At 52.3% G+C, this 141,973-nt stretch overlaps 1 protein-coding gene and 1 pseudogene across 5 annotated transcripts; both read right to left on the reverse strand.

The window, feature by feature from the left end:
* Nucleotides 1-1,720: 1,720 nt before the first annotated feature.
* TMEM266 (transmembrane protein 266) lies at nt 1,721-96,944 on the reverse strand. 5 transcript variants are annotated; one of them, XM_072739217.1, is made up of 12 exons: nt 96,348-96,944; nt 54,657-54,746; nt 46,467-46,597; nt 44,671-44,859; nt 32,270-32,424; nt 29,298-29,371; nt 23,745-23,801; nt 23,126-23,264; nt 20,183-20,298; nt 11,712-11,895; nt 3,964-4,026; nt 1,721-2,939 (listed from the first exon to the last, which is right to left on the reverse strand). In XM_072739217.1, the coding sequence occupies exons 3-12, from the start codon at nt 46,502-46,504 to the stop codon at nt 2,323-2,325; spliced, it is 1,632 nt and encodes a 543-aa protein (XP_072595318.1). In that variant the 5' UTR covers nt 46,505-46,597; nt 54,657-54,746; nt 96,348-96,944; the 3' UTR covers nt 1,721-2,322. The 5 variants fall into 5 exon arrangements, with proteins under 5 accessions (XP_072595318.1, XP_072595319.1, XP_072595317.1 ...); XM_072739218.1 differs by lacking the exon at nt 96,348-96,944 and adding an exon at nt 60,316-61,384; XM_072739216.1 differs by lacking the exon at nt 54,657-54,746.
* A 32,685-nt stretch (nt 96,945-129,629) lies between these two features.
* LOC112916364 (uncharacterized) lies at nt 129,630-130,785 on the reverse strand (annotated as a pseudogene).
* Nucleotides 130,786-141,973: the final 11,188 nt, after the last annotated feature.

Here is a 141,973-nt window from a genome sequence, read left to right on the forward strand (position 1 = left end):
GCAGGTGCCAGGCCCTGGAGAGTCCCCGCACCCCTCGCAGCGTCTGGGGGCCTGGGGGCCTCAGGCTTGGGCCTGATGAATCCGGAGCCTGCTCCGCCCGCGGCAGCCCGGGCTCTGCGTCAGGTCGCGCCACGGGCCCTTGGCGGTGCAGTGACCAGGGCAAGGGCCCCGTGTGGATGACTGAACGTGCCCCCTCGCACCGCGCCACCCCGCGCCCGAGTTAGTGGCAGGGGCTCGGGGCCTTCCCTGTCGCGGCCCCGCCCTCGGCGCCCCCACCGCCCTCCCCACGCGGCGCTGCCCCCGCGGCCACACAACAGGAAGCGGGTAAATGAGGGTCAGCGTTATGACCCCTGGTGGCCCGCGGGGAAGTGGCTGGCCCCGAGCCCTCCTCCCCTGCGGCACGAGCCAGGGGGAGCCAGTTCCCAGAGCTGCAGACTCCTCCGGCGCCCAGAGGCCGCCAGCCAGGACCCTGGGGGCAGTGACGGCCAGAACTGTCACTCTCTGCCTCCTGCACTTCAGGCCCTGAGGCTCCGGCCACGCCCGGCCCCAGGTGGCCAGGCGGCCCCCATCTGGGCAGCTCCTGACCCTGACTGTGGCTCTGCCCCTGAGGGCTGGCGACCTCCCCGCACGGTTGTCCCCGGCGTGAGTGGCCCACGGCACTGGGTGCTCGGCCGTTCCCTCCACAGCGGGGACGACAGTCCCTAAGAAACCAGCCTTCAGAAGCGGAGCTCTGCTGGGGGCAGCATCTCCAGCTGGGAAACTGAGGCAGAGAGCAGGTGCAGCCACGCGGCATCTTCCCCCAGGGCTCTCCTCCCCAACCCGGGTCTCCCCCGGGGGAGTCCAGGGCGGTGCTGAGCGTCGGCAGCTGGGTCTCCACGACCTGTGGGGAGCCAGGGTGCGGGGCTCAGCAAGGGGGCACCACTGGGTCAGCAGGCCGCCGGGCCTTCACCCACCCACCCAGCCGTGTCCCGTGTGCCCTACACGCCCGCTGGCCCCAGCCCTGGCGCCCCCCTGCTGCATCTGACCCCCGGCAAGTCCCCCGAACCCCACGTAGCCCCTGACCTTCCATCTGCGGGGAGGGGGCTGGAACCCCCGCCCCCGGGATGGCTGTGGCCCAGAGCGGCTGGCCTCCTGGGGGTCGGGCCCTCTGCCCCCAGCTGCACGCTCAGCGCTGTCACCCTGAGCCCGGGACATCCTGCCCCATTGTGACCACACTGGGAGAGGCCGGGTGCTGACGGCTCCAGCTGCGGCGACGGGAGCCACCGAGGTGGAAACTGGACATGGGGTCATGCACGGGACATGGGGCTCTGGCTCATCAGCCGGCGAGGACGGGCCGGGGGGCAGCAGCTGCCCCGGGCCCCCGCAAGGTCGAGGCGGGCGGAGAGAGGACGGCCAGGATGCCCCCCTGCTCCCGGCCGCTGACGCCGGCCGGAAAGAAGGGCCTGCACCCCACGCCCACGCAGCCCCAAGTCCCACGGGCGGGCCCTGGCTCGCCACCGAGGTGCAGCCGTGGGCAAGGAAGGCGCCTTCCGAGCCCGCTCAGTGGGAAGAGCCGGCGCTGTGGGGGCCTCCCCCTTGGGAGCCTCGGAGCCGCTGCAGCGGGGGACCGGGCCTACCTGGTGGCCTCTCACCGGGCCGGGCCGCCCCCCACGCAGAAGAGCGACTGTGGCCTCCTCACCCGGGCCCCCGATCACAAAGGAAAACCTCCGCCACCCAGAAGTTTCAGTGCAGTCGGTTTTATTATTAAAGCCAAGATTGCAAAATGGCTGTCTCCCCCCATGAGCCGCCCACCCCAGAGTCATCCCCTGTGTCCTGTGAACGTGAAAACCCCATTTGTCTGGGAAAGCCCCAGAAGTGCTCATGCCAAAGGAGAGAATGAGGGCGGGGGGAAGAGGCTCGGTGGTGTCTGTGCTCCGCGTGGCTCCACCCGGGGTCGGGAGACCGACCTGGGGGTGGGGCTGGCCCACCCCGCTCACAGTGCTGTTCCCAGGGGCCGGGGGCGGGGAACAAAGGCAACGGAAGAGGCTGCGCTGGCCCCCGCTCCACCCTGCTGAGGCTGGGCCACAGGCTGGTTTTTGTAAAAATGGTTTAAAAAGACCCCAGCCGTGAGCACCACCCCCTGAGCAGGGCCAGGGGAGACGCCTGCTCTGGGCCTTGAGGTCTGAGGCATGTGGCCTCCCCCGGTGACACCGCCCTGGGGGCAGCAGCACCCCGAGGGGGGCTGGGCGGGCTCCGGGGCCCTGTGTGGGGGCCCACGCCATCTGGGACCCAGGAGAGCACCCACGTGGCTGCGCCCTCCTCCCACCCAGCCCACCTGGAGCTCTAGGCTTCGGGGACCCTGTGCAACTTCTGCTCTTTGGATTCCAAAGACCTGAACTTGTCCTCCAGCGCGGGGGCAGTGGGCTGGAAGTGGACGACGGGCTTGATCTGAAAGACGGCAAAGCCCTCCTGGTTCTTCTGGTTGAAGAGACTTAGCCTGCGCTCCAGCTCGGGGCTGCTCGGGGCTGAGCCTGCTGGGCCGGGCCGGGACACGGGGGCTAGGTCCAAGGCCCTCTGGGGCGGGCAGGGGCCCTCCGTCGGGGAGGACAGCAGGTCCTGCGCCGTGGCCTCTGCCCTCCGCTGCAGGGGCAGCCGGGGCCGGGGGCCGGGCTCCGAGGCCGGCTCCTCCTCCTCCTCCTCCTCTTCCTCCTCCTCCTCCCCCGGGGCGGTGCTGCAGTCTGTGCAGGAGCCCAGCATCCGGCTGCTGTGGCTCTGGGCCTGGGGGATGGAGCTGTGCGTGGAGCGGGAGGCGCCGTTGGAGGTGGCGCTGGCACAGGTGCCATTGCTGCTGAGCTGCAGGGGCGCGTCGCCTGAGAAGAGGTCGGAGGAGATGTTGGGCTGGTGGACGTCGATGGCAGCGGTGGTGACTACGCACGCGGCGGGCTCTGGGACACCACTGTCTGCAAGAAAGGACAGGACGCCGGTCACTCCCCATCCTCTGCTACTCCTCTGGGGACCCTGACAAGGGCAGCCGTGGCGGGCTGCTCCGCCCGCTCGGCACTGCAGGACAGGGGGCTCCCCGAGGGCTGCATCCCGGGCGGGCCGGCCGTGGGCCTCGGCGGGCACGTGGGGTGACTTGCCACGGAGCATAGCGTAGCTCACCCTGGCCCAGGAAGCATGAGGTGCCAGGACAGGGGCTCCGAGCCTCAGGGCCCAGCGGTCATTCAAGGCCTTGACTGGGGCCAACAGGGGGTGACACGATCAGCGCTGTGCCCCCCAGAAGATGGTCCCTGTAGGGGGCATGCGGGGCGAGGCCCAGGACTGCTGGGGAGGTCCAAGGGCTGTTACAGGGGGTGCAGAGGGGGCAGGGGCTCCCCGAGAGCCCGAGGAGAGCGCAGGGGGGAGCTGCTCTCGGAAGTCCGCACATCGCATGAATCTTTGAGAGAGGAACACAGATGACCGCTCAGGGGCAAAGCCGGAGAGGAGCCCGCCGCCCACCACGTGGCACGTCCCCTGGGTGACTCCGGCCTCACGGCGTGGCGTGTCCTGAATGCAAGGACTCGGGAGAGCCGGCTGCAGACTGCGAGCCTCCATACACTGGCCGAGACCTGGGGATTCTGTTAAAATCTACTATTTCCCATAAATGAAAAGCACCGGGTTCCCCGAGGCTCCTTCCGAGAGCAAGAATGCAGCAAGTGGAGCAAGGGCACAGCCCACGCCTGGTATTCTCGAGCCCCAGCTGCTGCCTAGCCCCCCGCCGTGGTCTTGCCGAGAGGCGCTCGGGGTGCGGGGCCCGGCCACGCAGGGGCGTAGAGCGCAGCCCCTTCCCTATGCGGCCCTGGCTGCTGCCCACGGACACTACAGCGCAGGACGGTGCCGGCGGGGAGGCTGCGGTCATGCCGCCCAGGCCCTGGAGGAGCGGGGACGCCAGGCCCAGCTGCCCCTTACACCCCATAGGGACGCGTGGGCCGCCCCCGGACTCACCACTGCTGGGCCCGTTGTAGTACTGGTTCCCGTAGCTGTTCACGCTGTCCCCCGGCGCGGCACCTGCACAGTGGGATGGAGAAGGGGGTGTGGGCCACGGCCAGGTCGTGACCCCCCTTCGGTACCCCCTCCTGTCACCGCGGAGGAGGCCTCTGCGGCTTCCCAGTCCTCAGTGGGATCTGCCCTGGGGCTGGGCCACACCACGGTCCCCATGGAGCATCTGGCTGGACGTGGGACGTGGGCAGGAGCCTTTCCCTCTCTGTCCTCAGTTTCCCCATCTCTGAGAGGAGGCCTATGGGAGTGGCTCACCCCCAAGGCTGTGGGGAGAGGCACTCCCAATGGGCCAGCTTCCAGCAGGAATGTCCGGGTGAGGCTGATGCATCCCGAGGGGGTGGGGGCAACCCCGACGCACAGAGGGAGGCATCAGGGCCAACGGGTGGTGTGGGGGACCCTGGCAGGCTCCAGAGCATGCGATGGTGAGGACCCTTGCCTCCGTTTGGGGTTGCTGCCCGGCCCTTGGGTTCCAAAAGGGCCCCAGCCTCAGATCCGCCTTCGGACGCCAGCGCCACTGCATTAGAGCGAGGCGGCCGTCCGACGTCTGTCCCCTTCCTCATTAAGGGGGGCCAGCGAGCTAGCGGAGGTCAGGAGGTCTCCAGGGTCCTCCGCACACGCAGGCCTGGTCCCGCGTCTCCCGTGGGCTCCTGGGGGCAGCGTGTGGCCCAGCGCGGCCTGTGCTTCCCGGCGCCCCGACATCCGCAGCAGCCCGGGGCTGGGCGCACGCACGCCCAGCTGTACGAGCTGTCTTGGCCGCCTCAGATCTGTCCGTGCCTGCAGCGCCAGGTGTGTTTGCATTCCTGCCGGGTCGGGCAGGGGCCTCAGGCCTGCTCGGGGCCTGGTCCAGGACGCTGTGCGCGCCTTGTCATACACTGTGGCTGCTGTCCTGCCCTGTGGCCCGGCCCTGGGAGGCAGGTGGAGGCTGCAGTGGCCGCCCCGGCAAGCAGGGTGAGTGCCCCCTGCGGCCTGGCCCAGCCAGGAGGTTCTGGTCGCTTCCCTCGTGTGATCCTTGGGCCTTGGCTGCAGGGGCCTCACGGCGCAGGCAGAGCTATGGGCCCAGCTGACGTGTCCACAGACTTGTGACAATTCATCCTAAGGGAGCTGCTCACAGAAGGTGGCCTGGGGTGAATAAGAAAAACCCAGGCCCTAGAAAACTGCATGAAAGACCTGAGACCAGAAACGCCTAGGAGGGCGCATGGGCTGCAATCCCCGGGCTTGGCGGTGGTAACGTTTTTCTAGAAATGTCTCCTAAGGCAAGGGAAACAGACAAAGGCATAAACTACTGGGACTAGACCAAACTAAAACGCATCTGCGCAGCAGAGGAGAGCATCCACAAGGTGACAAGGCCACCTACCGAATGGGGGGAGATACTGGCAAATCATATTTGAGAAGGGGCCAATATCCAAAATGCTTTTAAAAACTCATACGACTCAACAGCAAAAAAAACCTCAAACTGATTAAAACGTGAGCAGTGGACCAGCAAAGGCATCTCTCCAAAGAGGACACCCAGATGGCCAAGACCCGCGAGAAGATGCTCAACATCCCTCAGCATCAGGGGAACAGACGGAAACCACAAGGAGACGTCAGCTCACAGCCGGCAGAATGGCTAAAACCAACAGCATGGGAAGCAGCAGGTGCTGGCGAGGACGGGGAAGGGGGGAGCCCCCACGAGCTGCTGGTGGGAACACCAACTGCCGTGGCCACTAGAAACCAGGCTCAAAAAATAAAAAAAAAAAAAACGAAAAAATAAAATAAAATAAAACGGGGGATCCCCGGATGGCTCAACGGTTTAGCGCCTGCCTTTGGCCCAGGGCGTGATCCTAGGGTCCCGGGTTGAGTCCCTCATCGGGCTCCCTGCATGGAGCCTGCTTCTCACTCTGCCTATGTCTCTGCCTCCCTCTCTCTCTGTGTCTATCATAAATAAATAAATAAATAAATAAATAAATAAATAAATAAATCTTTTAAAAAATGGAAAAAAAAAAAGAGCCACCATACAATTCCATCACTGGGTATTTACCCAGAAAAAAATGAGAACACGAATTTGAAGATAGATGCACCCCTGTGTTGGCTGCCGCACTATTTACAACAGGCACAAGGTAGAAGCAGCGTGAGGGCCACGGACGGGAGCGGGTAAAGATGTGCGCGCCCACACGCACACATTTAAGAAGCAAAAACAAAAAAGTGCAGGCCCCAGTTGCGCCCTGTGTCGGCTACTGGAGGCAGTGTGCCCGAGCCCGTGCGGGGCGGAGGCCAGGACTCCCCGCCTCCACGGAGGACCCCGCCCCCGCGCGCACTCAGGCCTCAAAGCCCAGAGGGAAGCCCTAATGCTTGGCTCAGGGCTCCGGTTCCCCAACCTGTTCCAATTTGCTGCTGCGCGACCTGGGGGCGCTCGCAGAATGGGGTGCTGCTGGGTGCCCGGCGTGAGAGCTGCACCCGACACTGAAGTCCCATTTTTCTCAGAGAAGACGTGTTTCGGCTATTAGTCTTATTTTGGAAAAACTGGGGCCCGGAGACAGGACCAGCAGCATAACTGTGGGGCCCCTTGTCCAAAAAGTATGAGGGTCCAGAAATAAAGCCACACATATGGCCAACGAATGACAAAGGAGCCAAGAACACAGAACTGGGTAAGGACAGTCCCTTCGATAGTGGTGAGACTCAATAACGTGAGACCCGAAACTGTGAAACTCCTAGAAGGAAACCCAGGTGGTCAGCCCCGTGACATCAGTCCTGGCAGGGACTTGCTGGATTTGACACCAAACGCAAAGGGAATAAAAGTCAACATAAACCATCGGGATTGTGTCAAACTCACAAACTTCTGCAGAGCAAAGGAGACCGTCCCGGAAACCCAAAGGCAACGCAGCGGATGGGAGGGCAGGTGCGGCTCCTCCCAGGGTAAGGGCCACCGCACACATGCATCAAGGACGCGAACCGCTCAACAGCACAAAAAACCGAACCGATTAAAAAATGGGCCGAGGATCTGAATAGACTGTTCCGAGGGCGACATCCACGCGGCCAAGGGACACCGAGGAGACGCTGCACGTCACCCCCACCCACCCCACCCCCGTCGGGGAAATGCTGACCAAAGCCACCTCCCGTGGTCAGAAGGATGAAGTGAAAACACAAGAAGCCACAAGCGCCGGTGACGACGTGGAGGAAACGGTCACTCGGCTGCCGCAGCCGCCACAGAAAACGGAGGCGAGCGTCCTCAGACGGTTAAGGATAGAATTTCCACCCAATTCCACTTTGGGGCATTTATCCCAAGTAAATGAAAACACTAACTTGGAAGGTGCCCCCCGCGTTCCTCCCAGCACTGCCCGGCGTCCCACGAGGCGTCCCGCGGGGTGTCCCATGGGGTGTCCCGCGGTGTGTCCCACAGTGACGGCCCGAGAGGGGCCGAATGTCCGCCCCACATGCACCTCGCACTGGCAGCCTGGGGGTGGGGGCATCACGCTAAGACCTGGGCGCCCACAGGCGCAAGAGCACCCCAGTAGCAGCTAGGTGGGGGGGTGTCGTAGAATAAACAGGCTATGGGGATGCGACGCGGCGCCAGGCGACCGCCCTTAGCAGTGACGTACAGCACATTTCAACAGTCGCCACCTGGGTAAATCTGAAGGGTTCTCCTCACCAGAAAAACCCTTAGGGAGTATGTCCGGCGACCGATGGTAACTGGGCGATCGCCCTGCGGGACGTGCAGTTATTGTATCATGCACCCAAGGGGGACAGGCAGCATGTCCATCACACATCACTTAGGAATTTGGGGACAGGGCCGCCCGGGGGGCTCAGCAGTGGAGCATCTGCCTTGGGCTCAGGGCATGACCCCGGGGTCCTGGGATCGAGTCCCGCGTCGGGCTTCCTGTGTGTGGAGCCTGCTTCTCCCTCCGCCTGTGTGTCTGCCTCTCTCTGTGTCTCTCATGGATAAATACAATCTTAAAAAAAGAATTCCGAGAGGGCGACAGTGGGGCCGAGAGCCGTGTGACCACAGGGTCACCCAGCCACGGAGGCGGTCCTGCTCGGCGGGGTAAGGCCAGCCCGTCAGGATCGCCCGGGTCCTGTGCCCCGACTGCCACAGGCTTCGGGGAGGATGTCCAGGCCTGGCAGTTCAGCCGGCAGCCACCCTGGCCCCTCCGAGCACCCCCAGCAGCGCCGCCCCGAGGCCCGACCCCGCCCGCCACCGTCCTGGCCCCTGCAGGCCGTGGTGGGGCCGTTTCGTGGGACGCTCTCCGGGGCCCGCGACTGTGCGTCGGGAGCAGGGCCCGTGGCCTGGACGCCGCCTCCCGGGAGCTGCAGGCCGAGCGGGGTGCCCGGTGCCCGGTGGCCGCGCTGCAGCCAAGCCGCACAGGCAACACGTTTGGGGGGTGTTCAGGGCGACACGGGGCACCGGGAACTGGCCGCCCAGACTTTAGGGGTGATGGCGGCCCAGCTGGGTACCCAGAAGCCGGCCTGCGGGCAGCCGTGGAGCCGCAGCGACCCCTGGGCAGCCTGTCCCCCCCAGCCCTGTCCTCCCCGCCTGGGCGCTGGGTCAGCAGCCGACACCCCTGCCCCCCTTGCTGGCCCAGGACACTGGCTTGGCCACACCTGGTGTCTAAGGGCAGGATGGGCACCGCGCAGTTGCCCCCCAGCTCCCGCCCTCTGCCCGGGCACTGGCTCCGCTGTCCCTGCTCCAGAGGCTGGCGTGGCGTCCAGAGAGGCAGGAGGCAGAGGATGTCACTGGGGGTATGGGGGACAGGACTGGACGGCCCGGGAGGCCCAAGCACCTCGGGCAGACACCCGTCGTCGCAGGAGGGCCAGCACCCCCCCGCCCTGCACGGCAGCCAGGCAGCTGGTCACATCCACCCTGCGTGGCCCTCCTTGCCCTCGGGGTTCCTCCTGCGGGGGCAGCGGGCGGAGGGAGCCAGGGAGGCAGGGACTCGGAGAACGTGAGGGGCTGTCTCACGAGCTGTGTCTGCAGACTCTCCAGTCCCATATCTCGACTCCCTGTGAGCTCAGCCGTGGCGCCAGGGAAGGAAGGCGCTGCGTCACGGCCCACGGGGCTGGAGGTCAGGACGCTTCCGAGGGGCGCAGGACCCCCCAGCATGCTGAGCCTTCGAGCCTCACTTTGCTCGTGAGCAGCTATGGGCCCGCGGGGAGCCTGCCGAGCGCCAGGTGCGGGACCTGCAGACTGGAGGGTCTCGGCGGGTCAGCGGGGACACAGCCAGGATGGGCCCCGTCCCCCAGGAGTCCCTGGAGGGTCTCGAGGGGCGAGGGCGCGGGTCCTAGGCGGAGGGCGTCGGGCCACCTGTGGGCAGCGAGTGGAGAAGCTCCAGGACGTCACCGCCACACAGCCCGCAGCTGGAAGTTTCACTGGCCTCAGCGAGGGCGCAGGGCTTGGGGGCCGGGGCAGCGAGGTCACAGGCCTATGCGGCACCTGCACGGGGCTCATCCCTCAAATGGATCCGTCGCCCTGACCCCAGGCCCTCAGGACGGAGTCCCGCTGGGAAAGAGGCTGTAGCCGAAGTCGCGGGGTAGGCGGAGGTCCCGGTGGAGCAGGGCGGCCGCGGGCTCAGCGTGAGAGGGGTCTTCGTGGAAACCAAAGGAAACGGGAACACGGACACGCACGGAGAATGCCCGCGAAGGGGAAGCCAGGCCAACGTCACCGGCCACCTCCACAGTGAGTACAGAGGCCCCGGCCCTGGGGAGGCCGACCCTGCTGGGACCTGGACCTCCGGCCTCCGGAGCCTGGAGCTGGAAGGTCAACTTAAGAAGCCCCCCCCCCCCCCCAGGTCGGGGCAGCCTCCAGCCCAGGTGCGAGGCCAGGCATGTGGAGGTGCAGCCGCTGCCGAGGGGTGGATGGTGCAGCCCTGGGGACATGTGGGGCTGGGCCGGCCGTGGGCTCGGGCTGGCCGGACGCACCTAAGGGCTTGGAACAGCAAGGACAGCAAGGCAGGGGTGGCCTCTGGCGCCCGCGACGGCCCTGCGGCTGCCCCCAAACTGCGTTTTGTCCCGGATGCCGCTGCAAGAGGAACCCAACGCTGGAATTCAGGGAGGAACAATGTAGCAGGAGCCTGGGCGCCGCAGGTTGGGGACGGGCAGGAACGCAGGGACATTCCCGGGAGGAGGGAACCCCTCGAGGCCGCCCCTGAGGCCCCGGCCCTAAGGTGACACTGCAGCCAAGGTGGAGGGAGGGGGGCCGGAGAATTTCCTTTTCAAGAGATTTCACTTATTTGAGGGACAGAGAGTGTGAGCGGGTGGGTGCATGGGTGTGGGGGGAGGGGACAGGGGCCCCTGGGGGGTCCTCCATCCCAGGGCTCCCCCAATACAGGTGGCAGGGCTGGGTGGCTCTCCATCCAGGCCGCGTGGGGCCAGCGCAGTCACGGTTGCCCCTCCCAGCCCCAAACTATCGTCTGGGATCTGAGGGTCTCTCAAAACAGGACAGTGGTGGCCCTGCTCCATGACACCCTCCGGGGCTCTCGCACACCCATGGGCTCCTCCTGCCTCCTGCCTCCTGCCGGGCACCTGCAGGGCACCTGGCTCCGCGGGTGAAGGGGGCCCTGGGTCCCACCGCGCTGGCTCTAGGCCCGGCTCCAGGCCCCGCGCCGCCGGCCTCAGCGTGTGACCCTGTGTGACCCTGTGAAGGTCCCCTGACCCGGTTGGAGCTCCGGCTCCATGAGGAGGAGGGGCCAGGGGCGACCAGCTCTCTCCGGGCGGGCGCACGGCCTCAGTCCCCCCTGCGGCGGAGCACCTGGACTCGCAGGGACGGGGCGCCGGGGCCGCCGGGACCTCCGGGTGTGAAGAAACCCGCCCCCCCTGGTGAGTAAAACCAGGCCTGACCCGGAGACAGCCCATCCAGGCACCTTCTTGGAATCTAACATTGTTTTTCCGAGATAAGAAACCGCCCCCCCCACATCCTGACTAGAAAGTCCCTGAACATGTTTGCGCTGACCTTCAAAGGGATCAATCATGTCATAAAACCCAAATGCTATGCGACTCCCGCGTTTTTCTTTACCTTTAAAAGATGCCTGTAATTGCTAATCAGGGCTCTCTTCCTCCTCGGAGGCGGAGAGCCCGTTTGCGCAAACGTGCAATAAACCCTCTTGCTAGTTGCATCTGCCTGTCTGGGGTCTGAGTCTCTGGGGCGTCCACCGGGACACGTTGGCACCCGTGAGCCAGGGTCCAACAGCGTGAGGGAGGTGACCCCTTGCCCCGCAACTCGGGACGGCGCGCTCGGGGCAGGAGGACACGAAGGCAACGCAACGGCGCAGGAGCGGTGCCGGGCGGGGTCCCTGGGCCCGGCGAGGGTGCGGGTCCGCCTCCCGCTGCCCCCTGCGGGCCTGACCCCTGGGAACCTGCCTCCCCAAGCCCGCACGGCCCCGCCTGGCCCCGGGTCAGCGGGAGGGCGCCTCCCCCATCGGAACCGCGGCCCGAGGGCGCCCGAGGCACCTGCGCCCAGCGCCCCCCGCCCCCCTCCGCTCCCTCCCCGCCTCGCCCCGCCCTTGCGGTCCCTCCCCGCCCCGCCCCTGCGGTCCCCGCCCCTGCGTTCCCTCCCCGCCCCGCCCCTGCGCCCCCTCCCCGCCCCGCCCCTGCGTACCCTCCCCGCCCCGTCCCTGCGCCCCCTCCTTGCCCCGCCCCGCCCCGCCCCGCCCCTGCGCTCCCTCCCCTGCTGGCCCCTAGCCGGAGCCCGAGCCCGGGGGCGGGAGCGCGGTCCGCGGGCGGCTCACCTGGCGACGGGGGCAGCTCCTCCTCGACGCCGCCGGCCTCCTCCGCCCACCTGCCGGCCTCCAGCACCTCGTAGCGGCCCCGCGGGCGGCTGAGCACGTGGGGGGCCCGCAGCGCCGCCTCCCGCTCGGCCGCCAGGTCCAGGTCCTGCTGCGCCAGGTGCGCGCGCAGCTGCCGGATCTCGAACTGCGTGGGGAGGAGGGGAGGGTGGTGGGTGCGGGCGACGCCCCGGGACCTGCAGCCGTGCCCGTGCCCGAGGCACCGCCGGTGCCCGCGCGCCCCGCCCTGGGGGAGGGGAGGGGAGAGGCGGGGGGGGGGGGCGGGGAGGCGGGAGGCCCGGGGGGAGGGGCACGACGGCCCTCCGCTCCCTTGGGCCAATCTGCCCCAAGTGCAGCCGCACGTCCAGCTACTGCCCTGACCCCCCCTGCACCCCTGCACCCCTGCCTCCCGCAGCTGCAGCCGCCGCAGCCTCGCACCCGAGGGCTTCTCACGCACCTGCGGGGCCGGGGCCGCCCGGGAAGGCCAGTCCACAGGTGCACGGCCACACAGCAGGTGCACAGCCTGGCCCCGCCTGGCTCACACCTGCGCCCCACGGACGCGCCCCCCGGACTCGGCCGCACCTGCCCGTTTGAATTCTCTGCACCGTCCTTACCACCTTGATGTCTTAAAATCCTTTTTTAATGTTTTATTACTTTTCTTTTGGCGTCGGTGAAACGCACAGTTAAAGGCTTCAGTGACATCAGGACCGACCCTGGGGCACCTCCCAGGGTCAGAGTCACAGATTTTTCTCTGGGACCACTCGGTTTCCCGAGAGCTCACAGCTGGGGGCAGGGCCGGGGTGGGCAGAGGGTCCCACCACTACTGGGGAGGATTTTCACGGAGTCCTTGGTTCCAGGCTGCACCTCTCCCCAGGCCCCGGCCCCCCAGGGCCCACCTGCCACACCCTTGGATCAGTTCCCAGAGGACAAACCTCTGATTCTTGTAGGGGGTATGTGTGTGGGGGGGTCTCTTGGGGCCTAGGCACCCACATACTGGGTGTGCAACCCCTCCCCTGGCTCAGCTCCTCATTCGCCCCTTTCCTCCCCGGCTCTTGGGGGCCTGGGGGGATAATCAGCCCACTTCCCTCGCCATCCTCTACAGGCACTTCAATTCTAGATTCTCCACTCGGGGGGATGGGTTACCCCTTTCTTGTCCACTGTCCAATTCCTCAAATCCACTGAAATCTCCATCCTCTTTGTCCTTATGGACAGGCCCTACCTAAAGAGACACTTTCTTAATTCTTATGTGTTTGTGGCTTTTTAATTATCATTTTAGTGGACTTTGGGAAAGGAGATCCGATAAATATGTGTGGTCACTTCATTTTCTTTAAGGTCTGCCTATTGGTTTTGCTTCTCTCACCACAGAGAGTTTTTGCTGGTTAAGAAAAAAAAAAAAGGCCCGATGTGTAGTTCACGCCAATGTCTGTGGTCTAAGTACTCCAGCGTGGCCAATCTCAAACTACCCACACAACGTCACGGAGAATTGGGAAGGAGCGTGCCCACCTGGCTGCCCCGCACACACTGCGGCCCTTCACCTCGTAATGGAATATCGTCTTCGTGGAGCAGGGAGCCGGTCTGTGTGGTTGCTGGGCACAGTAAATGTCGTTGATAAATGAATGAATGAAGCCAATCAGCTTTGCTCAATTCTGTGGTTTCAGACTGAGCCCCAGCCCTAGCCCGAGGCTGAGACAAAGTCTGAGCCTTGATGCTGAGCCCTGACCCTGCTCATGCACTACGCTCTGACCACGGTCACGAGCTGAGCCCCACCATAGTTACACGGTAAGCCCTACACCCGCTCGCACGCCGAGTCCCGAGCCCGATCACACACTGGGCCCTAACTCTGCTCTGGGTGTAGGCGCCGGCTCTGGACCTCAACAAGCCAGAGGCCGAGGAGTGAGGCTGGTGTTATGGGGTGGCCTTCGGTGCAGGGGGAGCGGGCTCAAGCCTCCCTTCTGGCAGCAAGTCCTCAGAGTCACGCAGGGCCCCTGAGGCAACCCTCCTGCAGCCCGTGGGGCTGGAGCGCCGCCTGTGCAGGCTGAGGGGCACCTCCCACGGGCATCCTAGCCCGCCTTCTGCAAGGCTGCTCCCCAGGCCCGTAGGGCAGCAAACGGCCTCCTGGGCCACTCTGGATGGTGCATTACTGATAACTTGTCATCGATACAGAACTGCCCATGAGCGTCCCGCTGGAATTCAGGCCAGGCAGCCGGAGGCCCGGGCTTGCCCAGCCCAAGGCCACATGTGCAGAGACCGGCACAAACATTAAAACAAGTCTTAGGCTCGAGACATGAACCCCCAGAGTATGGGAGTTGTCCCGGGCAAGCCTGCGTTCATTCACTCACTCGGGCGAAAACTCTGGTATGTGCTTTGGAATGAAAACGCCTCTCCCGGCTTGGACGTGAGTACTCGGTGGCCCCAAGTGGGCGGAGGGGAGGAGGTGTCTGGGGCACAGCCGAGAACCTCCCAGGACAGCCTCAAAGGCGGACACGGGGTGGCCCTCGTGGCAGGCCAGGCCTGATGTGTCCAAGAGACAGAGGGCCCGGGGGAGACGGGCTGGGTGTCCACGGGGCCACGGCAGGTGGAGCCCGTCAGCCACAGCTAGATGTTGCAAGGACATCAGCCTTCCATCCTCTGAGCAGCAGACAGGGCACAGGAGCGGATAGGATCATTGAGCCTGAGGACGGATCTTCAGAAAAATATCGAAACTTATGCCCCCTACCCCCCCCCCAAAAAAAACAGGAGAGCGAGTGAAGAGAAGCGGGTCTACGAGATGTGAGACACGACCCAGGGGCCTGGCATGTGCAAGCGGGACTCCAGGAGGATGGAAGGACGAAACAGAAGCAGTCAATGAAGAAATCGTGGTCAAGGACTTTCCGGGTCTGATGAAAACCAGCGATACACAGACTCAAGATGCCTGGCAGGTCACCAGAGCAGGGCCGATCCCGGGAGGCCCTCAGCCCCTTTATGGTGCGGGCTTTTAGCGCCGGCCGCGGTGTGGGGGGGGGGGGGGGCGGGGGGGGCTGACCCCTGGAGCACACTTGGGAGGCCTGGGCCTTGACCGGCGCGCGCTCTGGCCGCTCGCAACCGTCTCTAACGCACTGGCAGCAACTCCACCCGATCCGTGCTGCCCGCGGCTGGCCCTGGCCCACTGTCGGGGTGGTGGCCGGTGTTTACTGCCGTCGGTTTCACCGTTTTTCGTAACAATAAAAATCAGGAGACGGTCGCAAAGTAATGATTTAGGAGCCGGGGAAGCTGAATCCGACCTTGACCCCCTTCCATCCGTCGTGAGGATGATTGGTCGTCGGCCATAAATTTAAATTATGGCAAAAGGATCACATAAGTCATTCGTCTGATGGCTAATTGTGTCAGCTGAATCGGCCTGTCACTAGAGCTCTCGGCGGCTTTTCAGATCGTGTCCCCAGCTGAGGAACACGTGCACGAGCTTCCCTCCCGAATAATCCAGGTGACAAAGACCATTGTGCGGAGCTGCGGCCTCGGGGCCTCTGCAGGAAAAGCAGGGCCTCTCTGGGATGGGCAGCTTGTAGCAGCACCCCAGAACCAGGGTGGGCCCCATTCCCCGCGGCTTGCAGGCTCCTGACAGCCAGGGGAGGGGGCGGCCCAGCCTCAAAGGTGAGGATGCCCCAGGGGCCTGGGGCAGTGCCCACCCCCCACCCCCGACGGGGGCTACGGCCCCGCAGGCCTCCGGTGCGAGGCCCCCCACCCCGCACATGTCACGTCTGCCAGGTGTCTGTTGCTTGGTGCCAAGGCTGTAGTCCTGCATCTCCCGGGAAAGGGCCAGGGAGACTTGCCTCAGCCACTGGGACCACTCGGGGGCGGGGGAGCCCCTGGGTGAGAAAAGGGCAGAGAACGTGGGAGCCCGAGGGCTCATTCCAGCAGCCTGTGTCCTCCTCGGGCCCCTCTGGTGCCCTGAGCGTGACTGTGTATCTGGGTCCCACCTGCAATACGGGGCCAGCGGCGCGGTCCCGGCCCCCCACCTCTGCTCCCGCTGCTGATGGAGGGAGGCCGGAGGGGCCGTGGGCGCGGTGGGAGCGACAGACCCCGGGGGCCAGGCCGCTGCGGTTTCTGCATTTGTTTGATGCGGTGGCTTGTGTTACTCCCCACTACGGTGACCGCCCAGGCGCCCCATGTCTGGGCAGGCTAATGGCCAGTGGCCCCGCGTTCCAGCCCCGGAACCACAGGCTTTGTATCCTGGGAAACAGGCCCGTCTCAGCCCTTGTCTGTCCGGCTTTAAAGGGGTTAATGCCCAGCCCAGCGCTCGAGCTTCCAGGTCCTTCCAGGTCCTTCCAGATCCGTCTAGATCCCTCCAGGTCCCTCCAGGCCCTTCCAGGTCCTTCCAGGTCCTTCCAGGTCCCTCCAGATCCGTCTAGATCCCTCCAGGTCCCTCCAGTTCCCTCCAGTTCCCTCCAGGTCCTTCCAGGTCCCTCCAAGTCCTTCCAGGTCCCTCCAGTTCCCTCCAGGTCCTTCCAGGTTCCTCCAGGTCCCTCCAGTTTCCTCCAGGTCCATCCAGGCCCTTCCAGGTCCCTCCAGGTCCCTCCAGTTCCCTCCAGGTCCTTCCAGGTCCTTCCAGGTCTCTCCAGTTCCCTCCAGGTCCTTCCATGTTCCTCCAGGTCCCTCCAGGTCCTTCCAGGCTCCTCCAGGCCCTTCCAGGTCCCTCCAGGTCCTTCCAGGTCCCTCCAGATCCGTCTAGATCCCGCCAGGTCCCTCCAGTTCCCTCCAGGGTCCCTCCAGTTCCCTCCAGGCCCTTCCAGGTCCCTCCAGGTCCCTCCAGTTTCCTCCAGGTCCCTCCAGGTCCCTCCAGGCCCTTCCACGTCCATCCAGGTCCTTCCAGGTCCCTCCAGTTCCCTCCAGGTCCTTCCAGGTTCCTCCAGGTCCATCCAGGCCTTTCCAGGTCCCTCCAGGTCCCTCCAGGCCTTTCCAGGTCCCTCCAGGTCCTTCCATGTTCCTCCAGGTCCCTCCAGGTCCTTCCAGGCTCCTCCAGGTCCTTCCAGGTCCCTCCAGGTTCCTCCAGGTCCCTCCAGGTCCGGGAGCTGCAGGCAGCCTATTCGCTAGTGGGCCCTTGCGCAAATGACGTGCTCTAGCTTTTCTCTCCGTCTCCGTCTCCGCCTTCACTGAAAGACTCCGGAGGACCAGGCTTTCGGGTGTCGCTTGAGTTAGCGCGATCCCTACCGCAGCCTGCGACATAAGCCTTGTTGCCTCCATTTTCCCAAGGAGCCCGAGGCCCAGGGCTTACGGGGGAGACTGGGCAGCCGGTGGGCATCTGGCTGGCCGTGCGCCTGCAGGCCGCGCCCCAGGGGCCGCCTCGGTCAGGGTCCTGAGGGGCTCGGGAGCTGCCCAGGCCTCCATGCGGGCAGGGCTTCTCGTCATCTGAGCCCCCGCGTGTTGCTGACGGTCTCGGGGTGAAGGTACTGAGGGAACAGAAGGGAGCTTCCATCCGCGGTCCCACCCGTGCTCCCATAGCGGAGGAAAGAGGTCGGTTTTGGGGGCGAGCCGGGAGGGACCCTAGTAACTCGGCCAGAGGCCAAGCTCGCAGGGCAAGGGGCAGGTGCTGTGGGGACTGCGGGACGGGTCTCGGGCCGAGAGCAGGATCCTGACGCAGCCACACGTGAAGCCTGGGCAGCAGTTCCTTGGACCAGCGGAGGACGTCGTCGCACGGGCCTCCCCCGGCGTCGGACGAGGCTGGGGCTTGTGAGGCCGAAGCGCGGAGACAAGGGACACACGGCGGCGTGTCACCTCGGAGGCTGCCTGTGCAGCAGCGACGTCGATGCCCACCAAGCCCCGGGCCGGGATCCGGACCAAGAGCCACGTACGGGTGAGCATGGGGAGGGGGGCGGGGACCCGCGAGCAGAGGCTCTGCTCTGCCCCCGCCACGGGTGGGCTTCGTGGAAGCAGGTGCCGGAGGCCGGGCAGGGGAGGGACAGGGGAGACTGCCCAATGCAGCGCCCCCTCCTCCGCGGGCCCCAGGTTTCCAGCAGGAATCGGTTAAGGGTGGGTGAGCCCTGCAGCCAGAAGAGGTGACGGGGAGGAGGGAAGCACCGCATCCCGTGGGCCTGCCCCGAGCCGCCCAGGGCAAGCCCCGAGACACCAGCGCTCCCGTCCCAGTGTCCCCGCCGCCGCCGTGTGATGGGGGCGCATCCGCCCCTCCTCTGTGCCTCGCACCGCCTCCCCCTGCAAGTCTGGGTTGGGCCCGATGCCCTCGAAGGACCCTTCCCTTTACCACAGGGTGGTTTCGGGCCGCGGTAGGAACCGGGCCGCCTCCTGGCGCCGAAGGGGCGACCTACAGGGTGGTCCCCGAAGAAGCCAGCAAACCACGTCGCCAGGGAGGTTCTGCAGGGCCACGCAGACATGCAAGTCAGGCTCCCGGAGGAAGGGGGGATGGATAGAGCAGTAGCCTCTCCGGCAAGTGGCAGCCGGCGGCAGGGCCTCCGACCTCGGGCTAGGCCGTGCCAACAGCAGGCGGCGGGATGTGAGCTGACCGTCGTCCCCGAGCCCCAGCCCCAGGCTGGGCGTGAGGAGAGCCTCAGAGGAGCCCCGGCCACAGGCAGCTCGTGAATTCCCGGCCAGTAGCCCAGGCCCAGCATCAGCCAATGCAGCGGAGGCCTGAGGAACGTCTATGGGCAGGAGGAGCCGAGGGACACACGATGGCCACGTGCGTGGGCCCCAGACCCCGATGCGGCCTCGGGTGGGAGCCTGTGCACGACCTGGGGGGCAGGGAGCTGGGGCGCTCGGGACTCGTGGTGCTGGCGGGCAGCGCATGGTCGCTGAGCTCGGAGGAGGGATGTGGGCGGGAGGATGACATGGACGCGACCCTCGGGGACGGCTGGGAACGTGCCCGGCCCCCGCACCCTCAGCTGGGCAGCCACCGCTGCTCGCCTGCCTGACCTGCGGGGTGAGGGGCGGGTGCGGGCAGGGGGGACACAGGCCGGGTCGGGGGACCAAGGGCCACACGGGTCCTGGCGCTGCCCCAAGTCGGCCGAACTGTCCCCGGGCCTGGGCCCTCACGCCGAGCATCCCCGGCCCGTTGTGAGGCAGCACTGCTCCCCCGAGGCCCTGTGCCCTGGCCCCCCGACGGCTGAGAGGTGCCGTCCGCCCAGCTTGGGGGAGCAGCACTCCGGCTGCCCCGCGCCCACATCCCCCGTAGCCCCACGCTTCCAGGCCAGCCCAGATGACAGCCCTCGGGCGTTTTTTAGATTAGGGAGGCGCCTCTTGTCTCCTTTCCAGATGTCACACCTACAGATCAGCTCCTCCCTGTGCAGACCCCCAGGGCGTCTCCCCGGGGCTGGATCAGAGGCCCCCCCGCGGCCTGGCTGGAGGCTGGGGGGTCACCCTGAGCGCTCCCGGCCCCGTGGCCCAAGTCACCGTGGGCCAGCTCCTTCTCCATGGGCTGGAGGCTTGTGAGACGTGGCAGCGGCGGCCGTGCACCCTGTGGACGCAGCCGCCTGTCCAGGCTCCAGCAGGGCCGGTGCACGGCGCATCCCCCTGGCCTCTGTCTGCCCCCCGCCCAGGCCTCTGTCCCCGGTGGCCCCGCTCCAGCCCGTCCTTGCACCTGCACCTGCGCCCGCCCCCCTCCTCTGACGGCAGCCGGACTGGCCCCTCAGAAGCTCCAACCTGACTGTCCCAACAGCCTGGCCCGCGCCCCGGGTCAGCCGCCACCCAGGCCTGCCTCCGGGTCCTCCTACGGCCTGAGCTCGCCTGGCGCCAGGTGCCCTAGCGCCTCACCTGCCCCCTCCACCCTGCCGCCCCCTCCAGGTGGCCTGCTGCCCGTCACTCTGGCCCCCATGACCCTGCCAGGCGCACGTGCACCAGGCTGCACTGGGTTTTGGGGGCTCCCATCCTCAAGTCACTCGGGGCTCCATGGGGGTGGGGGCCTCCCCACGGTCGTGGCAGTGCTGGCGGCCGGATGCCTGGTGACGAGGGGGCCGAGGCCTGTGGTCGCCTCAGTCCACACCCGGGACCCATGGATGCTGTGCCGCTTGGGGCTGCTCCCCTGAGGTCTCCTGTCACACATCTTGTGCGGAGACCAAGGCCGTGGTGTCCCCAGAGTAGACACAGGCTCGGCTCCCTGACAGTCCGAGGAGATGACCTTAAAGGCCGTGTGTGAGTTCCTGTGGGACGTCCCTAGGGATCGCGTGTGCTGACATCGCACACGTGTCCCAGCTGCCCCAGAGCCAGGGCTGGGCTGCGGGTGAGGCCGCCAGGGAGCATCCTGCTCAGTGGGGGGAGCAGGCTGGGGGCACCGAGCGGGCCCGGGGCTGCAGGATGGGATGGCTTACGGCCTGTCGGGACGGCCGGCAACCCCATCCGACCCCATGGTCCCTGGCGGGGACCCACGCCTGGGCCTCAGCTTCCCTGTGTGTCCCCGGGGACCCTACAGCCCCGGCCCCCAGCCCGGGACAGAATGGGAAGAGGCTGAGCGTTACCCCTTGCTCCTGACAGATCTGCGTCAGCCTCTCCAGCTGCTCATCTTGGATGACCTTGGCCTTCTCGTACTGCTGGATGACCATCTCCATCTCCACCTTCACGGGCAGGACGTAAGCTGGAAGACACGGACGGTGCTGTCAGGAGCGGGCAGGCTGGGCCAGGAGCTGTTCCCGGGGGTGCAGGGGTGCAAGGGTGTGGGCAGGGCTGGGCCGGGAGCTGTTCCCGGGGGTGCAGGGGTGCAGGGGTGCAAGGGTGTGGGCAGGGCTGGGCCGGGAGCTGTTCCCGGGGGTGCGGGGTGCAGGGGTGTAGGCTGGGCACCCCGCACCCGAGGCTACGAGAGGGCTGGCCCCGAGCCGCGGTGGCAGGGCGGCCTGCTGTCCTCGCCCCTTGCAGGGGCAGCCTGGGTTCTGGCCCGGAGCCCGGGCGGTGCCTCCGAGGGGCCCGGGCCCTGTGGAAGGCAGCGGGCGCGCCCAGAGGTGGCGGAGCACAGGGCAGCCACAGGGCCGGACAGTCCCCGCCTGGGCTCCCAAGAGCATTTGGCAACACCCCCCACGCAGCAGCTCGCCCGTGGGTGTTCACGGCGGCCCAGAGTGGACGTGAACGAACGTCCAGCCTCCAACGGGCGGGTGAAGGGAACATGGCCCCTGCGCTAAGGGGGCCAGCGCTGCGAGAGAACGGAGTGAGGTCAGACACGAGCTGCCCGGGGAGCCCAGCGGACACGGCTGCTCAGGGAAAGGCCGCAGACCCCGCGGGACACGGGCGCGTGGTCCCCCGTGAGGGGCGCCCAGAGGCGGAGGCAGGAGGCGCCGGGCTGCGGGGGGTAGCGAGCAGCATGGCTGAGCTCCCGCGGCCCCCACCCTGCAGGGCTCTCCGGCCGCACGGATCCCGCAGGGAGGACAGCGCAGACTTGCTGTTTCCTCTGACCTTGAGGGCGGCCCATGCGGCCGCACACCTGCCTTGGGGCTCCCCGGTCTCTGCCGACGCCCTCACACCCGGGCCAGGGAAGCAAAGGGCCGCCTGCCTGCCTGCCCGCCTGCATGGCGGGCCCTGTCCCGAGGCTCCCAGTGGCCCTGCAGTGCCCGTTGGGGACGTGGGAGCCGCTGCTCAGCCTTCCCATGGCGCTGGCGGGTGTGATGTGAGGGGCCGGCGGAGGGAAGCGGGGCCTCGCCTCTGCAGGGGGCGGTTCTCGTGGACGGGCCTGGAGCAGGGCCTGGGCAGCTGGGCCGGGTGGACGGGTCAGGAGCCTGCTGGGTGCTTGCGGCTGCTCTGCTGCGTGACCCCATCCGTCCTGGCCTCAGTGACCCCACCTGTCAAATGTTGGGAGGGGACTGGACGGCTTCTCAGAGCCTTCCCAGCCTGGGCCTCCCGGGCTTGGGCCAGTCACACTGCAGCCTGATGAGGATTCCGGGTCAGCAGCTGCCCCCCGACAAGGCCCCACAGCCCACGGGGCCTTGGGTGGGCGCGGGGGAGGGACGGGGGCCGGCGCTCCGCCAGGGTTGAGCGGGCACGGGGCTGGTCTTCCGGCCTCGTACCCCCACAGCCACAGCTCCGACATTCGTGACCAAGGTCCAGGGCCGGAGTGACCGTCGAGTCTATACCAGGCAGTCTGCTCTTCGCGGCCCAACCCCGGCGCCTGCACCTGCTCCGGGAAGGTCCCCAGCCACGCCGCTGGGAGGGAGACGGGGAGGGCTGCTAGCTGCAGCGGGTTCTGCACCACAAGGGCTTCGCTGCGTGAAACCAGGTCAGCAGTCGTCATCCACACAACCTCAGTGGCACCTCGTCCCTTCACGCGGCCACCGGCCTTGGCGGGCAGCACAGGCCCACGTCCCAGAGGCTCCCGCAGCGGCTGTGCTGCTCTGGCTGAGGGCGGCGGCAGGTCCGAGGACGCCCCTGGAGCCCAGACTCGGCCCCTGGCTTCCCCGTCCCCAGGCCCTCCATCCCTGTCCCCAGGCTCCTCCCTTCCCCGTCCCCAGGACCCCCTTCCCTGTCCCCAGACCCCCCCATCTTCCCCGTCGCCAGGCCCCTCTTCCCCATCCCGAGGACCCCTGTCTTCCCCGTCCCACAGGGACCAGGTGCCAGTCTTCTCTCACCCAGGCCCCTCCTCCGGGGGACACACCCTGGTCTGCCAGCACTTCCTGGAAGTAGAGGCAGCACCCAGGTCGGGACAGGGCTCTCCAGGTGAGGCTCAGCGGGGAGGGCGGCCCTTGTGTCTGAGGGCGCGGACCCAGAGGTGGAGACCCTAAAGCTGACTGCAGCGCCTGCCAAGCCCCGATCCAAGCCAGCGCCTCCCACAGAAACAGGCTCGGATGGCGTCCCCGTCCCCGCCGCTGGACACAGGGGGAGGTGGGCCCGCAGGGGGTGGCGCCTCCACAAGCAAGCAACCGGGGCAGAGCAGGTGTCAGCCCATGCCGGGGGGGGGGGGGGGGGGGGGGGGGGGGCAGTGGCAGGCATGCGTCCCAACGGGGTTCCCAGCATGGGCGGCCCTGCTTCGTTCTAGCGTGACGTGTGGGCCATCCAGACACGAATGTTTGCACGTGACACGTGGGCCTGGTCCCTGAGCTCCCGCACAGAGTGAGCAGGACAGGCTTGTTCTGTCGTCCCGCAATTCCGGAGGCCGCCCCTGCCTCCCGTCCTGTATCACCCCGTCTGTCTCCTCTCTGGGCTGGCCGGTCCAGGGTCTGTAGCAGCCACCTGCTGCCTGCCACTTGCCACCTACCACCTGCCACTGGCTGCCTGCCGCCTGCCACCTGCTGCCTGTCACCTGCCACCTGTCACCTGCCACGAGCCACTTGCAGCCTGCTGCCTGCCACTTGCCACCTACCACCTGACGCCGGCTGCCTGCCGTCTGCCACCTGGCACCTGCCGCCTGCTGCCTGGCACCTGCCACCTGCCACTGGCCACCAGCTGCCTGCGGGGTCTGCTGAGCCCTGTGGACCACTCACCGTCGATGACCCTCTTCACCCGCCAGATCCGGAGCATGATAATGAGGCTGATGGCATCCCAGGGGCTCCTGGGCCCGTTGGCCACGGTGGACGCCACCATTGGGGCCAAGGACAGGATGATGACAGCCCCGTCGAACACCTGTGAGAGAAAGTGGACTTGAGTGGCTTGGGCCACCTCCCGGACGTCCCGGAAGCCTCAGGCGAAGCAGCCTCTCCAGGAGCTCTGTCCCCACGGCAGGCCTGGCCTCCCCGATCCCGGGCCACCTCTTCAGAGCCCCTCGCCCCCAGCCCGCGGGCACTAGACCCTTCACGGGAGGCTGAGCGGCACCTGGTGCCTTCCCGCCCGGCCCCTGACCACGAGGCCCTTTCGCATGGACTAAGTTGATTTAAAGCGTTTCTGAATGATTCAAGAATAACTTAGAATCGTGTAGAATTTCAAGCAGTATCTTGAGGTCCCTTTGCCAGGAACTTGGTCGGCCTGTGCCCCACGCCCTAGCCCCCCGCCTGCCTCCCTGGCACCTGCTGCCGGGCGCCTGCACGGGGCGGGGGGAGGCCTTTGTGATGCCCCCCACTGGGCATTTCCAGCTGCCCCGCCGGCCCCAGGCCCCCCGGCCTTTACCTCGATCTTATTTTCGATGTAGTCCCAGATGCCCAGCACCACGATCCGCAGCACGGTCTGAGGAAAGAGGAGAGATGCGCCGAGGTTACCACTCTCCAGCGCCTGCCGTCCCCCAGCAGGGAAGATTCCGGAGCTCAGGACGCCCGTCTTCCCCGGCCCGCTCCCGGCCCGCGTGGCCTCCCGTGTGGCCTCGGCGCCTGGGTTGCGTGACGTCTGTGCCCCCAGCCCCCCGTCCCCGGCCGCCCCACGGTCGTCCTCCCGCCACCCCAGCAGCGTGCGAGGGCCTTGCTGGGTGGCCTCTGCTCAGGTGTCACCCCCGGGAAGGTCCCCACGCCCCCCAGGCTCAGGGCCTCCTTCCTTGGCATTCCTGTGGGACCTGGACCATCCATCACTCCCCGCCGCCCTGCACCACGTCGTGGCGACCACCCCCCAACCCCCACCGGGGCCCACGGGACACCCACCGCTCTCTGTCACCCCTAATCCCGACACACAGCAGACCGGGAACGGTGGTGCGGTGCGAGTGGGCAAGCGGACGGGTGCGTCACGGATTCCCTAAAACCCTCCGGGATCGACTGTGTGGTGGCTGCCCCCTTGGTGGGTTTCCCCGCTGACCGTGCACCTTCCCCCAAAGCCGGCGCCTGGAGGCTGCTCAGGGGACCAGGCGCCTTTGTCCGCGGGCCCTTCCCCAAACCCAGGTGACGGTTCGCAGGGGCTCACACCGGATGGTGTCCCTTCTCCCGCACGCGACACCCCCGGCCGCCGAAGCCCCAGAGCTGCGGAGGCTGTGCAGGTTGCCGGGCCCCTGAACCCCACCTGGGCCCCCGGCCCCCTCGAGCCTGCGTCTGGTCAGCCGCGTGGGGGCCCCACACGGTCGCTGCCTTCTCGGCTGCTGCTCAATCCCGACGCGAGGTGTGGAGTCCGTGTCGGAGGCGGGGCCGCGTCCACCGTCCACTCCGAAGGCCCGGTGGCGGCTCCCGGGGCAGAAGCGCAGGCCAGGAAGGAGGGACGGGCGTGGGAAGGGACGGGCGCCTCCTGCTGCTTCTTCCTCTTCCTCTTTTAAGATTGTGGTAATGATCCACAGAAACGCGAATTTTACCACTTTAGCCATTTCTCGAAGCGTCCTGGGGCGCAGGGTCCAGCCCCTGCCCTGCAAGCACCGCACCGCCCGGCTCCACAGGGTCCCCGTCTCACTCGCCGAGCATCCCCCCCGCCCCCCGCCGCCCGCCTTCCACCTCCCAGAACCTCCCGGGAAAGGGATCCTCTCACTTCACAAGCAGGACAGCTTGGGGGCGAGGACGGGCCAGCGGGGCAGGAGACGCAGCCAGCAGCGCCCACGCGGGGAGGGGGCCTTGGCGCCGGGAAGGCTCGGCCACCCGGAGCCTGGTGCCGGAGCGCGGGCCGCCTGCCCTGTCCTTGCCGGCCACCCTCGGGGTGCAGCCCCTGGGGCCCGCTGGGGTCGCTGCCCCCCCCCCCCCACTCAGCCTGGGCCTCTGAACACGGCCCGTGGAAGCGGAGCAGCCTGGGAGCGCGTCCTGGTCCTGCCTCCCACCCGGCAGGGACATGGGAGGCCCCTCTGACCCCAGTGCTTGAGTCCGAGCTGCGGGGGGAAGCCGGCTCCAGGACACCCCACCTGGTGGCGTCCTTCACCAAGCCCCAGGGTCCGCGGGGACAGGGGTCCTGGCCACACCGCCCTGCCCCAGGCCCATGGAGCCGGGCGGCCGTGCTTCTCAACGTGCAGGCGAGGCCCCAGCTGGGACATCGAGGATCTGCCTGAAGCATGGACTCCTGGGCCCCGGGGGGGCTCCGATGTCAGAACCTCGGGGCCCAGCCGCCTGCACGACTTCCCTAGGGTGCCCACTGGAGGCACAGGGACGTGTCCTGTGAGGATGTCCCCAGGGACCGCAGCAGGGGGGGAGGCCCGGGTAGCGGCCCGGCTCTGAGCCTCCCCTGGCTCTGTCCCTGCCGGGCACGTGCCGTCGGTGGGACCCCTGGGCCAGCGCCCCACGCCGCCCGCCCCGCCATGGGGAAGACGGGAGCAGGGCCCGGGCTGCCGTAGCCCTGCTCCCCCCTCCGCCCCTCGGCCCGTCCTGGGAGCTGGGAGGGCTTGCAAGGGGCCAAGGGAACTGAACTGCTGGTCCCGGTGGCCTCTTCCCCCCGGGACTGCGGCTTTCAGCCCCTCAGGAGACGGGGTGCTCGGGCACCCAAGACGGCCGAGGCCTCGGCGGAACCTCATGGCAGCGGCACCTGGTGTTTACCGTAAGCCCGGCTCTTGTGTCGTCTTGCAGGTGCGGAAACAGGCCCAGGGACAGACGGGAGCACCCTCTGGTCCTCAGGCCGCGCATCCTTCCCGCCACAGGCACCCCCACCTTTTCCCCCAGGAAGCCCACCTCCTGGGGGGGGGAGTTGGGGGGGGGGCCCTTGCACCTGCTCCAGGTGTGAGTCACCAGGTGCCCCCCCTAACTGGCTGAGGCCGAGCCCCACCTTCTCTCTGGGACGGGGTTGGATGAGCTCCTAGGGCTTGGGAACCTCGGGGGTCCCAGCAGAAGCACCTGCTAAGCTACAAGATGCCTTGATGCAAATTCTAGAGGGTTCCCCTTTTCCAGGCAGCGGAAGCCCCCCTGCTCCCTGCAGAGCCGACCGCAGACCCTCCAGGGGAAGGAGGGAGCAGCTGCCGCCTGGGCCGGAGCATGTCTGCAGCGCTGCAGCTGGGTGGGGGGCTGGAGGCTGGCCAAGCCGCGGGCGCCTTCCTTCACCCCCCGCCCGGCCCCAGGCAGGGGGAGGAGACGTGGAGTCCAGGACCCGGAAACAGTGCAGAAATGTGAGGCACCTTTGTGGGGCCGGAAGCCACCGGGCTGGTGCCGGAGGGAGGCTCTGGGGCATGAGGCACACGTCGGGGACAGTGGAGCGCACGGCGGCGCCTCCCGGGTGGTGCACCCACCAAACAGGAGGGGGGGACTCCCTCTCCATCCCTAACCCTCAGAGTCTGGGCTGCGGCACTGCCCCCAGGGCCTCCGTGTGACCCTCGTGACCACATGTGGCAGCCGGAGACGCCCGGGGCCTCCCCACTGCCTTTGGAGCAAGGCCCCCACTCCTGAGCAGGACGTGAGGCGCCCTTGAGACCTGGTCATGCCTGGTCCCCAGCTCGTGTTCCCCCCCCGACAGCCGGCCCTGCGGGCAGCAGGTGCTCGTCCCTGCACCTGGTCCTCCCCGGCGCCCCCGACGCCCCATCCGCAGGCAGCCCCCCCCAACCAGGTCTTCCACGACGGCCTCACTTGAGTTCCAGCTCCCTTCCCGGGTCCCTGGCGCCGGGCCCACTGAGCCCACCAGGTTCTTCACGGCCCAGAACCGCGGCGGGCGAGGCTGGAGCCCAGGGACTCCCGCGGTCCTGGGACGGGATGGGGATGTGGGCCACGGGCTCGGGATGGAGCCTTCTGAACCCAGCGCGACCCCCAAGAAGCCCCGTGCTCTGGCTCTGGCCGCTCCGTCCTTTTGGATCTCGGGAAGGCATTTCGACGCGCGTCAGGCCTTCCCCTCGAGCGCTGGGGCAACCGCTGTTCACGTGATGGACACGAGGGCGGCCGTGGGAGGATGCGCAGGGGCTCCCGCCTGGGGGGGGGGCAAGGCCCGGCCCGACCCTTGGAGTGGGAGCCAGGCGGGACAGACGAGCCGCCCTGACACCCTGGCCGGTGGGGAAACAACACGCGGCCCCTCGCCCAAGGACTCATGTTCAGACGGATCGAGGAACGATGCAGGCACCCGAGCCGCAGCCTGCAGAAGCTTGAAAACGACACTGATGCCCACGATCGCGTGGCCCGAGACTGCACTCGGGTGAGACGTCCCGGCTGGGCCGCCGCCCCCGAACGGGTGAGCAGTCGGTGGGGCGGGTGGGGGGCGTCCCGGGCACGAGGAGTGTCAAGGACAGGGTGGGGCCTGCACAGCCGCCCGACCCCTGTGCCACCCGCCGACCCCGGGCGACCTGCCCGCGCCTCTCCAGGCCTAGGTGCCCGACTCCTACGGTGTCGCACTCCCGTCCCGCGTGGTCCTAATGCCTGGTTGGGGTACTGGGTAGGACATGGCTCAGGAATGACCCCCACCTCGGCCTCCCGAGGAAACAGGGTGACGTCACTTCCACACTGGCCAGGAGCCGTGTCCGTCACGCTGGGCCTGGGGTCACAGGCACTGTGGGGTGCACGTCCCCCACCCCCGGCTCTGGGCCCTGCCCCAGGTTCTCGGTGCCCCACCTGCTGGCACCGAGCGCAGAGGCCGCACTGCTGGGGGGCCCGAGGGAGGCGCAGAGGCCCAGACCTGGTTCTGCCTTTGGACGGCTGGGCTGCTGTCCCCGTGGCCTAGGAAGGCCGCTGCTGGCGTCGTCGGGGCCAACACGCACCCCGATGTGCTGCTTGGGGCCTCTGGCTTCCCTGGGCCCTCCCACCGCAGGCACCCGGGTCACCGTGAGAGCAGGCCCTCTGGGACGGGGCAGCAGCAGGTGGGTGCGGGGGTGGGGGTGGGCGCTCTGCTCCAGGGTTCCGGGCAGCAGGGGGCAGGGGTGGGGGGCAGGGGAGGCTCTGCTCCAGGGCTCGGGGGCAGCAGGGGGCGGGGGGGCGGGGGGGCTCTGCTCCGGGGCTCGGGGCTCCGAGGCACCTGGGCAGCGGGCTCCGTGAGCTGCTTGGGACGCCCCGCAGCAGGGGCTCTGGGCCCAGGCCTGCCTGCGAACCCCGGGGGCTGCGGGACTTGAGGCCTGTGCCCCGACGCAGCGCCCCACACCCAGACTCAGGACGATGGCGATCCCTGGTGTTTGAAGGGTCCTGAGAGCCACCGCCAGACACCGCGGCCCGGGAGCGACCCTGGGGCTCTGGACTCCGGGTGCCCTGATGGTGCCTCCAAATACTCTGCGCCCTCGCACTCCGCGCGCGTTCTCGCCCAGCGTCCTTCTCGCACCCCAGGCAGTGCTGTGCCCTGGACCCAGCGTGAGCCGTGTGCACGCTCGTGTGCAAGGCCCTCTGCCTCGCCCCCACGTCGTCCCCCGAAGGCGCCCAGGCTCTGCGCAGCTGACCCGGGCTGCGGCTGTCGGGAGGGCACGCGGCCGGAGGACAGTGGCCACAGCGTCCCGCTGGTCCTGCACTCTGCTGGGGAGATCGGGGCCTCGGCACAGGGACTCGCCTCGGCCCACGGCGTGAAGCACGGCCCTCCAGGAGGCCCAGGCCCGGGGGCAGGCCCGGGAACCGCTCGCCCGCGTAGGCAGGGCAGCATGCTGGGACCCGGCGTCCCCACGGTTCAGTCCCGTACTGGGCACCCGGCTCGCAGGGAACCCGGGGGGGGGGGGCGCCCAGGAGTCGCCAGGGGCTTGGTCCCCTTACCTCCCACACGGAGACTGTGACCTGGCGTCCCTGGCTGGCCCAGGAGCGGCACTGGGGTCCCGAGCCCCGGCCCCCCTCGGGCCCGGCCCCCTTCACTGCCTCTCCCTGTGTGCACCCTGGAGGGCCCGCGGGGACGCTGGCGATCGCCCAGGGCAGGCGTTGCCTCAAGGGGTCGCAGGGCCCAGGCTTTACCTACCTCTGAGAAGAACACAGAGAGAATGACCAGACTGATCCAGTGAATTATGCCGGCAAACTGGAATGCGCTGGAAACTGCAACAAACACAATAATGGGCCAACTTTAGGAGCGAGGAGTCAGGCGCCCTGGCGGAGGGCCTTCGCCGCGTGTGCAGCACACTGGGAGCCCGGGACCACCCGGCCAACACCTAGATCTGGGCACCATCAGGCCAGAGAACATGAGGGCAGCGCGTAACGAATGGTGTCCGCGGCGGAGGGCGGAGGCAGCAGGGGGATGGAAGGCCTTGCTGCTCCCTCCTCTGCGTGAGAGGCCACCCCTCGTTATTCCCGCTCAGTGCCCCCAGCCTTGGTGGGCTACACCTACAGCCTCGCCCCGGAGAGGAGCCCACCACCGGGGGTTCAGAAAGACAGGCGCGGCCTTTGGAGCCGGGTGGGCAGCTTAGTCAAGTCTGGACGGGCATTCAGGACCCCTGCCCCAAGTCACATCCAAGGCTCCAGGCAGTTAGCGGGACTCCAGGCAAGCTTTTCAGTGTGAAAACTCTGAGCGTCGAGAGGGCGCCGTGTGGGCCGGGGTGCTTGGTAGGGGTGGGGGCGGGAGGTGAGGCTGGAGCAAAGCCTGGAGGAGGGAACCAGGGCTGGTAGGGGGCATGTCCCCTCCTGAACGGGGCAGTGCAAGCGGCTGGGGTTGCTCCAGTCGTCCTCCAGATGCCAGCATGCAGTGGGGAGAGCCACCAGCCCCCGAGAGCCTGCACCCCACCTGCACCAGACCGTCCTCGGAGTGACGGCCCTACCTCTGAAAGACCCTTTTCAAATACGGGTGCCGCGACCAGCTTCCGAGCCCAAGCAGGGCTGGGTTTATCAGGCAGGGAGGCCGCGAGTGGGGTGCTGGGGCCCGGGATAAGGGTCGGGTGGGCTCTGATGGGTGGCGGGGATGCTTCCCAGAAGGCAGACCTGGAGACGCACAGCAGGGCAGCTGGGGGGAGGGGGAGTGAAGCAGGGTGCAGGAATGGTGCTGGAACGCACATATGCTGCTTCTCTCTGGGGCCTGGGCGAGGCCCGCTTAGCATGCAGCTCAGAATCCCCCTGGGGGCTAAAGGAAACCCCCTGAGGCATCAGTGGGGAGGGCTGGCCTGAAACAAAAGAGCTGAGATCAGCAGACCCTGGGGGTGGGCAGTGTCAGGCCCCGGAGCACGTCCGTGGGGAAAGGCTGCAGGGCCAGGTTCCAGGTGGGGGACCTCAGGGTCTGTCCGGCCAGTGTGACCCCTAGAGGACGAGGCCTGGGGGTCCTGGGTTTGTTTCCATCCTAGGCCACATGAGGCCGAGTGGGAAGTGAGCGTCTGAGGCCTGTGGTGACTCTGAAAAGACCTCCAGATGATGCTGAAAACATAAAATCTCTCCCCATTATTTCTCAAATGAATTCCTCTGCCTTTTTTACGGTTTGCTTTAGAAGAGCAATAAATCTCTGTGCTTTTTATGGAATTTAAGATGCCTTTTATGAGCCGCTATTGGGTCTCCCAGCAAAATCAATCTCCTGGATACTTAATTTTAAGCAAAATTCCAGTATCGGCCGGGTTCTCAGTTCTACTCAATGCCTCGTCACAACCTGAGCCGCCGAGGGCCCCAAGCATAATCTACGACAGGGAAAGAAAGACTCTGTGGTGGCCAAGACCTCATAAAAAGCAGACCTAAGGATGAGCGGGAGGGAAAGGATGCAGCATGGTTTAATTCAAGACAGGTTGAGTGTAAAGCCAGCGCTGGTCACTTTATGCCGGAAGATATTTTGATTGGAACCAATGGGCCACCAACTGCACAAAATCCAACGAGGCCTATCAGACGAAAGCGATTCTGTGCTCCCTGTCGTCCTCCCCTGGAGTCGGGAAGGCGGATGGGGCGTGGAAGGACCCTGGATGCAGAGGCTCCAGGACAGGGCTGGGGGCGCAAGTCTACGACAACTCCATGGGCTCGGGGCTGTTGGGTCTGTAGTCCTTGCTCTTGCCAGTAATTGAATCTTGGGCACCAGTACTTTCGTCTCTTTTTTATTTGCACTTGAATAATCCACCTTCTGAATCGGAGAAATATGGGGATCCAGGAGCTCTACCAGAAAGGACTCACTCATCCGAAGCCCGGAGCAAAGACTCCTGGCTCTCCCCACCTGGGGCACTAAGTCGGGGCCTGCACAAGTGAGGGCAGGAAGTGCCCCGCGCGGCCACAGGACATCCAGCAGGACAGGAGAGGAGCAGACGACCATCGGCTGCCGTGCACATCAGGCTGCCAGCAACACAAGCCTAGAACCAAAGCCAAGAGACCTGTGGTGGGAGGAAAACTGGCCGGGCCATCAAGTGGCCTGGTGGCTTGAAGTCCTTTCCCCAGCAGAAGTCTCGAAGTTTCTCCAAATCCTAACTCCCTTGCCTATAAGACGAGATAAAATCCGTCACGTCCACCTTACAGGGTTGCCGCTAGGGCCAGACGTATGGAAGACGCTTTCAAAATCATCACGTCCATAAGGGACCTGCCAGCTTCCAGCTGGGAATGAAATACAAGCAACCTTCTGGCCACTGTGGTCTGTGGTTGCTGTGATTATCAGGGACCACAAGGTGATCGCCTCCACACCCGACAACTCTCTTTAACCTACAGAAAAGGCCAACCTGGAAAATTCCAAATGGGAACAATTAAAAAAAAAAAGTGCACACAGGGGTCCCCAACGTTTTTGATTTCATCAGTTTGTGATCGTGGAGTGCTGGGGAGGAGGACCGCGGAGGCCACAGGGATGGACGGGGCAACGGACAGTGGGCGTGACGGAGAGAGGAGCAGCCAGGGCTCCTCCCTGGGTGGGCATCCCCAGGAGCCGTGGGCTGTGCACCACAGTGGCCCCGGGCTGGGGGCAGAGGGCACTGCTGGTTGGGGACCCCTGGTGGATGCACATGGAATATTGACATCATAGGTATTTGCACATGTATCTCTCTTGCTACTCACACTGGAGAAGCTTTATATCTATTAGAAGTTCCAGAGTCAGGAGAATCACCACCAATATTACACAGGCTACCAGGAAACTGTTGAGACTCGCACTGAGCAAAAATACCTGCCACACGGCTGCTCTCTTCCCACAGCACGGCTTCAGCCAGGTGGACCTGTGGGGACAAAAGCAGGAAGGGGGCAGGGAGGGGGTCAGATCCCCGCACAGCTCTGGCCTCAGCTCCACCCTCCCTACTCCTTCCAGGCTCTACCTCCCAGCAAAGTGCAACCCCCTCCACTGGGTAGGATCGCAGAGAGCAAACCCAGCTCACAGGAGATGGAGCCCCATACAGTCCCCAGACGGGGTCACAGAGGTCGGCAGGGGCCCGGCGAGCTGTCGTTGCTGCACGTCCGTGTGGTCTCGGAGCCTAGCACGACGGGCTCTGCATTTAGGAGGCTCTCAGCTCACCTCTGGTAAAAGCTCAGTAGTTGATGAGTGGGTTTCCAGTGCTTTCCGGCTACAGAGGAAGAATGAGCTAAATCCCTATTTCTCAAGTGGGTTGCATGGAATCCTACTTCCACCGAATATCAAGGGTTGCCACCCGATACCCTCGATGGTTGGATAGGCTTTGGAAAATTGGGGTCGAAGTCAAACAGAGATTTTTCTGGGCAGACACGTTGGTGCCTCTACTAGGTTATTAGGCACCATCCAGCCCCAAGGGGTCCCAGGAGCAGTGCCTTCCACTCTCGCTCGACCCGGCAACCTCCTGTCACTGAGCCTCTGGTGGGACTCGTGCTTCATGGACAATCTTTTGGGAAATCCCGACAGGAGAGATGAAGCCACCAAGGATGGGGTCTTCCCTGAGCAGGATGGGGAGTGTGGAGGGCGTGCGGAGCCTCAGGGCCGGGGGGGGGGGAGGGCTGTCCCCGAGGGGATTTGGCGTATTCCCTTCAGGAACACAGGATCCCGGGGAAGAAGGGCGCCTCGCGGGGGTGCTGAGGCCAAAGCTCACTGCCTCGCCGAGGAAGGAGCGGGATCCCGAAGGGGCAGACAGCGCCAGGCAGCGAGCCCCCGCTCTGGCTCCGCCTTCGGACACCCGGGACTGCGGGATGGCATCTCGGTATTCTGGGCCTCGGTCTCCCGTTTGTCAAACCCCTTAACTCCCAGGGTCACGGACGCTAAATGAGGGAATGTCTCTGACTAGAAGCCCCGTGTGGCTGCAAAGGGTGAGGAAGGTGTTGATGTTGGTGGGTTACCCGGTGGCCCAGCCCTGGGCTGTTGCCCTCCTCTCCATCAGGGGAGTGTGCTGAGGGCGCCGGGGCCCACGCCTCCTGAGGTCCCGAGGGTGACCCCCTGCAGGTGTCGTTGGAAGAGGGAATCCTGAGGTGCTCCCCTCCCCGCAGAGGAACACTGAGTGCTCCAGGGGGCTTCTTCCTCAGAATCCATCTAGGGAAGCTGGAAGGGTCCCCAGCTGACGGGACGTGGTACGAGCTCGTAGCTCTCCAAGAAACCTGGCGGCAAACAGATTAGTCAAGTCTTTCTGGATAGTTTCCAAAACCTGCGGGAAAGGGAGGTGCCACCCTTGGCCCCCCGGGAAGGCAAAGGCTGGGAGCTCCGTGTCCGGCCTCGGGGAGCTGGGCCACAAGGATGCTGGGGGGGACTTCAGCAGGTGACGGAGGAGAAGCAAAAACCAAACCAGTATTCATTGTTCATCTGAAATTCAACTTAAACTGGGAATCCTGTATTCAGAGCAGGGGGTGCGGAGGGGCCCGGTGAGGGGCTGGGGCCTGGTCGGAGGGGTGCGTGAGATCCGGAGTTACAGGTGAGAAGCCAGAGCTGGTGAAGCCGAGGCGGGAAAGGCCCCACAGGCAGGGCTGGTGTGTCTGTCGGGGCGGCAGAGGGGGACCTGGGGGCTGACGTCCCCCCTCCCCGGCTCAGGGCCCAGCAGATGGGGGGACCCAGGGGCTGATGTCTCAGGGCTGTGTGGCTTCTGCATACGAAGACCCTCTGGTTTATAAGATCTCTTGGGCCTCCCTTCCTCAGCCGACCGCTCCTGCCTGCGCAGCGCACCTGCGGCCCTTCTTCCCACGCATGACCCTCCTGCGCCCACCCGCCCCGTCTCCGTCCTCCACTCCGGCTGCCTCTGCCCCCCGTGTCACCCTCTCCCGCCATCTCTCTCGCTCTCAAATCAATAAATAATTTTTTTTTTTTAAAGAAAACCCAGTCCTTTATCTGTGGCCCTAAAAGTGATGTCGCTTCCCTAACGCCTGCCACCTGGGGCCGGGCCGAGCACTGGGATTCGGGGTGCCTGAGTCCGTGCCCGCCACCCCGGGAGCGCGGGAAGCCGGGGGACCAAGCCGTCTGCTCCTCTCCAAGCAGGAGGCTCCACGGCGGGTGGATCTGCCTCCGTGGGAGGGAAGGGCCCGGGAGCTGCCGCCTTGGCCACCCACAGCCCCCCTTATCTCCTCGGCTTAGGGAAGCTGCCCGGGGCCAGGGGCTGCCGCCTGGGGAGCGGGAGGTGCGGGGGGGCCCAAGGCCAGGCCCAGGGTCTGTCCAGGGCACAGGCGCGGGATCCGGAAGCCAGGCCGCCGGACGCCGACGGCCCCCGGGGAAGGGCCCACGACAGACGGGAGCGCGGCGGGTCACAGGCTGCGGGAGGAGCCAGGGCTGTGGGGACGGTCAGGGTGGGTGGCCTGCGGGTGACGTGAGGAGCCGAGGGGGACCGGCCTGTGTGGCGGCGGCCACTCGAGGCAGGAGTCTGTTCGGGCACAAAGGGCCGCGACACAAGCAACCGGAGACCGGACCGTGGCAGTTGGGCCGCAAGGACACGGGGCTTCCCATTCAGGGCGGAGCGCGGGTGACCAAGGCCCACCCTCCCCCCGGGCATCCCCATGGCCGGGGTTGGGGTCAGGGCCTGGGTTGGGGTTGGGGTCAGGTCGGGGTGATTGGAGCTGGGGTCAGGGTTGGGGTGGGGCTGGGGTTGGGGCCGGGGTCAGGGTCAGAGTCGGGTCAGAGTCAGCGCCAGGGTCAGGGCCGGGGTTGGTTCGGGGTTGGGCCGGGTTCGGGTCAGGGCTGGGGCTGGGTCGGGGCCGGGGTCGGGCCGGGGTCAGGGTCAGGGTCATGGTAGGGGTCAGTTCAGGGTCGGGGCCAGGGTCAGGTCGGGGTCAGGGTTGGGTCAGGGTCAGGGCCGGGCCCAGCTGGCGGGGGCAGCGCCTGCCACCCCCCAGCCAGATGGCCCGGCCTGGAGGCGGGCGGTCCTCGGACAGCGACCTCCACTAGCCCCGAGGCCTCGGGGACGGCCTGCGGCGGGCAGGGTAGGCGGCTGGTGGCTTCACTGCTCCTGTGATGATTCTTAGGGTCTTGATAAAAGCTTGACAGAAGAGCTTCTAGAAAATGACGATGGGCTTTGGCCAGTGTCTGTCCGTGTTTCAGGGGCGGGGGGCGGGGAGGCCCGCGGCAACCCTCTGGGCTTTGGGCCCCTGTGCAGGCCGCAGCCGGGGCGAGCGCGGGGGGGGGGGGGGGGGGGGGGCGGGAAGAGGTCGCTGCTCCTGGGCAGGCGGGGGTCCCGGGGCCGTCGGGTGTCCTGGCTGCCAGGCTGGCGTGGCTGGGACACGCACGGCCGGGGAAGGGGCAGTGGCCGGTTTGTGGAAGGTGGAGACCTCGGAGCTGCCCCGAAAGGTGCCCCCGGTGGAGGGGAGCCCGGCGTCCTGGAGGCTGGACTCCAGAGCAGCCCCCCACGGCCTGTGGGGCCTGCACCGCGGTTCCCTCCCACCAAGCCCAGGAGAGGAGCTGAGGGCGGGGGCGGAGTGAGTGGGAAGCTTGCCTCGAGCGGGTCTGGAACTAAGGCCCCAGCTCTGGGATTCCCTACCTGCCCCCAGCGCTGCCCTTGGGGGCACCAGAGCCTGAGGCCTGCTGGCTGGGTGGCCTGTGCGGCCGGAGAAGGCACAAAGCCACACCACCACGCACAACACTCTGAGGGTGCACGGCCTTGGGAACGGCACGGAGGGGTCACCGAATGACGCCTGGGCTCCAGGTGCAAACTCCAGGAGGCGGCAGCCTGAGGCCTTGTGGCCCCGGTGCTCCAATTCCGTGATGCTCAACACCGTGGCCTGGATCCTGCACACTTGGGGGGGGGGGGGGTGTCAACAGCCAGCAGAACAGCCCATGGCCTCGCTTTGCTTTTCTTTACTGCGTTTGTCCCAGATGGTTAAAACGCCACGAGCGAAAGCCACAAGGCTGACTTCAATCCAACTCCGGCATTGATCCAAGCTTTATTTTCATTGATTTAACAAACACTTATACGGCACTTATGATCAAACAGAGGAGTTTCCTGAGCAATTTACAAATGTTCACTCATCTAGTTGTTTTAAAAGGCAGTTCCTTCTTTCTTTTTTTTAATAATAAATTTATTTTTTATTGGTGTTCAATTTGGCAACATACAGAATAACACCCAGTGCTCATCCCGTCCAGTAAGGTAGTTCCTTCTATTATTTTTTTTTTCCTCTGTTTACGAAGGCTGGGGAAAGCCAGACTTTTCCATCCGGTTGGGCTCGGGCGGCAACTAGAGTCTGCAAATCACACTCCCATGGCTGACTGAGCTCTGAGTATAATCTTTGAGCCTAATTTCCTAATCTCCAAAATAGGGGTATTATCCACCTCTGCAGGGTCGTCTTTCTGAAATATGGAAAGTAACACAGGTAACATAGTGCGTACTGCAGGCCCCGTACCGTCTACACGAAGACGAGTTAGGTATGTGGGTGCTAGAAAATGGAGTAATGATCTAAATACGAGAAGTCTCAACGTTCGTTCCATTCCAGCCACAGTTATTCTGCGGCTGCTAAATGCCAGGCACTGTATTAGGTGATGAGCAGACAGAGTGCCCAGGGCCTCCATCCTCACGGAGCCTGAGCTCTTGTAAATGAACTCTGAGCCAGCAGTGAGCTCCTAGTCCAGGCCACTCTGAAAGCAAAACAAATCAGAAAAAAAAAAAAAAAAAAGCAGGAATGGGAAACGAGCTCACATGCACGGGAGTTCTCCAAAGAGGCAAATATCTCCTCGTGGGAACCACGGGCTGTCCTTTTGCTAAATACGTAAAAGGGTTGGCGGGGCTTCTTCCTCTGCCGGGGAGAACCAGAGGCACAGGGAAAGCGCGGTGGGGCGGCCTCCTGGTCCCTGCACCGAGCCCCAGGAGGCAGGCCAGGCAGTGCAGACCCAGAAATACCAGCACAGCAATCCACTTCGCAAAGCGGGAACCCTCAGTTCGGAGGGGCGGGACGACCCTGGCAGCCACTCGGGGGATCCGAAGAAGCTGGTTTCCACACTGGCAGCTTCGGGGCTGCAGTCAGAGCCACAGGTCGGCCCTACTGCCCGAGGGAGGGGGGAGCATCAGCGAGCCTCCCACCAGCTTGTCCCAGCACCTCCGGCCTCTTGCATCCTGGGGAATGTCAACTGTGGGGAACACGCGGGGTGTGCGGGCGGACCACCAGGCAAGTCCCCTTCCCCGGGGGGCACAAGGGCAGACACAGTGTGGACGGGCCGCTCCTGTGCTGGGCCGAGGCGGGGGTGGGCATCGGCAGGGGCAACACAAGAGCCACCTGATATGGGGGACAGTGCCTTGGGCCGTGGCTGCGAGGCCAAGGCCCACCTCATGGGTCCTCCGCTGTCAGGATGGCTGCGGGCCTGAAACCCCTGGCACCTGCTGTGCGAGCCCCCCCCCCCCGCACCTGCCAGGTGAGCTCCCCGCACCTGCCACGTGAACCCCTTGCAACTCCCGCACGAGCACACCTGCTGGGCAAGCCCCTGGCACCTGCTGCACCCCGGGTGCACGAGCCAACCTCCTGCACCTGCCCTGCAAGCCCCCTCGCAGTTGCCGCACGAACCCCTTGCACCTGCCTCGTGAACCCCGCGCACCTGCTGCATGAGCCCCCCTGCACCTGCCGCGCCCCGGGATGCCTGGCGAAGGTGCGCCCCCTCACCTGTCACAGCCCGCGTCGCCCAGCTCCCGGGCTGTGGGCCTGCCAGTCCTGGGAGCCTGGGCACAGACCCCCCCCGCCCCCGATTCCACCCACTGCCTACACAGGGCTCACCCCTTGCGTTCGGGCTGCGCCCCAGGGAGGGGGGCGGCTATTGGGCTAAGAAAGAATGAATCCATGAACTTACTTTTTTACCCACAGGAAAGATCTTTGAGATTCTCGGGCTACAGGGAAGAAGTCAACCTGTGCTTCCCAGGAAATTTCTTTTGTCTTAATGAAAGCCGTACTGCCTGGCTGGCACACCCAGAGCCCGCCGGGAGGGTCCCCGGGACAGGGAGCTGCGGGTGCAGCCGGGGGCCAGGGGAGGGCCGTTCTAGGGCAGACGATCGTACTGACACCAGGAAAGCGGGTGAATGATGCCCCTTTTGAATGTTCCTCTCTTGGGGAAAAAACGACGCAAAAGACTGCCAGCCAAGCGAAGACCAGAACTGCTAGGCCGCACTCGCACGGGTGTGGCAGGGATGCACCTGCCTTTTAACCTGAACCCCAAAAGGCTTTTCTTTCTTCTCAAAGGACACTGAGATTGAAGCTGGCATGTTCTGAGGCAAATCTGATTTATTTTGGGGGGGATGGCTTCGTGGAGGAGGGAGACGTGGAATTAGCAGGGGTGCTTGGAGGTGAGCCAGCTACAAACCGCGGCCTCGTTCCCTGAGAGCAACCTGGTCCCTCCCTGTGGCTCATCCAGTTCTCCCCAAACAGAATGGGCCTCCCCTTCTCCTCACCCTTAACACAGTCCCGTCCGTCTGTCCGTCCGTCCGTCCACTCAGCTCCTTCCTCGCCTGCACCAGCGCCCTCTCTGTTCCAGGCTCAAGGGACCCTTCAGGCCTGAGGACGCGCTCCATCTGGAACCGCAAGCCGACTGGTGAGCAGAGGACTCGAACTCGGGGTCACAAGTGCTGAGATCAAGGCGGTGTGTGGAAGTGAGGCTTTACCCAGGCCAGGGGGACGGCACACAACACTTTCTGGAGGAGGTGGCCCTTGAGCTACACGGTGGAGGGAGGGGCTTTGCTTTAAGGTGCCTCCCGTCCCCCTTCTCCGCCTCCAGCATTTGCTGGTGCATCTAAAATCAGCGTAGTCCTCTCCTCACGTAAAGATATTGCTATATTGGACCTGTCCCTGCGGCCTGACCTCTAAATACCCATTCTTGGGCTCCTATCACCCCTTTTTCCTCTGACTGTGAAGTTCTGGCGGAAATGTGCTACTGGCACTATCTTTAAGCAGCGACCTCCCGTCCTTCCTCCAAGCTTCCGTCGTCCCGCGGCCCGGCCCTGACCTCACAGGTTCGACCTTTCAGAAGGTCAGAACCCAAAAAGCATAATTACAAAAGGCTGGATATCTTTCATTTCTTTATTTTTATATTTTTTGACAAAGACCATCCCACCGGGACCCTCTCTGTCCCCCTCTTTCTACCAAAAAGATGGGGAACACTTTCTTTGTGGCCACGGAGTCTCCTCTGTAAGAAGGGGGTGAATGACTCCCGCCTTGGGTTGCCTTCCTCGACACTGTCACCATGATCGCCCCAGGGTGGAGGCTCCCGACTTCTCGGAATTTCCTCTTGTGGCCCTTGGTCCAGCGCAGACGCTGCAGCCCGACCAGGCCTTCAGTGCAATGGAGCTGGTTAGGAGAGGTGCAAGCTCCGGGCCGCGCCACGAGCCCCCCAACACTCGTTCCCTCCTCCAAGGATGGACGGTTGGCTCGCTGGGCAGCAGCTCTGGGCCTCACTTCCCCACCGCTGGACGGGATGACGTCCAATGCCTGACGACGAGAACCAGGCAGAAGGAGCTCTGGTCACGTGCAAACACACGGCACCGCCCCCCAGGACGGCCAGGGAAGTCGGACTGCATCGGAGTCAAAGAATCGAGCGGAACAGCCGGTGGGACCAGCCGTGGAGGGAGGCGGCGTGTTCCTAGATCATCCCCACGTGGTGACAAGGACAGCGGCAGAGAAGACCTAATTCTGGAGGAAAGGTCACGAAGGAGGGAGACCGGGCTCCCGTGAAGATGCGGGCCTGGGGGTGACTCCCCAGCCGCCACCCCGGGGAAGAGCTGCGGGTCTGATCTGTCTCCAAATCCCTTGGGACCCGGTCCCAGCCAAGGTCCAAGCCAATGGAGAGAGCAGGTGAAGGCTTCCGGGAAGCTTCTCTGTTGCTTGTAAAAGGGACTAATGGGGAGTCATTCTCCCTGACCGACATGGGTGAGGCGGGCGACCCCCTCTCAGCCGGAAGGAAACTTCATCTGCATCCAGCGCGAGGGTGAGGCCGACGCTGTCACGGGCGTGGGCAGGGGGGAGCGGTGTGCTCCTTGCTCGCGACGTTTACCCTCTCGGCCCCCCTGGAAACCGCTGGGTCTGTGCTCCACGTTGCACGGGTGAAGCGGGTCCTCGTTACGGGGTCTGGGCGGGCCATGTCGCACGGCAGTCCTCACCCTCTGTGACGAGGGTGGAAGAGAGAGATGTCAAGGCAGCGGGAGGTTCCGGGGCTTGGGAGACGGCGAGCCTGAGGGGGGAGAGCAGAGGAACGGCCCGTCCCTCGGGTCATCGCGGGGCCGCCCCGGCCGGGGCGCAGACACTCCGCTTCCCCTTCTTCCTGTCCCCGGACGGTCCACGGCCGTGCGAGCGTTCCGGGTCTGGGTGTTCGCGTTTGTGGACAGACGTGCAGGACTATGCGGTGTCCCTGCTTCAGGGCCAAGGATGGTGACAGCAGTGGCGTGAGCTGCAGGGCAGATGCCGGGCGGCCGGGACCCCCGGGGGTGGAGGGAGGGCCAGACGCAGATGGGACCGGGGCCGTGGCCTGAAGCACAGCCACTTCGGGGCTCGCTGACGGGCAGTATGGCCTGCAGACGGGTGCGGAGGCGCGGAGCCCACCCTGCACAGGTGCCCGCGGCCTCGTGCTTCCTGAAGGCTGGGCTGGGTGCAAGCATTTCCATGATGGGCAGCGGGCATGGATGGGAAGGGGCCAGAGCGGGGGCAGGAGGGACGCCATCCCGGTGCAGACCCCGCCTGATGGGCGGCTCCACAGAGCTCGGGGCCCCAGAAGCCAGCGGCTCCTCTCCGGGCAGCGAGCAGGCTCAGGGTCCTTGTAAATGAGCCACAGCACGGCGCGTCTCATCCAGGGGTAACGGGTCGGGCAGGCCAGGCTGCTGGGTACAGGCCCACTGACGGGAGCTACAGAAATCCCTCTGGGGGAATAGACAGCTCGGCTTCAGGTTTGGTTTTGAGACGGAGCTTCTGGAGGCCTTGCGGCGGCTGCTCAGCTGGGCCTGAGCTGTCACCGTTTGTAGCGACGACCCGCAGGGAGACGAGACAAATAAGCCGCCAGCGCAGGGGAGGAGCAGGTTACTCCATCGGATTCTTGCCAGGGCTCTGAGTGTTTGGGGTCCCTGCGAGGGGTCAGGGTAGCTGGATAAGAGCCGGTGGCCCCGGAGAGTCGGGGGGGCGCAGTATGGGGGCCACAGCGTGTGCACTTGCTCCATGGCACTCGGAGGGGGACCCTCGGGGTCTGGCCACATGGAGGGGACGGGCGGGCAGTGACGGGGACGCACAGCCGGGGAAAGTCCCATGAGGACGGAACTGCAGAGCCACATTCATCCCGCAGAAGGTGGGAGGGCCGGGGTCGGGGCTCGGGCCGGGCGCCCCAGAAGGAGCGGGGTGGGCACAGCCCCACGGGGCAGCTTCTACTTTCTGAGGAAGGAGGGAGGAGGTCATTGTTGAAGGCAACGGGGACTTGAGGGCAACGGAAGCAATCGGAGACGGCCAGCCAGGGCCCCGAGGGATGCCGTCGGGCCGAGCCGAGAGGCGAGCGGAGAGAAGAGACCTTGGGTCTGGGGACGGGCTGCCAGGGGTCGAATGTGTCCCCTCCCCGCCAGTCTTACGAGGAAGCCCTAACCCCTCAACGTGTTGTATGACGGTGGGGCTTCTGGGGGTGATTAGGGTCTGGTGAGGTCAGGGTGCGGCCCCACAGGAGGAGGAAGAGTCCTGAGCGCACATTCTCCTCTACCTACACGGAATGAGGAGAGGCCACCCATCACCCAGTCCTCGCCAGCCACCAAGCCCGCCGGCACCGTGAGGATGGACTCTGCGTCCCAGAGCCGTGGGGTGGCTAAGGCACCAGCCAGGGGGCTCCTGCTGCAGCGGTGAGCTGACAAGGCTGCCGGTCGGCACAGGGGCTGACTGTCCCACCTAAGCCTCCGCAGCCTGGGTGCAGCCTGGGTGCAGCCGGGCAGCGGAGAGCTCAGTCTGGGCTCTGCACACGGGCCGACGAAGGGCCCTCGGGAAGGTCAGGGAGCCTGATGGAGACGGGCCTCTTCCCCACGCCCGGGGGCTCACGCACATCCCCACGCCGGCCCCTTCTTCACAGGGCAAAAGGGAAGACGGACTAAGGAGCACCCCGACATGTTGCAGGCACCCGACGGCGTAGCCTGCGTGCGAGGCACGCAGCCGCGGTCACAGCCGTGCACGAGCAGCAAGCCCGCGTCCCAGTCGGCTCCGGGAGCCGGGAGGGCAGGCTCGGCTCCACGCTGCTGCCGTGTGACCCGGGCAGGCTGCTCGCGCCCTCTGGGCTCTGCAGTGCCGGAACACCCGGAACAGACGCTTTCTACGGCCCCTTCCGCTCTAGCATCTTCAGGTCCTGGGTGATGTGAACGCACTGGACTAGCACGGAGTTCGAGAGACATGAGCGGCCACGTGAGGGCCCAGCGGGGGGCCCTGAGGCCTCTTCACTTCCTACAGACCAGACCTCCCGTCTCTGCAGGACATCTCCTTGCGCCGTTTTGAGAAACCGGTACCAAGCCCCCGATGGAGTCACCTTTGCAGGCCCCATGGGCAATGAGGCCCAAGAGCCCGGGTGACGGCCCCTGGCCGGTCAGTGTGAGCCCCCGCCTGGCCAGCACCCGCCGGGCGACCCCACGGAGGGCAGGCGACCCTCCCTGAGCAGTCGGCACTTGCCCCATCAGCTTTCTCCACCCACCTCCGCTTCCCTCGAACGCCCTCCTCTTGCACAGCTCCCCAGAGCTCCTCGCCGCCTGCGGGGTGGGAGCCACTCGCCTCGTGAACTGGGAACCGCCGAGCAGTGCCAATTGGAGCTTCCCGGTTACTCAGCTGAGTTCTGTTAACAGTGCAACGCGGGGTTCCGGGAGGTTCTGGGAGGGGGGACACGCGTGTCATACCTGAGGCTGACCCGACCTGCACGTGGTGCTGTTTTGCGGCGTTTCGGCAAAGGCCAGTTCGGAAATTCTGGGAAAACCCCAGGAAATGCATGCAGCAAGAGCCGAGGAGCCTTGTGAAGAGAGGCCTGTCCCCTCCTCAGCGTGCTTTCGTTTCGCTTCCTCTTCCTCCAGGAAGCCCTCTGGCCTCCACCCGAGCTCCTGAGCGAGAGCTCTGGCAGCCAGGCCGATCCCCTCCCTGGCTGCTCCCTATTTACGCAACAGGAGCAGCCATCCAGGGCACACCTGGAGACTCCAATCAAACCAAGAGCTTCTCTGCCTTGCAGGCGCCTCATCTGTATTCTCCTTAATCAGAAGAAAGCTTGCAGGGCTCTAATCAGGAGCAAGCCAAACGATGAAGCAGGCCTCCCTCTGCCCCCGCGGAGCCGGCGGGGGCGTGAAGCCGGCCCTGGCCTGGGGCCTCCAGGATCCGGAGATCCAGAGGCCGCCCTGCAGGTCCCCTTGGCGCCCAGGTCCAGGTCCTCCCCGCCCTGCAGCCCTTCGCTCCCTCCCAGCTGCTTACCCGTCCTTTCCCCACGGTGCCTTCCTGCTGACTCGACTACGAGCCCGATGCCTAGAGAACATCTCATTTCCAGCGAAAGCCTCTTGGGTGCGGTTTTGGCAAAAGCTGTGGGGTGTCACAATTGCTGGGAAGTTTCCCCCGGGAAGCGGGAGGGCCCCTTCGGGAAACAAGCACAGGAAATCCGAGCTCTGCAAAATCTAACTGTAGCTGAGCCTGCTCATCTGCTTCTAAGGTAACCCAACGAGCCTTCGTTTTTACACTCAAAGCAGCCAGCACGTTCCAAAATCCACGCACACAACCTGAGAAAGGAGAGTGGCCCAGACGGGGCTCCGAGGGTCCCGGCCGATGTTCATGATTCTCTAAGAGCAATGGGCGGGGGCGGGGGGTGCACCGACTCTCCGGTGCACAGAGAGGAGGCTGGAAGGGCCACTAAGGAGCAATGCGGTCCTAAAACCATTTCATGAATCCCTGAGTCCCAAGCAAATGTCACGTCAGAGGCTGTCTAGCGGCACCAGCAGTGCCCGGAGTGTTTTCCCGGGGAAGCGACGCCGGGTGGCTGCTGTGAGCTCCTGGTCTGCAATCCCCATGCCGCCTCCCTGGAGGTGCCCATGGAAACCCCGGCGGTGACGCAAAGGCCTTCTCGGCTACTCAACTGTCCTGGCACCTACCCTTCTCTTTGGTAATCCTCGTCCAGATTTGACAGGAGCTGCGAGCCCGCCGTGGAGAGGTCGACGGCAGCCAAGGGCAGGTCACGAGAGGCAAAGTTCAGCAGCTGCACGGGAGCAATGCTCTTGGTGTCCTCGTCTACTTGTTGGGAGATGATCTCGACCTCGGAAATTCCTCCTTCTATGGCAGGCCTGAGTTGGGGACGAGGACCACAGGGCAGTCAATCCCCAGGGACAAAGCAGGTCTCTATGCCCCGAGGGAGGAAGGGGCATCAGGATCTGTGCTGCGCCGGCGGGGGACACGGGGAGTCCTAGGGGCCGGCCTACAGCAGATCTGCAAACAGGGTGGGATCCTTATGAGGCGGGTGGAAGACTCGGGTGGAAATACCCTGTAGGATTGGGGCCCCTAGACTTTATATTGGAGTAATATATTCTTTTTTTTTTTTTTTTTTTTTTTTAAGGATTGGCTTATTTATTTTAGAGCAAGTGAGCATGGGAGAGGGCAGAGGGGAGGGGAAGCCAACTGCCGCTGAGCAGGAGCTCCAAGCAGGGCTCGACTCCAGGACCCTGACACCATGACCTGAGCCGAGCCCCAAGAGTCATACGCTTAACTGACCGAGCCGGGTGCTACTTGCTTCCTACGTGAGCTGGTCCTACTACATCTCCCCACCTTTAAGGGCTGCCAGTAGGGGATGGGGGCACTTGGTGAAACTTCTGCAGTTTTCGGTCTCCTCCTTTGTCACTGGGGCACAGGGACACAGAGAAGCCTCAGTTTCTCCAGTTGAAACATGAGGAGGTGAAACGAGGCTCCGTCGGGGCCACCCATTGTCACCCTATCATCTGATATGGGTGGGAGACACGGTGCTGGAGGAGCTCGGCCTGAGAAGAAGGTGGTTTCACGGGGCCGGGCGGAGTTTCTGAGACTAAGAGGATGCGGCTCTGGGCGCGGGGACACGTCCTTCTGCCTTCCTGCCTTCCGTGCTGTTTCCCCCCCAAGGTCACAGCAGCCCAGCACCACCTCCGGTTGTGTGGTCATCTTGGCAGGAGGACACGAGGTCCCCCTCCGGGGGCATGGAGGCCCCGTTCTCCGCCCCCCTCTGCCCCGTGACCCTGCAGAGCTCCTTCTGTCAGAGGGGAGAGTAGGACCCTCCAGCCTCGCTTCTGGGTTCAGTTCTGGGGTTTGTTGGGATCAAGAGGGTCAGTTCCTCCTGTAGGTCCGCGGGCCTCACCTGGGGCAGGGCGAGGGCGCGGGGCAGAGGGCAGGTGCCTCGAGGGCAGCCGCTGGGGGCAGGGGGAGCGGGTCGGGCCGGAGGGCAGCAGCGGGACGCGGCCTGGCATGTGCGGCGGGAGGAAGCCGTCCACAGGACTGCGGGTTTGGGCACCCACAGGGCTCCTCCCTTGAGACCCCCGTCCCTGCTCTCAGAAACCCTCCCGTGATTCCTAAATCTCCTCATGATTCCCACTTTGTGGAATCGCCGGAGCATGTCCTAGCCGCGACCGGACATTTGCTCTGGAAGTTTCCTGGCCTCCTGCGGCCCCTCGCTGAAGGAGGAGGGTGGCGTGGCTGCCCGAGTGGGAAGACCCTCGTCTTGGGGAGGAGTCACAGCAAAGGTTCTGGGCCGGAGAGCTCCCGCGCTGTCATGAACCGAAACATGAGATGAGCCCAGTGGTCAAGTCGGAGAGAGGGCAGGTGCGACAGGCCCAGGGACAAAGTGGCCCGGAGCCCCACGGGGCCGGGCGGGGGCCGCTGGTCGCACCCGAGACTCGGAGGGGCCGAGAGGAGCCCCGGTGATACTCACTGCGGCCCGGTCATGGTGGGAGGCGCAGCCAGAGCCATGGGTCCTTGGGCATCTACTGGGGCGCAGCGGTCTTGGGGCCCGCTGTCGGCATTTCTAAGCGCAAGTTCTTAACAACATGCACGACATGGTACCTTGAAAACAAATAATTGCATGGAAGCGATTTATTACCCTCGGATGTCAAGCCAAAGTCCTCCCAAACTCATCTGAGGACCCAAGTCCTTAGAATGTTCTTCGGTACAGCGCTTTGCCTTCCAAGTTAGGTCTGAACAAAGACAGTGTTGAACAGATGCCTACAACCACCCGCTGTGGGTAAGAGGCGGGACTTCTCTGCTTTTCAGGGATGAGTAAATCGGCCCCGGGTGACGAGACAGCTTCGCTGGTCACACGAAATAACAGGAGAGCCAGACCGGCTGCGGGCTTTCGGACTGTTCGTCTATAACCGTTTTACTAAAGGGCCGCGCGGCAGCGAGCCCAGCGATTTCCTGCCCCGGCGCCTGGATCCCAGGAACCGCGGGGGCCCCCGCAGCCCGGCTCCCCGTCAGCCTTGCCACCCCGGGCTCGTTACTTCGCTCCTTTGTCCCCGGTTTCTCCACCTGCGAGAGAAGAACCGTGATGGGACTCAACGTTGATGCACGGGAGACACTTAGGATAGTGCCTGTCACGTGGTATCAACTTTTAGTATCACGAGTATTTTATGGATTTAAATCGCACCGTCCGTGGCACCTGAGCACGTTCCAAGGCATTTGGATAAAAAAAATCTGGACTAGGTAAATGGAGCATCCTTTTCCATGAACCGGGGCTATGGCACCACCTGCAGGTCTCCTAAGACGCAGAAACAAGCTGGCAGAAAGGACACAGACGCGGAGCTGGGTTCCGAGATTTCGTACAAGTTCCGTGGGAGGTTCCCCCGAGGGGTGGTCCCTGCAGAGGCTGCGTTGTTCTGCTGCAAACTGCCTTTCCTGGGAAACCTCAATCCCAAGCTCGGCAAGCAGAAGCACTTGAAATGCAGAGACAAGGGCGTTGGCACGTCACGTGAAAGGAGCAAAGCACTCCCAGGGCAAGAGGTGTCTGATGGATGGCGGCCCTGCAAACCGGGGAAGCTCCTTAAAGGTCTGTGCAATTAAGAAGCAACAGCTGAAGCTAAAGGTCCCTGAGGAAATCTTGGAAAAGTCTTAGAGCAACTGCAAGAGAGATGGAGGACTTTGTAAAATTAGAAGGGCTCGGGACGCCCGGGGGCGGGGAGCTCAGAGGTCAGTGGAGCGTCTGCCTCCGGCCCAGGGCGTGACCCCGGGTCCCAGAATCTAGTCCTGCATCGGGCTCCCTGCGTGGAGCCTGCTTCGCCCTCCGCCTGTGTCTCTGCCTCTCTCTCTGTGTCTCTCATGAATAAATAAATAAAATCTTTAAAAAAACAAAACAAAACAAAAAACTGGTCAGTGTGTAAGTAATAAACACGAACCATTGCACTAATAATATAGGATCGCCAATATAAAACAAAAACAGAAACGAAAATTATTTTTTAAAAATTCTTTGACTTTTTGGGAAGGGAAATTTCAAATATATAGAATTACAGAGAATCATAAAATGAATTTCTAGTTATCCATCTCCAAACTGGAACAGTTGCCAACTCACGGATGGTCTTGTTTTCTCTATGTCCCTGCCCACCCCTCACCCCTCATGATGATGTCATTCATCTGCAAAGGTTCCAATATGTACCTGAAAGGATAAGGATACCCTTTAAGAGATCTAACCACAATATTTTAACATCATTAAATACCCAGGCCTTGTTCAAATTTTCCCAATTATCCTGTAATTTTTTTTTAAGGTTTGTTGAATCAGGCACCAAGTGAGGACGACATGTTATGATTAGCTATTATGATTCTTAGGTCTCAATGAATCTATAGGTTTCCCCCTCTATCTTATTTTCCCCAAGCAATTTATTGGAAAACCTGGGTCAGTGGTCCCAGAAAGTTTCCCAGCCTGGATTATGGTAACTGTATCCCTTTCATGCCTGCCCAGTTCCTGTTCTCTACCTTTCCTGCAATTTTTAGTTATCTATAGACTTTAATCAGATTCATTTTTTTTTAAGATTTTATTTATTTATTTATTTAGTTTGTTTGTTTATTTATTTATTTATTTAATTTATGAGAGACACACAGAGAGAGGCAGAGACACAGGCAGAGGGAGAAGCAGGCTCTATGCAGGGAGCCCGACATGGGACTCGATCCCAGGACCCCGGGGTCATGCCCTGAGTTGAAGGCAGACAGACACTCAACCGCTGGAGCCACCCAGATGTCCCATGTTTTCTTTTTTTTTCAAGACTATACAGGCAATGTTGTGACTTTCATCAGGAGATACATAACGTCTTATTCTTTTTGTAGCATTAACAGCCATTGACAACCACTTCCTGGACCCATAAATCCATTAGAATTTACAACAGGGGCATACGATTTTATCATTCCTTCTCCATTTATCAGCTTCTATGAAGACACACTCCTCTTCCTCAACTATTTGATTACCCCAAGGTACAGTTCGCATAGGAAAGGGAGGATAAGTGCTTACCCCTTCCTTTTATTCACTGATTTTCAAAATTTAATTAATCGGGATCCTGTTATCTTCTAAACTCGATCAATGGGGTATTTTCCACAGCATCATAGGTTTTAATTCACTCAGAGCGAGCTGAGCAACGGAGCGGAAGTGATTGCCACCTCCAGGACAAGGCAGAGACGAGGCAGGAGAGAGGGTAAATCGACCGAGAAGGGACCGTGAGAAGCTGCTTCCGTCAGTAGTTTTGATCCCTAACAAGCAAGCTCTCTGAAGATGTTATTTAAAAATAATATTCTCCAAGTAAAATAACCCCCAAAGCACAAGCCTGGCACAAAGCAGGTGTAGTCTAGCACTCTATAAATGAACATTTGACATGCAAACCTGATGTCTCAAAAACCTGGTAACAGCAGAAGAGAAAACCTGTTTTGCATTTATGGGGACTGGCTGTGGGGGGTAGAGGCAGCTTTTTTGACGTTAGTAAAATTCCAGGTTCTTCTACTTGTTGCTCATTAGTCTTTGTAATCACCAATTTCAGTTGTTCCAGCCGCATCAGAATTCAGGCTGGTATCCTAGGAATTTTAAGTCTGAAAAAGGCTTTTAAGATCAATCACTCGCCAGGTGAAAACATCCCTAATGCGGTTCCCCTGGGCCCAGAGGTGCCCACAGCAACTCCTCACCTCTTACTTGCGTGACGGCCCCTTTGCACGGCGACCCGCTTTCACACGCATCCCCCGGCTTCAAGCCTGGCCTGCTCAGAATTACCTGGACCTTTCGGGACGTACACATTCGTAGGCTATACTGCAGGACTGCTAAATCAGATCTCCACACGGGGAGCTTGATAATCTTTTCTTATTTTTTTTATTTTTATTCTTAATTTTTTAAAAGATTTATTTATTTGTGATAGACACAGAGAGAGAAAGAGGCAGAGACACAGGCAGAGGGAGAAGCAGGCTCCATGCAGGGACCCCGACGCAGGACTCGATCCCAGGACCCCGGGGTCACGCCCTGGGCCGAAGGCAGGCGCCAAACCGCTGAGCCACCCAGGGGTCCCCGAGAATCCTTTTTTAAATTCCCCAGGTATTTTTTTTTTCTGACCTGCAACCACTCCTTTTGACTCTATTATACCAACGGTCCTCAAACTTTCCATTGCACCAGAATCACCTGGAAAACTACGCGGCCCCCTCCGCAACCTGTGCAACTCAGTGTGTCTGAGGTGGGAGCCTGAGAATCCATAGTTTGAACAAATTCCCCGGGGATACTGGTTTGCTGATCCTCAAACCACATTCTGATCTTCTGAGCCAGAACCTACTTGAGGTAAAGACGGCATTTTATCCCTATTTCGAGGCGGACTGGCTGCAAAGCTGCTGTGGTGGGGCTGTCAGCCAAATGCACCCCAGCCAGGCTGGAGGAGTCGGCATATCCGTTGGGAATACTTTCCTTTGCACGTAACAGAATATCTGACTAGCAGCGACTTGGGCAGTGAAGACTTTTATTAACTGTCTTCTGCAGGGGCAGCCCGGTGGCTCAGCAGTTTAGTGCCGCCTTTAGCCCGGGGCATGATCCTGGAGACCCAGGATTGAGGCCCACGTTGGGCTTCCTGCTTGGAGCCTGCTCCTCCCTCTGCCTATGTCTCTGTATCTCTCATGAATAAATAAATAAAATCTTAAAAAAAAAAAAAATCTTCTGCAGCAAGAAGCCTGGGGGCAGGGGCTCTAGGATATTACCAAGGACTCCAGCTGGTTTCATACTTTCCCAGTCGTCCACGTGATGCACTCACACTCACTGCTCTGGTTGCAGAATGGCTGCTGCAGCCCCGGCTTGCACACCAGCTCCCAAACAAGAAGAAAGAACCAACGTCCTTCTCCTCACAACGCTCTGATCTTTGATTCTGCAGGAATTATCTTTTCTTTCCAAGTCCTCTAGTCAACCTCTCCTTGGGCGGAGCTGTTCCCGTGGGCACGTGGTGACAGAGAAGCCTGGGACGGTGGGCACCAGGCCCAAAGAGTAAGGAGGGATGTGAGAGCCTCGTCCGTCATGACTCGTCCCTCGGGGCTGCGCATATTGTTTCCAGAAGCAAGTCTCCGTGCTCTCGGCAAGTAAGAAGCGGGAAGGAGCTGCTGCAGGCGTGACCAGCTGTACGCCGAGCCCGGCTCGGGCGCCTCTAAGGGGTTCTGAGGCTCGGCTCACTACGTTCCCTGGATCTCCAGGGCTCCTTTACTTAGAAAGCACTGCATGCGGGAGGTTCCGTCTTGACATCATCAAGCTCGCTGTAGGGCCTGTTGCTGGCGAGGAGCCACTGACACCGGCCTCCCTGTGGACATGGTGCTCCACGCCCGCAGCACAAGAAGGTCGGTCCTTGTGCTGCAGGAGCAAGGTTCTGGGGAGCAACCCAGGATCATCCTTGTTGCCTTGACCTGCTAACGCCCTGCTCCCCTAACGAGCAACTAAAATGCAGACAATCAGTCACGTACCCAGGCCTTCTCCCGCTCCAACCTCTGGCCTACGACTAAATTCTAAGCTACAAAATGACGGGCAGGGCCCCGGCTCTCCCTCTCGGTGTCCACGGCGTCCTCTGGATGCCTCTGAGCCTCTGACGGTCTACTGTTTGCTCCTCTCCGCTGAGTCACGCAGCCCAGCAATTACCATCAGTGCCCTCGAGAATGGAGAACGGCAAGTAAGATGACACAAAACTAGACCTAATCATCCCAAATCACTTGGGTAGTCCGAGAGGGGAATCAAGAGGACCATCATCACAGTCTTATCATTCACCCTCAGTATTTTTTTTTTTTTTTTTTTGAACAAGCTTTCCTTTGAATTGAACGAGCCATGTCGCTGCTGGGACAAAGGATCCACCCACGGCCTCCTCACTCCTGGCTGGCCTGGATGGGAAGCGGAATACCTAGCAGGAACTCCGCACCCCGGCATGATGCTGTTTCCCCCTGGAATTCTGCAGAGCTTCTGGGAAACTCTATTATCTAAGATTTTGGGAGGTGCCAACAGAGCTGGGGCTGTAATGCCTGTCCCCTCACCCCCTACCTTCCCTGCCTCTGGGATCCAGCTAATTTTTTTTTTAAAGATTTTATTTATTTATTCATGAGAGAGAGGCAGAGACACAGGCAGACGGAGAAGCAGGCTCCACGCAGCGCAGGGAGCCTGACGTGGGACTCCATCCCGGGAGTCCCATCTCCAGGATCATGCCCTGGGCTGCAGGCAGGCGCCCAGATCGAGCTAATCTTAAGCACACGCACCACGCTTTGCACATCTCCAAAACGATATTTTGATTTATGTGATGTTGACTAAAATATGTTAAGAACTCAGATGTAAATTAATTTTGCTGCTGAACTCAACAGGACACCAGGCCAGTGACCCTTCTTAGGTAAATGGAGAAGAGAAGTCCCCTCTCTTCAATACTTTTATTTATACCATAAATGGTGTGACGTAGAAGTGACCCCCCATTCCTTACCCTCCCCATGCCAGTGCCCCCTCTGTTACAGGCTGAATGTTCTTGTTCCACCTCAAGAGTCCCATGTTTCTGGGTATGTCTCTGAAGGTGTTTTGTTTTTTAAAGATTTTATTTATTTTAGAGAGAGAGAGAGTGGGGGGAAGGGGCAGAGGGAGAGGAAAAGAACCTGTGCCCAGCAGGGAGCCCAACACAGGGCTCAGTCCTATGACCCCAAGACCACTACCTGAGCGGAAACCAAGGTCCCCAGGTGCCCCTGTGAAGGGGTTTTTGGATGAGATTAACATTTGTAAAGTAGGTAGCCCTCCCGATGTGGGTGGGCCGCGTCCAATCCGTTGATGATTCGAAGGCCTGAATAAAATACAAGGTTGAGTAAGAAAGGATTCTTTCTCTCTGCCTCGCTGTCTTTGAGCTGGGACATCAGTCTGCAGCCCTCAGGGTTAGACTCAGCCCTACACCACCGGCTCTCCGGCTAGACTTTGCAGCTTCCGTAATCACGAGTCAATTCCTTAAGAGAAATCACTTTATTGAGCTTTTTTTTTTTAAAAGATTTTATTTATTTATTCATGAGAGACACAGAGAGAGAGGCAGAGACACAGGCAGAGGGAGAAGCAGGCTCCACGCAGGGAGCCCAACGTGGGACCCGATGCTGAGACCCCAGGATCATGCCATGAGCCAAAAGGCAGGTGCTCAACCACCGAACCACCCAGGCATCCCATATTGAGCTTCATATATATATATATATATATATATATATATATATATATATATCCTATTGGTTCTGTTTCTCTGCTGTACCCTAATATATCAGCAAGCATGAGGTGTGCTCACGGGGAGCAGCAGCTCATGGCCCCCTTTCTCGCACATCACTATGACGACAGACACCCGGGGTGGCCCGCCGCCGGGTGCCCAGTCGCCCCAGTCGGGGCCAGTCAACAGCCAGCCGCCCCCCAGTCTGTGAGTGAGCTCCGTCAAGACCAGAAGAACCACCCAGCGGTGTCTAGCCTAAAGCACCAACCCAGAGTCATGAGCTAAATTTTAAAAAAAATCATTATTCAGTTCTCTAATAACATCTTCCAAGTTCCAGGAACAATATTAAGCATTGACATTATCATGATGAATAAATGAGATGCAGTCATAGCACTCAAGACATTTGGGGGCTACTGATAGGACAGATGCAGAGGCCGAAATTAAAATTCAAAAAGGTGAGAATAGGGCAGCCCCAGTGGTGCAGCGGTTTAGCGCCGTCTGCAGCCTGGGGTGTGATCCTGGAGTCCAGGGATGGAGTCCTGCAACGGGCTCCCTGCATGGAGCCTGCTTCTCCCTCTGCCTGTCTGTCTGTCTCTCTCTCTGTCTCTATGAATAAATAAATAAATAAATAAATAAATAAATAAATAAATAAATAAATATCTTTAAAAAATAAGGTGAGAATAATGAAACATTACAAGAGTGTTTTGAGAGCTGTAAACCTCTTTATAAATATTACTAATGATTCTTCGCACTGGCAGGCACCATCCCCTCTTCCTTCAGCCATGAAAGGTTTAGTTTTTTTTCAGCCCACCGAGTTTTCAGGGTAGTTTATTCTGTGATACTATGTGGCAACAGATCACCAATAGAGACAAATGTCCACTGCAACACGTAAAAATGCAAAATGTATGTTTTTAAAGCACGAAATTTCCCTCCATCCTCCCTCTTAAGCTTTCACTTCTCAGCTGAGGTCCCTATGTTAACACCTTGCTGTAGAAATTCTTGCTCAGGATCCTGCAAGCATGTACTCACATCTATAGGCTAATTTTTGAGGGTTTGTGTTTAGCAAAGTAAAACCAACTCTGCAATTTGCTTGTATTGCTTATCAATATACGATGGGCATCTTTTCTGGTCAGTAGATAAAGAGATAACGATTTATACGTTTTTCTGATTTCTTAATTTGTATATTTACACGCATGCACCTGTATGACTTTGCATAAATTGCTTGTCATGAAATCCAAGTTTTTAGTGGTGCCTGTTCCCCCTCATTCCCTGCCTTACTGCTGTCCTCCCCCAACAGATGCTTGTGCACATACACAACCCATTAAACCCCTATGTATCTTTCCTTACTGTTCTTTGTGTTTATATAATTATACAAATAGTTGTTTTATTTAAAACTATATCATCAAAAAATAAAACTATATACCATTCATACTTACCTACTTTTTGCTTTTCCCACTCAATACCTGGTAGAGAAACCCCTTCTCCCAAGTCAACCAGAAAACTCAAATTCATTCCTTAATTAACGGCTGCACAAAAAAAAAAAAAAAAAAAAAAAAAAAATTAACGGCTGCACAATATTGCATGGTGTAGATGTGCCATAATTTAGTTAACAATTTGCTCACTGATGGGCAGTTTCTGATTTTTTTTTTTTTTTTAGGCCACTGCAAAAAATGCTACAGTAAATATCCTCTCATGCATTTCAATTTGTATTTATTTTCAATTGCATGGGACGGATTCTCAGTAGTGACATTAGTGGGCTGAAGAGTGTATCTTCAAAAATTTCAATAGTTAGAACGAGATTGCTTTCCCAAGGACATCATAATTCACACTCCACCACAACTCTTTGAGGGAAGGGTCTTAATCATTCACAAGCTGTCGAGGGCGGCGGTGAACCAGGTAAGTCCAAAAACTTGCTTAATTAAACCGTCTTCCCCAAGGAGCATTGGAGTGAGAACAGGAGACAAGGGTGAGAGCAAACCTACTAATACGTATCTTTATGCCCCAACATAGTTGACTTAGGGACCATCCTGAGACAGCGTTCCTACGTGTCATTTTAGCAACGGTCAATCCCCCGAGAACCCCACTTTCCTCTTTGTGCCATAAACCCTAACCATCCGAAGCAAGCCAATCAAATGACTGGTTCTCGGTTCCCTCGGGGGCCCACCCCCTGCTTCTGCTTACAAGCTGGCCAAGGATGGGTTAAAACATGGCAAGCTTAAGGTAGATACAAGAGACCAACTAAGTGCATTATCAAAGGAGAAAAATTTAGTGGTTCTTCCTTAAATTTTTCACAACTTAAGTGTATCAGTATAGAGGATATGGCCCACTTATTTTTTCTCCTTTCCCCTTTATTCCCTTAAAAAAATGAGTGGGAAATATCAGAAAGGGAGACAGAACATGGAAGACTCCTAACTCTGGGAAACAAACTAGGGGTGGTGGAAGGGGAGGAGGGCGGGGGGTGAGGGTGACTGGGTGGCGGGCCCTGAGGGGGGCACTTGACGGGATGAGCACTGGGTGTTATTCTGTATGTTGGCAAATTGAATTCCAATAAAAAATAAATTTATTATTAAAAAAAAAAAAAAAGACGATACGGCCCAAAGTATTACCAGAGACTGTCAGAAGGTGGCACCGGAACCTCCTCAAGTTGTCCCCTCTGCAGTCTGTGCCCTCCTGTCCTCACTCCTAGGGAGGTCAGGTCTCCTTTCACAAATCACAGTTCTTTGCATAATGACGGCGGTTAAAATGTGGGCTGGTGTCCCATTCGAACACCACCCCCGTGGCACGGTGCTCACTAGCACTAAGCCGGGGCTCTGGTTTAGGTCAGGACTTGGCGGGAAGTGATAGCTCACTTTGGAGGTCTTTCTGGAAGCCTCCCAACTTCCAGCTATCGCTCCGTATGACGCCGCTCTGCAGAGGTGCTCCATGTACATCTCCTGGGATGCTGGGAGGATCTCACTTCCCTCTAAACAACACTTATTTTATTTTATTTTATTTTATTTTATTTTATTTTATTATTTTATTTTATATTAAAAAACAAATTTTATTTATTTATTCATGAGAGACCCACAGAGAGGGAGGCAGAGACACAGGCAGAGGGAGAAGCAGGCCCCATGCAGGGAGCCCGACGCAGGACTTGATCCCGGGTCCCCAGGATCACGCCCCGGGCCCAAGGCGGCGCTAACCCGCTGAGCCACAGGGGCTGCCCAACACTGTTATTTTAAAAGGGTAGAGACTGGAGCAAATGCAAGCCAAGGCGACTCCATGCCTTTACATAGTCAGATAACAGGCATCTGTGGAGATCCCGAGAGTCTGAAGCTTGGTACCCGGCGCTGGGATGCGGCATGGTCTCGGCCGTCCACGCTCTCAGTGTCCAATCTTACCGGATCACAGGTTCCAGGGCAGCAGCACATGGATGACGACTGGAGGCGACAGGTGCCGGGCGGCATTGAGTGAAGGTGTGGCCAGAGTAGGGCAGGGGGAAGGTGGCGTGGGCTGCACACTGAAGGGGCGGCGGTTCTCCACGTGGAAGCTGCGGCCTGCCCTGCCGGATGCCGACCTCGCCCGTGGCGGGAGTCCGGAGACAGCGGCAGCCTCCGGCCGAGGCCAGTGGTGTCCACTGGGGGCCGTGGCTGCCTCGGGCCGGAGAACCACCCGAAGAGCTTGTCTGAAAGGCCGATTCCTGGGCCACTCAGGCGATCCCGAGCGGGGAAGCCAGGACCTGGAGTGGTGCTGCCGTCCTGGTGACGGTCCACCTGCGAAAGCCCGGCCTGAGCAGCTTTCCCAGCCCCTCTTGGCTTTACTTTTACGTCCCTCCTTCAAGAACCACAGTCGGGGTCTCCCTAATTACAAGCACCCCTAGGCCTCCGGCCGTTCCAGTCCCTTCTCTCCCGCCGGTTCTCTGTGCACTGACCGCCACCCCAGCTTGTCTGCGCTCGGAAAATCCTCCGTCACCTCCAGAGGCTCCGAGCAGGCTGCAGGGACAGGGACGCGGAACCTGGAAATTCCCTTAGTCGGAGCTGAGAGCCCAGTGTCGCCCCTGGGGAGGACGCGGCTGGCCCAGCTCAGGCGCTGTCACGGGGTGTCACTTGGCCCTGGTACGTGACCAAGCAGTACAGCCCGCGAGGAGTGTTTGCCGTGTCCTCCACACGCCGGTGTGTAAGCGCCATCGATGGAAGGAAGGAAGGAAGGAAGGAAGGAAGGACGGAAGGAAGGACGGAAGGAAGGAAGGACAGAAGGACGGAAGGAAGGAAGGACGGAAGGAAGGAAGGAAGGAAGGAAGGAAGGACGGAAGGACAGAAGGAAGGAAGGAAGGAAGGACAGAAGGACGGAAGGAAGGAAGGACGGAAGGATGGAAGGAAGGAAGGACGGAAGGACGGAAGGAAGGAAGGAAGGACAGAAGGACGGAAGGAAGGAACGCAGTCAGCGGCACCAGAGCTCGTCGATGGAAAAGGCTGCACAGCGCCACGCTGGGTCCCTGCACCGACTCCGAGGCCCTGCGGGTCTCGCCACCCGGAACTGTTAGCCGAGCGCGAGCCCCGAAGACGGGGCCGGGGCGTTACTGTTAATGCGGAACATTTAAGCCATAAGAGGACAAACATGAATGGAAGCTAAGGGTCGGGCTGTCTGGGGAAGAAGGAGCCCAGAGCGCCTTGCACAGTCACGCCTCTGCCCCTGAATGCCTGGAAGAGCAAAGGGGAGGGAGAGGGAGCTCAGACGCCCAAGTCCCGAAGGGGCGAAGGGGCGATCGCACCTGGAGGGAGCCCGAGGATCACGACCAGCCACCCCGGGACTCCCGGAAGGGTGACGGACGCCGTCGGGGGCCAGGAGGCCTCTCGGGGACGCCACCCAGGGCTGTGCAATCTCCTCCTTATGGGCCAGTGTCCCCGGCTGAGCGGGCCTCGGCTGTCCCGCAGTGTTCCTCGGGCCCAGGTCCTCAATGCTGTCGCCCCGCTCGGGCGTCCCCGCAGGCCCGGGCCACCCTTGAGGGTCCTCCTCCAGAGGGGCTCCTCGCGGGGAGCGGCAGCACCAGGGACCGAGGGTGTCCCCCGTCCACCTTCCAGGAATGGTGACGGAGCAGGTGCAAAGGCCATTCGCGTGCAGTTTCGACAGGATGGTCAAGTCTGCAAGTTGCTGAAGGGCCACGCGGTAATAGGTACAATCATCCCAACACGCACGTCTCAGCCCAGCAGCTGCACTTGCAGGAGATTGGCTGTGGGGGCATAAGTTACGAAATAAACACACTTGCCTACGTAAGTCCCCGCATGTAGCAGACGCTCCCAAGATATTTGATACAGGAATCAGGAAAACCAGAAGCTGAAATGTAAACGTGTGCCACGAGGAGCCTGGTTAAATAAACAAAATCCTGAAAATGATGGATGTGGCCTGGAGCTGAGCACGGGGAGGGGCCGCTCACCGAGGCATGCGAGGGACCTCGGGATAATGGAGACATTCCAGACTTTGATTTTGGTCGCAGGGTGCATTCAAGACGAGTGCTTTTTATTGTTTGCAAATTATACACTCAACAAAATGGCTCTTTTTTTTTTTTTTTTTTTTTTTTTTAATGGATGAACTCTAGGGGATCCCTGGGTGGCTCAGCAGTTTAGTGCCCGCCTTCGGCCCAGGGTGTGATCCTGAAGTCCTGGGATCAAGTCCCGTGTCGGGCTCCCGGCATGGAGCCTGCTTCTCCCTCTGCCTGTGTCTCTGTTCCTCTTTCTCTCTCCCTATGTCTATCATAAATAAATAAATAAATAAATAAATAAATAAATAAATAATCTTTAAAAAAATACATAAATGGATGAACTCTGGAAACCAATGAAAACTAATACAGAAAGTTGTTTGCCATTAACATTAATGGCATTAAACTAATAACATTAAATAAGAAAAGTGGGTTATAAAATAATATACATGATAATCCCCATTTATGAAAAATACGCAGAAAATATGTATGTGACAGAGTGGGGAATGAATGGGACTTTCCTATGGTCCCGGAGTTGCGTAGATAGATGCCCTAAAGTTAAGGACAAACATGGTAGATGCTCACATTTTCTAAAGATGCCAGACCATCAATTGGGAACATACTAACAGATGGTCAAGCTGGTCCGGTATGAGCTCCCAACAGCCTGTAGCAGGGAAGGCTAGAAAAACTCATGCCAGACTCCCAGGGTGGCTGAGGCAGTGGGAGATGGGCAGGTGAGGACACAGGGCAGTGATGGGAGCAGCCTGTCCTCCACCACCAGGTAAGCAACGAGGTGGCACCAAGGTTCTTAGTGAAAATTAAACTCAATGGTTTAAGCAGAGCACAGATATTTATTTATTTATTTATTTATTTATTTATTTATTTATTTATTTATTGGATTTTTAAAGGATACTTAATCCTGGCTAGGCCAGAGAGCAAGCGTCGAAACTACGTGGTCGGGATCACCGACCTGCCCCTGGCGCTGCTCCCAGGTATCCCTGATGCCATGGCACCACCCAAACATCCTGTCCTGCTGTCCAATCCTCGGGCTCCCAGCCCCATCTCTGGCAGAGACGGCTCATACAGCTGCCTCCTGGCTCCGAGGGAGGCTACTACCTCGAATGGTGGGCTTAATTTGGGGTTTTCCCCAAATCTGGAAAGGCCATTTAAAGGACATGGGATGGTCACAGGTATGGAAAGTACCCTCTATTGTTATAGGTCTCCTATGGGCATGTCGGCCTAGAAGCCACCTAGGAAGGCTGCCCAGGGGCATAGTGCCAAAGCGGGGGCTGGGAGCAGCCCCGAGAAGCTGGGCAGCATGTCCAGGGGAGGGTGCATGCGACACCCCCCGCCCCGGCCCCGTAGGCAAGACCCGGGGGCCTTCGGAGAGCAGCCCGGGAGGAGGCTGGTCTGCAGGTGAGCCTGTGTTGCGGGTCCAGCTCTGGCGACTGGATGAGAGATTGCAGCTTTGATCTAGATGCACTGTTTCCACATCTGGAAAATGTGCCTGTCCTAAATCCTAGAGTGGTTAGAGAATCTGAGGCATCTTCCAACATTCACGACGGGTGATGAGAAGGGGAGACAACAGAATATGCTGGATAAGGGCATAAACAGATCATTTCCTATCAACTGCCACTCACCTAAGAGGTCCGGGGAGCTGTATTCCCAATTACTTCCCAATTACTGCTGCCAGTTAGACCTGGGGCGACAGGGAAGCAGGATTCTTGGGGAGAGTTCTCAAGTCTCAGTGCTTTTTGTTCATAAGCATCTTTTATTTTTAAAAAAGGACATTTCCATTAAAAAATAAAAATCTAGATATGCTAGAACTTGAAAACATTGTGCTAAGTGAAAGCCAGCTACAAAAGGCCATGTAGTATATGATTCCATTTATAGGAAATATCCAGAACAGATAAATCTCTGTTTATTAGTGGCTTTATTAGCAAATTATTATTTGCTTTAGAAATCAAATTAGTAAAAATAAATAAATAAATAAATAAATAAATAGAAAAAGAAAGCAAATTAGTGGTTGCCAGGGGCTGGAGGGACAGAAGAATGGCGAGTGACTGCTTGATGGGTACGGGGTTTCCTTTCGGCTTATGAAATATTCTAGAACCAAACAGTAATGGTTGCACGGTGGGGTAATTGTACTGAATGCCAAATGATGGTAAATTTCATGTTCTGCGTGTACTTCTTAATTTTAAAAACTGGTAAAATGAAAACAAAAACCACTGGCAACAAACATGTAGATATAGTGACTGACAGGGAAACATGTCCACCATAAATTAGAAAAAGCAGGTTTTAAAACTATGCCCAGGGCAGCCCGGGTGGCTCAGCGGTTTAGTGCCACCTTCGGCCCAGGGTGTGGTCCTGGAGTCCTGGGATCGAGTCCCGTGTCAGGATCCCTGCGTGGAGCCTGCTTCTCCCTCTGCTTATATTTCTGCCTCTCTCTCTCTCTCTCTGTCTCTCTATCATAAATAATAATAAAAAAAAGTCAAAAAAATAAAATAAATAAAACGATGCCCAATGTAAGAAACCCAACGTGTGGCTTATCTGTAAGGCAGTCTGAAGGGACAGATGCTGGGCTGGTAAGAGTCATTATTTCTGGGTAGTGAGACCACTGTTAGCTGTTGATGTTTCTATGTTGTCTACTTTTCTTTCATAATGAGCTAAATCTACTATTTAAAAAATGTACGTGAGGGACTCTAGGAGTCCAGTGGGAGAAGCCACGGCTCTGTCCTCCGCCCTCCCTTCGGGTGGCCCCCCCCCCCCCCCGCCTCTGCTCGCTCTTCTTCACGAGCCCCGGTCTCGCCCGGCGACCCCCAACCTCGCCTAGACCCCCTAGTCACTGCTCCCACTTGAGGACGGTGGGGCCAAGCTCTGGTTCTCCCGCGGCCCCAGCACGGGCCTGCTCCCGGTGGACGCCCGCGGGCCACGCTCTAGCCAGCAGCTCCTTCAAGGTCACGGTTCACAGGCAGCAAATTAAAACAAAAAACATCTCTCGGGCACATGTCTACGCGCCAGGTCTAGTCAGTGGCTCCTGTAAAGACAAAAAAAAAAAAACAAAAAACACGGGGCTCTTGGCTGGCCCCACGAGTGTGCTTCCCGTGTTCTAGAACTACTCCTCAATGGTCCTTCAAACCCGAGGACCGTTGTCCGCGTGTCAAGCGTGTCAATGCGGTGCTGAGGCTTCCTGCGCAGCTGTCACCCGCGGAGAGCTTGCAAGGCCCTTTTTGTACCTAGGGGAAACTCAGCTGAGCTGTTATCCAGCAGCTGACCTTCCTCCAGAATTCAGGAGCACGTTAAAAAAATTAATAGACTATTATTTCAGAGCAGTCTTCGGCTTACAGGGAAATTGAGCAGAAAGTACAGCGTTCCCACGTGCCCCCCCCCCATGGTTTCAGCCTCATGAACATGCTGTGTTTATGGTGATGAACCAATACCGAGGTGTCATAAACCTCGCAGTCTATGTTAGGGTTCACGGTGTTTTACATTCTGTGGGTTTTGACAGATTCATGATGTCATGTATCCTACAGGATAGTTTCACAGCCCCCAAATCCCCTCTGTTCCATCCCCCTAAATATCTGATATCTTTACTGATCTTTTTACTGTGTCTATAGTTTGGCCTGTTCTAGAATGTTCAGGTGCAATCATGCAGCACGTAGCCTTTTCAAATTGGCTCCTTTCCCTTAGCAATGTGCATTTATTTTATTTTTTAAAATATTTTATTTATTTATTCATGAGAGACACAGAGAGAGAGGCAGAGACAGGCAGAGGGAGAAGCAAGCTCCATGCAGGGAACCTGACGTGGGACTCGATCCCAGGACCCCGGGGTCACAACCTGAGCCAAAGGCAGATGCTCAATCTCTGAGCCACCCAGGTGCCCCAGCAATGTGCATTTAAACTTGTTCCCTGTCTTTCCATGGCCAGGTAGCTCATGTCTTTTAATTGCTGTTTAAACTTCATGGTCTGCATGTGCTACAGTTTGCTAATCCATTCACCCATGGAGCACCTTGGTTTCTTCCAGTTTTCAGCAATCATGACTAAAACTGTTAGAGACATTTGTGTGGACTTTTTTGTGTGGACTCCAGCTTTGGGTGACTATCTGGCCGGATCCGGGAAGGGTGTGTTCAGTTTTGTGTGAAACTGTCACACTGGGTTGCAAAGCAGCGGACCATACCATTCTGCATTCCCACAGGCAAAGAGTGAGAATTCCTGCTGCTCTGCATCCTCACCCCGGTTTGGTGTTGTCAGTTTTCTGGGATTTTTCCATTCTCTTAGGTGTGTAGTGGTGTCTCATTATTTTGTGATTTCTTCATGACATTATGACGTGTAGCAGTTTTTTTTTTTTTTTCCATAGCGTCTTCTCATATGCTTATTTGACATCTGTGTGACTCCTTTGGTGAGATATTTGCCCACTTTTTAATTGGGTTGTTTTCTTATTATTGCATTTTTAAGACAATAATTTGTATGATTATTATTATAATTATTAAGACAATCTTTAGGGGATCCCTGGGTGGCGCAGCGGTTTAGCGCCTGCCTTTGGCCCAGGGTGCAATCCTGGAGACCTGGGATCGAATCCCACGTCGGGCTCCTGGTGCATGGAGCCTGTTTCTCCCTCTGCCTATGTCTCTGCCTCTCTCTCTCTCTCTCTATCATAAATAAATAAAAAAAAATTTAAAAAAAGTACTTCGGGGATCCCTGGGTGGCGCAGCGGTTTGGCGCCTGCCTTTGGCCCAGGGCGCGATCCTGGAGACCCGGGATCGAATCCCACATCGGGCTCCCGGTGCATGGAGCCTGCTTCTCCCTCTGCCTGTGTCTCTGCTTCTCTCTCTCTCTCTGTGTGACTATCATAAATAAAAAAAAATAAAAAAAAAAAGTACTTCGTTAAAAAAAAAGACAATCTTTATATAATCGTCTTTCAAATTGTATAATTTGGGGGATCCCTGGGTGGCGCAGCGGTTTGGCGCCTGCCTTTGGCCCAGGGCGCGATCCTGGAGACCCGGAATCGAATCCCACATCGGGCTTCCGGTGCATGGAGCCTGCTTCTCCCTCTGCCTGTGTCTCTGCCTCGCTCTATCTCTCTCTGACTATCATAAATAAATAAAAATTAAAAAAAAAAAAAAACAAATTGTATAATTTGAACACAAGCCCTCTATCAGATATGTGTTTTGCAATATCTTGCTTCTTGAGGACAGTGGGGAGTTTGCGGCTTATCTTTTCATTATTTTTTATTTTATTTTATTTTATTTTTTTACCTTTGGGAAGATAAGCACCACAGCCGACAGACACACTGGGCCATCTGAGACCTCCAGCATTTACTGGGCAAGTCTGTTTGGCACCCAGGCCTGTGGGCTTATGCTTGGCTCTGTGTGTGTGCTCAACTCACTGGCCTCAAATGAGTAACTGATTTTCAAATCAAAATAGAAAAACTTGATATCGCCACTTCTGAAGTGTGCCAGGAAGTGTGTAATCACTGTTAAGCAAGTGGAGTCTTTCAATTCGTTTAATTATTACTGCCGTGTCTTTTTTGACCTTCATTCGTGCATTTGTTCAACAAATGTTAGAGCCCTTGGAGGAAATCGGTGCTGGGCACGGCTCCTTGCTTGCAAAGCAGCCTCACTGTCTCTGCCACCCGCCCTGGGCCCACATAAGGACAGGAGCCCACGGCCTTCTCTCTCACCCATGGACTGAGTGCAGGATGACTCAACGTGACCCGAGGGACTCACTGCCACTCCCACACTACAGCTTTCCCACCCCCATCCTCCCCTTGCCCTTCAGGTCTGCTACCTGATGAGATCTTTTAGTTCCAGCTTGGGGTCTACCCCACTCTGCCTCTGCTCCCAGGAGCCCCTGGTGCAAAGACCCTCCCGGGCTGGCCCAGCCCCAGGTAAATGTGCTTCCCGCAGCTCCGGTGGCCCTCAGGTGGGACTCCGAGGGAGACACACAGAAGACTAAGACATAGTCTTGCTTCCAACAGTCTACTTGGAGGAGGATGTTAACAGAGAGAATCTGCGGTGAGTGCCCCAGAATTCGGCAGGTAGCGAATACAGCCGGTCAGTAGAGTTACTGTCTCGGACGGAGACTCGTCTTGCGATTTTAATTGTGATCCGTCCCCCTTATAGCTTCCTCGCCTACAGCAAAGGCCTCTACATATCGGGATGGATTAGATCTGTTCCTCCCAGCATGTGATCCCTGGACCAGGCGCAGCGTTGGTACCACCTGAGGGCTTATGAGGAATGCAGATTCTCACCTTGTCCCAGACCTGATGAATCAGAGATCCGTATCTTAAGCTTCCCAGGAGATCCGTAGGACACCACAGTTTGAAAAGTGTTGGGATGCATGATCTTTACATTCCCTTTCGGTTCTAAGCTTCTCAATCTGTTTCATTTTCTGACTGTGCCAGGAGGGCGGCTGCTGGGAGTTGCCTGGGAGGTGGCGACTGGCTGGGCCGGCAGAGGACTTTGGTTTCTTTGGGCTGATCACTTCCACAACAGAAGGACACGAAACAGGAGTTACGCAGTGGAAACTAGCAATGCAGGTTCTAGTCTCGACTTCCTTTTTTTTTTTTTTTAAAGATTTTATTTATTTATTTGAGAGAGAGAGAGAGAGAGAGGAGCAGGAGAGGCAAAGGTAGAAGGAGAGAGAGAATCTCAAGATGACTCCACGCCGAGCATGGAGCCCAAGGTGAGGCTCGATCCCAGGACCCTGAGATCATGACCTGAGCTGAAACCAAGGATTGGAGATTTAACTGACTGCACCACCCAGGGGCCCTTCCTCCTCAACTCTCCTCTTTTAAGGGATTTGAAGAGTCTTTTTTTTATTCATTTATGATAGTCACAGAGAGAGAGAGAGAGAGAGAGAGAGAGAGAGAGAGGCAGAGACACAGGCAGAGGGAGAAGCAGGCTCCATGTACCAGGAGCCCGACATGGGACTCGATCCCGGGTCTCCAGGATCACGCCCTGGGCCAAAGGCAGGCCCCAAACCGCTGCGCCACCCAGGGATCCCCGGATTTGAAGAGTCTTTTAAAGAAACTTCCAGCTCAGGGATCCCTGGGTGGCTCAGCGGTTTGGCACCTGCCTTTGGCCCAGGGCATGACACTGGAGACCCGGGATCAAGTCCCGCATCGGGCTCCTGGCATGGAGCCTGCTTCTCCCTCCTCCTGTGTCTCTGCCTCTCTCTCTCTCTATGTCTATCATAAATAAATAAATAAATCTTTAAAAAAAAAAAAAACTTCCAGCTCAAATATTCTATTTTAAAGAAGGGCTTTGGACTCTGACCTAGGTTCAAACTTGAGCTTTGCAGCATACCAGCTGGGCACAGGCAACCTCTTCAGTCTCAGTTTCCTCACCTAGGAAATGGGGGTAACAGGCTGCCACGAGGACTAGCCCTGCTTCAGCAGGAGGACGCAGCGCGGTCCCTCAGACATTCTCCATGCGCCCCGCGTGAGCTGCAGACTCCAGGGCGCGGGCCTCTGGTCACATGTCGCTAGGAAAGGGTACGCTGGACGTTGAAAACCAACTACGAGTAAACTAATTATTTATATTACCGGTTGAAATAATATTCTAGATATTACTGGTTAAATAAAATATGTTAAAATCAGTCCCATCAGTTTCTCTTTTACGTTTCTAACTGTGCTCCTAGAAATTTTAAGTCGCATACGTGGCTGATACTTTGCACAGGGGTGACCTCGAAGAGACAAAAGTGGGCTCCACCGTCCTTGCTAGTTTACGCTGCGGTCAGGAGAATCACAACCACAGGGAACCCCCCTGGGGGAGAACCGCAGCCCTATGAAGAAGGGGAAAGAAGGGGGGAGTCACATGGGTTGGGGTGGTCAAGGAAAACTTTAAGGGGGAGGTCACTCTGGGTGCGGCATGGCCCGGCAGGGGGATGCACAGACTGTGCTTCGGTAATGGGAGGGTTTCTAATTGTCCCATCGTGCCCTGTACACGGCAGGTCCCTGATGATTATTCTCACCTGTGGGGGTTCGGGGCAGGGGGGCGACACAGGGTCAGTATAAATACAGGCAGACACAGAGGGCCTGTGGTCAAGAGGCTGGTCCCATTGGGCCGGGCCTGAGCGTTTAGATGGGTGGATGCTCAGCTCGGGTGAGGCCACCTCGATCTCCCTGAGCACCCAGGGCTCATGCCTCCCCGGTGTGACCAGCAAGACCAGCTGCTGACAAATACGTGAGAAGCGTCTGTGCCGTCCGCACCTTGGCTATAGGGATAATGGGGACGCGTCTCCTTGAGCAGGGGTTGTAAACGAAGGCCTGTGGGCCAAATCCAGCCACTGACTGTTTTTGTAAATGGAATTTTATTAGACCGTGGCTTGGCTTACTTTCCTATGTGCCGTCCGGCTGCCTTTGTGCCACAGTGGCACACGGGTGTGCCACGGGCACCGTATGGCCCGTGAAGCCTAGAATGTTTCCTCCCTGGTCTTTTACAGCAAGTGTCTGCTGACCCCGGCCTTAGAGCAACAGTCCTGCAAGCAAATAGTGACAAGGTGACATGATCGGGTTCTAGGAGAGGGCTGAGAAGTACGGGAGAGAGGTGCCGGAGGGGATTCCCAGGTCCTGCTTTGTAGGACCATGGGTTCGTTGGGAAGGTGAGCCCGTAGGGAGTGGAGAGGACCCTCCAAGAAGGAACAACTGCACCTGCGACCACACAGAGGCCAACAGGGTTAACCCTAAGAGCTGGGTCCGCCAAGAACAAAAGGCTCCTAGCAGATGCTTGGGGCGGCCCAGCAACCCCACTTCCAGCCCTAATCCCATCGCCCTCTTTCCCAGGTGACTGCTTGACGCCTTTTCCTCTCTCCTCACCACCCCCCCCCCCATGCCTCCCGTCCTAAAAACATCCCTTACCACCGCTGGCCTCTCCTGAATACTTTTTTTGGTTCCTTCCCAGCACATTCATTTTAAAATATGTGCACGTGTGCGGCCTCTAATTCCGTCCTTCTCATTCTCTTTTAAATCTACTTCACTTTCCCTCCACTTCCTCAAAAACGGCTCTCGCTGAGTTCATCAACGCCCTACTTAGCAAACCCCCCCCCCCCCCACTACTTCTCAGGCCTCAGCCTCCTGGGCACCTGGTGAACCCCCCCGCCCCCCGGCACACTTTCCATCCTCGTAGGTGGGAATCCGCTCCCTCCTGGATTTGCAGACTGCTCTCCCCATCTAATAAATGCACTCTTTGGGGTCCATGCCTCTGGGAATTTCACCCAATCTTGAGGCCTGTAAGCCCGGTCAACGGCACTTCCTGTGACAACGGCAGCGTACTGTCTGCTGTCCTCTGTCGCGGCCCCGGCCACGTCTCGCCACTCGTAATGTGGATCGTGTGACTCCATGCTGGTGGCTTCTAGGTCGGACAGGGCAGGTCGACTCGCCAGTGACCCACAAATACATCTTCATCCTCAAGCACTTGCCTTAATTCCAGACTCGTGGGCCCGACTGCATCCCAGACCTCTCCATCCCCCTCACGTCTCACCAGCCCCACCTCCGCCTTTCTCTTCTGGGATATTGACCCTTCCATCCTTCCAGCTGCTCAGGCCAAAAAGCCTTAGAGTCGTCCTAGACCCCCTACAGGCCCACACCCAGCTCTGCCCTCCAGGCACACCCCTGACTTCCCATCACCTCTCCATCCTGGACCGAGCGCTGGTCCTCGCTCCGCTGGGCTGCCCCTGTCCCCCACCTGCCTCCACCTCCCCTCCCCCTGCCCCCCACCTGCCTCCCCCTGCCCCCCAACTGCCTCCCACCTGCCTCTACCTGACCTCCACTTCCCCTCCCCCTGCCTCCACCTGCCTCCACCTGCCCCCTACCTGCCTCCCCCTGCCCTCCACCTCCCCTCCACCTCCCCTCCACCTGCCTCCCCTGCCCCCCACCTGCCTCCCCCTGCCCTCCACCTGCCTCCCCTGCCCCTCACCTGCCCTCCACACAGCAGACGCGGCCCTCCCTGCTCACTGCCTTCCGGGCCTTTCCATCGCAGCCCGGGGCCGATGGCGTTGGAGGCTCTATACTCTGCCTCCTGCTGCCTCCCACTTCCACCCCCCAGGCCACACCGACTTGGTTCTTCCAACACCCCAAGCACATTCCCACCTCTGGGCCTTTCCTGAGCGGGGGGCGCTCATGCCTCAGGTGTCCCATGGCTTGTCCCCTCACATCAGGCCTGCTCGGCCGCCAACTCATTGGCAAGGTATCCCTGACCATGGGGAGCACACTCCTTCAAGAGCACACTCTGCCCACATTCCTCTCCTGTCTGCTTTACCCGTCTTCACGGTACGTCCCGCCCTCTGCGCAGTAGAGATGGTTACTGATTAAGTATCTCCTCCATTAGAAGGGAGAGCTCCCCAGCAGCGGGGTGTGTGCTCATTTACTACTGAATCCCCAGCACCCAGAACAGGGGATGCTCAGGGAGCATTTGCTGAATGAATGAATTTTAAGTGGAGGAGCTGGGAAGGTGAAGAGGCTAAGGGGCAGGTGGCTCACGGAGAGGCAAGGGACGCGATGCCAGGGTGTAGACACAGGTGGGGGTCACTGCAGGCCGCCCACTCACCTTGTGCCCCTGCCCAGGTGGTTTCTTCATCCTCCGGGTACTGCTGATGTCCCAACAGCCCCGTCCTCAGGCAGAGGGAGGAAGGCACCTCCCTGCTTCCATTTCAAGAGGCTGGACCTTTGTTTTGCCTCCAGGCTTTCTTTCTGGGCCAACGGGGGGCTCAGCGGTTGAGCATCTGCCTTTGGCCCAGGGCGTGACCCCGAGGTCCCGGGATCGAGTCCCGCGTCGGGCTCTCTGTGTGGAGCCTGCTTCTCCGTCGGCCTGTCTGTGCCTCTCTCTCTCTCTCTCTCTCTCTATGTCTCTAATGAATAAATAAATAAATTTTTTTAAAAAGTCTTTCTCTTTCCCTTCCTTCCTATAATCTCAGCCCATGTGGGCCTTGAACTCACAGCCCCGGATCAAGAGCCACGTGTCCCTCCAAACGAACCAGCCGGCACCCCGGCAGCCGGGTGTTTGCTGTGCCAGTGGCCAGGGTAGTTCCCGAGTCTGCATCCGCAGAGGGTGAGGATGGTCCGGCCCCGCCGTCCGCCGTCTGTGCCACCGCGGTGGGCAGCTGCTGGGGACGGGGTGGGGGGGCACCTGCCCCCGGATGCTCCCCTCCCGCCGGCGGCCGCAGGTGAGCAGAGTCCGGGGCAGTGAACAGGTGCACAAGGGCGGTCTCCTCCGGGGGCGGTGAGGCCACCTCCCCGAGCAGCAGGACCTGCCTCTCCAGGATGCGAAGGAGCTACTGCGCAGATGCGCTGGGCAACTGCATGCCGGAGGAGCCGCTGGACGCCATCGGGGACCGGTCTGACCATTTGGCTTCTTAGGTGGAGAAAACGACGCTCAGGGGGTGGGGACCTGCCCACAGTCACCTCAGGAGTCTGCGCCTGAGCCGGGACTAGAATGTGGTCTGTCCGCTGCATCTGTCCCCAGCGTGGGGCCGCCTGGGTCAACAGTGCCCCCTGGGCCCACCTGTCTTGGCCCCGCTTTTGGACCAGGCCCGGGGCACAGGCTGCACTGCCTCAGCCTGGGGAGGGGCTTCCTCCCAGGACCTTAACCTCTGCGGCCCCTGCAGGGGCCTCACCCTGATCCTTGCACGGACAGACGCTGGAAATTAGAGGCCGCAACACAGTTGTCATGGCACCTCTGAAGGGCTTTTGCAGCAGGCGCTCCACTGCGGGGCATCCCTCAGCGAGGCACTTTGCTAAGTCTCCCAACGAGCAGCCACCAGCCACCCAGCCACGCCGTCCCGGGAAAGCCACTAACCCCCCCGCCTAGCTAGCCACCCGCACGTTAGTCACGGACGTCCAAAAAAGAACCTGCGCCAGCTTGCAGCACTGCATCCAAAGTATGGCCACTAAAGGAAAAAGAGAAGCTCAAAACCATGTTCAGATAAAAATGCAGGAAGATTATAGGGGGAAAAAACTCCAAGCTAAGCGCTGAACATGTATTGCTTTGGTAATTAGAAAAAAACCCAAACAAACCCACAACAACAACAACAACCTAAGACTCTAAGCCGATACAGTTATTGCAATTTAGTTGTGGGTTTTCAAGTCCTTCTCACTCCCTGGCCTCAGTTTCCTTCTCTGTATAATGATAGGGCTGAACTTAGTGGTCTAGGTCTGCGTCACCACTGTTGTTCTGTGATTTGGGTCTTTCTGGAGGGACGGGACGGTGTCCACCCCGCACTCTCCTCTCTTCCCATCCCGTTTCCCTGGCAGCAAACGACGACGGACACGTGGACATGCGTCAGCTACATGTCCCAAGTTCCCTGAGTTCAAGGGGACAGACACAGTCTGGCATCAGCAGAAACCACTCTGCTTGTTTATCCAACATCCGAATATCCAGTTTATTCAACATTTATTGAGCACATACCATGGGCAGGGCACGGTGCCAAGGCTGTGGAAATAAGCCAGTGACGTATGACAGAGAGGCTGTCCTCAAGACATTTTCAGAGGCAACTGTAGCAAAGCCTCGTAGTAGGTTCTAAAGAGGGAAGGGACAAAGCCCCGTGGGAGCTCAGAGGATGGAGAGGCCATTTATAATGAAAGAGTTTGGGATGCTTTAGGGGGAAACTCATATGGCCTCGAAATAGGGGTAGGATTTTTATTTTTATTTTTTTTTCAAGATTTTATTCACTTAGAAAGAGGCAGAGACACAGGCAGAGGGAGAAGCAGGCTCCATGCAGGGAGCCCGACGTGGGACTCGATCCCGAGTCTCCAGGATCACGCCCTAGGCCGAAGACAGACACCCAACCACTGAGCCACCCGGGCGTCCCAGGGGTAGGATTTTTAAATGATGAAAGCAACTCACACACATAAGTAAGAACAATTCAAATGGTTCAAAGGTATATAAAATGACAGAAAGTCAAGGTTTTCCCACTGGCCTCCCACCCTAGTCCTAATCTACAGAGGCAACCACCCCAGGTTATTATTTTATTTTATTTTATTTTATTTATTTATTTATTTATTTATTTATTTCACCCCAGGTTATTTTAAAGAATACACCTCCACATCCTGCCTGTTGCCTCAGCGTGGGTTGGCACACCGTGCCCCTCGGGATGTGTGGTGAGGCCCTGGCACCGGGGCACTTCCGTCTGCCGCTCCCAGGGAGGCAGAGCCATGGGAGGCAGACGCAGGCCCTGGGCAGAACTGCAGGTACCAACCTCGGCACTTCTGCTTTGTAGCTGCCCGAATTTGGGCAGGTCAACCCACACACACCCTCCCCCGCACTTAAGTGTCCTTATCTGGAAAATGTGCATTAAAATAGCACCTACCTCGAAGAGGTGGCATTGGTATGGATTCAATAACCTACAAAAAGGCTTAGGATGGGGACTGGGACGTGACCGGGATTCCGTAAACAGCAGCTCCCATATCGTTCACATCCTTCCCAACAAGCCAACTTTGGTCGGCTGTACCAATACTTTTTTTTTTTTTTTTTAACACGTCAAGGTTTAAATACTTTAGATTCTGTTCTGAAGCTATGGGAAGCTTTGCATCCTTTGCAGATTGCTCATAAATTGAATTTGAAACTTCAAAAGACCAATAAGCGGCATGTATGTTTGTGCTTCCATCGACTATATATTCTATAGAATCAGGCAGTGTGAATAAATCATGGCAGAAAGGGATAGGATATGATTTCATTAAACCCAGATTGCTGGATGGCAATGTTCAAGTATATGAAAGTATATATTCTTCCTTTTCTTTTCTTTTCTTTTCTTTTCTTTTCTTTTCTTTTCTTTTCTTTTCTTTTCTTTTCATTTTTCTCTTCTTTTTTTTTAATACTCCAATTGCTCAAAATCATGCTATATTTTGATTTGCTTCATATTTGCTCTAGACTCCTTCCATAGGTTTTTCTTTATCCTTCAGAAGTTTCTCATTGCATTTTTTTTTCTTACAGGAAGTAGAGATATATGTTCTCTTTATCCCATGGTAACTGCAACCAGATAGCTAATTTTCCTGTTAAACGGTCAATTTGGGACACATCACTCTGTGGAGCTGCTGCAGGACTGTCATTCTGGCTTGGCTACATTTCATGCTCTCCTGTCCCATGTCTGCTACTTTGTTGCATTCCTTTTATTTTTGCTGGAGCATGTCCTCAAGTAATTTTCTCAATAAAATTGTGTGGAAAGGAAACTTATTGAGTCTTTACTTGTCCGAATGTGAGATTATCTTACATTATCCTTTCTCTAGAAATTCCCCTCCTGCTTCAACACAGTGGTCCCCACCTTTGGCCTCCACTAGAGTGGTTTTGCCATTAGCCAGTGACCTCCCACTCACCGCGGACACTTTTAACCCTACGCCTTTCTGTAGAATTTGAAATTGCTGATGACCGTCTGGTTCTTAGAGTTCTATGTTCTTTTGCTTTGGGGGATACTATGTATTCTTTATTTTTTCCCCTCTCTTTCTCCTTTTATTTCCTTTTTTTTAAATAATAAATTTATTTTTTATTGGTGTTCAATTTGCCAACATACAGAATAACACCCAGTGCTCATCCCGTCAAGTGCCCCTCTTTCTCCTTTTATTTCCTTGGAGGTTTTTTTCCTCCTCTTCATAACCCTTCAAAACTGATATTTTTTTGGTGTCCCATCTCTGCCCACTGATGGTCTTTCTCTGCATGAGCTTTCTGAAACAGCTCATCTAACACTAGGGCTTCAGCCACCATCTGTGTGTTGAAACAGAGCTCTAGCGAAATGTTGCGTAAGAATTTCAAAATTAGTATGTCCAAATCTTAATTATCTTACCTCCATCCAAAGGCTGTTTCTGCTCTTATGGTTTTAATTTTGGTTCATGGAGTCACCATCCACCCAAATCTCCTTATTTAAAAACTGTGGAGTCATCCTCAACCTTTCCCTCTTTCTCATCTCCCAACCAGGTGCCAAGTCTTCCCAAGTCTATTATCAGAAATGTCCCTGGGATTTTCTCTGTTCTCACTGCTACCTTAGTCAAATCCTATTTCTCACTTGGATTCCTGAAACAGCCTCCTAACTGGCCTCTCTGCCCCCACCTGATCCCCAATCTCTCTAACCTTCATACACCTAATTATCTTCCCCGTTAAAATTGTTTTTTGTTCTTGTTATCATCCCTTTCCCTGTTTAAGACCCCACCTGTCCCTGTACTGCACATACAGCAAAGCTTAAAATCCAGAGTCACACATAATACTTTGCAACCTACCTCTCTACATTTATTTACATTTTCAACCCCCTCTTACCCTTCAGCCAGAGATTTCTGAGGATCCCATCCCTCTTGTGCACTGTTCCCCTTACAGCTTTCTTACTGTTTTGTTCCTAAGTGCTTCAAGCCCATTTGCTCCCTCCCAGAGTGTCCTCCTAGTAACTTCTGGACTTACAATACTGTTGATATCTATTTCCATCTTCCTCTGTAGCTCTGCGGTCTGGTTCTGGGGCACCAGGCCTATGCTACTCCCTGGGATCATCAGCACCCAGCATGGGTCTAGCCACTAGAAAATGCTGCAATTTAGGGGAACCCCTGGGTGGCTCAGCGGTTTGGCGCCTGCCTTTGGCCCAGGGCGCGTTCCTGGAGTCCCAGGATTGAGTCCCGTGTCGGGCTCCCGGCATGGAGCCTGCTTCTCCCTCTGCCTATGTCTCTGCCTCTCTCTCTCTTTCTCTCTATCATGAATGAAATAAAATTTAAAAAATCTAAAAAAAAAAAAAGAAAGAAAATGCTGCAATTTGATGTTGGGGGAAGAAAATAAGTACATTTTTTTTTCTCTTACGCGTAAACCTTGGGGAATGATTATGTTCAGAAGCAGGAAGAGGAGCCAGGGTGAGGGTCACGTGAGGCTAAAACCCTGCAGAGTAGTAAAGGACTAGGGGAGAGAAGTCCAAGGACGGGGAGATGGTCAGCAATGTCCAATGCTGCAGGGAGGTTGCAGATGAGGCTGGGAAACAGGTCACCACATCTGGAGACTGGCGGCCTCTGGCCAACCTCAGGAAAAACATTGCAGTAGCATGATAAACGGGTCGGGATTTCAAGGGCTTACGGCTTAGGTGAGAGGGTGTGGTGAGGAAGCAGAGCTTCTCCGACCTGACTGCCATAGCACTGGACATCCACCCTTCCTTTATCAAATCACTTTCCCCTTTTTTGGCTTCTGTGATGCAACATTTTAACATCACCTCAGATTCCTTCAAGGGCTCCTCTATCACCCTCTAAATGTCAAGGATTGAAGGGTTCTGTTTTTAGCTCTTGTCTTTGCTTACTGGATAAACCCTCCTATTCGTGGCGAGTTCAATGATGCCTACCTCTTGGCAACCCCACAGCCTTATCTCCAGCCTCGGAGTCTCCCTAGGCTTCAGGCTCATATTCATTCATTCATTCATTTAAAAAATATTTTATCTATCTATCTATCTATCTATCTATCTATCTATCTATCTAGAGTGCAAGAGCACGAGAGCACATGCATGAGCAGAGGGGGAGAGAGAAAGCCCCAAGCAGACTTGGCCTGAGCTCAGAGCCTGATGCAGGACCTGATCTCATGACCCTGAGATCATGATGAGCTGAAATCAAGAGTCGGACACTTAACAGACTGAGCCACCCGGGGGCCCTAAGATCCATATTTAGTTCTGTCCGTTGGTGGTGTAGATGTCCCAGAGGCACAACAACCTCACATTTCTGAAACAACTCATTTCCTGCAACCAAAACTCTCCCCCAAAAACCTACTTTACAATTTCCACCAATCATAACTCTACCACCAAAGGTTATAGCTCTGCTACCACTGCTTATATCCCGGCCCTAAAATTCCTTAGCTGTATTATTACAATCTCACAATAAATTACAATTACAATACATGCAATTTTACAATTATTACAATCTCTCCAGGACAAGCCTTAATCTCTTCTAGAATTCTCCGCCTACTTCCAAAGACACTTTTTTCCCCTCTAACACATAAAAAAAAAAAAAATCGATGCATAATTACACACAATAAGACACACACATTAAAAGCGTAGAGTCTGATGGGTTTGAACAGAACTATCATCCCAATCGAGATACAGAATATTTCCATCTTCCCAGGAAGTTCCCTGGTGCCTCTTTGCAGTCGAACCCCTGACACCCAGAGGCAGCTACTGTCCTAATTCCTAGCGCCAGAGACTGGTTTGGCCCTATTCTTAAACTGTATGTAAATGGAATCATGTGGCATGGATTATTTTGTGTTTTATTTTTTAGTTCTCTGAGATTCATCTAGGTTGTTGCATTTATCAGTACTTTGCTCTTTTATATTGCTGAGTGGTATCTAACTGCATGGATATACCACAATTTATGTTGCGGCCAGGGGCTGCGCACAGGATGATACAAGCCACCCAGGTCCAGGCTTTTGAAGGGCTTAGGGGAGAGCGGCCGGGACAGCCCAGCAGCCACACTCATGGGTGCAAAATCGGAAGCGGAGCTAAACGTTCTGCGCAAAAGGAAGGACGAGTATCTGGGTCTGTCCTAAGTGGCTCGAGGAGGGGGATGAAGGGAGGGTTTCCCTGGGGAAGTGACGCTTGCGCTGGGATGGAGGAGGCACCTGGTGAGCAGGGGAGGTGTGTTCCCTCCGTGTGGCGGGGGAGAACCGGGGGCTGTTGAGGGAACCTGGAGCTAAGCGGGTGAGGACAGAGCGGGGCTGGTGGCCCCACACGAGGGAAGAAGGCAGGGCCAGCGGGGGCGGGAACCGCCGAGGACGCGGTCGCGATCCCGAGGGAGGCTGAGGAGCAGGGACCAGAGCCCGGGCCTGGCCCTGCCCGACGTCACGATGCACCGCCGCGGAGCTGCCCTGCGCCACGGCCTGGGGGTCGCCCGGGGTCTGTCACCTGCTCCGGAGCGTGGCCCAGACGGACCCCTGGGAATACACTTTCAGTGTTGACGCTGACAGCTCGAGGAAGCCGACTCCACGCACCGAGTGGGCTGCGGCCCGAAGGAAGAGTGGGGTTTTTTTCCTTAAAGATTTTACCTATTTATTCATGAGAGATACAGAGACAGGCAGAGACACAGGCAGAGGGAGCAGCAGGCCCCACGCAGGAGCCCGACGTGGGACTCGATCCCAGGACCCCGGGGTCACAGCCTGGGCCAAGGGCAGGCGCCAAACCGCTGAGCCCCAGCGGCCCGAAGGGAGAGGGTTTTGCAGCAAAGGCACAAGTGAAGATTCGGCGAGGGAGGGGGTGCGGCCAACAGGGCCCGGGCCGGGGCAGGCGCAGCTTGGGCTGGCAGGGATGGGCCGGAACCCCAGCACGACCAGCTTGGGGACAGAAGAAGAACCATGCTTCCCTTGAGGCCAGAGGGAGGGCAGGGAAGTGGGCAAAGCTCCAGAGCAGGAGCACCGCCGGGAGCACCGCCGGGAGCACCGCTGGGCTGCGCGGCCACCTCACCCGAGTCCCCATGAGCGGCCGCCTTCCTCGGCCTGGCCGGGGTCTGGCCCACGATCAGAGGCAGGTCTACGCAGCCGCGGCCGCCCGGCCCTGAGGTGCAGGAGGCGCTCACCGGCCCTCCCTTCTCAGCACACGTCCACGTGGCCTCTGCGAGCACAGAGATTGAGGCCCGAGTCACAGATCCTGACGGAACCTCCGTTCAGGGAGGTAGAGAGGCCTGCCCGGGTCTACACGGTTGGGGGCGGCTGACCTGGAGCTGAAACCCGAGTCCACCCGCTCCGCCGCAGGCCACAGTGACCTGGGAGCCGGGTCACTACTCCCTTCCCGCCGGCTCCGGCGCTCGGCTCCTCGGGGGGCCTAAGTGGGGTACCAGCGGGGTGCAGGGTGGCAGAGGCGGTTCTGCCTACACAACGGGTCCAGTTTGCATGATGGGACTCCCAGAGTTTCAATGAATGAATGAGGAATAAAAAGGAAGCTAAAATACGATATTCTGACACAAAACTCATTATTCTCTCACCGAGATGAGAGGGACCAGAAGCACCAACACTGGAACGTTAGGGACTCAAGATGGGACAACAACCCCTCCGCATCGCCGGTCACGGCAGGAGGACACTGTGGAGGTGCGTCTCCCCGCACTTGTGAGCTCAGCACATAAACGCCACCGCAGGGATGACTCAGGTGGTGACTAGAGGGAGTGCAGGTGAGGCGGCCCGAAGGGAACCTGTCCCACGGAGGGCTATGCCGTGAGGCACCCGGGCCAGGAGACAGGTGGCCACAGCAGCAGAGAACATGAGGGGGACCAGCCCCGTTTGTGGGGAACAGCCCTGCTGCAGGGACCTCAGTTAGAGGAGGGCAGGAGGGCTGGTTAGGGACGGTGCTCCCAGGGATCATAACAGGAGACACGAGTGTATCACTGCTGCCACCAGACAGGGCGGCCTCTTGATCATTCCGAGCTTCTCTAGGGTATCCTAGAGTCCTCACGCTTACAAGCTGGGGCCTACTTAGTCTGTTCCTGTAGTTGACTCACATTTATTTAGCAGAACCTGAGACTCATTCAAGCCTTGGCATCTTTTCCAGCCTTAGGAGCTGTAGTGGATTGAACAGTGTCTGCCACCCCCCCCCAACCCCAAATTCATGTCTACTCAGAACCAGAGGACATGACTTTTTTTTTTTAAAGATTTTATTTATTTATTCGTGAAAGACACAGAGAGTGGGGGGGTGCAGAGACACAGGCAGAGGGAGAAGCAGGCTCCCTGCCGGGAGCCCGACACGGGACTTGATCCCGGGACCCCAGGATCACAATCTGAGCCAAAGGCAGATGCTCAACCACTGAGTCGCCCAGATGCCCAAGACATGATTTTATTTAGAAATAGTTCGTAATTAGTTCAAATGAGGTCATACCGGGTTAGGGTGATCCCTTAGTCCAAGGCTGGGCGCCAGGTCATGGAGGAGAAGGCTGTGTGAAGACAAAGGCAGAGACAGCCACAAACCAAGGAACACCTGGGGCCACCAGAAGAGGCAAGAGGAGATTCCCCCCACCCTCCCAGATAGAGCCTTTGGGGGGAGTATGGCTTTGCCAACATCTGGATCTTAGGTTTCTGGCTTCTGCAACCCTAAGAAAATAAATTCCTGTTATTTTATTTTTTTATTTTTATTTATTTATATATTTATTTTTAATTCCTGTTATTTTAAGCCACCTACTTTGTGCTATTTGTTATGGTGGCCCTAGGAAACGAACTCATGAGCTGAGGTTGTTCTTCCTGCGGGGACATGTCAAGGGGCTCTCTAGCCCCCAGCAGCCCCTTGGGATACCCTCATATGTAGAAGGGCCAGGAAAAAAACGTCTTCCAGGTTTTGAATTGAGGGAAAAGCGTGTTCTCTCCTGAGGTAGCACGGAGGGCTCAATGACAACAGCAGACAGTATCCGCAAGACCCAAAGGCTCCATCAAAAGGCCTTATTGTGTGGCGTCAGCTTTGGCAAATTTACTAAGAGTCAGGTGGTGGCCTCCAGCTTCGTTAATCTCAAGGTTGAGTTGGCTCAAGTATGATTAGCCAGATCATGCTCATCAAATTCACAAGAAATAAAAATTAGGCTGGAAATGCATTCATCTGTACGTGCGTGAGAAAAAGAGAGGCTTCTCTTGCAGCATCCAAAACGCTCAGGCTCACAACCAGGAGCCCAGAGTCAGTGCGGCTGGAAGCTGAGGAGTGGCTGCCAGCTGCATGGAGTCAAAGCAAGGAAGCCGAGAACACCCAGCAAGCAAAGAGGAGGGGACTCCGCCCCGGGGGGGGGGGGGGGGGAGGTGCAGGGGTGAAGGAGCCCAGCTTTCCTCTAAATAAGGTGTTAAATAATTAAGTGTAAACTTGCTAAATTATACTTAATGTTCTGAACTTGCCTCCCTAATCCACAAATCAGGTCACCTCAACTAATGTATTGGGCTCTTCCAAATTCACATCCGCAATGTGGTTAGCCCCCCAATAGCTAACACCGCCTGTAGGAATCTCCTCTGGCTTCTATCAAAAATTACCACCAGCTGGGTGGCCTCAAAGAACAGTGATTTATTCTCACAGCTCTGGAGGCCCAAGGTCCAAAATCAATGTGTCTGTAGAGCCGTGGTCCTCCCTGGGGGACAATCTGTTCCTTGCTTCCCCCAGCTTCTGGTCGCTCCAGGTGTTCCTTGGCTTGAATCCCCATCACACTCCTCCGTCTTTATGGTCACACTGCCACGTCCTCCTCTTCTCTGTGTCGCGTCTCTTTCTTGCCTCTCTCTTATGAGGACATCCTTGATAGTATTTTTCCAACCACTGATAATCCAGAATTAACTCCTCATTTCAAAATCCTTCACTTAACCGCATCTGTAAAGGCCCCTTTCTTTCCAAATAAGGCAACATTCACAGGCTCCAGGATTGGATGTGGGTATCTTTCGGCATTTTAGGGCCCATCGCGTCACCATCTGTGGATTCTGAAGACTGCGGCCTGTCTTGGTCTCTCCTCAGTGTCTCACACACAAATGCACTGAATAGGCAAAGTAAAGCAATCTCATCTCCAAATTCTGAGGTGCCTCGCTATCACTAAATACTGTCAACATCCATCTAAAAGATAATCCAGAACTTTTATACCAAAGGCTTCTCAAATGACAGGATTTCACGCATACGTGATTCAATGCGGGATTATTTCTGACAACGAATCCATTCCTTTAGGCCAATCTGTCAGGATAAACGTAATCCCAGCCAGCATCATCTTTGTGATATCAACGATCTTACCTATTAAGTGTCTTTCGTGATTACCTTCTGTCCTCCCTATTCACATCCTTTCTACCTTTTGAGGCCCAGCGAATGAATGACCCCCCTTCCTGGGAATCCCCCAGGATACTTCCTTTCCCTCCCGCACCTCATGATCCTGTCTTCCTCTGAGTTCTTTCTGCCCTACCCTGAGGGATCGTATCTGCCTGGCACTTGGTAAACTCTTCCTGAGTGGGATTTTCTTTCTCAAATAAGACTCAATGCATATGATATAGCTTATTGTTGGAGTTTTGTGAAAAAATTGTTGGTTGATGAATGTAAAAGGGACTACTGATTGTTAGGGTGCAGGTTAGAGTCCATAACAAAATAAGACTGTTCTATGCTGAGCCAGAAAAAAACCAAAAAACAAAACAAAAAACAAACAAACAAACAAAAACAGTTTTCTTGGAGGGCCCAAGAGAAGACATAATATTTGTTTTGGGTCAACTGACGTAAAAAATTAGGTGACTGTCTCTTGGAGGATGAGATGTTTAACCTTCAACTAGAAGGGAAATTCCTAAAAAAAAAAAAAAAAATTTAAAAAATTAAAAATAAATAAATTAATTAATTTGAAAAATAAATAAATAAAAAGAAGGGAAATTTCTCTCACATAACTGATAAGACGGGAAATAAGAGAGGTGATTTTCTAGCAAGACTGGTGGGAACCATTGTCTTTCAGTAATTCACCAAAATGACCAACACAAATAGAGGAGGAGAGGGACCCACTACTAGTTCTCTAGACCTTTTAGAGAACATGGAGTTGTTCCTTTGGCCAACCACGCAAATCTGTGAGAAAGAGGGTACTGTGGACATCAAGGAAATGGGCAGTGTTCAGAAGGGACCACATCACAAACATCACGGTGGCTAAACTGGAAGAGTCTACAGTGCTACCCGGCATGGAGCTGGCACTGTTGTAAACAAACAAGGGCAAGATTCTCGCCAAGAGAATTAATATACGTATTGAGCATATTAAGTGATTTAAGAGCGGAGATAGTTTCCCGAAGTGCGTGAAGGCAAATGATGAGAAAAAAGAAGGAAGCCAAACAGAAAGGTGCTTGAGTTCAACTGAAGTGCCAGCCTGTTTCAACCAGAGAAATACCCCTTGTGAGAACCAATGGAAAGGAGCCCGAGCAACTGGAACCCATTCTCTATGAATTCATGGAGAAGTGTAAAAACAAAACAAAACACCCCAAAAACTAAAACGATCTCAAGACTGGAAAAAAAAGAAAGAGGACCCTGGTGACTGGACTCCCATTTCAACTACAAGCCATGATCTTCATACTGTAAACACAACCCTCAACCATTTGACACAAACAGACACAACTGATCACTCGCTCATCCTTCTTCACTCTGTTCTCCCCACTTCCAGGAGACCCTACCATCTGGTTTTCCCCTTTCCTCACGGGATGCTTTTTCACTCAGTTTTCTTTGCGAGGTCCTCTTCCTCCTCCACATGACCTCTAAATGTTGATAAGCCCCAGGGCTCTTTATCAGACCTTTTATCTCACCCATCTGTCCCCTCTGCCAGGGCTTAAAATGTCATCCACACATGCTGTCTTCAAAATTTTTATCTCCAGCCCCATTCTTTCCCCTGAAACCCAGATTTGCACATCCAACTGCCTACCTGAATCTTCACTTAGACGTCTCGTGGACTGTAAAAATGAAAGCCAAAACGCAATCCTTTATTTCCACCCACCTAAAATCTACTCCTTCCCCCCACCCAAAATCTACCTAAAAAAAATGGCTTCTATATTCTATATATTCTATATATATATTCTATATATATTAAATATAATAATAATTCTATTATTCTATTATTCTATTATAATTCTATTATAATTATATAGAATTATATAGAATTATATATATTATATTTAATATAGAATAACTTTTTAAATAATAAATATATATTTAATTCTATATAATTCTATATTATATTATATATTATGTTATAATTATATTATATTATAATTCTATTAGAATAATAATTCTATTATTCTATTATCCTATTATAATTCTATTATAATTATATAGAATTATATATATAATATATTTAATATAGAATAACTTTTTTTTAAAATTTTTTATTTATTTATGATAGTCACACACACAGAGAGAGAGAGAGAGAGGCAGAGACACAGGCAGAGGGAGAAGCAGGCTCCATGCCAGGAGCCCGACGCGGGACTCCATCCCGGGTCTCCAGGATCGCGCCCTGGGCCAAAGGCAGGCGCCAAACCGCTGCGCCACCCAGGGATCCCTAGAATAACTTTTTTAATAATAAATTTATTTTTTATTGGTGTTCAATTTGCCAACATACAGAATAACACCCAGTGCTCATCCTGTCAAGTGCCCCCCTGAGTGCCCGTCCCCCAGTCCCCTCGTTCCCCCCCCCCACCTCCCGTCCCACCCCTTGTTCGTTTCCCAGAGTTAGGAGTCTTCCGTGTTCTGTCTCCCTTTCTGATATTTCCTACCCATTTCTTCTCCCTTCCCCTCTATTCCCTTTCACTATTATTTATATTCCCCAAATGAACGAGACCATATAACTTCTATATTAAACTGCAGATACCCTAAAATATAAAATATATAATATGGTATAAAGAGGAAATATGTGACACCAATAACATAAATTGTGTGTGGGTGGAGATGTAACAAGTGGAATTTTTGTGTTTAGTGGGTACAAAGTTTTAGTTTTGTGAGATGACAAGACTTTTGGAGATGGGCAAAACTGATGGTAGCATAACTGCGAATGAATTTGAGGTCACTTAGCTATGTACTTAAAGACAGTTAAAATGGTAAATTTTGTTATATGTATGTAACCATAATTAAAATTATAAAAAATCATGCAGGGCAGCCTGGGTGGCTCAGCGGTTTAGCGCCACCTTCAGCCCAGGGCGTGATCCTGGGGTCCTGGGATCGAGTCCTGCATCGGGCTCCCTGCATGGAGCCTGCTTCTCCCTCTGCCTGTGCTTCTGCCTCTCTCTCTGTGTCTCCTCTCTGTGTTTCTCATGAATAAATAAATAAAATCTTTAAAAAAAAAATCATGCATATGTCTCAAAGGATAGGCAAAAAGGTAAATGATAACTACAGTAGGATTTTTTATTTTTTTATTATTTATTATTTTTTATTTTATTTTTTATTTTTTTTGTAGGATTTTTTCGATGATTTTTTTCCTTATTGCTAAAGCTGTTTGCAATTTACGTATTACTTATGTGTGATTTTTATGTACTTCTATAATAGAAATACATACAAAGCTGTAAAACTTACACCTAAAACTTACATAACTTACACAAATGCAGGAATAGACTCATATAGAGAATAAACTGGTGGTTGCCAGAGGGGTGTGTGTGTGGGGGTGGGCAAAATAGATGAAGTGGGGAAAAAGCATTATACCTAGTATAGTATTTAACTACATAAAAAATCTGTAAATAAATCACATGTGTCACTAGCTATGGACCCCAAACTCCCCACTTAGTGTCATCAATTTTAGTGGACTCATTTCCAAAGGAATTGGACAGGAGGCCTTTAATCTAAATATAGGCGTGCTCAGATTTGCACATGCAGACTGTGGAGGCTACCTGCCACAGGCTGATCGTGCTACAGATGAACAAGCTGTTGCAAAAACTCTGAACGTCCCTACACGGTGTCATTTAATAATGTGGTGTCTTTTGACAGAGACCAAGCCACAGAGCTGCCTACGGTGTATAATTAAGGGTTTCAGATGCCAAATGCCATTCATCTACGCTTGACTCTTCCAGCAACTATAACCGAAGAATAATTTGTAAAGTGAGATCACTGTGTGAATTATTTCTGTCCCGCTGTTTTAAGGCACTGCATAGTTCAGAGTAATTATTCCGGGATCCCTAAACCGCAAGTAGCCTAATCCCATCATTTGACAGGAAAAGATGGCAGGACTCAGAAGAGCGAAATGACTTGTCCAGTTACACTTCTAGTACATGCTATAGAGTATGGGCTGGGCGCCAGAAATTCTTATGCCTTAATATGATGGTTTTTTTTTTTTTTTAGATTTTATTTATTTATTCATGAGAGTGACACAGGCAGAGAAAGAAGCAGGTTCCATGCAGGGAGCCCGACGCGGGACTCAATCCCGGGACTCCAGGATCACACCCTGGGCCGAAGGCGGAGCTAAACCGCTGCACCACCCGGGCTGCCCTAATCTGATGCTTCTTACAAAAATTAGAATGTTACCTTTGGAAAAGGAAAGCAACAACAGTTTCAATGTGGTTACAACTAGAAAGGACTTTATTTTTTTTAAATTTTTGTCTGTAGACTTCATAGCCTTCTGGTTATTTTTTTCCTCATTTCAGGAATTAAGACTAATTTTCTGGTGCTAAAACACAATTTTCAAAGGCAGATAGATTCCTGATAATGGGGCAAAATCTGAGTTGAGTGTGATACTTAACACTTGTAAAATATTCTGTTTAGAAACTCTTTTCTTAAGAAATGTTGGGAAATATCAGGAAGGGAGACAGAACATAAAGACTCCTAACTCGGGGAAACGAACTAAGGGTGGTGGAAGGGGAGGAGGGCGGGTGTTGGAGGGGAATGGGTGACGGGCACTGAGGTGGACACTTGACGGGATGAGCACTGGGTGTTTTTCTGTATGTTGGTAAATTGAACACCAATAAAAATTAATTAAAAAAAAAAAAAAAAGAAAGAAACTCTTTTCTTGTACCATCTGACCAATCCTCACAACATCCCTGAGATAAACAGGGCAGGTATAAGGACCCTGATGCCTACAGACGAGGTGAGCCATAGGTTTTACAGATAATGAACAGGAGCCTATATGACCTGAGGTGGACTAGGAGTCAGGAAAGCTAGGTTCTGTGTTCTAATTCTACCACTAACCAGTAATTTGACTTTGGGCAAGTCATTTGCCTCCCTGGGTCCCGTTTCCTCATCTGTGTAATGAGGGTGCAGCATGTAGTGGCCGGGTCTGCAAAGACAAACACATATACTGAATGGCTTAAACAACAAAAAATGTATTTTCTCACAGTTCTGGAGGCTAGAAACCAAAGGTGAGGGTACCAGCATGGTCAGATTCTGGTGAGAACCCTCCTCCTGGCTTGGAGATGGCCACCTCCTCACGGTGTCCTCAAAGGGTAAAGAGAATGAAAGAGAAATCTTTCCTTGTCTTCTTATTCCTCTTTTTTTTTTTTCTTTTAAGGTTTATTATCTTTTAGTAATCTCTATACCCAACATGGGGCTTGAACTCACGACCCTGAAATCAAAAGTTGCATGCTCTTCTCACTGAGCCGGCCAGGCGCACCTCTTTTCCTCTTCTTCAAAGGCTACTATGGGGTTAGGATCTCTTCCTCAATGACCTCATTTAACCTTTTTTTAAAAAGCATTATTTTAAAATATTTTATTTATTCATGAGAGATACAGAGAGAAAGGCAGAGACACAGGCAGAGGGAGAAGCTGTCTCCATGCAAAGAGCCCGATGCGGGACTTGATTTCGGGACCGCGGGCTCACACCCCGGGCCGAAGGCAGGCGCTAAACCGCTGAGCCACCTGGGCTGCCCTGACCTCATTTAACCTTAAGTACCTTCTGAAGACTTCATCCCCAGTCGTGTTGGGGGTTAGGGCTTCAACAGAGGCACTTTAGCAGGGGACACGATTCAGTCCATCCTGGTGTCTGGGGTTCCGTAACACACACAAGTCTGGCACAGATGTTCACAGATGTGTGTGGCATGAGTACTTCTGCCCTGCCTCCCAGGTTCAAGAAACTGCACAAGGCCTATTTCTAGACTATTGGTGAGTGATCATCCTGAAGGCCTTCCACGCAGGCTTTTTTCCCTTTTCGAAGGCAAATTACAAGCCTGGCTACAGCAGGTCTCTCCCAAGGCTGGCGCCTTAATGCACTTTCAGAAAGTAGGATGTTTAACTGTTACGCCTGGCCTTTGGGTGTGACATGCATTTCGTGCTACTGCACTGGGTGGCTCAGCGGTTTCGCGCCTGCCTTTGGCCCAGGGCGCGATCCTGGAGTCCCGGGATTGAGTCCCACGTCGGGCTCCTGGCATGGAGCCTGCTTCTCCCTCTGCCTGTCTCTGTCTCTCTGTCTATGTCTATCATAAATAAATAAAAGTAAATCTTTAAAAAAAAAAGAAAGAAAGAACCTGGTGGTGAATGTCAACTGGAGGTGGGTTTTATTTTTATTTATTTAAAAAGATTTTATTTATTTGAAAGGGAGAGAATGAGCAGTGGGAGGGGCTGAGGGGGAGAGGAGAGGATAAGAGAGAGAGAGAGAGAAAGAGAGAGAGAGAGAGGAGCAGACCATCTACTGAGCAGGGAGCCCGATGCAGGGCTCCATCCCGGGACTCAGAATCACAACCCCAGCTAAACGCAGATGCTTAACCGACTGAGCCACCCAGGTGCCCCTAGGGGTGGGTTTTATTTACTCTATTTATTTATGTATAAAGATTTCATCTATTTATTCATGAGAGACACAGAGAGAGAGGCAGAGACACAGGCAGATGGTGAAGCAGGCTCCCTGCAGGGAGCCTGATGCCGATGCCGGGACTCAATCCCGGACCCCGGGGTCACACCCTGGATCACACCCTGAGCCAGAAGGCAGACACATAACCCACTGAGCCTTCCAGGCGCTCCTGGAGGCGGGCATTAAATCAGAAATCTACAGCTGAATTTTCTAACAACCACGAAGCTTACCGAGCAAGCGTGGCCCTCCACCAAAGCACGCGGTACCCTGTCATTCCGCGTCACCCGAGCACCGGAAAATGCTTCTCAGCGTAGCTTTGAGGTCAGAAGCAGCCTCTGGTGGAGAGCCAGCTTACCTGGGTCCGACCTAATTCCCTCCGAAGGTAACCAACTGGAAGTTCCCGAGTCATTATTTTTTGGCTTAATACACTTATTGTTCAGAGTATAAATGTATTTTGGGCACTTAAATACAATTCCAACTAGAATATTCCAGGCTGATTGGAGCATTGCATCGGAGTTGTTATATTCAGACCCGATATCCTTAGGAGTATGATGGTCTGAATTTCTGCAATCACTTTATTGGTTTCCTTCTCCTTATTCATGACGTGATCCGTACCTGCCTATATGGAGGCCCCCCCCCCCCCATTTTAAGGGCTCACCCTATGATCTTTTGATCTCCCGGTGGTGCAAAGGCGGGAGGCATTCCGTGGAATCACACTGAATCTGAATCTGGATCTTCTCCCAGGCTGGCGATCTGCAGGCTATTTCCTGCTGCTGGGCAGCCGCAGCGAGTGGCAGCTCCGGGTCAGCACGAGACCGCCAGGATCAACAGCGGGTACGTTTACAACCGCCCTGTACCAGACGGCAGCCACTCTTCCCGCTTTCAGGAAGGTAGTCAGTAAATTACATGAGCTAGTCAACGCTTTATTGTAGAACAGGCTCTGCATTAGATGATCTTACCCAACCGGAGGCTAACGGAAGTGCCTGGAGCACGTTGGGGTGGGCTCCACGAAGCGACGTGTCCACAGCACGCAAGCTGCATTACGTGCATTTTCCACTTATAACGGGGTTTTGTACCATGGATACGTAGATACTAACTTTACTCTGTTAGTAACTTCAAGCCCAAATGTATCTTTTGTATCTATTATACTTTTCATCTTTTTTTTAAATCCAAACTGTCCAAATCTGATATTCTGTGAATTGGGAACATAATGAGCTTTCTGGATTGATCCTATAGAGCAGTGGTTCTCAAAAGGGGAGAATTTCCTACACTTGGGGACACTTGGCAATGTCTGGAGACATTTTTGACTGGGGTGGGGGGGTTAGTGCAACTGGACTAGTGCTCATTTTCCTTGGGAAGGGATGTTATGAGGACAGAAAAAAGGCCCCAAACACTTTATTAAATCCTAACAGTCTCACAAGTCGGGAGAATTTCAAACTCCTTCCAAAAAGAATTAATTACTCCCTGTGCTTCCATTATTTTAGTAATTTCCACATATCCCTCCTCGTTCCAAAAGGGTCTGTGGTGTTGACCCAATTTTCCCATATAAGGCTTACAAGGGGTTTAGGACTGAACAATACACGTTTATTTCAGTTTAGGAGGAAAAACGATTTTGGAAGGACCAAGAAAAACGATCATGTTTTGGCAGTTAGAGGACGGGAGTTACATTCCCCGTGTGTGTAGTGCTAAATGCTGAGAAGGATATTTTTATAAAGGATAAATCGCAGATGGTGTCCCGAAGTAGTTTACGATTCGCTTGACAGAGACAGGCTCAGCGCCGAGGGAAGAGGCCTCCCTTCCCGGGGCCTGTCCTCCCACGGCCTCGGGGTGGGTGCAGCTCTCAGGCGCCCCTCCTGGGGGGGCAGGAAGGGGAACTGTGGCCCTCAGGTGGGGACCACGGGGCAAGGCCTGGAAGGGGGCGCCCGGCAGGCCGGGCTGGGGCCGTGAGTAAGCTAGTTCAGAGCTCGCGGGAAGGGGGGACTGATGCCCCGGGCAGGGCCCTGGAAGGGGCCAAGCTGCGTCTACCACCAGCCTGCCCTCTCCTGGCGCATCCCTGTTCCTCTTCCTGTCACAGACAAGAACTCTGAGAGTGGGTGCGTGTGTGTGTGTGTGTGTGTGTGTGTGTGTGTGTGTGAATGAGTCGCCCAGATCACAATGTTCGCAAGGCCGGAGCGGCCGCCTGGTCACCACGCACCCCTCCAGGCTGCCTCTCCCCTTGGGGCCGAGAATAACGGAATAACCGGCCAGACCATTGCGGGGAAGGGGGGCTGCACAGGGCGGGTCAGGGGGGTCAGGGGGTCGAAGTCAGTGGGGCCAGGGCTGCTGAGCCATCCGGGCTGAGACCTGAGACAGGCGGTGGGTCTGTGACTCGGCAGTCGCGGTGACCTTCGGGTGCCCTCGGCAGCTCCTGCGGGACGGTGGCAAGAGGGACAGCAGGGGGACAGCAGGGGGGCCCAGGCCAGAGGATGGGGCAGAGGACGGGGCAGAGGGGACAGACATGTTCAACCTTTTCTTTGGACACTGGGACACTGTCCCCCGGCAGTGGAGCACTTGCCCTATTTGAGGGACCATGACCCCCCCCAAAGGACAAGCTAACGCAGCTCAGAAGCGCTGTCCAAGAAGCAGTGGGCATCGCACAACCCGTCGCATGGAACTGAGGTGCAACACAGGATTTGGCTGGGGCAGGGACCTCCAAGGGGACCGTCTGCTTGGCCTCGTTCACTCACTGCTGGGCCTGACGGCAGCAGGTGACTGAGGCAGGGGACCGAGGCAATGACCGCCCAGGAGCTCATCTCAGACCCGCTCGGAGCTGCGGGCAGCAGGAAGCAAAGCGCCTGCCCGGCTCTGGAAGGGAGGCCAGGGAACAGCCCCCGCGGTCCACAGTCCGCACTTGCACACCTGGGCTGCGGGGGCGGAGCACAACTGACACCGTCTCAAGGAGCTGTGGGGACTTCCCGGCCCCTGTCCCAGCTGCACGGTGGGTTTTATGACAAATCAAAGGCTGTCTTTTTCTCAAAGGGTAATTCCCTTCCTAGGGCAGCATTAAAGCCTGGAGAGGAAGGGGGAGGAGGAGGGGGAGGAGGGAAGAGAAGGGAGGAGGAGGGAGGAGGGGGAGGATGAGGGAGGAGGAGGAGGGGGAGGGGGAGCAAGGAGAGGAGGAGACAGAGGGAGGAGGAGGAAGGAGGAGGAGGAGGAAGGAGGAGGGGGAGGAGGGACAGGTGGAGGAGGAGGCGGTCCCATGGCTGAGGAGCAGTTTGGCCGACTTTATCCCATAACCATGACCTCCCTCCAACATCCCTGTGTCAATTCTAAAGTGTTCTAAGGCTTAATTATTCCCCCAAACACCCATGATGTTGCTCAGATCCGAGAACTACCGCAGACCATAGATGTAGGAAAGGAAATCAGGAGACTGAGACACCTCGGGGCCCAAAGAATCCCCCCCGGGGGGCTCAGCAGGTGAGCACCTGCCTTTGGCCCAGGGTGTGATCCCATGATCCAGGGTCCCAGAATCAAGTCCCACGTCGGGCTCCCTGCATGGAGCCTGCTCCTCCCTCTGCCTGGGTCTCTGTGTCTCTGTCTCTCATGAATAAATAAAATCTTAAAAAAAAAAAAGAAAAGAATCTCAGGCTGGGATACTGCTGGTACATGCTTCCTGCCAAAACTCAGACGTGCGAGCTAAGTGCTTTGGCAATGAACTCTCACACTCTGGCTTAAGCAGGGAAGATACCAACAGGTATTTAATCTTTAAAAAATGCAACAGTTTAATGCTGGTGGGGCAGTGATTAACCTGCCTGCGTGAGTGTCCACAGATTTTTTTTCCTTTGTGTAACTCAGGCCACTAGGAAAGTTGGTGGCATCTGGTCTCCGTCTTTGGAAGTCTTCAAAAAACATGACGTATGGGCTGCCCGGGGGGCTCAGCAGTTGAGCATCTGCCTTGGGCCCAGGGTGTGACCCTGGAGACCCAGGATTGAGTCCCATGTCGGGCTCCCTGCATGGAGCCTGCTTCTCCCTCTGCCTGAGTCTCTGCCTCTCTCTCTGGGTCTCTCATGAAGAAATAAATAAAATCTTTAAAAAAAAAAAAAAAAACATGCCGTATGCCAAATAGAGGGGAACCCGAGCGGCTCCTCTGCATCCGGGCCATCTCCCCACGTACTTTGCACGGCCTTGTCACCCGTCTCAGCCCTCAGCTGACTTTCCATCTTCCCTTGTCTACCTGGGAGGTTTCTCTCGCCCTGACATCCTCTTGAGACCTCTCCTGGTTCTCCTCTGCTGTTCCTTCAAACACACACATAGAGCCTTCGCATTTAGGAGATGGCCAAGGCTGAGGACTAACAAGGACAGGGCCATGTCCACTGGCCAGTTTCTTCCCACAACACCGGGGTTGGGGAGTGAGAGAGACAGATAAAGCCTGGCGCTGGAGCACTCCCTCCCTCGGGAGGTGGACAATAAACAAAACCGCCAACTTACAGGGAAAACTAGGACGGGCTATGGAGGAAAACAAGGCCGGAGGAGGCCAGGAGTGCTTATGGGAGAGAACTTTTATTTTTTTTAATTTTTAAAGATTTTATTTATTCATTCCTAGAGAGAGAGAGAGAGAGAGAGGGGCAGAGACCCAGGCAGAGGGAGAAGCTGGCTCCGTGCAGGGAGCCTGACGTGGGACTCGATCCCGGGTCTCCAGGGTCACGTCCCGGGCTGCAGGCGGCCCTAAACCGCTGCACCACCCGGGCTGCCCAGAACTTCATTTTAAAGGCATAGTCGTACTTTGGGCAAAGCCAAAAAGAAGTGAGAGCACAAACCCAGCAGATGTCATCGGGGAAGGGCATTCCCAGAGAGCACCACCAGGGCCGGGGCTCCGAGGCCACGAGCCAGCCGGTGCGGACGGGCAGAGGCCGAGTGCCTTCCTGGACCCCGAGCCACACTCACCTGGGCCTGGGCCTCAGCCTGGCTCCATAAACCTCCGGGGCCTCAGACTCGTCTCTCATTTATACACAGTTAGCCACCAAGGGTAACTGCAAAGGGGTAAAAGAGATACAGAAAGGAAAAGTATCCATCACAGGCCCTGGATCATGCCCAGCTTCCTCCCCAGCACGCAGGGGCCCCTTGCCTCTCCCTCGGTGAAGGGGCTCCTTTCCTCTAACTCCCGTTGAGGCCGAATAAAATGCGTCCAGAAGTATTGCCGTTCAAGGGCCTCTGTGAGTGAGACATTACCCGGTGGAAGAAAAAAAAAAAAAGCCCCTGCAAGTGATATGCATCTATGTATAGTATTGTTGGCAAACAGTAACATTTCATTATCCATGTTACAAAATCCAGAATTCACAGCAAACTATTAATGTTGACTATCGATCACCAAGGGGAAAGACTACTAAAGACTCTAGCCATTGAGCTTCTACCTTCCACATGCACGTAGCGCGTCAGCACCTCACGATGAGCACGTGCTGCTCTCATGAGCAGAAATCGCAGCACAGGCTAGTGCTGGCGCAGGAGAAGTGATTTCCTGGCCTCTCCGACATCAGTATCCAGGAGCCACTATTCCACCTTGCTCACCAAGGGAGGCCTGCAGGGGGGGCCCCGACCTTAGGAACCCTTACTCCTTCTCAGAGAGGAAAGTGGGTGCACATAAGGCCAAAGGGAACTACAGGGTTCACAGATAAAGGTCCTACAGGGGGGCCACGTAAGGCCAAAGGGAGCTACAAGGTCCTACAGGGGGGCGCCTGGCTGGCAAGTGAATTATGTGCACCCTTTTGGGAAGGGGATGCATTAACTCGTGGATTGTGAGTCACTTTCTTAGCAAAATTAAAACTCTTGCAAAGGCTGCCACCAGGGAGAGAAAAAGAGACGGTGAAAATAAAGTATCTTAAAGTAAGCTGACTGTGAACTTCTTTTATGATTCAAGATTGTTGACACTGAAAAAAAATATTTGAAAGAACAGTAAAAATACTATAACAACAAAAAAAAACCCCACACATTTCACAACTAAGTAGCTCAACAAGGTCAAAGAAAGACAAGCCAGTTCCCAGTGTTTTAGTCAATGATGCATTAAAATATGCATTACAATCAGTCACTGCAACGCATGCTACCTTGAGCTTGGAAAAATTTTAGTTGCTCTTCTCACCTCCAAAAAAACCCCAAAACACACTTGGTGAGAGGAAAAAATAATGCGTAAGCATCTGTAGCTGATCATACGGCTTTTCCCAGTTCAGATATATGATTCGAGAAAAAAAAAATGTAGTCCAGAAACATTTTTACATTCCTCAGATGACCACTGCACCCAAAAGGATGCTCAGCTCTGCATTAAATAAAATCCTGCTTGAATGGTAGAGAGCAGACTTCTTCTACTTCTTGGATGCTTTTTAATTATGAGATTTCTGACTGAAGAAAACAGTGATGCTCTACATCAGAAAACCCATTTCCTCTCCAGAAATCAAGCAACACTGCTCTTTGCTTTTTTGCTGCTTCTCCAGTAACATCAGGACTCCTCTTGAGTTTATCTGATCATAAACTGGAAATCCTCAGGGCGGAAATACTCCAACTCAGCATTTCCATAAGTACTAGGGAATGTGCTCTTCTAAAACCCAGGGCTTTCCATGAGGCAAAATTGCTATGCAAATTGCTTTACTGTCAACACAGTATAATGAAAAAAGTAAGATCATGTTCTACAACCAGTCATATTGCCTGAGGAGGAAAAACAGAGCTTATGGAATTTGTAAGAGAGTCTTGTATTTCCTAGTTATCAGCCCTAAATTTATAATTAAGAGCTGTACCTTCCACGGGATATAATTTTCAAATAACCCCTCATACTTACCTCTATCTTTCTCACCACCATCTTAAATACGTGACTTGAATGTAAAAGTGCGTAGCCCCACCGAGTGGGTTTTCCATGGATGCAACTATAGAAATGTCTAAGTCTATGAGAACTACTAGGAATGTGTAGCGAAAGTCCATTACTTGCATTATAATTCAGTTGCAAAAAAAAAAAAGTCAGTATGTATCCATAGCTGAATGCACAGATTCTAAGATTATTCAAGTGAATACGTGCCGCCACTGTAGAGAGACTGGTGCACAACCGGTGTGGATTCCTTCACCCCCTTAAGGAATTCATGTGCTGGTGTGATAGACAATGTTGTTCTCATGACTGGCACTGAGACCACAAGTGAGTGTGCAGGGTGGCAGGAAGACTGGAGTGGGATGCGATAATGAAAAGCATGAGTGATTCATTCTATTTGATGCGCATACGTTTTATAGATTTAAATCTGAAGGAAAACAACTTTTTTGAACTTAAATGCTTGCTTGAGAGCGCTAAGTGGAAGCACATCTAGGATACCATTTCTTGCAGGCTCAGTGCCACCTCAAAAAATTCCACACAGACCCATCCTGAAACAACGATTTCTCCTACTGGAAAGCCACTAAGGTTGATATGGAATCTGTGAAAGGGGAATCAGGTCCAAGTAGGTTCGCTCATGCACAAGCCTGACCTTAACTAAAGCACAGAGGCAGCGACAGCACCAAGGTTAAAGGTTCCTCCCCGTGCCCATTGACCCCCCGCAATCAGACGCACGTGAGTTTGCATCTTTATCCTCGCCACGTCCTGACTGTGTGACCTTGGGCACGTTAGCTAAGCTTTCTTCATCTTCCATATAGAGAGAACGGGTTCCTTGTGAGGATTAAGTGATAGCATGCACAAGCACCCCTTAGCTCGATACCTGGCACATATGCACACTTAAGAACATGTCCTCATGATTAGATGGGGCACACTGACTGCATTTTACAAGCACTGAGTTCTGCGGCCATAGCCCAATGGCTGGTGATACTCATTTTCTTTCTTTCTTTTAAACAGACCTGCTTTTTTTTTTTTTTTTTAAAGACTTAGTTACTTATTCATGAGAGACACAGAGAGAGGCAGAGACACAGGCAGAGGGAGAAGCAGGCTCCCTGCAGGGAGCCGGATGCAGGACTTGATCCTGGACCCTGGGGTCATGCCCTGGGCTGAAGGCAGGTGCCCCACCGCTGAGCCACCCAGGCGTCCTGTGATGCTCACTTTCATTTTATGCTTCTAGTTTTTACTATTCCTTTTACCACAGTATGCGGGGAGAGGTAGAGAAAGGTCATCAGTTCTACGTATACCATTTTTTGGACCTGCTGCTCCAAGCAAGGGGGAGCTCGGAAATCGGTAACGTGGACACTGAAGCGAAATTCAGTCATCAAGACATGTTGTAAGTGCGGGGAATAGAAACAATTCATGTAATTTATAACATACGGAGCATCAAATCATGGGTTTTATTTTAAAAGAGCAAAAGCCAAGCAATATTCAAGAAGGCGGGAAAAACCAGTGTGGGCCTGTCGCTGGTGTTAGTGACCGAAGCAGGGATCGGTGGGTCTGACTTCCAACAGGTGGCAAGATCCAGTCATCCTCGGATGCAAAGTCCTGATGAGTTTGGTATGGGAGCCCGAGGGGGCCCCAGGGGTCCTGAGCACCCGGTTCAAGGCCTCGCTGCTGCCATCAGCGGACAGCCTGCTGCCTCTCAGCCTCTTTGGCAAGTTGGCAGACACCCGCTTGCCCTCGGCTGTGCCTGCCTGCGACGGGACCGGCCTGCCTGCGAGGCTACCCCCTGTGTCCCGACCCTGCCGGGGATGCTGCCCCCCGCGCCCCGACCCTGCCGGGGGTGCTGCCCCCCGCGCCCCGACCCTGCCGGGGGTGCTGCCCCCCGCGCCCCGACCCTGCCGGGGGTGCTGTTCTCCGCGCCCCGACCCTGCCGGGGGTGCTGCCCTCCGCGCCCCGACCCTGCCGGGGGTGCTGCCCTCCGCGCCCCGACCCTGCCGGGGGTGCTGCCCTCCGCGCCCCGACCCTGCCGGGGATGCTGCCCTCCGCGCCCCGACCCTGCCGGGGGTGCTGTTCTCCGCGCCCCGACCCTGCCGGGGGTGCTGTTCTCCGTGCCCCGACCCTGCCGGGGGTGCTGTTCTCCGTGCCCCGACCCTGCCGGGGGTGCTGTTCTCCGTGCCCCGACCCTGCCGGGGATGCTGCCCTCCGCGCCCCGACCCTGCCGGGGGTGCTGTTCTCCGTGCCCCGACCCTGCCGGGGGTGCTGTTCTCCGTGCCCCGACCCTGCCGGGGGTGCTGCCCCCCGCGCCCCGACCCTGCCGGGGATGCTGCCCCCGCGCCCCGACCCTACCAGTGATGCTGCCCCCGCGCCCCGACGGAGCCCCTCGCAGGCGGCCGCGGCGGAGCACAGGCGCCGGGCAGACTCTGCGCCCCCACAGCAGCCCCCGACCCGGACCCGCAGGGCCCCCCTCAGCGGCCCCCGCAGCGCAGCCCGCGCGGTTCCCGGCTGCAGGGCGGACGCGGGCGAAGCGCGGGAGGGAAGAGCGTCCGCGGCGGCCGAGCCCAGCAGCCCCAGCCCGGAGGAGCCGAGGGCCCCGCACGCCCGCCGCCCCCGCGAGCCGGGATGAAGGTCAGCGCCGGGTCCCCCCGCCCCCCGCCCCGGCCGGGCCCCACCGCGGCTCCGGGACGCGGGCTCCGGGGAGGAGGCCCCGCCACGCGCCGACATACCTGCTGCCTGGGCCGGGATCCGCTCGGCTCTGCGGCGGCGCGGCTCGCGCTCCCGGGCTCCCGGGCTCCCGGGCTCCGGCTCCGGGCCGCGGCCTCGGCCTCGGCTCCTCCGCCCCCCGCGCTCGGGGCGCGCGCGGCCTCGTCCTCCGGCTCCCGGGCCCGCGCCTGCGCCCTCGCTCCGCCGCCCGCGCCCCGCTACTCCGCGCGCACGCGCCCCGGCGGCCGTCCCGGAGCCCGCGGGGGGGGGAGGGGGAGGGGGAGGGGGAGGGGGCGGGCGCGCCCCGTGCACCCGGCACAGCTCCCGCAGGTGTTGGCTCCGTCCCGCTGTGCCCCGGGGCGGGCGGGCGGCGGGTTGAGGCCGTGCGGGCGTAGACGCCGCCGTGCGGCCCGGGGCGGGGCCTCTGACCCCCGGTGCCCGCTGTCGGGGCCCGCCTGCCGGGCCTCGGCCGTGACCCCGGACCACCGCGCTCCTTAGCCCTCCGCGGCCGTCCTCCACGAAAGCTTTTTAGACGCGCTGCTCGCCCTCGTCCGCGACATTCCGACACGGCTGTGAAGGGGCCGGGGTGCGCACCGCAGGCGTGGGTGGGCCGTGTCCGGGGGCGGGGGGCTGTGCCCTCCACGGGAGGGCCGCGGGGCTGGGGGCGTGGCCGGGCCTGGGGGCGTGGCCGGCGTGGTCAGGGCGTGGCCGGGGCGTGGCCGGGGCGTGGCGGGGCGTGGCGGCGGGACCGGCGCGCAGCAGGTGTCCCGCGCCCCCGACGACAGTCCTTGTCCGTGCCGGTGTCTATCCTCTGACGTCTGCGAGCGCCGTCCTGGGCAGCCGCCGGACTCAGGCTCCGTGTCCTCAGTTCTTGCCAAAAATACAGCCACGGGGCCCTGACACTTCTGTCGAAACACTTGAACGGTCTGGGAACCCTGGTTTACGCACGCGGCCCGGGGGGCTTGGCCCCGCCCCCCGCGACGTCGCCCCGCCCCCGCCCCGCCCTCCGCCCCGCCCCTCTGTCGCGGCCCCGCCCCGCCGCCCCGCCCTGACCACGCCCATGCCCCCCGCCCACCGCCCCGCCCCACCAATCCCCCGCCCCCTCTGCTCCGCGGGCCGCAGGGTGGAGGCGGGGCGTGGAGCGACCTCGCCCCGGCCGCGGGGTTCCGCGGAGGCTGGGTCCCCGGCCTGGAGCGGGGAGTCCGTGGGAGGAGCGGGGCTCCCGCGGGCAAGCTGGGCCGGGGCTCCGCATGCTGCTCGCACTGACGGGTTCGGAGGGAGCTGGCCTGCAGGTGACGCGGGGAGCTCCTTGCGCGGCCCCGGCTTGTCCGTGACCCGGGGGGGGGAGGGCGGGGCGGGCCAGGCCGCGGTGTGACCCTGGGCGCCCCGAGGGCGTAGCACCCACACGCTGCCCGGCACCCCGACTCGCAGGGTCGCCGGCTGCCGGAGTCCGCAGCCCGAGGCGGTTTGCGGTTCCGGGTGCGACCCCCTTGGAGGAGTCCCTGGCCCGCGCCTCCCAGGGGGCACCCGACCCTGTTCCGGTAGCCGCAGCTCCAGGACGCGCAGGGCCACCACCGCGGACGGGGAAGGTGAAGAAAACCCCCAAACCCGTATAAGGTGCCGGCTCTACGCCGCCCCCTGGTGGGCACCTGGGCGTCCGCGCTCCCGCGAGGTCGTTCTCGGGGTTTGAACCGGGTGGCCCAGGTGCACTGGGTGGACCAGGTGGACCAGGTGCACCGGGTAGATCAGGTGGACCAGGTGCACCGGGTAGATCAGGTGGGCCAGGTGCACCGGGTAGATCAGGTGGACCAGGTGGACCAGGTGGCCTTGGGTTCTCTCCAAACTCGCCCTCCTCTCACTTTCAGATTCTGCCCCAACCCAGAGGAGGACAGCTCTGGCCGGCCTCTTCGCTTTAGCTTGTTCTTAAACACCCCTGTGAGACTCACTTGGGGTTTCCTGTTCAAAACCAGATTCTGGGGATCCCTGCGGGGCTCAGTGGTGGAGCACCTGCCCTCAGCCCAGGGCGCGACCCCGGGGTCCCGGGATGGAGTCCCCCGTCGGGCTCCCTGCATGGAGCCTGCTTCTCCCTCTGCCTGTGTCTCTGCTTCTCTCTGTGTGTGTCTCTCGTGAATAAATAAATACAAATCTTAAACAAGCAAACCCAAAACGGATTCTGGAGCCTTACCTCAAATCCATTAAATTGTCACCTACAGGAGAATAGCACATGACTGTTATTTTGCCTGCTCCAAGGACTCTCACAGTAGGGAGGTTGGGGGATGCTAGAGCTGTAAGAACAGGTGCTGCATGGGGGGACCAGGTGACCAACCGGAGGGAACCTTCTGGGTGAGGGAGTTCCGCAGTGGAAGAGCTTCACTGGGTTAAGTCTTGTGTGTCGCTTTCCTGTCAGACATGCGGCTCCTGGTGTGGCGGCCACTGGCACCGTAGCCCACTGCAAAATGCCTTTTGAGGGAAGTCAGATGTTTCTTTTTAAATGAGTTCTACACCCAATGGGGGGTTGAACTCATGACCCCAAGGTCGTGAATCACATGCTCTGCCAACTGGGCACCCCAGGACTTCTCTGGGTTAAAAAGACTCTTTTCAAGAGTATCAGCATGTGGAGGCCAAGAAAATCAAGGCCATTCCACCTCAAGTTCAGCGTTAACACAAGTACAGGCATCTCAGGGCCCTGGGAATAAGAGCTGAACTGTACAGGAAACCACAATACCCTTGACAGAGAGTCCCATAACAGAATGAGAACAGAGCTTAATGCCCTTGACAGAAAATCCCACATCAGAATGAAAGCAGAGCTCAGAACGCCCTGGACAGAGACAGAAAGTCCCATATTGGAATGAAAACACAGTTTAAGAAATTCCTCCCCCCTTCTGAAAATCCCCTAGACCAGCCCATAAAAACCCAGCTGGAAGCCCCCTCAGGGTCCAAGTCCCTGCTCCGCTGTGGCTGTGTCGGTTGCACTTGGACCCAAGCTCAAGCTTGTGAATAAACCCTCGTGTGTTTGCATCGGTGTCGGCTCCTCGGTGGTTTCTTGGATTCACAATCTTGGGCATAACAAGCATCACATAATCAGAAAGTGTGCGCGCGCGTGTAGCTACGGAGTTACAGCGGGGTGGGTTAGACGTCACAAGACGGTGGTCTTGTGAATGTGTGCAAAAGACTGATGGCAGTTACAATTTGTTCTCTTGTAGTTGCTCCTAAGAATAGAATGTATGCATCTGATGCCACGTGATTGTGAAAGTTAATACCAATTCAATCTTAAATTGTTACTGTTCAGGTGTCTGTTAATACTTTAAAACCTTTTCTGGTATCGATTTATAGTGCAACCTCATGTATTTGGGACATGCAGGGAGAAGGCCAATCGGAGTTAATGAGAATCCTGAAAACCGGAGTATGTGTGACTTCAATACGTATAGACTCATCTGTATGGGTATTTTCCCAAGTAAATGTATACAAATGCAGAGTAAGGGGATCCCTGGGTGGCCCAGTGGTTTGGCACCTGCCTTTGGCCCAGGGCATGATCCTGGGGTCTTGGGATCGAGTCCCACGTCGGGCTCCCTGCATGGAGCCTGCTTCTCCCTCTGCCTGTGTCTCTGCCTCTCTCTCTCTCTCTCTCATGAATAAATAAATAAATAAATCTTAAAAAAAAAAATGCAGAGTAATCCAGAGCTTTGGGCACAGTTCATGTCCTCCTTTGGTCCATATCTCTCATTTAAATAATTCTTAATTGTTAAACAGAGGTAGCACTACAATTGTAAGGATAAAGAAACCGAACCTGATTGCTTCAGTGTCATTATTTCATGTGACCAGTTAGGGTTTTCATTTGTGTGGAAAATTTAAGAGTGAAACAAAGTACAAACTTTGAGGTATAATATTTCTGGTTGGTAAGTACAAATTTTAGTTCATATGTGAAATTATTCTTTTAAATAATTGAATGAAATATTTTTAGCTTTGAAATTTATTCTTTTTTTGTTAATGTTTACTAAAGAACAAGAGAATAGGAGATGTATTGTGTTTATTTAGTACTTCAACAGAGCAAAATGTAGAACTTTCTTCAAAAATGTTAATTGCAGTACTTTTTTGGGGGTGCTATAATATTTATTTTATATTGGCATATAATATAAGTGGAGTTGAATAAAAGAATTTTCATGGTCTGGCATGACCATGAAATTTATTTTATATTGGCATATAAGTGGAGTTGAATAAAAGAATTTTCATGGTCTGGGGGTGCCTGGGTAGCTCAGTCAGTTGAACATTCAACTTTTGATTTCAGCTCAGGTCATGATCTCAGCGTGGTGAGATGGAGCCCTTAATCCACACTCTGCGTGGAGTCAGCTTGACATTCTCTCCCACTGCCCATGTTGTCCCCCCCGCCCCCCAAGCTCACTCGTGTGCACATGTGTGCTCTCTCTCTCTCGAATAAAAAAATAAAATCTTAAAAAAAAGAATTTTCACAATCGGTATCTTTCCTGGCTATTATATTTGCTTCATTTCATGATCATTACTTGAAATAATTTTGTCACATAGAGGAAGTGGTGTTAAAAATAATACCCCCTGTATGTCATATTCTGATTATACCACTGGGCTAAAATGATCACAAAGTGAATGGTATTCAAATTAAGTGAGTTTTACTGTAAGCTTAATATTTAGAATTTTAATTGTCCTTCATGAAGAAACTGTTCCTTTGGCTATATAATTCATGTGCCAAAATGGAATATCAGTTATCGTATATTTATATATATTATATATATTTTATGTATATTTATACATATTATATATGTGTATATACACGTGTATATATATATTTTAAAACATGAAATGGTCCAATATTCCAATTCTAGTAAAATTGGGCTATTTTAAAACTTAGCAAGCACAGGTTGATGTGTTTATTGATGGAATCTTAATAATTGCTGACATTTATTAAATGTTTATGATGTGTCAGATACCATTCTATGTGCTATATATGAATTAATCTTTCTTAAAACCACCCTATTGAGAAGGTACAGTAATCTCATCTCATAGATGAGAAAACTGAGGCACAAAGGGTTTAAGTAACTTGCTGAAGATCACACGCTGGTAAGTGGAGGAACCAAGATTCATCCTGATTCAGAGGCCCTAAGTTCAACCCCAGTGCCTCAGTGACTCATACATATACACCAAATTGTGCCTCAATGAGTTTGAGAAATCATTTTGTAGCAAGAGAAGCTTTCTGGATTTCTCACTACCCTGGAGGCAAAGGGTCCCGTTGCTAATTCCTTCTGTAACTTTGAATGAGGCAATTTAGTAAATGTCCCTTATTTAGAGAGGCTTGAACTTACTCCATCTAGAAATTCTCTGAATTTCTTTCTAGTTATAAATTTTGATGTTTCTAGGATACTGTAAAGAAGAAAGTTTGATTTTTCATTTATCTAATAGACTAAAAATGAACTAGAGAAATAAGGAACTAGCATGATTGAATTTAAGGTAGATAAATTTTTGATGCTTTGCAGTTGCAAAATTACACTACTGCTAAACCTTTTATGTTGATTGTTTGTGTGACTATAGAAAGACCATAAACTTCTTCGGGATTGATTGTGCATTCCAAAAATTAGCTCAGTATAAAAACTTACATTATCCACATATGCTACTTTTATATAATTGAGGTGCTGTGAGCCTTGACCTTCTCAGTGCCATATAAAGTAAAGCTCTTTGGGGGAAATGAACTTTTAAAGTGGAAGACAGATCATACCGTATACCACTTTTCCTCCTTTTTCATGAAGGTTATTACCTTATTGAAATGATGATTATTAACTCCCTATCTGTAATATTTTTCCTTGGTAGAGACATAATATAAAAAAGTGACTTAAAAAAATAAAAAGATTGATTGATTTGAGAGAGAGCGAGTGCATGGGGTGGCAGAGGGAGAGGGGAAGCTGACTCCCTGCTGAGCATGGAGCCTGAGGTGCTGAGCTCTATCTCAGGATCCTGAGACTGTAAGCCAAGACCAGGAGTCCAATGCTGAACCAACTAAGCCACAGGCACCCTAAAAAATAACTTTTTTAAAAAAAGAAAAAGATTTTTTATTTATTCATTTGAGAGAGAGCAAGTGAGAGCACTAGCAGGAGCAGAGGGGAGGGCTAGAGGGAGGGGGAGAAGCAGACTCCCCACTGAACAGGGTGCCTGGCAGGCTGGGGGCTCAACTGCAGGACCCTGGGATTGTGACCTGAGCCCCAGGCCGACTGACTGAGCTACCCAGGCACCCTAAAAAGTAACTTTTATAATAAAAGAAATACAGTTCCTTGCCATCCCCCCAAAATCCCTGCTTGGAAGGGCATTAGCCTCCACTCAATACTCTTTTTTTTTTTTTTTTTTTAAATTTCAGAGACTGAGAGAACATGAGCAGAGGGAAGGACAGAGGGATAGGGACGAGCCCACTAGGGGTTCAGTTCTACAACCCCGAAAACATGACCTGAGCTGGAATCAAGAGTCAGGTGCTTAACTGACTGAGCCCCCCAGGCACCCCAATACTCTTAATAAAATTTCATTTCCCTCTTAATCCAACTTTTAGCCTTGTATATGATAATAAATAGTTTTCCTGGGCTTAAAAAAAAAGATTGGAGAAGGAGGACAAATTAAAGATATTAACAAAGTAAAATTTCTGCTAAACGTTTGTTTATGAAATCCTCAAGGGTATCACCAAGTAAAAGAAAAAGCTCATATGAAATTTGTAAACATTCTACTTTCCTTCTCTTCATGTGTTCCTAAAATTGTTATGTAAAATATTTTCCATTTTCCTTTTTCTTTATGGCTGCCATAATTTCTATCCAAGCAGAGGAAATAGAGGTGAACTATAGAGTGAGAGCCAGTTTCCTCTCTGCTCTACAATCTAGGAGAAAAAAACCTTTACCCAAGGACAAATCAGGTAAGTTAGTATTTGTTAATTCATTCTTTCTAAGTTTCGGGGCCCTACAAGTAGCCATATTTTGTCAACTATAACCATAGATCATGGGTTTAATTTAACTAAGAGACAATGAGGTAGACTCCACAGTATGCAATGTTCTGTAACTTTTAAGTTATAGAAGCTTGGGTCTCGATTCTAATATTTGAGAAGTCTGTATATACAGAACCATAAAAACATTAAGAACAACAACTGTAAACTGGTTAAATCTACGTCTGGTCTTCGTGATTTAAAAACAATATGAATTAAAAAAATAAAAACAATATGAATAGAAGTAAAGAAGGTTAAGAAAGTTTTAGAGAATAGGAATCTGGAAAATAATCTAAGTCGTTAAGCTTGGAAAAGTAAAGGCTAAGAGGTGATCATGCTTTTTGAGTAGGTGAGATACCATCCCGCCGAGAATGGTGCCTGTTGTTTTCCCATCTCGAGAGGGGGATGCAGCAGGATAAATTTACATGGGAAAAATCAAAGATTTTAAAATTAAGGATGTTTAATATTAGAATGATTTACATTGGAAAATTGTAGAATCCACTTTCTAAAACGTGTAAATAGCCTGATCATCCGCCAAGAATAGCTTATATACCCACTTACACATCCATCTAATTTTATGATGCTATTGTTTGTTTTGAAAAACACTGATTTTTGTCTAAGGCAGTGGCTAACATGGTATATTTCTAATCATCGAATATTTAAACTTACAGAACTGACTTTAGGAGTATTACGGAAAATTACAGTTATTTTATGAGCCCAGAAATAGTCGCGTATTTTACTCAGTTCCATTGTTGGCCACGTAACCATCATTAACATGTTTTTTTTATGTGATTATTATATGAAACTCTCCAAATATATACATGTTAACATTGACATAAATTGAATTATGGACTCTAAGTGAATTACCTCTACCAAGACTCAAGAGAAGGGTGGGAGGATAAATTTAATGATGATTGTGTTCAGGATTGTTGAGAACTGCTCCCTGAAATGTGTGATGCGGCGGAGGATTCGCACCATAAGTGGACCCACAGCGTGATAATCTGAAAATGGCCTTTGGGAACAACAACAACAACAACAAAAAAAATGCTGCTCCCCTCTTCTTTCCATTGATTCAGAGAGAGGGGGGAAAGGAAGGACTAAATAGTTATATTGGAAAAGGCACCTTGTGATTTCAGGGAAAACCAGATTTTTATGAAGAGTGAACTGCAGAGAACGAAAAAAATAAACTTAGGATAAGTGGAGTTTATCCTCCAAGAAGTGGATGCTAGTAGATGGGGGTTGGGTGGAAGGTGAAAAATGGCTTGAGAAGTTGAAGAATTGTGTGTGGAGTGAGTGTGCTTGGTGTTGGGGGTTGAGTGTGAAGATGTGATGGTCGAGGCAAAAGGGGAGACTCCGTGCTGATGGCGGTAACTAGCAGATGAGTATTTGAGTAGAAGAGGAAAGTAGACACACGTCGGAGGAAAGCCAGGGCCAGTAAGATACTATTTCTTTATGAGCAAGAAAATATTAAATATAACCAGTTATGCATACTGAGGTAAACGGGAGAGGATAGTAATTACTCCAGGCCTGAGAAGGGCACACACATGTGGAAAACCACCAGGCTGACCGGCCCTTTATTTCAAGAAGAGTTTTCCTGGGACTGTGTTCAGAGACTTAAATTGGGATGTCGACTGTAGAGTGTCCAGTCTTCAAGGACATAGGAAACCTCTAGGAAGACCAGGGTTCCAGGGACAGTGCCAGGGGTCAAGAGAGTTGGGAAGCTAAGAAGCTTTATCTTCTTTACATCACTGTGTAGAGCTGCAGCATTCTGTAGGAGCCCTGCATAAGTCCAGACTATTGTTAGCAGCAAAGAATGGGAACTTTGCTATTGCACGTGGAGGTAGCTTAAGGTTTTTTAATCACTCACAAACCAGCTTCAGAACTGTGATTCTTGATGAATTATTAATTTGGGGGAATTTGTGTTATTTCATATTTTGCATAGAAAGCGAATCTTTAGGATCGATTCATTTCCTATTTACATAATGTACAACCATACACTATTTAGGGTTTTCCATTAAGAGTAATGATAGCTAGCATTTGGTGAGTGCTTCTTACTGCCAAGTGCTTTACAAATGTGGATTCCCTTTTATTCAGACAAATCTTCCAAGTAGGGATTTTAATTCTGTCTTGTCCAAGCTCTCTCCTATAGGTGAGAGAGCTGGATGCAAAGATTTTTACCCAATGTCACATGATTATTCTATTCTGGAACATTCCAATGTGAACTGGGATTTGCATTCCATCTTTCTGGCTCCAGAGACTATGCTCTTACCTACTAAGCTGCATACTTTTTTATATATAAAAATTGTCAGTTCTGTGTTGCTTGGAAGCTATTATTCTTTGAACTGTTAGTGGCTTGAGTATATTGATAGGTGGCACAATTTATGTCCAAAAAAATTGCCTTTTTATGAGCTGCTACAGAGAATGAAAATTGACTTATTGCTTCTATAAATGTCTTAAAGAAGTTCATGCTGATATACTAAGTGATGCAAAGGACTGTTGCCTTGGTTAGGCCAGTTGCTGTTATTCTAAAAGACCACATTGGGTGGTTTAACCTTACTTAGTGAATTTACCAGGATCTGACTCAGTTTTGTGGTCTTAGAAACCTGATCTGGTCATTAAGTGTCCCAGAAAGAATTAAATTAGTCTACAAATCTCATCAGCCATATATGTAGAGCCAGAATGCAAATTTATTAATTTATGATGAGATAAAACTGTTACATAAACCAGTCACACCAGGATGATCAATGTATTTTCTTATTTTTTTTTTTACATTTTTTAAAAAACTTAAATTCAATTTGCCAACATATAGTATAATACCCTGTGCTCATCCCATCAAGTGCCCTCCTTGGTGTGGGTCACCCAGTCACCCGGTTCCCCCTGCCCACCTCCCCTTCCACACCATTTGTTTGTTTCCCAGAGTTAGGAGTCTCTTATGGTTTGTCTTCCTCTCTAATTTTTTCCAGTCAGTTCCCCTCCTTTCCCTTATAGATCAATGTATTTTCTTTCAGGTGGTGGACCTAGATGGGAAATCAAATTATAATCACGAGGCTTCTTGGTGAACAACAGGCACCATGACTATTTCTTGTTTTGTTTTGTTTTGTTTTGTTTTGTTTCCCACAAAATTTGTCTATCTCAGAAACTCCTCAAGGATATCATCAATAATAGCTGCTATTGGCATGTACTGGCAGTCCTTAACTTATAAATAGCCTCCACCTCTGGGCCCCACCACCAGGGGCTCCGCTGCCATAGAAACAGTTGTTAATAAACATGGGTATTTAGAGAATCTGTGGGTTCAGAATTGAAGGAAGGGAAAGTCTGTGAAAAGCAGAGTTGCTAAAGGGTGCTAATTTCAGGGATGGACTTCTAAGTAGGACGACTAGCATCTTTTTACCTAAAATGTATTTTTGTAGCACTGCCCGAGGGTCTTTCTCCCCCCGCCCCCCACTTCTGTTATATTGCCTGAAATTTCACCAAATAGAGATTGGTTTCTATTTGTCAAGTGTTCTCTTAAAACTATAAATATCTCTACATAGCAGTCATTCTTAGTGACCTTACTAATACCCATTCCCTGTTGTTCACTTTCATTTTCTTAGGAGTGGCAACGTGCCCAGACATAAGCAAAAAAACCCTAGTTATAGCCAGTCACGAGCACCCCATCCTCTTTTGCCAGTGATCTTGAAGACCAGTCTGTTGACTTTAGGGAAGGCTTTTGTTTTCCCGATAAAGACACGGTAGGTGGCTGGTACTCTCCTCTTTCCACTTTCTTTGTGCCTTAAATGCAGACACGAAGCTGGAAGATGTACCAGGCATCTTGCAACCATAAGATGGCAGGTATGAGGCTGGGAACATGCTCCCAAACAAAGTGAGGAGGACCCTGGAGGAGATGGATCAAAAGAGTCTGGAACTCAGAACATGAGAGATTCCTAACTCTGGGAAATGAGCTAGGGGTGGTGGAAGGGGAGGTGGGTGGGGGGTGGGGGTGACTGGGTGACAGGCACTGAGGGGGGCACTTGACGGGGTGAGCACTGGGTGTTATTCTATATGTTAGAGTCAGGAACATTGTTGTACCGTGTGTCTGACTTTGGACTGCCTACCTCTAGGCTTATTATGGAGAAAAATGAGGGGGGAGGGAGTTGTAGCCTTTGTTATATGTTAGCAAAGCATTTCGTTAACCTATGCCTGCTGTTTCTTGGAAGGATCTGTGCAAAATGAAGCTGCAGTGTTAGGAAAACTCTGGAATATTGTCATGTGTTGGTTGCTTTTTGTGGCTTTTCGGAAGAGTCCTAGAGAAGGCGGTGAGCTCAAATTAGTGCCCCTAAGGGTGAGAGCAGAGAGAGCAGCACAATACAGTCCAGCAGGAATTCTCCCTTTAGTTCACCCTCTAAATTGATGAAGAGTCCCATAATTTGAAATTTTGTAGGGATTAAGTACAGTACCTCCTCCCCTAAGACTACTTTTAGGATTGTCTCAAGTCTTTTATGAGAGGTTCAGAGGTCAGTAGCTAAGAGGTGAAAATCTTCAGGCCTAAAACAATATTTCTAGAAATGTTTTTTGGCTGTGGTTCTCACACAAAGAATCGATCTGAAGAAAATAGACCAGAAAATTGAAGTGTTTTTGAGGGAACTAGAAGACAAAGATGGCCATTAATTGCGATTGTTGTCACCTTCTAAGCAATCCTCGTACCCTCCTCTTTAAGTCAAGCCAGTATGAAGTGGACCACCAAAGCTGTGGAACCCCCCCAGAGGGGCATCCACTTTAAAACCTACCTCACCTACGGCTGTGCGGGATGGTGACCGAGCAGGTACGCCGGAGATTTACACTAAAAGATGCCAGACTGATTAATCAGGGAGTTTACTTTATTTTCTGCCAAGGAATCTGTGATTTCTGACCAATAAGATTTGATATGGATTGTGAACTGTTGACTGCTGTGTGCTTCCCGTTAGCCCCTTTCTTAGTATAATTTTTATGGAGGTCTCTTTTTTTCTTTTGCATTATTTTATAAATATATATAGGAAGGGAATGGTTTAGAGACCTGTTATGTTTTAGCCTTAAAACCATACAGATGGTCAGATATGAGTTACCATATTTGTGCTACATAGGACAGATAGAAAATCACCCAGAGTTCCTGTTTCATGCAGTAATTGGATGAAACAGTGGGGTTGTCTTCCTTCAGAAAATGACAAGTCTGTTCTATTTAACAGATACGTGGAGGAAGTGGGTCTGTACATGTTGAGTTGAGGACTGCCGGACATTGCTGGTGGCCAGCCCATATCCATTTCTTACCTCTACCATAAACCTTAAAAAGTTAAATATTTGATTCTTTCTTTCTTCCTTTCTTCCTTCCTTCCTTTTTCTTTCTTTCTTTCTTCTTTCTTTTTCTCTCTCTCTCTCTTTTCTTTCTTCTTAAGATTTTACTTATTTTATTTGAGAGAGCGAGAGCACAAGCCAAACCTAAGACTTTGGGATCATGATCTGAACCAAAGGCAGAGGCTTAACCAACTGAAACCCCCAGGCGCCCTTTTGAATCTTTCTTACTGCTACAGTAGCTACAATTCCAGATTCCAGTTCATGAATCTGCTGGGGGACTTCATGGAAAGCTTCCCCTTTTTCTAAATAAAGAGTCAGACACGATTGGGGTTAAGCCTTTTTCTCGCTTTGACCTTTGATATGATGTTTGGAGCTCCAGGGATCTTCTTGGAATTATTAGACAACAAATATGAATACAAAAAGTCAATATGTTCAGGACGGTGAAGCAAAAATATTTAAGATATTGATAGCATTATCGATTACTAAACCAACCTTAGCAATCACTGAGTGATTGCTCAAGACTTTCTGTCTTGTGTGAAAAATGAATCCGTATTTGTATATGCTGTTGGCAACTGGCTTCTCTGTTCCCTGTAACCCAAAGCGTCCTTAACAGTCACAGTATAAATGTCTCTTTTCTCTAATACAATGTCAAGGAGACTCTTTGTTCATTTTTAGTCATAATGTCTTACTAGCAAACAATGGCTATAAGAAGGGAAGAAAAGATGTTTTAAACTTTCAAAGTGTTGCTATGTACAGGCATCTTCTCAATATGTGGCCCAGATGACATTTTCTTACTTTTTGGAATAGAACCGTGGCATAGCTCAGCCTTGCACTTTTAATATAATTAAGAAACGCTTTTTGAAAATTGGTTTCTCATGCTGAGTTATATGGTAAGAAATGCTAAAGATTGTTAGAACCATATAAAAGTCTTTAGGAAGAAATTGCTGACTCCAGTGGAATGGTTCGATGTAAAAGTGGCTTCTGTATGGAACACCCTCTTAGTTCTGCATCATTGACTACTAATAAAGGTTTATTCCAAAGAGGTGTTTTACTTTAACTGCTTTATATCAGGACATGTACTTGTTCTCCCAGTGTCCATTTAGATATTTTCGTTCGGAAAAAAAAAAAAAAAAAAAAAAAAAAGATATTTTCGTTCATTTCAGAAAATTGTTTTATTCCAATTGTTGACTCAACCATATGAGGTTCAAGGTTGTGCTTTTCTATTTTTGCCCTTCTTAAAACTAATTAGAAGTAATAGCCAAGTGTGCCAGCTTTTTTAAAACCTAAGGAAATGCTTGAACATCAAGCAAAGGTAATTATGGAGCTAAGTAGAATAGACATATTTCTTTGGATGTATTTTATAGAAAAATTATATTTGGCTTCGAGAAAAGCTAGCTTTCTAATTTTTAGTCATATTGACAAGATATGATTCAAATACTTTCTTAGGAAGAGAAAAAGATTAGTTTGATCTGAAGGTTTTTTTTTTTTACATTCTAAAAACAAAAGCTTTTAAAAGTATTTTAAAAATAAGCTGGAAGGCCTGACACTGAAGATTCTATTATTACCATAACTAAAAACATGAAATGATTTCGAGGTATTGAGATGTATTGGTCTCTATTGTAGTTCTGTTGCTGGCCTCATTACATAATATTTGACTTTCCTGAGTCAGGCCTGATAAAAAAACTGATGTCCTAAGACTAGCAAGCTGACATCTAAGTGCGAGATTCTTTTTTTTTTTAATAAATAAATTTTTATTGGTGTTCAATTTACCAACATACAGAAAAACACCCAGTGCTCATCCCGTCAAGTGTCCCCCTCAGTGCCCGTCACCCATTCCCCCCCACCCCCTGCCCTCCTCCCCTTAGACCACCCCTAGTTCGTTTCCCAGAGTTAGGGGTCTTTATGTTCTGTCTCCCTTCCTGATATTTCCCACACATTTCTTCTCCCTTCCGTTATATTCCCATTCACTATTTTTTATATTCCCCAAATGAATGAGAACATACACTGTTTGTCCTTCTCCGATTGACTTACTTCACTCAGCATAATACCCTCCAGTTCCATCCACGTTGAAGCAAATGGTGGGTATTTGTCGTTTCTAATGGCTGAGGAATATTCCATGTATACATAAACCACATCTTCTTTATCCATTCATCTTTCGATGGACACCGAGGCTCCTTCCACAGTTTGACTATTGTGGACATTGCTGCTAGAAACATCGGGGTGCAGGTGTCCCGGCGTTTCATTGCATCTGAATCTTTGGGGTAAATCCCCAACAGAGCAATTGCTGGGTCGTAGGGCAGGTCTATTTTTAACTCTTTGAGGAACCTCCACACAGTTTTCCAGAGTGGCTGCACCAGTTCACATTCCCACCAACAGTGCAGGAGGGTTCCCTTTTCTCCGCATCCTCTCCAACATTTGTGGTTTCCTGCCTTGTTAATTTTCCCCATTCTCACTGGTGTGAGGTGGTATTTCATTGTGGTTTTGATTTGTATTTCCCTGATGGCAAGTGATGCGGAGCATTTTCTCATGTGCTTGGTGGCCATGTCTAGGTCTTCCTCTGTGAGATTTCTGTTCATGTCTTTTGCCCATTTCATGATTGGATTGTTTGTTTCTTTGCTGTTGAGTTTATTTTATTTTTTTTTATTTTTTGCTGTTGAGTTTAATAAGTTCTTTATAGATTTTGGAAACTAGCCCTTTATCTGATAGGTCATTTGCAAATATCTTCTCCCATTCTGTAGGTTGTCTTTTAGTTTTGTTGACTGTATCCTTTGCTGTGCAAAAGCTTTTTATCTTGATGAAGTCCCAATAGTTCATTTTTGCTTTTGTTTCTTTTGCCTTCGTGGATGTATCTTGCAAGAAGTTACTGTGGCCAAGTTCAAAAAGGGTGTTGCCTGTGTTCTCCTCTAGGATTTTGATGGAATCTTGTCTCACATTTAGATCTCTCATCCATTTTGAGTTTATCTTTGTGTATGGTGAAAGAGAGTGGTCTAGAATATGCAGGGGACGATCCCAATCTTTTGGTATCGGTTCAGACCCAATTTGTGACCCAGTATGTGGTCTATTCTGGAGAAAGTTCCATGTGTACTTGAGAAGAATGTGTATTCAGTTGAGTTTGGATGTAAAGTTCTGTAGATATCTGTGAAAACCATCCGGTCCAGTGTATCATTTAAAGCTCTCGTTTCTTTGGAGATGTTGTGCTTAGAAGACCTATCGAAGGTAGAAAGTGCTAGGTTGAAGTCACCAAGTATAAGTGTATTATTATCTAAGTATTTCTTCACTTTGGTTATTAATTGGTTTAAATATTTGGCAGCTCCCACATTCGGGGCATATATATTGAGGATTGTTAAGTCCTCTTGTTGGATAGATCCTTTAAGTATGAGATAGTGTCCCTCTTCATCTCTCACTGTACTCTTCGGGGTAAATTTTAGTTTATCTGATATAAGGATGACTACCCCTGCTTTCTTTTGAGGACCATTTGAATGGTAAATGGTTCTCCAACTTTTCATTTTCAGGCTGTAGGTGTCCTTCTGTCTAAAATCAGTCTCTTGTAGACAGCAAATAGATGGGTCCTGCTTTTTTATCCAGTCTGAAACCCTGAGCCTTTTGATGGGGTCATTAAGCCTGTTCATGGTCAGAGTTACTATTGACAGATATGAGTTTAGTGTCATCATGATATCTATTCAGTCCTTGTTTTTGTGGATTGTTCCACTGGACATCCTCTTAAAGGTGAATTTTAAGAGTCCCCCTTAAAATTTCTTGCAGAGCTGGTTTTGAGGTCACATATTCTTTCAGTTCCTGCCTGTCTTGGAAGCTCTTAATCTCTCCTTCCATTCTGAATGAGAGCCTTGCTGGATAAAGTATTCTTGGTTGCATGTTCTTCTCATTTAGGACCCTGAATATATCCTGCCAGCCCTTTCTGGCCTGCCAGGTCTCTGTGGAGAGGTCTGCTGTTACCCTAATACTCCTCCCCATAAAAGTCAGATATTTTTTGTCTCTTGCTGCTTTAAGGATCTTCTCTTTATCTTTGGAATTTGCAAACTTAACTATTAAATGTCGAGGTGTTGAGCAGTTTTTATTAATTTTAGGGGGGGATCTCTCTATTTCCTGGATCTGAATGCCTGTTTCCCTTCCCAGATTAGGAAAGTTTTCAGCTCGGATTTGTTCAAATACATATTCTGGCCCTCTGGCCCTTTCGGCGCCCTCGGGAACCCCAATTAAATGTAGGTTTTTCTTCCTCAGGCTGTCGTTTATGTCCCTTAATCTGTCTTCATGGTATTTTAATTGTCTGTCTCTTTCTTCCTCAGTTTCCCTCTTTGCCATCAACTTGTCTTCTATGTCACTCACTAGTTCTTCCACCTCGTTAACCCTCGTCATTAGGACTTCTTGTTTGGATTGCATCTCATTCAACTGATTTTTAATTTCTGCCTGATTGGATCTAAATTCTGCAGTCATGAAGTCTCTTGAGTCCTTTATGCTTTTTTCTAGAGCCACCAGTAGCTGTATAACAGTGCTTCTGAATTGGCTTTCTGACATTGAATTGTAATCCAGATTTTGTAACTCTGTGGGAGAGAGGACTGTTTCTGATTCTTTCTTTTGAGGTGAGGTTTTCCTTCTAGTCATTTTGCTCAGTGCAGAGTGGCCAAAAACAAGTTGTATTGGGAAAAGGAGAAAAAGAGAGAGAGAGAAGGAAAGAAAAGAGAAAAAAGAACAAAGAGAAAGAGGGAAAAAAAAGGAAAAAGAGAAGAAAAAGAGAAAGAAAAAGAAAGAAAGGTGAAAAAAAGGGGGTGGGGGAAGCAATCAGAAATCAAAAAGAAAGAAAGAAAAAAAAAAAAACAAAAACAAAAAACACGGGGAGTATCTTCCGATTCTGTATACTTTAAGTCCCTCGACTTCCCCTGGAACTGGTCCGTCCAGCTGGTCTTCTGGGGGAGGGGCCTGCTGTGCTGATTTTCAGGTGTTAGCACTTGGGGGAGCTGCTCTGCCCCTGCCTGGTGCAGGGCTCAGTGGGGGTTGTTTACCCCGTGAGGCCCCGGGAAGAACAACCGCAGTGGCGGGGCCAGCTCTGCAGCCCTGGAGTCAGCCCCCGCAGTAACTCCAGGGCTCTCGGGCTCTCCGTCTGCAGGGCCTGGAGGCTCCGGGGCGGGGCCGCTGATCTGCTCAGCTCGGGGCAGGAGCGTCCTTGCTGTCCTGGGCCCTCCCGGCCTCTGCCTGTCCCGGGGGGAGGCCGGATCCTGGGCTGTGTCCCGGAGCCCTCTGCTCCCGGGCCTGCCCTGTTGGATTCGCGCTCCCGCCCCGCAGCCCCCTCTGCGGAGCCGCCGCCCGAGCCCCTCCGAGCTGCTCCGAGTCTGGCCGTGCGCGCTGCAGCCCTTAGGGAGCTCGGCGCACTCTCCCGGGCGCAGGTGCCTGTTAGTGTTCCCCGGAGCCCGAGGGCACCCTCGCCCTCCTGGGTCCTGCTCCACCTCCCTGCAGGCCCATTTCCGCCCGGGAAGGTTGGTGCAGCTCCTGCTCCTCCGGGACGGGGCTCTCCTGTCCTGGGGACACTCGCCCTGGCCTCAGCCCGGCTCCTCGCGGGCCCCTCCCCCTTGGAGGCCTTTTGTTTCTTTATTTCTTTTTCCCCGTCTTCCTACCTTGATAGAAGCATGAACTCTTCTCACTGTAGCATTCCAGCTGGTCTCTCTTTAAATCTCAGGCCGAATGCATAGATTTTCAGGATGATTTGAAGGTTATCTAGGTAATTTGGTGGGGACAGGTGATTTGGGGACCCTACTCTTCCGCCATCATCTCAATGTTCCCTTTGTTGTTTTAAAGATTTTATTTTTAAGTAATCTCTACACCCAACATGGGGCCTGAACCCAGAACCCTGAGATCAAGAGTCACATACTCTACCAACTAAGCCAGCTAGGAGTCACATGCCTCTCAGGCGTCCCTGGGTTTTTTGTTGTTGTTTTGTTGTTTTGTTGTTGTTGTTGTTGGTTTTAAAATGACCATAGATAAGGATGCCTGGGTGGCTCAGTGATTGAGGGTCTGCCTTTGGCTCAGGTGGTGATCCTGGGGCCATGGATCAGTCCTTCATCCGGCTCCCTCTGGGGAGCCTTCTTTTCCCTTTGTCTATGTCTCTGCCTCTCTCTGTGTGTCTTCCATGAATAAATAAACAAAATCTTTTAAAAAATAAAATAAGGGATCCCTGGGTGGCGCAGCGGTTTGGCGCCTGCCTTTGGCCCAGGGCGCGATCCGGGAGACCCTGGATCGAATCCCACATCGGGCTCCCGGTGCATGGAGCCTGCTTCTTCCTCTGCCTGTGTCTCTGCCTCTCTCTCTCTCTCTGTGTGTGACTATCATAAATAAATAAAAAATAAAAAAATAAAAAATAAAATAAAAATAAAATTTTCATATATAGGAATATTTAAAAATAAATTTTGGAAATCAGAATTTACCTCAATTACATAGATCATTTTCCCATAGCAGTTTCAGAACTTAATGAATTTGGGACCTAATTGGAAAGATAAGAATTTAAATACACCTTTGGAACAGAGAAGCTCTAGACAAAGCTGCAGAATATCAGTATGAAATGAGAAAGGCTGCTATTTAAGAACCTATTCACTTTTTAGGGATCCCTGGGTGGCGCAGCGGTTTAGCGCCTGCCTTTGGCCCAGGGCGCAATCCTGGAGACCCGGAATCGAATCCCACATCGGGCTCCCGGTGCATGGAGCCTGCTTCTCCCTCTGCCTGTGTCTCTGCCTCTCTCTCTCTCCCTCTCTCTGTGACTATCATAAGTAAATAAAAAAAAATTTAAGAACCTATTCACCTTTTAAAAATTTAATGAATATAGAGATTCCCTTTTTCTGTAATATAGCCTATAAATCTGTTATAACTAATGGCCACATCCTTAAGACAGATCAATTTTTTCCCCTCCAAGGGACAGAAGTCCCTGCTTATCAAATAAGAAATAAGATTAAGTTCTTCATGTTGAGAAACAATTCTTCATTCTAATCTTTAGAATCACTACTTCTAAGATACTTAGTCCTTCTACTTGCTTTATTAGAACAATTTAGTTTACTTTTATTTCATTTATGTATGTGTTTAGATCACGAAGAGCCCTGTGGTCCCAATCACAGGTCATTTTGCCTGAATGGAGGGATTTGTTATTTGATACATACTATTCCCAGCCCATTTAGTAGGTAAGTGAAATGGACTGAGGTGGGGAAGGGTAATTTTATTTTTTATCATCTACTAACTTCTTTGAGAAGTGGTAAATATTGAACAGAAAGTATAAGATGAAAAAATATGAGGAATTCTCTTCATAGTTACATAGAACAAGATTATACTTTTAAAACAAAAAACAAAGTAGCAAATGAGTTTTGCTCAAAGTGTTTGTTTTGAAAACTGGTGGTAGTTTCAAGCCTAGTCCGATTTTTACAATAATCCATTTCAGTGAACTCTGTATGATTTTAGCAATTTAGAGAAGACACTCTGTGTTTAATAATATTACTGACGAAACAGATAATTCACTAGTGTAAAAAAGTTCAACACAAGACGTTTTGCTCTGGGTTTTGAATACATAAATACATGATAGCTGTGTTGGTACCAAAGTTTACGTTTGGTATATTAAAAAGAAAAGCATTGGGATCCCTGAGTGGCGCAGCGATTTGGCGCCTGCCTTTGGCTCAGGGCTGATCCTGGAGACCTGGGATCAAATCCCACATCAGGTTCCCGGTGCATGGAGCCTGCTTCTCCCTCTGCCTATGTCTCTGCCTCTCTCTCTCTCTCTCTCTCTGTGTGTGACCATCATAAATAATAAATAAAAAAAATAAAAAAAAATAAAAAGAAAGCATTAAGTTTTTCTAAGGGTGTCCTCAAGTAAAAAAAGAAGGCTGTCCCAGCTACTATTGTTTTAAATAAAATGATTCACGTTGGGAGTATATACATAGCCACATCAATAAAAGACTTGAAAATAGTACTTATTTTCTGGCTTCTTTTGAGTTTGGTTGAGTGCAATTTAAGAGGGACATAATAAACCTCTATTTATTAATTTATTTATTTAAGATAAAAAAATTTTATGAAAGAGAGCAAGAGCAAGCATAAGTGGGAGTGGGAGGAGCAGAGGGAGAGGGACAAGCAGATTCCCTGCTGAGCAGGAAGCCTGACACGGGGCTCGATTCCAGGACCCTGATGTATGACCTGAGCCAAAGGCAGATGTTCAACCAACTGAGCCACCCAGGTGTCCCAATAAACCTCTTTTAATACATGAATTAGCAGCATATTACTATAATGACACCGTGGACTTTAGTGGAGTGAACACCTAAGGATCTCAGGATATTGTGGCACGTGCATGAATTACTCTATTTTTATTCTTTAACTGAAACGAGAGGTATAGAATCTAGATTTAAGATCTTTCTAAAGTGAGGGATCCCTGGGTGGCGCAGCGGTTTGGCGCCTGCCTTTGGCCCAGGGCGCGATCCTGGAGACCGGGGATCAAATCCCACGTCAGGCTCCCGGTGCATGGAGCCTGCTTCTCCCTCTGCCTGTGTCTCTGCCTCTGTCTCTCTCTCTCTCTCTGTGTGTGACTATCATAAATAAATTAAAAAATAAAAATAAATTAAAAAAATAAAAAAATAAGATCTTTCTAAAGTGAAATTCATAGGAAAAGTGAAAAATATTGAGGTTTAGTATGGAAGAGGGGAGGCAGAGAAATAATCTCATGATTATTTCAAGATGTTCTTAGAGGTTTTCCTATGGGAAATAGTGACTAAGTGTTTTTCCTGTCAAGTTAATAAAGTGGAAAACCAGGGAATACAAGAACAAATCATCCATTGTTTTGTACCCACTAGGTGCCTCTACATTTTTCTTTTTTCTTTTTAAAATCTATTTTCTAAGATATAATTTACGAATGATATATTGCATCCTTAAAAGTGCACAATTGAGGGATTTTGACAGATGTTTATACCTGTGAAACCACCACCACGATAACAACATCGGAACATTTCTATTATTCCACATTTGCTGATCATATTTTTAATTTGTATTTTCATGTTTCATATCACAAAAACCTAAGAGAAGAAGGGGAGAGAAAACCTAAGGAAATAGAAAAATAAGAGGAAAATAAGAAGTGACTTGCCAAAGGCCATACAAGTAGGATTAAAGAGATGTCCTTGGAGTACAACTCCCAAGTTTCACCTAATCTTATGGTATATTCATTCTGAATTCTTTCTAATGGGATAGGATATGTGGCATTCATAAAATGAAACCAAAATACTCATCAGAACAAATACATTTCATAATTAAAAGATTCTGACATTTTGTATCTTGATCGTAGTGAGGGCTACTTGGATTAAAAAGACTGTCCTTTCTCCATTGAATTACCTTTGCACCTTTGTCAAAAATCAATTGATCATATATGTGTGGATCAATTTCTGGATTAATTTATTTCATTGATCTATGTTTCTATGTTTTATGAATACCAGACCATCTTGAAACTAACTTTATAATAAGTGAAATCAGGTCATGTGAGTCTTTAGCTTTGTTTTTCATCTCATTGATCTTCAATTTTCTTTTCTAAAAGACAGTATTTAATGTTAAAATTTTCCAAACATATTTTAGCTGCGTCTTACAAATTTTGTAGTTCATTTCTCAGTTAAACATTTTTTCCATTGTGATTTCTTCTTTAACCTGAGTGGGGTTGTTGTTGTTTTTGCGTTACCCTTTAACATTTATATCGAATTTAATTGCATTATGGTCATGGTAGGTACTTGGTCTATCCAGCTTTGCCCTTAATATTTTTCCGTATACTAAAGGTGTTTTTATACTGCACTGAATAAACTGAAAGAAAGAATTAAGAGTACTGAGATTTGGAGAATCACTGAGATAGGAAGAAATGTAGTGTCTTAACTCAGGCTGCTATAGCAAGAAACCCATAGGCTGGGTGGATTGTGAACAATAGAAATTTATTTCTCACAGTTGTGGTGGCCAGAAATCTGAGATCAAGGTGCCAAAATGATTGGGTTTTGGTGACTCTCTGCCTCGTGGTTTGCAGATGCATCTGGGTAGACCTTTTTTTGATTGGCAGGTTTATATTCTGGAAGATCTGGTAGGGAACCAGGTTTTAGACTGCAGCCATTCTGTGGGATTAATACCCTCTGTGCAGTGTGGATGGTGTAGCTTGGAGTTGTTGGACACTGAAAGGAAGGTGAAGTTGGGAGACAGAAAAAAGGAAGGAATATGACTAAGGGTTAAGTGAAGTTGAATGGCAGATACATTTTTAAGTCCTAGTATTTTATAAAAGTACTTGCTCTCCAATAATAGCTCAGACCTTCATTACCTCCTGCTTTGTCTAGAGAAATAATTTCCTGGAGGGGATCCCTGGGTAGCTCAGCAGTTTAGCGTCTACCTTCAGCCCAGGGTGTGATCCTGGAGACCCCGGATCAAGTCCCACGTTGGGCTCCCTGCATGGAGCCTGCTTCTCCCTCTGCCTGAGTCTCTGCCTCTCTCTCTCTGTGTGTGTCTCTCATGAATAAATAAATAAAATCTTAAAAAAAAATAATTTCCTAACCAAGCTTCTTGGAGCCTAATTCTCATTACGACTTGGGCAATTTGTCACCCAGTCATTTTTGAGGCCTTCTCTTCCTCCTTGGTCTGTGTTCTAACTAGAACATTTACTATCTATGTTAAATACACTCCCATCCCTTCTTCCTGTCTACGCATATTCAAATCCTACTTACATTTCAAAGCTATTTCTTCCCTCACTTCATCACAAATCAGAATTAATCTTTCTCCTCTGAATAGAGAAATATGTGGATCCTGGGACCATGACCCAGCCAAAGGCAGAGGCTTTGAACAGGCTGAGCTGCCCAGTTGCTCCCCATGTATGGTAATTTAAATGGTCCGTGTGTACTAGAGAGGAAAGTGGATTTTTTAATTGATGGATGAAGATTTTATATATGGACATTAGATCAAGCATGTTAAAATGTGCTGTTTAGATCTTTTATGCCCTCAGGGCACTGGGTGGCTTAGTGGCTGAGCATCTGCCTTTGGCTCAGGGTGTGATCCCAGGGTCCTGGGATCAAGTCCCACATTGGGCTCCCTGCATGGAGCCTGCTTCCCCCTCTGCCTATGTCTCTGTCTCTTTCTCTCTCTCTCATGAATAAATAAATAAGTAAGTAAGTAAGTAAGTAAATAAATAAATAAAATCTTTTATGCCCTCAACTAATTTTTTATCATTTTTTAAAATTTAAATTCCATTTGCCAACATGTAGTGTAACACCCAGTGCTCATCCCATCAAGTGCCCTTCTCAGTGCCCGTCACCCAGAACTTTATCTTCTTGATTTATCAATAATTGAAGAGGCCTGTCAAAATTTATCGCTGTGATTTTGGATCTTCAACATCTCACAATTTCCATTAATTTTTCCTTAAAATATTTTGAGACAATGTTATTAAGTCCATATAAATTTAGGATGGTTATGTCTTCTGGTGAAGTATCCCTTTTATCATTATATAAAATGATTTTAAAAAGCATTATCTCTAGTAATGCTTTTTGTATTAGATTCTATTTCATCTTAGTCTGATGTAGAATGACATTAATGAAGCCATACCAGCTTTCATTTGTTGAACATTTGACCGGTATACTTTTTTTTCTTTCAACTTTCCACTAGGTATGTCTGTAAACACGTAGTTAGTTGGGACTTCTTTTCTGTCTATATTCTGAGTGATTGAGTTTTATTTTTCCATTCTACATTTTATTGACTTCCTTTCATTAACATGTCTTGAAATCAGTTTAGTTGTGGCCATCATTTCTTCAATGAAGAGAAAAGAATAGAAAAAATTGAGTAAATAGTGTATAGTGAGTATAAGTATTATTTCTGAGGCTTTTGTTTCAGGTGTGTATGGGTGTGTTTGGGGTCACATCTGATTAGTCACCAAGTCCTATCTGGATTATCTATGGAATTTATCCCTTTTATCTGTATTTAACCCTATTCTGTTTGGTGTTGCCTTAGTATCATTTCCCTCCTGAAGTTTTGCAGGAGACTTCTTTTGTTTTAATCGTAGCCTCATTCCCAATGATGCTGTAGTGATCATTTTGAAAGGTGGATCTGACTTTGCCTTTTTATTGTTATTATTTTTATTAAGTAATTTCCACACCAAGTGTGGGGCTCGAACTCATGACCCCAAGATCAAGAGTCATATGCTTTTCTGACTTAGCCAGCCAGAAGCACCCCTGACTTTGTCTTTTCACAAATTTTTTCAAGGGATTCCTATATCCTAGAATTTACCTCCAAATTTTCTAGCTTGTCATTCAAACTGTTCATCATAGCAGTCTGTTTTACTTGGTATCCTCTTATACAGCTTTTTCATACACACCTTGAGTTCTAAACATTCTGAAAGTATGTGTAGGTTCCCAAACATACCAAGCCTGACTCTGTGCTTTGGGATATGCTAGCCTGCTTCCTGAAACCCTTTATTCCTTTGTCTTTGAAATGAGCTTATATATCACCTCTCATGTGAGCCTCCTTTGTCATAATCAGGAAGATTTAGGGGCTCTTTCCTTTGTACCCCTATCACACTTTTTTTAAAAGATTTTATTCATTTATTCATGAGACACAGAGAGAGACAGAGACATAGGCAGAGGGAGAAGCAGGCTCCCTGCAGGGACCCCGATGGGGGACTCGATCTTGGGACCCCAGGATCACGCCCTGGGCTAAAGGCGGTGCCAAACCCCCGTCAGACTTTGTGCATTTCATGCATATCTCTATTATACCCCTGATTTGATTAGTAATATAATTATTTACCGTTTTCCTCAAAATTGTGAGGAATTGTGCATTGAACATGAATGAACAAATATCTCTTCAATATTCTGCTTTCAACACTTTGGTGTAAATACTCTGAAGTGGAATTACTGGACCGTATAATAATTCTATGTGTAAATTTTTAAGGCCTTGCCATACTGTTTTTCCAGTGGCTGCACTATTCCATACTCCCACCAGCAGTGCACAGAATGAATTTCCACTATCTCCGCATCCTTATAAACACTGTTTTCTAGGTTTGTTTGATTGTTTTTGATAATAACTTAATAGATATGATGTGGTATCTCATTGTGGTTTTCATGGCATTTCCATACTGATTAGTAATGTTGAACATTTTTTTCATGTGTTTGTTGTCCGTCTCTATGTCTTCTTTGGGATAATGTCTATTTAAGTGCTTTGCCCTTACTTTATTTTATTTTATTTATTTTGTTTTGTTTTTTGCCCTTACTTTATTTACATTGTTTTTTATTTGTTGCTGTTGAGTGTCAGTTCTCTATACATTCTGGGTATTAATTCCTTACAGATATGTTATTTACAGATATTTCTCCCAGCTTGTGGATTGTCTTATTCTGCTTATAATGCTATTTCATGCACAGAAGATTTTAATTTAAAGTCTGCTTTGTCTGTTGTTTCTTTTGTTGCCTATGTTTTTCTCTTTATTTTTTAACATTTTTAAATTTAAATTCAATTTGTCAATATATAGTGTAACACCCAATATATAGTGTAACAATATATAGTGCTCATCCCATCATGTGCCCTTCTCAGTGCCCGTCACCCAGTTAACCCATCTTCCCACACACCTCCCCTTCCATAACCCTTTGTTTCACAGAATTAAGAGTCTTTCATGGTTTGTCTCCCTCTCTATTTTTTCCCACCCAGTTCCCCTCCTCCCCTTACAGTCTCTTTCACTATCTCTTATATTCCCCGTATGAGTGAAACCATATAATGATTGTTCTTCTCCGATTGACTTACTTCACTCAGCATAATACCCTCCAGTTACATCCACATCGAAGCAAATGTTGGGTATTCGTCATTTCTAACGACTGAGGAATATTCCATGTATACAGAGACCACATCTTCTCTATCCATCACCTTTTGATGGACACCGAGGCTCCTTCCACAGTTTGGCTATTGTGGACATTGCTGCTATAAACATCGGGGTGCAGGTGTCCTGGCGTTTCACTGCAATCCAATTGCTGGGTCGTAGGGCAGGTCTATTTGTAACTTTTTGAGGAACCTCCACACAGTTTTCCAGAGTGGCTGCACCAGGTCACATTCCCACCAACAGTGCAGAGGGTTCCCCTTTCTCCGCATCCTCTCCAACATTTGTGGTTTCCTGTCTTGTTAATTTTCCCCATTCTCACTGGGGTGAGGTGGGATCTCATTGTGGTTTTGGTTTGTATTTCCCTGATGGCCAGGGATGTGGAGCATTTTCTCATGTGCATGTTGGCCATGTCTATGTCTTCCTCTGGGAGATTTCTCTTCATGTCTTTTGTCCATTTCATGATTGGATTGTTTGTTTCTTGGGTGTTGAGTTTAATAAGTTCTTTATAGATCTTGGAAACTAGCTCTTTATCTGATGTGTCATTTGCAAATATCTCCTCCCATTCTGCAGGTTGTCTTGTAGTTTTGTTGACTGTTTCCTTTGCTGTGCAGAAGCTTTTTATCTTGATTACATCAAAATTAGTTCATTTTTACTTTTGTTTCCCTTGCCTTCCTAGATGTATCCTACAAAGAGTTGCTGTGGCCAAGTTCAGAAAGGGTGTTGCCTGTGTTCTCCTCTAGGATTTTGATGGATTCTTGTCTCACATTTCGATCTTTCATCCATTTTGAGTTTATCTTTGTGTCTGGTGTGAGAGAATGGTCTAGTTTCATTCTTCTGCACATGGCTGTCCAATTTTCCCAGCACCATTAATTGAAGAGACTGTCCTTAATCCAGTGGATAGTCTTTCCTGCTTTGTCAAATATTAGTTGACCATAGAGTTGAGGGCCCATCTCTGGATTCTCTATTCTGTTCCATTGATCTACGTGTTTGTTTTGTGCCAGGACCACACTGTCTTGACGATCAGAGCTTAGAAATACAGCTTGAAATCTGGCATTGTGATGCCCCCGGCTCTGGTTTTCTTTTTCAATATTCCCCTGGCTATTCGGGGTCTTTTCTGATTCCACACAAATCTTAAGATGATTTGTTCCAACTCTCTGAAGAAAGTCCATGGTATTTTGATAGGGATTGCATGAAATGTGTATATTGCCCTGGGTAGCATTGCCATTTTCACATATTAACTCTTCCAATCCATGAGCATGGAATATTTTTCCATCGCTTTGTGTCTTCCTCCATTTCTTTCAAGAGTGTACTGTAGTTTTTAAGGTACAGATCCTTTACCTCTTTGGTTAGGTTTATTCTTAGGTATGTTATGCTTCTGGGTGCAATTGTAAATGGGATTGACTCCTTAATCTCTCTTTCTTCAGTCTCATTGCTAGTGTATAGAAATGCCACTGATTTCTTGGCATCGATTTTGTCTCCTGCCACACTGCTGAATTGCTGGATGACTTCTAGCAATCTTGGGGTGGAGTCTTTTGGGTTTTCAACGTAGAGTATCATGTCATTTGTGAGGAAGGAAATTCTGCCTTCTTTGCCAATTTGAATGCATTTTATTTCTTTTTGTTGCCTGATTGCTGAGGCTTGGACTTCTAATACTGTGCTGAACAGCACTGGTGAGAGTACATATCCCTGTCATGTTGCTGACCTTGGGAGAAAAGCTCTCGGTTTTTCCCCATTGAGAATGACATTCACCATGGGCTTCCTGTAGATGGATTTTAGATATTGAGGTATATTCCCTCTGTCCCTACACTATGGAGAGTTTTAATCAAGAAAGAGTGCTGTATTTTGTCAAAGACTTGTTTGGTAGAATTTCCCTGGGAAGCCATCTGGCCCTGGACTCCTGTTTATTGGGAGATTTTTGATTACTGCTTCAATTTCCTTACTGGATGTGAGGCTGCTCAGGTTTTCTATTTCTTCCTGTTTCAATTTCCCTGTTTATAAGTTTCTATGAAGGCAGTCATTTCTTCCAGATTGCCTAATTTGTGGGCACATAGTTGCTCATAATATGTTTGTAAAATTGTTTGTATTTCCTTGGTGTTGGTCACAATCTCCTCTTCCATTCATGATTTTCTTCATTGTGTCCTTTCTCTTTTCTTATTGATATGTCTGGCTAGGGGTTTATCAATTTTTAAAAAATATTTTATTTATTTATTCATGAGAGACACAAAGAGAAAGGCAGAGACATATGCAGAGGGAGAAGCAGGCTCCCTGTGGGGAGTCTGATGTGGGACTTGATCCCAGGCCCCTGGGATCACACCCTGAGCCAAAGGCAGATGCTCAACCACTGAGCCACCCAGGTGCCCTGGGGTTTATCAGTCTTATTAATTCTTTCTTAGAACCAGCTCCTAGTTTCATTGACCTGTTCTACTCTTCTTTTGGTTTCTATTTCATTGATTTCTGCTCTAATCTTAATTATCTTTCTTCTCCTTTTCAATTTGGGCTTCATTTACTGTTCTTTTTCCAGTTCCTTTAGGTGTAAGATTAGCTTGAGTATTTGATATTTTTCTAATTTCTTGAGAAAGGCTTCTATTGTTATATACTTCCCTCTTAGGACTGCCTTTGGTACATCTCAAAGGTTTTTTTTTTAAATTTTTTTTATTATTTATTTATGTAGTCATACAGAGAGAGAGAGAGAGAGAGAGGCAGAGACACAGGCAGAGGGAGAAGGAGGCTCCATGCACCGGGAGCCCGACGTGGGATTCGATCCCGGTCTCCAGGATCGCGCCCTGAGCCAAAGGCAGGTGCCAAACCGCTGCGCCACCCAGGGATCCCCATCTCAAAGGTTTTGAACGGTTTTCATTTTCATTTGTTTCCATGAATTTAAAAAATTCTTCTTTAATCCTGGTTGACCCATTCATTCTTTAGTAGGATGCTCTTCAACCTCCAAATATTGAGTTCCTTCCAAGTTTCCTCTTGTGGTTGAGTTCACATTTCAAAGCATCGTGGTCTGAAAACATTCAGGGAATGATCTCAGTCTTTTGGTACTGGTGGAGACCTGATTTGTGACTCAGTGTATGATATATTCTGGAGAATGTTCCATATGCAATGGAAAAGAATATGTATTCTGATGCTTTAGGATGGAATGCTCTGTATGTATCTTTGAGGTCCATCTGATCCAGTGTGTCATTCAAAGCCCTTGTTTCCTTACTGATCTTCTGCTTAGATGATCTGTCCATTGCAGTGAGTGAGGTGTTGAAGTCCCCTACTATTATTGTTTTAGTGTCAATGTGTTTCTTTAATTTTGTTATTACCATTTAGGAGCATAAATTAGAAGCATAAATACTTATAATTATTAAGTCTTCTTGTTGGATAGACCCTTCAAGTATGATACAGTGTTCCTGTTCCTTGCTTACTACAGTCTCTGGTTTAAATTCTAATTTGTATTATAATGAGGATTGCTACCCCAGTCTTCTTTTGATGTCTATTAGCATAATAAATGGTCACTTTCAGTTTGGAGGTTTCTTTGGGTCTAAAATGAGTCTGTCATAAACAACATATGAAAAAAAAAGGAAGAAGAAAACCAGCATATGGATAGATCTTGCTGTTTTTCTTTTTTTATCCAATTGTATCCTGTGTCTTTTGATTAGAGCATTTAGTGCATTTACATTCAGAACAAATACTGAAAAATATTAATTTAGTGCCATTGTATTACCTGTAAAATCCCCGTTTTTGTATATTGTTTCTTTCTGGTCTATGTTACTTTTGGGCTCTGTCTTTGCTTACAAGATACCCTTTAATATTTCTTGCAGGGATGATTTAGTGATCACAATTTCTTTTAGTTTCTGTTTATCCTGGAAGCTCTTTATCTCTCCTTCCATTCTGAATGACAGCCTTTCTGGATAAAGTATCTTGGCTGCATATTTTTCTCATTTAGTACCCTGAATATTTCATGCTGACCCTTTCTGGCCTGCCAGACATCTGTGGATAGGTCTGCTACCAGTCTGATGTTCACACCGCTGTAGATTAAGAACCTCTTGTCTCAAACTGCTTTCAGGATTTTCTGTTTGTCTCTGAGATTTGCAAGCTTCACTATTATATACTGGGTTGTTGATCTATTTTTATTGATTTTGAGGTGAGTTCTCTCTACCTCTTGAGCTTGAATGCCTGTTTCTTTCCACAGATTAGAGAAGTTCTCAACTATGATTTCCTCAGGTATACCTTATGTCTCTCCTCTTTTCTTCTTCCTCTTTGACCCCAATAATTCTAATATTGTTTCACTTTATGGTATTGCTGATTTCTTGAAGCCTCCCCTCATGGTCCATTATTTTTTCTTTCTTTTACTCTGTTTCTTTCCTTTCTCTCATCCTCTCTTCTATGTCACTGACTCTCTCTTCTACCTCATTTATCCTAGCTATTAGAGCATCTATTTTAGACTGCATCTCAGTTAAAGCATTTTTAATTTCAGCGTGATTAAATTTTATTTTTGCACTATGAGATCCTCTAGTCTCTTCTGCTTTATTCATGCTCAGCTAATGATGTTATTATCATTATCCTGAATTCCAGCCCTGACATTTTACTTATATCCATATGAATTAGACCTGTGGCATAGAGTATATCCTCTGTTTTTTCTTTTGTTGTGAATTCCTCCTTCTAGTCATTTTGTCCAGAGAAGAATGGATGAATGAGAGAACAACAACAACAAGAAAACCAACCACAACCCAAGCGAAATACACACTAAACAAATCTGAAAAGGTCAGAAACCAAAAAAGGAAAGAAAAAGAAAAAAAATAAAAGGAAAAAAGAGAGACTATATTCTCTCAGGTGGACAAAAAGGGTAATCCAGTTGGTCCTGGGTGTATTTTGGTCTGTTTGTTAGGAGACATTAAATCCCAAAATTGTAAAGAAAGCAAAACTTTATATATATATATAAAATTGAATACAGTGAAAGGAAGACAAAAATGAAGAACATATCTATAAAATGTAAAAGTCGAAGTTAAAAAATACTTAAAAATAAGGAGTTGATAAGAAACTAGTTGAAAAGGAAAAAAAAAGAAAAAGGAAAAGAAAAATTTTAAATGAAAAATAAAAGAATCATGAGGAAAACCCCATTGAATTCCAGATACTATTTTCTCCTAGTGCTGGAGTCTCAGGGTTTTGTGTGCTCCACAAACAGTGTGTGTGCCTGCTGTCCCAGCCGGCCTTCTGAGGGAGGGAGCCGTTGTAGTGATTCTCAGGTGTCTACCCGGGAGGAGTTGCACAGCCCCTTGCCAGGGAGCCAGGCTCAGTTAAGCTGCTTCTGGTTACTCTGTGTGGCTTTTGTTCCCTGAGGGCTTTCTGTGCTGCTTTAGAGGATGAAAATAAAAATTGCTGTGCCCTAATCTCCAGCCCTGGAGCTTTTGAAAGATCCCAGCCCCCTGTCTTCGGTAAACTGCCAGTGAAAACTGTCTTCACCTGTGTGTGCACCAAACTCTGTAGTCTCCTGCGGTGTAAACTGTGCCTAGCCTCCCATGGCAAGGCAGAGGGTTGCTGCATGGAGAGTAGTGGCTCCATCATGCCGTGGCTCCAAGCTTATGGCCAAGTGAGCTGAGAGCCCCTCCCGGGTTTGCTGACAGTAGCTGGTTTCCCTGCTCCAGGGCTGGGGGCCCTGCCAACTCAGGCACCCCCGTTCTTTCTCTGAACCTGGGGACCCTGAGACCACACTGTCCCTCCTAGGATTCTGCTCTGCTTTGCCACGTGAGCCCTTTAGGTGGGAGTCTCTCCCCTGAGCAGACTTCCAGAAGTCCCAGCTCTGCCCTCTGGGGCGGTAGCAATTTCCCATAGCTGGGCTCTGGAGGCTTTCTCCTCCTGCCATTTGTCTTCCATATATCCACTCAGACTCATGTCTACACACCTCCTACCTTGCAAAAAATGTTCACTTTTATATCTGTAGAATTCCAACAATCCTTGTCTTATATCGCAGGTGGAATTCATGGGTGTTCAGAATGATTTCATAGTTACCCAGCTAAATTCATGGACTAGATGAGATGACAGCCCCTACTCGTCCACAATCCTGCCTCCCCAATAGAAGGGTTTTCCTGTTGTCATCTTTCAAAAGGCATCCCTACCCTGTTTCTTTAGATAGCATCTATTAGTTCCTAAATGTGAAGAGTCAAAAACCAGCATGCACCCTCTTTTCTGCCTCTCCCTTAAGTTTTAGACAATAATATTCTTTTTCATAGTGTTTTTAAAAATTTTATTGTGCTTATACTTCTGTACTACTTTATATTTCATCATTAAATTACATGCTCCTGGGCACTAGCCCATGTATGCTTCTATTTTCAGTCTTCACTCCGCACTCCATCTTCTTTACCCTTTCCTCATTTTTGTAAATTGTATAATTTCAACTTTGACAGGATATATGACATTTTCATTCTGTTTTGTCACTCCTTTTCCCTCATTTGTTTTAGTTTTTGTTCTGTAGGTAAGTACAGTTGAGCCTTGAACGATGCCAGGACTAGGTCCACTGATCCCCCACACAGTTGAAAATCCACATATAAATTTTGATTCCCTCAAAACGTCACTACAAATAGCCTCCTGTTGACTGGAAGTTTCTCTGATAATGTAAACAGTCAATTAACACATATTTTATATGTTATATGTGTTACATACTGTGTTATTGCAATGAAGGAAGCTAGAGAAGAGAAAGTGTTGAGAAAATCATAAGGGCTAGAAAGTACATTTGCAACGCTGTGCTGTATTTATTGAAAAAAAAAAATCCACCCATAAGAGACCCCATGCAGTTAAAAGCTGTGCTGTTAGAGGGTTGACTGGATAGTCGGTGGTTGCTACCTGTCCTTTTGTTGATGCCTCTTCAATTAATAGCTGCAGCGGTTAGCTGAAGTTTGTCATCGTCTTCTTTTTTTTTTTTTTAATTAAAACAGTTGACAATTTTACTTTCACATTTCACAACACAAATGAAAATTGTCTTTTTTTTTTTTTAATTTTATTTATTTATTTATGATAGTCACAGAGAGAGAGAGAGGCAGAGACACAGGCAGAGGGAGAAGCAGGCTCCATGCACCGGGAGCCCGACGTGGGATTCAATCCCGGGTCTCCAGGATCGCGCCCTAGGCCAAAGGCAGGCGCCAAACTGCTGCGCCACCCAGGGATCCCTGAAAATTGTCTTTTTTTTTGTCCCACTACTCCCCTGCAAAAACTATTCTCTCTTTGATAGGAAGGGGAAGCAAGTGTTCCTTGTCGTGCTGTTAGAAAACACCCAGAGTCACAGCACCATGATCTCCTGGTGAAGTAGAACAAGTAATATAAAATGAATATAAAGAGGTTCCCGTCTCTCTTTATCTGTCTGGTCGGGTCGTTCCTGGCCGGGTGGGCACCATCATGGGACGGGCAGGAGGTCTCATCACTGGGGGCCCGGGCATCATTGGCATGTCACCTCATCCCAGGAGCAGGTCCCACTGGCATCATCCCAGGGGAGGAGGGCCCATCACTGGCATCATGGGGGGGTCTCCATATGGGGGGCTGGCATCATACAGGGCAAGGAGGACCCGGGAGACTGGGGGGAGGTGGGATCATTGCCCTGCAGGAGGAGGAGAGAGGATGGAGTAGGAGGAATCTTTCCTGGTTGAAGTGCAGTGGCTGTTTGGTCCATCAGGCTCTGAGCCTCCTCTTCCGCCTCTGGCAGGGTCCTTCACAGTCTCTGTGTTTCCCACACTGTGGTGTGTCCTTCTCACAGATGGAGAACCACGGGTGAGGTATGTGTCGCCGTTGTTGCAATAAAACTTAGGCAGGTTGCTCTGCAGGCCACCGGCCACTTTGTCCCCTGAAGTTTGCTTCTTGCTGCGTTTCCCAAGTGGGGCTCATGGGTTGGGTGTCCCCTCCATACCCTGGCACGCTGTGGTCTTTCGTCCCTCCTGGCCGTCCTGATGCCAGTTCCTGCAGGTCGGAGGGGACCCAGGGGGCGCGTGGCTCACACTGAGATGGGCCGCTGCTGGCCTTCATGCCAGGGCTCTCGTTTGCGTCTTCTGCCCAATCTCAACCTCTTTGGACTTTTCTCACACTTGCCTTGGAATCTATGGATTAGGGAGGAGAAAAAGAAGACACTCCTCCTCTTGAGGACATTTTCTGGAAGCTGGACGCTGCACCTGGCACATTCCTCACACTGTTGGTTGGAATCGACCTCCCTGTGTGTGGAACGCAGAAGTGCAGTCTTCACTTTATGCAGCCTGTGCCCAACCACAGATTCTTTGACGGGAGGAGAGAGAGGGTCCCAGGATAACGGGGACAGGTGACACCCAGTAGCTTCTGCCGCATTCCCAGTCTTACTGCACGGAAGGAGCATTATTGCCTAAAATACACATAATTAAATGATGAGGAATATGGTAAGGGTTAAAGGATAGATGTGAATTTCTCAAGCCAGAATATGAAATATTCCTTCTTTTTTTAACATTTATCTAAATTGAGAAGAACTGTAGGTATTCAGAAAATTTTCCTTGAGGCTGTCTAAATCTTTTTTAAAAATTTTTATTTATTTATGATAGTCACACACACACAGAGAGAGAGAGGGGCAGAGACATAGGCAGAGGGAGAAGCAGGCTCCATACACCGGGAGCCTGACATGGGATTCGATCCTGGGTCTCCAGGATCGCGCCCTGGGCCAAAGGCAGGCGCCAAACCGCTGCGCCACCCAGGGATCCCCGCTGTATAAATTCTTTAGATAATTCTTCAATTTCCCTTTAGTACACATAAATGTAGGTAGACATTATCACCCAGCTTCAGCTAAATATATAAAGATGCTGACTGGGGTAGCTTGATTATATTGTATAGATTGATTGTATTACGTCGGTTATATTGTGTAGCTCTGTTACGTGCAAATGATCCTTGGAGGATTAACACTTCGGCCATTAATAAGTATTACCTAGTAGTAGGAACTGATTTATCAGAGTTGAGTGAAGTGTCTCTGAAGGATGGAGAGTGATGTGGAACCTGGGATCCTGCCTACGTTTCTCTGCATCGGTATGTGCTAGGTGACTCTGAAGGCTCTGGGTTCTAAGAGCGGGTGCCATCTGGAACAGAAAGGTGAAAAATAAGGAAACATGAAGCCGAAAATAACCTTGAAATACTTTGCTGTTTGGAAATACCCTAGATTGTCTGAGATTCATACTTAGTGGATCCTTCCTTATACTTTCTATTTGTTTGCTATATTTGAGAATACTGAATAACGTCAGTGGAAAAAAATTCCCTCAAGACATTTTTTAATCTGTTTTGAATTTATCCAGTATGTTTCAGTCCACCTCCACTATTCTGTTTTCACTAATTTCCATTTTCCCTTCTATCCTCTGAAGTCTAGACAGTTTGGAAAAGCTGACATTTTCTTTTGTGCTTTATAAAATTTCCTTGAGATGCTTTTAAGTTTGGTTTTGTTCTGAAACTAATTGGTTTTACTTCTAAACAGTTGGTTCTTATTGTCCAATTCTAGATCATGGATGGACTCTTTTGAAGCAAAATCCTTTCTCTGATCTGTGTTTTGAACATGTTATATACTAGATTATCAAATGAAAAATAATAAAAACAGTCAAAAGTCAGAAAGTATTTTAGGTATTTTACTTGTACCCACAAATAATTTTCAGGAAAAAAATTATAAACTGACTTATCAATAAAGGAATTGTGAAAGTCTTGCACATGGTAGTTCTAAGATTTATAAGGGGTGTAGGTGTCCCGGCATTTCACTGCATCTGTATCTTTGGGGTAAATCCCCAACAGTGCAATTGCTGGGTCGTAGGACAGGTCTATTTTTAACTCCTTGAAGAACCTCCACACAGTTTTCCAGAGTGGCTGCACCAGTTCACATTCCCACCAACAGTGCAGGAGGGTTCCCTTTTCTCCGCATCCTCTCCAACATTTGTAGTTTCCTGCCTTGTTAATTTTCCCCATTCTCACTGGGCTGAGGTGGTATCTCATTGTGGTTTTGATTTGTATTTCCCTGATGGCAAGTGATGCAGAGCATTTTCTCATGTGCTATTGGCCATGTCTATGTCTTCCTCTGTGAGATTTCTCTTCATGTCTTTTGCCCATTTGATGATTGGATTGTTTGTTTCTTGGGTGTTGAGTTTAATAAGTTCTTTATAGATCTTGGAAACTAGCCCTTTATCTGATGTGTCATTTGCAAATATCTCCTCCCATTCTGCAGGTTGTCTTGTAGTTTTGTTGACTGTTTCTTTTGCTGTGGAGAAGCTTTTTATCCTGATTAAGTTCCAATAATTCATTTTTGCTTTTGTTTCTCTTGCCTTTCTAGATGGATCTTGCAAGAAGTTGCTGTGGCCAAGTTCAAAAAGGGTGTTGCCTGTGTTCTCCTCTAGGATTTTGGTGGATTCTTGTCTCACATTTCGATCTTTCAACCATTTTGAGTGTATCTCTGTGTCTGATGTAAGAGAGTGGTCTAGTTTCATTCTTCTGCACGTGGCTCTCCAATTTTCCCTGCACCATTTATTGAAGACACTGTCCTTTTTCCAGTGGATAGTCTTTCCTGCTTTGTCAAATATTAGTTGACCATAGAGTTGAGGGCTCATTTCTGGGTTCTCTATTCTGTTCCATTGATCCATGTGTCTGTTTTTGTGCCAGTACCACACTGTCTTGATGATCAGAGCTTTGTAGTACAGCTTAAAATCCATCATAATCATGCTTGTCATGCCCCCTACTCTGGTTTTCTTTTTTAATATTTCCCTGGCTATTCGGGGTCTTTTTAGATTCCACACAAATCTTAAGATGACTTGTTCCAACTCTCTGAAAAGTCCATGGCATTTTGATAGGGATTGCATTAAATGTATATATTGCCCTGGGTAGCATTGACATTTTCACATATTAATTCTTCCAATCCATGAGCATGGAATATTTTTCCATCTCTTTGTGTCTTCTTACATTTCTTTCAGGAGTGTACTATAGTTTTTAGGGTATAGATCCTTTACCTCTTTGGTCAGGTTTATTCCTAGGTATCCTATGCTTTTGGGTGCACTTGTAAATGGGATTGACTCCTTAATTTCTCTTTCTTCAGTCTCATTGTTAGTTTATAGAAATGCCATTGATTTCTGGGCATTGATTTTGCATCCTGCCACACTGCCGAATTGCTGTATGAGTTCTAGCAATCTTGGGGTGGATCCTTTGGGCTTTCTGTGCACAGTATCATGTCATCTGTGAAGAGGGAGAGTTTGACTTCTTCTTTGCCAATTTGAATGCCTTTTATTTCTTTTCATTGTCTGATTGCTGAGGCTAGGACTTCTAGTACTATGTTGAATAGCAGTGGTGAGAGTGGACATCCCTGTCTTGTTCCTGATCTTAGGGGAAAGGCTCTCAATGTTTCCCCATTGAGAATGATATTTGCTGCGAGCCTTCTGTAGATGGCTTTTAAGCTGCTAAGGAATGTTCCCTCTTTCCTTATGCTCTGAGGAGTTTTGATGAGGAATGGATGCTGAATTTTGTTAAATGCTTTCTCTACATGTATTGAAAGGATCATATGGTTCTTGTTTTATCTTATGTTGATATGATCTATCACATTGATTGTTTTACCAGTGTTGAACCAGCCTTGCATCTGGGGGATAAATCTTCTTGATGCACTTGATCATGGTGAATAATCTTCTTAATGTACTGTTGGATCCTATTGGTTACTATCTTGTTGAGCATTTTTGCATCTGTGTTCATCAGGGATATTGGTCTATAATTCTCCTTTTTGGTGGGGTCTTTGCCTGATTTTGGAATCAAGGTGATGCCTCATAGAATGAGTTTGGAAGTACTCCATCTCTTTCTATCTTTCAGAACAGCTTTAGTAGAATAGATATTGTTTCTCCTTTAAACATTTGATAGAATTCCCCTGGGAAGCCATCTGGGCCTGGACTTTTGTGTCTTGGGAGTTTTCTGATGACTGCTTCAATTTCCTCCTTGGATATTGGTCTGTTCTGGCTTCTATTTCTTCTTGTTCCAATTTTGGTAGTTTGTGGTCTTCCAGAAATGCATCCATTTCTTCTAGATTGCCTAATTTATTGGCGTATAGAGGCTCATAATATGTTTTTAAAATGCTTTGTATTTCCTTGGTATTGGCTGTGATCTCTCCTTTTCATTTGTGATTTTATTAATTAGAGTCTTTTGTCTTTTGTTTTTTTAAATATTTTATTTATTTATTCATGACAGAGAGAGAGAGAGAAAGAGAGAGAGAGAGGCAGAGACACAGGCAAAGGAAGAAGCAGGCTCCATGCATGCAGGGAGCCCGATGTGGGACTTGATCCCTGGTCTCCAGGATCACACCCCAAGCCAAAGGCAGTGCCAAACCACTGAGCCACCGGGGCTGCCCTTCTCTTTTGTTTTTAATAAGGCTGGCTAATGGTTTATCTATCTTATTAATTCTTTCAAAGAACCAACTCCTGGTTTTGTTGATCTGTTCCACAGTTCTTCTGGTCTTGATTTCATTGAGACTGCTCAAATCTTTATTATCTCTCTTCTGCTGGGTGTAGGTTTTATTCACTGTTCTTTCTCCAGTTCCTTTAAGTGCAAGGTTGGTTTGTGTATTTGAATTTTTTCCAATTTTTTGAGGGATGCTTGTATTGCGATGTATTTCCCTCTTAGGACTGCTTTTGCTGTATCCCAAAGATTTTGAATGGTTGTATCTTCATTCTCACTAGTTTCCATGAATCTTTTAATTCCTCTAATTTCCTGGTTGACCCTTTCATCTTTTAGCAGGCTGCTGTTTAACCTCCACATGTTTGAGTTTCTTCCAAATTTCTTCATGTGATTGAGTTTTAGTTTCAAAGCATTGTGGTCTGAAAATATGAAGGGTCAATCCCAGTCTTTTGGTATCAGTTGAGACCTGATTTGTGACCCAGTATGTGGTCTATTCTGGAGAAAGTTCCATGTGCGCTTGAGAAGAATGTGTATCCAGTTGTGTTTGGATGTAAAGTTCTGTATATATCTGTGCAATCCATTTGGTCCAGTGTATCATTCAAGGCCCTTGTTTCTTTGGTGATGTTCTGCTTAGAAGATATGTCATTTGCAGAAAGTGCTGTGTTGAAGTCTCCCAGTATTAGTGTATTATTTAAGTATGTCTTAACTTTGGTTATTAATTGATTGATATACTTGGCAGCTCCCACATTAGGGGCATAACTATTCACTATTGTTAGGTCTTCCTGTTGCATAGACCCTTTAAGTCTCTTCACCTCTTCACCTCTTACTACAGTCTTTGGGATAAACTCTAATTTATCTGATATGAGGATTGCTGCCCCAGCTTTCTTTTGAGGACCATTTGAATGCTAAATTGTTCTCTACCCTTTCATTTTCAGGCTGGAGGCGTCCTTAGGTCTAAATGAGTCTCTTGTAGACAGCAAATAGATGGGTCTTGCTTTTTTATCCAGTCTGAAACCCTGCACCTTTTGATAGGATCATTAAGCCCATTCACGTTCAGAGTTACTATTGAAAGATATGAATTTAGTGTCATCATAATGCCTCTTCATCCCTGTTCTTGTGGATTGTTTCTTTGGACGTCCTCTTTCTTTTACAGAGTCCCCCTTAATATTTCTTGCAGAGCTGGTTTGGTGGTCACATATTATTTCAGTTTCTGCCCATCCTGGAAGCCCTTTATCTCTCTTTCTATTCTGAATGAGAGCCTTGCTGGATAAAATATTCTTGGCTGCAGGTTCTTCTCATTTAGGACCCTGAATATATCCTGCCAGCCCTTTCTGGCCTGCCAGGTCTCTGTGGAGAGGTCTGCTGTTAATCTAATATTTCTCCCCATATAAGTTAGGGATCTCTTGTCTCTTGCTGCTTAAGGATTTTCTCTTTATCTTTGGAATTTACGAGTTTTGCTGTTAAATGTAGAAGTGTTGAATGGTTTTTATTGATTTTAGGGGGAGACCTCTCTATCTCCTGGATCTGAATGCCTGTTTCCCTCCCCAAATTAGGGAAGTTCTCAGCTATGATTTGTTCAAATATGCTTTCTGGTCCTCTGTCCCTCTGTAGTTTCTGGAATCCCAATTAGACGTAGATTTTTCCTTCTGAGGCTATCATTTATTTCCCTTAACCTTTCCTCATGGTCTTTTAATTGTTTTTCTTTTTTTCCCCTCAGCTCCTTCCTTACCATCAACTTGTCTTCTATGTCACTCACTCTTTCTTCTACTTCATTAACCTTTGTCATTAGGACCTCCAGTTTGGATTGCATCTCATTTAATTGATTTTTAATTTCAGCCTGATAGATCTAAATTATGCAGTCATACAGTCTTTTGAATCCTTAATGCTTTTTTCCAGAGCCACCAGTAGCTTTGTAATTGTGCTTCTGATTTGGCTTTCTGACATCAAATTGTAATCCAAATTCTGTAACTCTGTGGGAGAGAGTACTGTTTCTGAACTTTCTTTTGTGGTGAGTTCTTCTTTCTGGTCATTTTCTACAGTGCAGAGTGGGTGTATGAGTGGACTGAGTCAAGAATATCAACCATGACCTTAGTAAATTTCACCCTAGATGATTCTGATGAGGTCAGAGACCAGAAAATGAAAACAAAGATCAGAGCAGAATAAAAAAAAACTAAAAAGAAAATAGAAAAAAGGAAGAGGAAAAAGCAAAAGAGGAAAAAAAGAATAAAAAAGGAAAAAAGGAGGGGCCTGGGAGATGGTGGTGATGACGAAGTTGTAGTGGAGGGAGAATGTAGAGGGGTCCTTGAGTGTGATCCTCTTGGTTCTGAATATATTAAGTTCTGTATGTTAGAAGATGCTCAGTCCCAAAGTTATATAAACCAGCAATACTTGTGGAAAGCCCCAACATTGACCACGAAAACATAAACGAGATAAAAGAGGGGGTCAGAATGGGAATGAAGAGGGTATATGATCTCACAGAATGAACCAGCACGGTGTCCCACTTGGTCCTTGGTGCCACTGGTCATGTTTTAGAAGGCATTAACTTCCTCCATTGCAGAACAAAAGGAGGCAGAGAAAACAAAAGCAAAACAAAGAACCATATCTTGTCTATCTCCCAAAATTAAATTGAGTATGTTGAAGGGAATCTAGAAGTGGAAAATGTATCTAGGACCTGTAATTGTAGAAATCTCAAAGTCAAAAAGGAAGAACCTTAAAAATGAAGAGGTGGTAAAATATTGTAGTTCCGGTGGGAAAACAAAAAATATTGGAAATTTTTAGTCAGATATAAAAAGGAGTTGTACTGGAAAAAGGGAAAAAAAGCGGGGGGGGGGGACCCCCTAGTTCTATATACTGTAAATCCCTCGACTTCCCCTGGAGCTTTCCAGCGCTGCTGGGTCCAGAACTTGCTCCTCCCTGTCCTTCCAGCTGCTCTCTGGGGGAGGGGCTGCTGTGCTGACTCTCAGGTGTGTGCACCTGGGGGAGCTGCCCCGCCCCTGCCGGGTGCCGGGGTCAGTGGGAGCTGTTGACCCCTTGAGGCCCCTGTCCCCTGCGTCCCCCCACCCCAGGCACAGGGTGACACAGGAGGAACACCAGTGGCCACGGCCAGCTCCGCAGCTCTGGAGTCAGCTCCCCCAGTAACCACCGCAGCCCTCGGTCCACACTGGCCTGGGTGCTGGGGGGGCGGGGGGCGCCGACCTGCACAGCTCGGGGGAGCCCGGTGGCAGGTGCATCCCCGCCGTCCTGTGCCTCCCCATGGCAGGAGGGGCCGCACCCCCATCCTGTGCCCTTCCCCCTCCTACCCCTCTCCGCCCCCCGTAGCAGGAGAGTCTCCGCCGTCCTGTGCCCCTCACCCTTCCCCCTTCCCTCCCTCCCTACCCCCTCATAGGTGCATCCCCGCGGTCCTGTACCTCCCTCCCCCCACGCAGGTGCATCCCTGCCTCCTGTCCCCAGGCTCCCCGCCCCCCTCCTCCACTTGATTCTGTTTTCCTTTATTTCCTCCACCTTCCTCCGGGTTAGGGGCGGACGCCCTTCCCCCCTGGAGCGCCCGGCCAGCCTCCCTTTACCCCTCGGGGCTTGCGGGTGTCCAGGATGCTGTGACCGCCGTCCAGGTGATGAGGGGCAGCGAGGACCCTGCTCCCCCGGCTTGCCTCGCCCTCCTTTTTTTAGAGTCTTAAAAACAACTTTATTGAGATATAATTGACACCTCTTTTCTTTTTTTAAAAAAAGATTTTATTTATTCATGAGAGACAGAGAGGCAGAGACATAGGCAGAGGGAGAAGCAGGCTTCCCGCAGGCAATCACTTAACCACTGAGCCACCCAGGCATCCAGGGTTTGCACTTTTTTTTTAATTAATTAATTAATTAATTAATTTATTTATTTATTTATGATAGTCACAGAGAGAGAGAGAGAGGCAGAGACATAGGCAGAGGGAGAAGCAGGCTCCATGCACCGGGAGCCCAACGTGGGATTCGATCCCGAGTCTCCAGGATCGCGCCCTGGGCCAAAGGCAAGCGCCAAACCGCTGCGCCACCCAGGGATCCCGGGTTTGCACTTTTTTAAAAAAAGATTTTATTTATTTATTCATGAGAGACACAGAGAGAGAGGCAGAGACACAGGCAGAGGGAGAAGCAGGCTCCATGCGGGGAGCCCGATGTGGGACTCGATCCCAGGACCCCGGGGTCATGACCTGAGCCACCTGGGTGCCCAACACCTCTTTCAAGTACCTGTATAGTGTGTACAATTCAGTGGTTTTTAGTATATTCATATTTATTACAACCTCACCTACAATCAACTTTAGGACATTTTATTCACCTGAAAAGGAACACCATACCCCTTGGCTGTCACTTCCTATGCTCTCATTTCTCCGGCCTCTTAGCTTAGTGTAGTGTAACCTTTTAATTTGAGTTTCAGCTGTTTTGAAATTCTTTTATTTTTTGTTTATTTTTTATTGGAGTATAGTTGACATACAATGCTCTATTAGTCTCAGATATATAACAGTGATTCAGCAATTCTGTACATTATGCAATGCTCATCATGAAAAGTATAATTACTGTCACTGTACAAAGTTATTATAATAATATTGAGTATATTCCCTATGCTTTTCATTCCTGTTCTACATAGAAATAAAATCATATGGTTTATACCTTCCTTTGATTTGTTTCACTTAGTGTGATACGCTCTAGGTCCATCCTTGTTGTAAATGGCAAGATTTCGTTATTTTTATGGCTAAGTAATATTCCGTTGTATGTATCTACCTCCTTCTTATTTGTCCATGAGCCCATCACTGAACACGTGGGTTGCTTCATATCTAGGCTATTGTGAATAATGCTGCAAATAACATAGGGGTGCATATATATCTTTTTGAGTTGGTGTTGTTTTCTTTGGGTACTCAGCAGTGGAATTACTAGATTATATTGTATTTTTATTTTAATTTTTTGAGGAACCTCCATACTGTTTTCCATCATGGCTGCACCAATTTACATCTCCACCAACAGTGCCCAAGAGTTCCCTTTTCCCTACATCTTTGCCAACATTTGTTATTTCTTGTCTTTTTGATACTAACCATTCTGACTGGTGTAAGGTGGTGTCTCATTGTGGTTTTGATTTATGTTCCCTGATGATTAGTGATGCTGGGACTATTTTCATGTGTCTGCTACTTGTATGTCTTTGGAAAAATGTCTATTCAGGTCCTCTGCCTATTTTTAAATCATTATTTGCTTGGCATTTAGTAGTATGAATTTTTAAATACATATTGGGTATTTATGTCATTTGCAAATACCTTCTTCCCATTCAATATGTTGCTTTTTTGTTTGATTGATGATTTTATTCATTGTGCCAGAGCTTTTTAGTTTGATATACTCCCAATAGCTTATTTTGCTTTTTCCCCCTTGCCTGAGCAGACACATCTAGAAAATTGTTGCTAAGGCCAATGTCCAAGAGATTACTGCCTTGTTTTCTTTCAAGATTTTTATGGTTTCAGGCCTTGAATTTAGGTTATTAATCCATTTTGAGGTTTTGTGTGTGTGTGTGTGTGTGTGTGTGTGTGTGTGGTGTAAGAGAGAGATTCAATTTAATTCCTTTGCATGTAGCTGTCCAGTTTTCTCAACACCATTTATTGAAGAGACTGTCTTTATACTACTCTATATTTTAACTGTTGGGATCTTAAAAAATAACATTTCTAAAATAGCACCAAGATAAAATTATGTTTATATTTTTCCCCTCTAAACTTTCATATTCAAATGAACTTCATTAAAAATAGTTATTTCCCACATAATAAATTGTGTGGAAATATAAAAGTAAGATATATCTGTGGGTATGTATATATATGTATTTTATAGGCATAGAGACGGCCCAACTACAAAAATAAAAGCAGGGGTCAAGTCCATTCAATTTAGAGATAAGAAAAGAACAATATGAAGAGTTTTGCTGATATAGGCACAGTCTAATGTTATTACTGCCTAAATATAGCTATGCTGAGCTGTCCTGCTATTATTCAGGTGTCAACGTTTCTATAATGGCCTTATGTTGTAGTTATAAGACTTTGCTGTAATTTGTAGTCTGGAAGAAAGACATGCTATTGTTTTTCAACTTCAGCTGAGAACATTAATATAATGGGAAGAAAAATAGCATGTTTTAGATTTCCAGTAACATTGTTCAGCTTTTTATTCACTTAAAACATTTATATGTGACTATCTAGAACTTTTTAAAGAAATTTCAGAAGGCAGAGTAATTATTATACATCTTCAGAGATTTATATGTATCTAGTATTATGGTTAATCAAATACTCTTCCTATATGTTTTTTCAGTTTTACAAATAATTTTCAGAAATCCACAGACCAGACTATTGTTTAGTGTGTCTAATTTGAATTATTCTTTTATGTATTTATTATTTTCTTTCTCTTTCTCCATTAATACCATTCATAAAATTAGGAAAACAACAAGCATTTATTACATGCCAAGTGCTTTGAAATACATTATCTCATTGGACTGCCCCAAGATCCCTTTTGGTAGCTGTGAGGCTTTAAGTTTGAATCACTTATATCAGGCAACTATCTCTTTCTACCATCATATGGCTTCTTGCCTTGGAAACTTGGACTTCTTTTAGAAACACATATTTTATTTTCTGTCCAAAGTAAAAGTGATTGTTATTAGGGGACCAACTATAAAGTAGCAGAATTTTATCTTTTTGGGGTCTTTCTGTCATGATTCTTTTCCTCATACTGTATATTCACTGTTCTCTGTTCTCTGTTTTAAAAATTCTTTCTGAAAAATTTCATTCACATGGAGGTTTAAATAACAGTGTAGCTTAATTTATGACTTCTCCCAGAGATACTGTCATTTTCATTTTTTCTGCAGAAAAAGAATTGGAAGGTGAAGTTGACTCATGGCTCCAGCTGTCTGGCTATTAGGAAGTCCTTTACTCATATCTCATCAAAGCTGCCACTAAATTTCTTAGGCCTAATCCAAATGGATTTCATTCATATATCATTTAGCTTTTTGTAAGATAAAAGAAATCACAATTGCTTTATTTCTTGACATTCTATTTTAAATTATTAAAAAATTTTTTTTGGTTCTAATGTAGCACACAAATGGGAGAAATTAACCAATGAAATACTGTGATTCTTAAAGACATTGCATTTTT

Source organism: Vulpes vulpes, chromosome 15, assembly GCF_048418805.1.
Source record: "Vulpes vulpes isolate BD-2025 chromosome 15, VulVul3, whole genome shotgun sequence".
NCBI lineage: Eukaryota > Metazoa > Chordata > Mammalia > Carnivora > Canidae > Vulpes > Vulpes vulpes.

What these genes read in the sequence shown, in the direction of transcription:
- TMEM266 (XM_072739216.1), bottom strand. Translation starts at nt 46,504, where the DNA reads ATGGCTCTGGCTGCGCCTCCCACCATGACCGGGCCGCA. An exon ending in AGATCTGTCAGGAGCAAGGG is followed by an intron (nt 11,896 to 20,182) that starts GTAACGCTCAGC and finishes CTCCCCACGCAG; the next exon opens with TTCGAGATCCGGCAGCTGCG. An exon ending in GGAGCTGCCCCCGTCGCCAG is followed by an intron (nt 4,027 to 11,711) that starts GTGAGCCGCCCG and finishes CCCACTGTGCAG; the next exon opens with GTGCCGCGCCGGGGGACAGC.